The sequence below is a fragment of the Coptis chinensis genome, chromosome 9 (assembly GCF_015680905.1).
Source record: "Coptis chinensis isolate HL-2020 chromosome 9, ASM1568090v1, whole genome shotgun sequence".
In the NCBI taxonomy this organism is placed as follows: Eukaryota; Viridiplantae; Streptophyta; class Magnoliopsida; order Ranunculales; family Ranunculaceae; genus Coptis; species Coptis chinensis.
In genome coordinates this window covers 64,718,708-64,861,524 of record NC_141464.1, presented here as the reverse complement: position 1 = coordinate 64,861,524, position 142,817 = coordinate 64,718,708, and the positions used below count along the sequence as shown (strand labels likewise).

Below are 142,817 nucleotides of genomic sequence, written 5' to 3'. Positions count from 1 at the left end.
CTTACACGTCCAATCCGGCAGAACGGTCGTCATCATTTGCAAACTAAAGTTCGGATTACGGATCGCCTCCGCAACATAATGCTCAATTATGTCCGGATACCCCTATGTGGTATTCCCCACTTTCGCGATTCAACGGTCGAACACCTTAAAGCGATGCGCCGGTGTTACCAACAAACTGACAAGGAGACTTCCAACAATGAGCCAAGAAGTCACAAACCAGTTTCGAGAACGGTATTTGTATATACGCTCTTAGCTGGCCCTCACAGATGATTACCCCACCATTCGACGGGTCGTACTCCTCACTGCGTACATTTTCACTCAACCGTGATTCGTATATCTCCAGATTGGGAATGTTGATCCCATAAGCTGCCCTCAGTTCGGGGAACGAGCTCGCAGCACGACGATCCACCATCCTAGGGGGCAACTCACTTGACGACGAACTCTCCCCTCGACCTGACGTACTGGCCACAGCACCTTCCGACCCAGATCGTATATTACCCTTGTCTACCCTAACTTCCTCATCCCACTCAACCTGAATGCCAAAACTCACTAATTCTTCCTTATCATCCTCATACTCACCACAACTTAATGAGACCTCCCGAACCTCTTCTGATCGAGTATCATCAGAATCAGACATTATGACGTCTCCTTCTTATCAACTACCCAAGCTTAAACCCTACAGCCTAACAGCGACCTACCTACTCAACAAATCGCGACTTGAACAAGAGGAAAGCAAATTGAAAATGAAAAAGGCGACAGCAGTGAAGCACTAACCGAGAAACCCTAGCTTGCGTTTTTGCTGGAGAAGGAAACAGGAAATACTTTTTCGAATGTCCCAAATTTGATTTTGTACAACCGCCCATTCAGTTACCAAGAAGTTATGATTACAGCCTATGCTCTAGCCCGCACACGTGTTCCAAGGACCTGTCTTCTCTCAAAGTTCGAATAATGCGGCGACGCGTTTCTTTACCAATCTGCTTTCGATTACGTCGCGCCCCGATCACGTGCCAACTTCCCTTTCCCGCCAAATCATCATGCCACACAATTCAAACTTTACGGCATCTCAGTCAAAACGTTCACCATAGCTCGCTCATGCTCCGCACGAACTTACGTTTTTCTCTCGCCAGATCGCTTCCATGGACATAAACAATCTACCGAGGGGGTGTAAAATAATATCCTCATTAAGAATATTGCATATCGTGAAGCATAAGTGAACTTCGGGACATCGACCTCAAGACCGATCGTGGCGCACTCCCTTCATGTAGGTGGTGCGGCTTAAGCTCGTTCAAGGATAACTCGGGATGAATAAACGACCGAGACAGAAGCATCTCGGATAAAAACACCACCAGGTGTAATCATTACCAAAATCTTACTTGTACTTCCCACCACCGGGAAATAGGGACTACCGCGCCAACTTCCAATCAGCACACAACTCCTACTAAAACCAACCTAACACACTTTCATAATCTCCACCCTACATATGTACAAGAGGGTACACGTGTCTCAAGGATCAACACTCCCTTAGGCCTATAAATACCACCTACATGAACTACGTGAGACCTGATTCTTCTCTTCCCTAAAAATCAAGAGAAGATACGTAGGCAGCTCGCTCAGGAGCGAACTTGGTCTCTCAAAAACCCAAACCCATCCTCCTCTCTTCCATAGTATGTAAAGAAAAACCAAACACACCTTTACAGTATGTGTCGTTTTTCTTTGCTGAAATGGTCTTGTTGATCTCATTATAGTCGTTACACTAACACTTAGAATCTGTTTTCAGAGTATTTCCAAGGATCGGTATCTAATAGATTCTATGGCTACTCCGTGTTGTAGTCTTAAATGTTTGAAGTTTGATATCCCACGAAGCAAAAACGTAAAGCAAGTGCTAAGTCTCTTACTGAGGGGTTACCCCAACCTGCAATCTCTGCACATACGTATACAGGTACCACTATATATAGCATAACAACTTATGTTGAACACATGTGCCTAGATAATTATCTAACTCATGAATTGTTGATAGGGACGATATCCGACGTACAAAGTGCATAACATTGAAGGATATGGGCAGCCAGAAGAACTTTCTGATGAAGATATATTGGAGGACCTCACGGAAGTCGAAATGGATATATACAAATGAAAACGAAGTGAGATTGAACTAGACGTTGTTACATACTTGCTAGAGAATGTAGGCTTTCTGTCGAAAATGAATATCGATTACAAATGCTACCGTGGAAGAGATTATGATATAAAAGACCATATGCAATTTAGAAAGAAGTTGATGAGATTGTCCAAAGGTTCTACCTGTTCAGTCACTGTTAATGGACGAAATCTAAATATTATCTGTACATAACTTTATGTCTTCCGTAGCAGATTAATATGACTTCGATCCTTTTTTTAACACCCGTTGCTTGGGTTGTTCTTTAATTTTCACTAAAGAACTTCCTCATCCCACTCAACCCAATGCCAAGACTCACTAATTTTTCCTTATCATCCCCTCATACTCACCACAACTTAATGAGACCTCCCGAAACCTCTTTTCTCGATCGAGTATCATCGAATCGACATTATGACGCCTCCTTCTTATCAACTACCCAAGCTTAAACCCTACAGCCTAACACCGACCTTACCTACTCAACAAATCGCGACTTGAACAAGAGGAAAGCAAATTGAAAATGAAAAGGCAAAGAAAGCAGCAGTAAGCACTAACCCGAAACCCTAGCTTGGCGCTTTTTGCCGAGAAGGAAACAGAAATACTTTTTTCATCGTCCCAAATTTGATTTTGTACAACCGCCCATTTCAGTTACCAAGAAGTTATGATTACAGCCTATGCTCTAGCCCGCATTATGTTCCAAGGACCTGCTTTCTCAAAGTTCCGGAATAATGCGCGACACGCTTTTGTACTAATCAACGCATTTATTACGACACGCCGCCAATCACGCGTACAACTTCCTTTCCCCGCCAAATCATCATGCCACACAATTCAAACTTTACGGCATCTCAGTCAAAACGTTCACCATAGCTCGCTCATGCTCCGCACGAACTTACGTTTTTCTCTCAGCAGATCGCTTCCATGGACATAAACAATCTACTGAGAGGGGGCTGTGTAGGGAAATAATATCCTCATTAAGGAATATTGCATATGCGTGAAGCATAAGTGAACTCAGGACATCGACCTCCAAGACCGATCTGTGAGCAGCTCCCTTCATGTAGGTGGTACGCTTAAGCTCGTTCAAGGATAACTCAGGATGAATAAACGACTGGAGACAGAACGCCTCAGATAAAAACACCACCAGGTGTAATCATTACCAAAATCTTACTTGTACTTCCCACCACCGGGAAATAGGGACTACCGCGCCAACTTCCAATCAGCACACAACTCCTACTAAAACCAACCTAACACACTTTCATAATCTCCACCCTACATATGTACAAGAGGGTACACGTGTCTCAAGGATCAACACTCCCTTAGGCCTATAAATACCACCTACATGAACTACGTGAGACCTGATTCTTCTCTTCCCTAAAAATCAAGAGAAGATATTGTAGGCAGCTCTCGCCAGAGCTTAACTTGGTCTCTCAAAACCCAAACCCATCCTCCTCTCTTCCATAGTATGTAAAGAAAACCAAACACACCTTTACAGTATGTGTCGTTTTTCTTTGCTGAAATGGTCTTGTTGATCTCATTATAGTCGTTACACTAACACTTAGAATCTGTTTTCAGAGTATTTCCAAGGATCGGTATCTAATAGATTCTATGGCTACTCCGTGTTGTAGTCTTAAATGTTTGAAGTTTGATATCCCACGAAGCAAAAACGTAAAGCAAGTGCTAAGTCTCTTACTGAGGGGTTACCCCAACCTGCAATCTCTGCACATACGTATACAGGTACCACTATATATAGCATAACAACTTATGTTGAACACATGTGCCTAGATAATTATCTAACTCATGAATTGTTGATAGGGACGATATCCGACGTACAAAGTGCATAACATTGAAGGATATGGGCAGCCAGAAGAACTTTCTGATGAAGATATATTGGAGGACCTCACGGAAGTCGAAATGGATATATACAAATGAAAACGAAGTGAGATTGAACTAGACGTTGTTACATACTTGCTAGAGAATGTAGGCTTTCTGTCGAAAATGAATATCGATTACAAATGCTACCGTGGAAGAGATTATGATATAAAAGACCATATGCAATTTAGAAAGAAGTTGATGAGATTGTCCAAAGGTTCTACCTGTTCAGTCACTGTTAATGGACGAAATCTAAATATTATCTGTACATAACTTTATGTCTTCCGTAGCAGATTAATATGACTCGATCCTGTTTTTTAACACCCAGTTGCTTGGGTTGTTCTTTAATTTTCACTAAAGTCAGTTTAGTCAGCCAAATAAGGATATGAAGGCAAGAGCCAGGAATGTTATTTGGGCATAAAACAATATGGATAACTCACAGTTATGTTTTATTAATGAAATTCTACAGTTTTGGAGCACCTCAAAGACTCAAAACAGTTGAAATCAAATGTCTTCTAGAAAGTGAGAGCTAACTAAGCCTATTGTGATATTTGTTCGACATCTTTAAGCAATAGAATTCTTGGTTCATGAAGTTCACAGTTTGAGGAGGTATACAGTTTGGGCGTTCTGCTTCTCAGCTTTTGCAGGTGGTAGAGATTAAGATTCTTTTGCTTGCTTAATGCGTTATGCAGGAACAACTTCTCTATTTCAGATGGTAGATGTAACAGATCCCAATGCTGTAAATCTGTAATGCATGCCGATAGTATTTGTAATTCAGTGTAGACACTTCTCTTCCGTCAATGTCATCCTAGCTTATGTTGTTGGTGCTAATGAGAAGTTTTAGTATGAACTTAACTTCAGCAATTAATTAAATGTAGGGGAATCAACGTTTTGCATCTAGATTGTTGGTTATTTCTTCTAAATGAATTATCGAATTCTCAGCAACGGAATGTGATACTTGTAGTTTCATGTACAAAACCCAAGTTTTTGACAAGAGGAACAGTAATATGAAGCTTTTTAAGGCAAGTCACTCGGCATAACATGATTAGAATTATGGCGGCGTATTTGACTATTTGTAGTTGGGTAAAACACTAGTCTATGGGTTTGGTTGGCGTCTGTAAGTACCCTCCGTTCCACACTATAGTACACGTGTCCACATACTAGGTCGTCCTCCTTCAACTCGTCCTACACCATCAGATTGTACCTACGACCCAACACCCAGGTCGTCCACAGCATCAGTTATAGCCATTTATAGAAGCAAATCAACTAGCGCAATCCTGGAGCTCAGTCATTGCCACAATCAAGGAGACATTAACTTTGTAACAACAGAGTCATGGCGAATCATCAAGATAGCACACAAGGTGGATATACACTTCATAACGGTCCAGAGCAAATATGGAAGGTCAGCTCAAACATCTATAAATAGAGAGAGATGAACTACGTAAGACTTAATTCAAGTTCACCCCAAGAAACTTGATACGTAGGCAACTCTTACCCCAAGAAGAGTGTAGCCATTCCCTATCACACAAATCATCGGTTTTGTCCAGTAAACAGTAAACATCTACATTGGCGCCGTCTGCCGGTTCGTTCTCTTGAGAAAATACACATACCATTTTCTCAAGCAGCCTACAAAGCTAGCCACAACAAGCCATCGTGGAAGCACATCTACAAGCATTAGCAGATCAGATGAAAAGGCTACAGGAGCCATTCATAACACTTCCATAAGAGAACCAGATGATGCGCGAGCACACCACCTCCAACACTAACAACGGCACTCCAGATGCAGTGGAGAACAACGCCGTCACAGCCCTCACCACCACCACAAACAAAAGGTTAGAAGACTTCCAACAAAGATTGGAGAAGTCGAATGACAAGGCCAGTGCGCTCCAGATCGCCCAGAAGATCCTCCAGACATACAAGGCGTCACCATTCATAGCTGAAATCAGAGACAAGTGTAGGAACTGTTATTTTCGAATGAATATTTCTACAAACTGCAAAAACGCACGTGTAGCGGAATTAATGGGGTTCACGGTTTTGGAATGGGAAACATACCTATAAATCTGGCTTAGATAACTCTGAGAATCCAATAGCTATGAATATGAATCAACAATCAACCCCTTGATCTTCTGTTGTATTCATTTCAATAGATTGGATGTTGTGTGAGCAACGATCTACCAACCTCCTTCTTTCTCACAAAGCTAGATCCAATTTTGGATCTATCTTTCCTTGCCTCTCTTTTCAATCTAGAAGAATAGTGAATTTTGGCCAGGAGAGAAGATATTCTATTTATAGGCTACAACAGGGACCATGAGGAGAAATTAGGGTTGGGCCTCCTGACGGGCTTGGGCTTCCCATGTTCGCCCAGAACACACGGCCCAAGTCCGTAAACAAATGGCTTATTCCACTAAAGGCCATTATTGCACTACTGCCCTAATCCTAAATTACGTGTTAGCGTTTATGGGCTCCATATTATATGCTTGTGGATCTCCCCGTGTTTAAGATATCGAATGTCCATTGATTTAGTCAAGTTACTGATAACTATATTAATCAACTTCTTATGTCCTTGAGTAGTACCACTCAACCTCATTGTCATGTCGGAATAAATCCACCTGCAGGGTTTACATGACAATCTTTTTGAGCTCCTCAAGGGGACATCATCAACCCGACTTCCTCATGAAGTCACGATTCCTTCTATAATCAACAACACACCTTACATACAATGTCATTACCCAATCCATCGAGTTTGTTGATTCACAAATGAATCTCACTCATTGATGATTTAAAGCAATGTACAATGCACGTAAGTGTCCGTTATTATATCCGGATTAAGAGGACAAGCATCCATAATAACAGAGGCGTTTGTTCTCTTATATAGTCAGTATAAAGAGAAACAACCTCACTTGGTCCTGTTCAATACACACAAAGTGTACTATTGTAATCCTATAGTCAAGATAGACTAATACCAGATTATACTACAACCGTACCAATGGTTTGTCCAAATCTATCTAGGTTGTGAATGATTATTTATACTTTATAAGGTACTGATGATATGATCTTCTGTGTGTTCACACCATATCATCTACAACATAAAGTATTAGACACATGCATATAACTAATAACATATATAATATGCATAACATTTTCCCATATAATTCTCATTCAAAATATAAAGAATTAGAGTTAATACAAAAGTAATGCTTTCAGTATATATCCCTATCAACAAGCACCCTCCATCAGAGTTCATCCAACCAAAGTTCCCGATGTACGATGACAGCTCGTGTCCAGGCTAGCACGTAGCTCGTTTCACCCAGATCTTCACACTATACAGCGCTCTAGAGTACGACTACTTGAAGTGCAAACTCTTTCCAACCAGTCTGAAAGATGGAGCTTTGGAATGGTTTTACACGCTCACCCCTGACTCAATCAACAACTTCGACAAGCTAGCTGAGTCGTTCGCAGCAGAGTTCGTCCACAACAGGAAGAAGCAAGCCGACCTGGACTCCCTGTTTCAGCTTAAGCAAGCACATGGCGAGACGATCTGCGCCTTCCTAGGACGTTTCAAAAAGGAGCTTCTCTCAATGGAGCCAGGTCTAAAGGATAGCTTTGCAACTTCTACATTCACTAACGCTCTCCTGGAGGACTCCGGCCTAGCAAGGTCTCTAATGCGAAAGAAACCAGAACGCTTAGACGACCTATACCACAGAATAGACAAGTACATCAAGTACGAGGAATGGTTGGCCTAGCATAAGGGCAAAGAAGTCCTCACAGTGAGCGACAAACAAGAGCCCAAACAAAGCATCCACTATCCTGGGAACAACAACAACAACAAGAGCTCCAGCTCCCACAAACCCTCTTACAGGAAAAGGGAATTCTCCAACTTCTCCAGGACGCCAAGCCAGATCCTGAAGAAGATATATGCATCACCATACTTTAGCCCAATATCAACAAGGTGATCGCCATTCCAGAACGTCCATACTGCTATTTCCACAAGCTCCACCACCATGACACCAATGATTGTTGGAGCCTCAAACACTACCTCCAAGACTTGGTGGAGGAAGGCAAATTGAAAGAGTTCCTGCCAGAAAGCAACCTAAGGCACAAGCTGGATGCCAAACGCCACGTACGCGGGGAGCCGCGAAGAACGAACGCCACCGCCAACAACGTATGAGCGAGCGAAACCACCGACTATCTAAGTCACTAGGTCGGTCAAGGCATAACAGGAGACAATACTCCTCCGACCATGATGAGGAAAATGTAATCAATATGATTACAAACACCTCCAATGACAAAACCTCAGGTCGTGAAAAGCGCCGACGAGTTGGAGCGCTTAAAGAAATCTATCACCTCTCCCACAAAGCTGAGGTGATCAATCCCACCAACCCTCAAACAACAACAACAATTTCATTCACTGAAGAGGATTTAGACAAGGTGTGCCTACCCCACAATGATGCCCTGGTAGTGCACGTCAAAATCAACGGGTGGACAGTCAAAAGAGTCCTTATCGATCCAGGCAGCTCTTGTGACATACTTTTCTATCAAACTTACAAGGACATGCACCTGCCAGACTCGGTGATGATATAATCAAATGCACTGCTCTATGGGTTCAACGGAGATCGTACAGATGCCATTGGAGATGTCATCCTGCCAGTCTCCATTGGAGAAAAGGAAGACATGGTCAAAACTTCAACACGCTTCAGTGTGATCGATGTCAAGTTGTCCTACACTACCATTTTAGGACGCCGATAGATTCACAAGATCCAAGCAATTCTAGCAACCCTACACCAGGTCCTGCGATTTCCCAATCCCCGAGGCATCATGGAGCTCAGAAGCAACCAACTAGAAGCTCATCGGTGCAATCACGTCAGCACAACGACCTCACCCAAGCCTCAGGTCGTCGAAGACAAAGACATCCCAAAGAAGCAAGATCCTTAAACGTCCAGCCCTCCAGCAACTGCAGCAGACAACCTCAAAGGGAAACAAGCTCAAATAGGACCAAAAGAAAAAGTCAATCTGGGCACAGATGATGACCCAAAGTTTGTTTATGTAGGGGCTGATTTAGACCCCAAGCTCAAGGAGCAACTTGTCAAATTTCTATCTCTCAATAAAAATGTTTTTGCTTGGTAGTATATCGATATGCCAGGAATCGACCCTCAGGTCGCTTGCCACAAGTTAAATGTAGATCCAACCGTCAAGCCTATCAAGCAACGACCTAGGAAACTAGCACTCAAATTTCAAAAAGTCATCAATGAAGAGATAGAAAAGCTCAAGAATGTTGGATTCATCAGAGAAATCGAGTACCCGACCTGGCTAGCTAACATTGTAGCCGTTCCAAAGAAGAACGGTCAGGTACGACTTTGCATAGACTTCACCAACGTCAACAAGCACTGCCCAAAGGACAGCTTCCCCCTACCAAGGATCGACATACTGGTAGATCAAATGTGCGACCACGAGCTTTTATCATTTATGGACGCATACAGTGGATACAACCAAATACTGCTTGCAGAAGAGGACCAGGAAAAGACATCCTTCGTAACCGAGCAAGGAACGTTCTGTTACAACATCCTATCATTTGGCTTGAAGAACGCCGGTGCGACCTACCAAAGACTGGTCACCAAAATGTTCAAAGACTTGCTAGGAGACACTATGGAGGTCTACATAGATGACATAGTGGTCAAAAGTGAAAAGGCCGGCGATCACATCTCCCACCTACAAGAAGCCTTTGAACGACTTCGCCAAAACAAGATGAAGCTCAGCCCAGCAAAATGCGTATTCAGAGTAGCCTCGAGAAAATTCTTAGGTTATCTCGTTTCACAAAGGCGCATTGAAGCAAATCCAGAACAAATACGAGCTCTCCTTGAAATGCAGCACCAACTACAAAGCAACAAATTCACAAGTTATCAGGCATGGTTTCAGCACTCAACAGATTCATTTCAATAGCATCCGACAAATGCGCACCATTCCCCGCAAATACTCAAAAAGGCAACATTCACATGGATGCATTTATGCCACAAAGCCTTCACCGACTGAAAGCTTACTTATCAACGCCGCCCGTCCTGTCCAAGCCAGAGGAAAGAGAAACACTAGGGCTTTACCTTGCAACAACCGACTTTGCAATCAGCTCAGTTCTTTTTCGCAAACACGAAGGAGTCGAAAAGCTAGTCTACTTCACCAGCAAGATGTTGACAGATTCAGAAAAGCACTATTCTCTGATGGAGAAAACGATGCTTTATTTACTCTGCTCAGCTTGGAAGTTCCGACCTTACTTCCAATCTCTTACTCTGCTCAGCTCGGAAGTTCTGACCTTAGTTCCAATCTCACAGCATTAAGGCCATCACCGATGTGCCCATCAAGCAAGTATTGAGTTCCAACAACAAAACCTCTCGAATGGCCAAGTGGGCTGAAGAGCTCGGAGAGCACCACATAGAGTTCGTTCCCAGAACATCTCGCAAAGGACAGGTCGTTGCTAATTTCCTTGAGGACTTCCCCGTTGAAGACATCAGCTGGCAACCCGAGCCAATCACTTCACTCCATCAACTAGCCACCCCAGACACATGACACCTCTATGTAGATGGAGCGTGCAACAACAACGGTAGTGGACTGGGGGCTGTGTTAACTTCACCATAAGGCACCCAGCTACAAAAATCAATCAAGATTGATTTTGCAATGTCCAACAACGAAGCGGAGTATGAAGCATTGATCATAGGCCTCCACATGGCGCAACAACTACAAGTCCAAAGCTTAAAGCTTCCAGCGACTCCTAACTAATCGTCAAGCAAATCACCAAATAATATGTCACGAATGGAGAAAACCTAGCAAAGTATGCTCAGGTCGTCAATGACCTCATCAGATCGTTCAAAACGTTCTCAATGGAGCACATTCCCAGGGAAGATAACAGACATACAGATAGTCTAGCTTTCTTAGCCTCAAAGACACAAGAGGTCTGCCCCAGGACAGTCTACATTGACATCCTGGAAAGGCCCGCATACTAGAAAGAAGGTGTCAACAGCCTCACTGACTTTCAGCCCTCATCCGAAGAATAAATCACTCAATCTTGGATAGGCCCATTCCTGAAATACATTTTACAGGATGAGCTCCCGGCAGAGGTAAATAATGCTCGTGCAATACAATTTCGAGCCCCAAGATACACAGTAATCAATGGACGATTGTTTCGCAAATCCGCAGGAGGACCCCACTTAAGGTGCATAACTCCGCGCGAAGGTCATCTCATTTTCAACGAAATCCACAAAGGTGAATGCGGCAACCATCCAGGAGCAAGATCTCTGGCACATAAAGCAATAGCCCAAGGGTATTATTGGCCAGGCATGGACATCGAGGCAAAAGGTACGTTCTTAATTAAATGCCACCAATGTCAAACATTTGGCTACAACCACCTAAGTCTAGCAAAGGAATTGATCAATATTTCCAGCCCATGGCCTTTCCACATGTGGGGGCTAGACATCATGGGACCATTCATCCCACAAAAGAAAATAGGGTTCAAATACGTCCTAGCAGCCACAGACTACTTCACCAAGTGGGTTGAAGCAATCCCACTAGTCCAAGTCAAGAAATTCAACGTCATCAACTTCATATGGACCAATATCATCACAAGATTTGGTCTACCCAACACCCTTGTCATGGACAATGGAACCCAATTTGCTGGCACACAAGTCAAGGCTTTTCTACAAAAACGGCGCATCACTCAAGCATTTTCTACACCTAGATATGCACAAAGCAATGACCAAGCAGAGGCCACAAACAAAGGCATCAAAGAAAATCTCTAAAAGAAATTGGAGAGCAAGAAAAGCCAATGGCCAGAGCAACTCGAGAACATTCTATGGGCATACAGAACAACAGCCAGAGTTAGTACCAACGAGTCTCCTTTCACACTTTGCTTCGGAACAGAAGCAGTAATACCATCAGAGCTCACAATCACAACCACACGCTCAGACATCGTTGAATCAGGAGACAATGACAACATCTTAGCCAAAGAAGTCGATCTCCTAGAAGAGTGAAGAGAAATAGTTGCAATATCCCAGCTCGGTACCACCAGACAATCCAACAATCATACAACAAGAAGGTCGTCCCAAGATCCTTCCAAGCTAGCGACCTAGTCTTCAAAAAGACTTTAACACCAGCCAAACTTAACCCAACTTGGGAGGGACCTATACATAGTTGACAGAGTCGTGGGAAACGGAGCGTACTGGATTAAAACTCAGCTCGGTGACATACTTCCCCGACTTTAAAATACAGCTCTCTTAAAGTGATTTTATCAATAAGTTTTTCTCCAGATATATAGGTTGATATGAATAAGATTTCATCAACATTTCAAGTACATATGTCATTTTTTGCATTACATGAGTACCATGCATCTTGCACTACATAACCCGACTTAGGACATCACAATGTCAGGTCGTACATCAAAGAAGGAGCCAAGAACGACTCAAATACAACAACCACGCAGTGGTTAATTATCAATCAATTTAAACCAAGGGCCCCCAAAATGACCCTAAATTAACTTAACACCAACGCCAGGGTTAAATACAATATATGCTATCAATATCGGAATAATCGCCCGATTAATCGCGTATCGCTCGTAAACCAATTAGTTTTTACCGATTTTTTTACTTTTTCTCACCGAACTGATTTAATCACTGAATTGACCGATTAATCGGCCAAGATGACCGATTTCTCGCAAAACCAAGAAAAAAAATTATTGAAAATATCGGTTTCCCATAAAAAAAATACATAAAATTAACGAATTAGATTCTTAAACCGTATTAATAATAAGGGTTAGTAAGACTTACCCCCCCCCCCCCCCCATTACTAGTTGCAATTAGTGTTACCCCCATTTTCAAAAATATTAGTGATACTTCCAATTTGAGTGATCCAACGGTCCGATTTCTTCATCTAAAAAAAATTCATCTCAGAATCATTGGATTTTGCAATTGGGGCCCACTAATATTTTTGAAAATGGGGTTAAGTCTAACTAACCCTAATAATAATAGAACCCAATCAATACACAAAGCTAAGAGTTTACTTATTTTCCTCTTCTTAACGAAAGTTAAACATACAAATTATTGTATTATCTCTCTAATAAATATTATCGCTTCTCAATCCTCTTATTCCTTTAAATATTTAACGTAATTTTTGTGTTTGACATATCTATATTACTCCAAAATTGAACTAGTTAGATGTGATTATGAGAATTTGATATTTTTTGTTCCATCTCGGATCACTGTTTAGAAATATTTGGTATGATTATGCTAATATATATTTTGAAAACATCAAATATATACATCCGATATAACTGATTAAGTCACCGATTAATCGCATATCGCTCCTCGACCGATTAGTTTCGAAAACCAATTTTAACTGCTTAGAGTATAATTCAACTGTAATTGTCACTCAAAGGCCAATTATCAGACAAATACAATCCAACGGACCCCAAAAAGGACCTCAAGTCAACTTACGATCTCGAAATGATTTAAGTTAGACTCAACTATAATGGTCATTCAAAGGCTAATTATAACAGGTTCCCCCAAAAGGAACGACTTACACACACCTAAACATGGCAAAGCCTAGGTGTTAACTACGCAAATCTCTCAGGTTGTACATAAATAAAAGATCTACGACCTATTACAATCAGACGACCTATCCAAGTTCAGCAGTTCATCAATGCTACCGATATACAACACAGATCGTCAAACAACAAACAAAGACAACAAAAGCAATCACATGCATGCAAAACTCAAGCATAATCTCAACAAGTAAGTAATTTAAATATTTCTACTTAAATACAAATTTGGTTAGATACTAGAAGTCCCCAGGTTATCCAAAAAAAATGACCTCAGTATCCCCATCATCAAAAATATTGTTTATCAGTAGCAAATGCAAGTGTTTCAATATTGTTTAAAGAAACAGCCAACCAAAATCAAACCAGAAAATCTCAAGACTAAACAGCAAAAGAAACTTGATCAACATTTAAGGGATCCAGCTCGCTGCCCTGTACAGCACCAGAACTGCTAGCCGGATCATCACCAACATTCAACACATCTTTGACAGCATCATTAGGAGAGGTAGTTGGAGCAGCACCTAGATCGGATGGCAGATCAGACCGTCTACTAGCATTTGCACTAGTATCTTCAGCAGACACTATTGTAGCCCCACGTTCAACTGACATCTTGAGGATCTGATACTTACGATCTAGCTCCAAAAAATCATTCACCAAAACATAAGTATCACCCCCTTCCACCAAATCCACCAAGTTGTTATATTTAGACTCAGCTCATTCAGTAACAGCCTGCGCCTTCTTGCACTCAGCAACCCACTGCTGAACCTCCAGCCTCAAAGACTTAAGAGAGGGTTGTAGCAAAGCCACTTTCCTACCAAGCTCTTGCACCTGAGTCCTCAACCCTACGACCTCAGCCCTCTCCACCTGTTGCTCGGCCACCAGCTTGCCATAAGCCTCCTTGGTGGCATCCAACTCCTTCTTGTACATATTGGAGATAGATGCCATCTCCCTCAACTTTCTGTACATGAACAGAACCTGACAAATAACAAATTAAGATTAGATCGGATCAATATTGACAAAGCCCAAAGAGAACAAACTCAGAATGGAAGAACACTCACATAGCACAACGACCAATCTATCTCCTTCAGGTTCACCTCCAGACTCTTACCATCCAGCTTATGCCTATCTCCATCAAGAATAATGCTCTCCAACAACCAATGTGGACTTGAAGCTGCAGTCCCCATTCTTCATAAACTTCCTCAGCCTACTAGCAGGGTCCTCATACATGACGAGCCTGCTCAGAACGTCATCTCCACTCTTGTCACTTGGGGCCATACTCCCTAACCCTTGAATCACCGAAAGCAAAGAGCTCACCATCACCAACATTCTTCTTACCACGGGCCTCAGCTACCCCAGCATCAACAGCCAACTCACTCAAGTTCATTTTTTTCAACGGTGCCTAACCTGAAGAAGTATGACCTTCTATAGTACTAGGTCGTTCCTCAGACTCAGTTCATGACCTCTTAGCCCCCTCCGTCTCAACCACTTCGGAGTGCCTCTTCAGATTAGGCCTCCAGAATGAAGTGGGAGCATCACCATTTCCACCAAAGACTTCCACCAAAGATTATCAACAAAGAAGACCACCAAAGACTTCCAAAGACCCAATTCAAAATGGTTAGATGCAGAGCGATCCGCATCACCAGAGGAGAAGCGGTTGGATGCAGAACGATCTGTATCACCAGCAGAGAAGCGGTTGGATACAGAGCGTCCTCCATCCCCCAGCTCGGAATGTTGGGATGCCAAACGATCCACATCACCCACCTCGAGGCATCTCGGATCTAAGCGGCTTTCAGCGACCCGCCACCCGTCCTAATCGCCTTCTAGAACGGCTATCACCAGCCCCTCCAGCCTTTCTCATTCCAGAAATAGGTGCCTTCTTTTGGCTCTCCCTCTCCATTGCATGATCCGAGCTAGGATCAGAGAGAACAACAACAGCCTTACGAGCCCTCTCCTTTTGCTCCAACTTCTTATGGTTAATTTTCTCTCCTCCACGCTTCTTAAAATAATGAGCAACCTCCCCCAACAAAGCTCATTTATCCTCCCAGCTCAAATAAGCAAACCTTTCTATAGCACTACTCTTGGTACGACCACGAATAGAAACCTCTGCAAAAACAAAACAAATAAGTCAGAACGTCCAAATCATAATATACCATACACACATTACGACCTAAAACCAATGACCTACCAGCAAACTGTACAACACGATTTGCCAACTCCCAACGAGGAGGACAATATCTTCCCACAACCAGCAACGGCCTACAACTCCATTCCTCCTTACTTACCCCTATGATAACATGAGATTTCCCCTTACCGACTTGAAAACTAAAGTTCAGAGCACCCGACCTCCTCACAACAAAATGCTCCAACACATCTGATAAGCAGATGTTATAGCCCCTACCATTCAACAAATCCAACACATAGAAAATCCTCCAACTGTTCCCTACGAACTGACAAAGGGTTTTTCCCAAATAATTCAGCATCTCCACAGTAAGACGGGAAAAAGGCAACCTCATCCCAGCCTTAAACTATCCACCCCAAGGAATGTAGTCACTATTAAACATATTCCTCTCCCCACTCAAGTCGTACATGGCTAAGTCGGCCTTCACCCAACCAAACTCCTCCCTTAGAGAAGCATAACAATCCTCCGACCTAGGCCTCCTCACATCCTCAGCCCTCGTTTCCAACAGTGGAGACGACAAAGCCTCATCACTACTACAAGCCCTAACTTCAACATCTTCCTCTTTATCACTTACTATTCTCTCTCTCTATTCATCAATTTCAACCTCACCACTCAAACTATCACTAGTCATAGACATTGCAAAATCAAAGAAAGAAGAAAAGATTAAACTTTTAAATTGAAAAGCACGCACCTGAGAGCAAATGAAGAGAAAGTTTTTTTTTTCTTTCTTTCACTCTGTTTCTTTTTCGTTTTGCTTGAAGAATGAACAGACGAAAACCTTTCACAAAACCAAAACCCTTACTTGCCCAAAACCTCAAGAAAATACAAATCATTTCGGTTTCCCAAGCAAGCACAATCATGAATAGCCCACAAAATCACCGTGATTTGGGCCCATGTTTCAAAACCCTACTGTTCCCGCACATTTTTTGAAACCTAAATTCAAAACAAACAGCTATCAGACACGTATTTTCAAACTTTATTTTTAAACCGTCATTTTTCCACACAACAACTGTCCAAAGAATGGATAAAAAATAAAGGGGGTTGTGTAAGTACCCTTCGTTGAACACTACAGTACACGTGTCCACATACCAAGTCGTCCTCCTTCAACTTGTCCTACACTATCAGATCGTACCCACGACCCAACACCCAGGTCGTCCACAACATCAATTACAGCCATTTATAGAAGCAAATCAACTAGCACAATCATGGAGCTCAGTCATCGCCACAATCAAGGAGACATTAACTTTGTAACAGCAGAGTAATGACAAATCATCAAAATAGCACACAAGGTGGATCTACACTTCATAACGGTCCAGAGTAAATATGGAATGTCAGCTCAAACATCTATAAATAGAGAGAGTTGAACTACGTAAGGCTTGATTCAAGTTTACCCCAAGAAACTTGATATGTAGGCAACTTTTACCCCAAGAAGAGTGCAGCCATTCCCTATCACACAAATCATCAGGTCGTTGTCCAGTAAACAACAAACATCTATAGCGCTAAAATTTTCTTTATACAGCGAATCCTATATTGTGGCAGTGGAAACTTCTTTAAAGAGCTCAATACAAAACTCAAAGACAACTCGGTGCATTAAGATCATATGAATGACATACACGGCAAATCGCCTCACATATCCAACCATCATCCACGATATCTCAGCTCCTACCACACCCTCAACATTTAATTGCAATTACTTTGTAGTATATTATGGTGTCCACTGTATCGCCAATGCCGATCTAGCCTCGAGTTGGTTACGGTCTAAGTGAATGTTGTGGTGTCCTTGACCAGATTGGCATTCTTTATAGCCATTCATCCATGCTCTAATCCGTGAGACGATATCAAGGTTCATATTCGTTGTTAGAAGTAGAGCCATTGTAGGTACGTACTCATGCCACCAATACTATAATAAAAATAAATATAAAAAACAAACTTGTAATTTAAAATAAAATTATAATACTAAAAATTTAAAACTTACTTGTAAAATAGGGGTGAAGTCACCACATTGACCATCCCTAATATTATTATTAAGTCGGCACGCTTGATTTAACGCGTACATCAAAGCTCCAAACATAGCTGTAACAACCTGTTTTCTTTTGTGTAATAATATAATGCTTTGGGCCTATTGTATGTCTTTAGAGAAAGTCCAATGGGGTGCTATATGGGCTGCTAAAGGCAAATATAGCACCTCAACCACCAAAATGTGTTTCCAATGGGGCTGCTAAAAGGCTCCTAAATTTGGAAGGAGCTATAAACCCAACCAAAGTTAAGACCTTCGCTAGCAGCTGTCATAATAAGTTTCGGGAGACGGACGACATAGTTTCTGCCGTCTGTTGGTAATTTGTGGACAGACGGCAGAAAATTTGCCATCTGTCTCCCATTTTAATTAAATGGATGGACGACAGAAACTCTGCTGTCTATACCTGAAGAGAAGATAATTATGTGTTTTAGCGTCTGAACTATACGGACGACAAAGTTTCTGCCGTCCAGATGGCAGAAACTCTGCCGTCCGTGTCCCAATTTTAATAGCAGCTAAAAAGTCCCATTGGACTGGTTTTTGGATTTTCGGGTGCCAAATTTGACTAGAGCTGCTAAAAGGCCTATGTGGCACTTTTTAGCAGTCCATTATAGCAGCCCTCCATTGGACTTGCTCTTAGTATTCTTTTAAGGTCCAAGCCTATGTGATAGTTTAGAGCCACAAGGAAATAACATAGTCGGTGAACTGCTAGTCTCCAAACTTTGTAGAACTCTTCAAGAGATAAGATAAATGTTAATTTTAGAGTTTAGAGTAGATATAAAACAAAACAATAGAGGAAAGAATAGAAGGTTGCTCAGGAATAGGAGAAGCAAGCTTTAGCTTTGAGTGGGTAGAGAGATATATAATACATTTTTCTTTTGCTTCTAGTTGTCTGACAAGTTTCTGACCGTCGACGATCAGGCAAGTTTCTCTAGCTTGCATCTATCTCTTTCTCTAGTCCTAGAATACTATTAGATATCATAATGAATATCATGTGCTTGATTGCTAATTTATTATGCTTATTTTGGTATTTTTGTGATTATTAATTCATAGCGACCAATGCGTCAAGTCGAAATTATTGTTGTGAGTATGGAAGTTGCTGGTATTCATATGTCATTAATTGAGATTACCATCATTTGATTTGATCTTATATGTGTATAAGGCATAACACGAGTATGGTATAGTCAAATAAAATAGTCAAAGGATGTATGCGAATCTATGTTATTGAACTACTCTTTTTCATACAATGTTCTTGAATTAATGTTAGGGTTTTTTAGACTTGCACCTAAAATTCAGGGAAATTAGACTTGCCCCCCCAAACTTCACAAGACCGAGTTTTATTTTGAAAAATATGAGGACAGGTGTAAACATCCTGTTCACTCTGATCAATAGTCCAGATTGCATCTAAATTACGATCCCTAAAATTCACGCTCTCTCATCTTCTCCTTCATTTTCAATTACTAACTCCTAAAATGTCTTCCGCTTCTTGTTCATCCCAAAGAAATTGTTATCATGGAGATCCAGTATCCGTTATTCCCCAGGTCGATTGTTCTATGGATGCAGACATTACAACAAGAACAACCCAGAATTGTCTTGCCACTTTTTCGACTGGATTGATAAAAATCCAAATCGTTTACAGAACAAGGAAGAAGCATTAGAGGCAAGAGTTGAAGCTTTAAAAGCAAAAAATCGTAGACTGAAGATGGTGAATCGTCAATTGGAGTTGGAGGTGAAGAAGATCAACAAAGTCAAATGGTTGTTGGTTGTTTGCATTATGGTTATCTTATGGTTATTCTACTTTTGAAATTAGGGTTTATGGTTATCTTAGAATGGGGTGTTTATCTAGTTATAGGTTTATATTGGGGAGGCAAGTCTAAATTAAAAATAGTAATGTTAGGGTTGTTTATCTAATTATAGGTTTAGATGCTAAATAAATAGTTGTGATGTCGTAGTTGTACTTCAACATACTTGTTAGTTATTATAGATGTGATGTTGTAGTTGTACTTCAGGTGTAATTCCTCTAGTTGTAGTTAGTCTTTACTAAAAAAAACAACTAAAACTTTGAGTTAGAACTATTTTTTAGACTTTCATTGACTTTTGACTTAGGAATCAATATGTGAACATACTTTTTCATTAATGGTATGGAGTTATGAAGTTACTTTTAGGTAAGAATAAATGTTGTTAGTAGATTGAGGTAAAGATTAGAGACTTTGTTTTGTATTCTTTTCTATTCTTGTAAATCTAACAGGTTCCAAGAAGAGCAAAGACCTCTATAAAAGTTGCTCTTGTTGGTTTGCAAACTCATAGTTCAGTTCAATTGTAGTTCATAAAGTGTAGAAATGGTGAAGGCCAAGTTTTGCTCGATGGAGGTGGATCATGACAAAATAGAGGAATATTGTGCTGCTATCATTACTATGTTGAAAGCAAGGGTGAATAGTAGGGTTTTCATGGAGGTTGTTTTGAAAAATGATAAGTGGAGGATGACTTCATGCCGTAATTGTAGGGAACTTTGTTTCATAGAGATGGAATGTGGAGATGGAAGTGGTGGAGATGGAAGTGGAAATCATGTGCATGTGGAAATAGATTGGCCACCACTAGGTTATGAGCATCTGGAGAGATCAGCTCTAGGGAAAAATGTACTTGTAGCTCTAGAGGCAGATGGTCCACCACTAGGTTTTGAGCATCTGGTCAGATCAACTCGAGGGAGAAATGTACCTGCAGTTCCAGCTCCAGCTCCAGCTCGTGGATTTGGTAGGAGATCTCCAAGGGTCTTGTCACTTACAGCTCAACCACCGCAAGCAGCACCTCAACAAAGGCAGCAACTTAAGGAAGTGGTTCAAGCACTTCCTGCTGCTGGTGTGCCCTTACCGAAGCTTAAGAAGTGATGAAGTGATGTTGTGATGTTGTTAAGAAGTTAGGGAGTTATGTTGTTATGCTTTGTTGTGTTAGTCTAGCTTGGTTATGGTGTAGGTTGTTTTGTTTTGAGTGCTCTTGTCTGTATTGAGCACTCTGTGTTTTGTGTAAATGGAAATGTTCTGTAGTTCTGTATTTCTTGTCTGTGTAGTTCTGTGTTTTGAGCACTCTGTGTAAATGAAAATGTTGTTAAAGTTCTGTGTTTCTTCTGTGTCAGGAAACAACATAACCAAATTTCATATTCATCTTTATTAACAAGGGTAAAAAAGTTCTGTGTTTTTTCTGGATTAACAAAGTTCTGTGTTTCTTCTATCATATTCATCTTTGTTAACAAGGGTAAAAAAGTTATGTGTTTCTTCTGTAATAAACATAAGGGTACAAAAATACTTTTTGGGTCAAACTAAAAACCTTCAATTGAATAAGAAGGCAAAATAGTATATGTTAAATGACTTCAATAGTGTCTCATCAGTAGGAATGCCATTTCCTAGTTTTGCCTTATTTCTTGGAATAATAGCAAGTGTATACAGACAGACCAAAGCAGCTACTGCTTACACAAAAGCTTGAAACTCATAAAGTGACCACTTTATGATAAAACAAAACAACATAAAGAACCAATTAACAAGGGTACCCCAATTAACAAAACAAAACAACCAAATATCATAAATAAAAACCTTGAGCATAACCTTGAGTAAAAACAACATCATAAGAAAAAAACAACATCCCCGACTTGTTTAACAAAAAAATTAAAGTCTGACATGAGTTACTAACAAAAAAATTCACTCCACTCCTATACATACCCCCATCACTTGGGTTTGACATGAGTTACTAACAAAAAAATTCACTCCACTCCTATACAGACCCCCATCACTTGGGTATGACAACTTGAAACTTCTTTCTTGATTTTGGCAAGGGGTCGGGAGCAAGAGGAGGCAGTATTTTCTTAGTTGCTTTGAATGGTGCATCCCCCACTTGTCTTGATGGCGCCTAAGACTGAGATGTTGGTCTTGCTGGCTTAAATGGAGTTGATCCTAGTCCATGTGGCCTTGGCCTTTTGATTGCTATTGGTGCCCTTATAGTTCCCCCAGCAGTAAATGTCAGCTCAGCTGCTTCAAGCACACTAGTGGATGACTTGCTTGATTGCTTAGACAAGAAATCACCAAATGTGTGTCTTTGTTCTGGTGCCTGATAACAAAACATAACATAATTTTAAGGGTCCTAAATTTAATGACTTAATCAACTATATAAAACATAGGGAGCATATTGTAACTTAAAATAATTACAAAATATACCTTAAAAACTTGAGCTGTTGATTGAGGAGTTGATGATGAAGCCTGAGATGCTTGCAAACTTGATTTTGGAGCTGCTTCAGTCGTTAATTTTGTTGCAGACATTTTGGATTTTGTTGAGGACTTTGCTTTGGATGCTTCAGTAGGAGCTAGTCCTTCAGAAGTTGATTCTACATACTGCTTATTTTACAAGTCTTGGCATTGTGTCCTGGTTGAGTATGAGATGATGCTTGTGATGCTTCAATGGATTCTAGAGCTTCCTCTGGAACAAGAGCTGATGCTTGTGAACTTTGAGTTTCCTCTTGAGATTTTTTTCCATGCTTATCTTTCTTTGTAGTAGGTAGACCTTTACAAGTCTTGGCATTGTGTCCTGGTTGTTTGCATTTAGAACAAAGTCTGATTTGCTTGTTGGGATTAACTTCTTCATCTGCTCCTCTGGTCCTTGCCTTTTTGGGCCTCCCAATGCCTCTGACATATGGAGGCATGGCATGATTTGTCTTTCAAGATCCTACATACAAGATATATGTTAGTCCTTTTGAGATTAGGAAAATGCACAATCATTAATTACAGATATATTACAACTTACACAATTCATAGGCCACTCAGACATATCAGGCATTGGCATGATGTGTCCCATGTAAGCAAGCTTGTAGGTTGACACCCAATAATAGCTACTACAATATTCTTTCCAATACACTCTCCTTGGATACAACACTGCCACTGCATGTACACAAACTATACCAGATAACTGCCACCTCATACAGCTACACTCATGGTCAACTAAGTTCACACAAAATCTAGTTCCATTTTCAGTTTTAACACTTATCACCACCTCATTGCTTGACTCCACATGATACCAATGGACTTTTTTTTTATCAGTTCTTTGATTCTCTTTTCCACTTGTGGAATTAGACCATCCCCATCCCATTCCTTGGCCTTTTCTCTCCTCTTGTACAGAAAAGACATTAACAATTTATGATACTTATCAACAAAAGGAACTATTGGCTTATTCCTCAGTTTCAATACCCAATTATTAAAGGACTTAGAGAAATTGTTGATAATATGATCACACTTTGTAGTAAGATCAAATTGTGACCTAGCCCAACATTCCACATTTTCTTGTAGCAACCATGCCTTGGCTTCCTTACATTCTCTTCCTAACTTCTCCATTAACTTTTCAAACTCTATCTTCTTATAACACTTAGCTACACCCCAAACTATAGTATCTAAGTATTTGGCTTTAAAGTAATTTTTGAAATTCTTGAACATATGCCTAAAACAAAACCTATGGGGATTCCTAGGAAATTCATGTGCCAGAGCCTTAACAAATCCTTTATGTCTATCTGAAATGAATGTCACAGGTTCCATATGTTCATCTATTCCATACTTTTTTATTATATTCAAAAACCCAATCCAACTAGCTTTATTCTCATACCTAGTTATATAAATGGCCACATGAAACAAGCCATTGTTTCCAACCAAGGCCACCATGCTTAAGCATTGTCATCCATACTTCCCCTTCATAAAACATCCATCTAGTCCTATGATAGGTCTACAACCATTCAAGAAACCATGCAAAGAAGCAGGAAAACAAACACACATATCCTCAAATTTCAAAGTACCATCAGTTCTAGAAGAACATGCTTTGGATCCTGTGTTACTTTTCAAAATATGTACCAAGTAAACATTTGAAATAGTTCAAACACCATTATGATAAACAACCAAATGATTTACAAATATAAATAATATACCTAATCACATATCATAGGCAACATGTTATAACTTGCTCCATAGTCACCATGAATATCTTGCAAACATTTCAACCTTGCATGCCAAGCAGTCCAATAGCTAATACTAACATGGTTATCTCCTCTCATGACTTCAGCCATGATAAATCTTGGAGACATGGTCTTGTAATGTACCTTCATCTGTGGTGCAATCTTTCTTGCAACCCAATTTGCATCAACTATCCCATTCTTTAATTCTGGATCAGTAGAACATATATATTCATTTACAAATGTATTTAATCTCACTGTGAAGGCATCAGGCCTCAGTCTACAATAAGCAGCCCAAGGGCAGTCTTTACCCTTGTAGCTACCCTTACATTTAGCTCTAATCATGTACCTTTCATTGACAGTCCTCATATAAACTTCAAATCTATTATTTATGCAATAATCTGAAATTTCATGCCTTAGAGTTTCAATGTCAGGCCACTCCATACCAACTTTTTCCATTCATCATAACAAGTTGGCATAACTATCTCTCCTTCATCCATATACACATTAGAGGTTTCATATACAAACTTGTAAAACTCATCACTCCTTGGTTCTTGCCACTCTATTTCTCCATCTGATGAGTGTGTACTGTGGTATCCCTCATCAGGATATCAAGCTTATCAATATGAGGCTCCCTAGGTTGTCTAGGTGGGTTTCTAAACCCAACCTCAACATCAATCTCTACTGGATCTTCTGTTGCAAGTCTTGGTACATCCACATACTCTAGCAGCTCAGTATCCATTTCTTCATCAGAAAACTTATTAAAAGTACTAAGTTCATCCCAGAATCTATCTTCCTCATCAACTAGTACGCCTTTACCCTTCATATGTGTTATACTTTTCTTCTTTCCCTTTGTTTCTCCCTTGTCCTTACCACTCTTCTTATTTTCCTTACTGCCAAATCCCTTGTCATTAAAAATCTTCTTCTTCTTTTGCCTGGAATTCCCCTTGTCATTTGCATTCAAAGCCCTCTTCTTAATCAATTTTTTTAAATCCATTAGCGTACACATTGTTTCATCATATTCTTGAGATGGTGGAAATTCAATGTTTTGTTGAGGTGAAACATCACTTTCACCAATATCATTCTCCACAAATACATGACAATACCCTTCATCATCAACAACTAACAAATCAAACATTCCTAGCTAACAGACCACTATCACTGTTTACATACACTTGCTTACCACTAACAAGATAGAACAACTTAATGTTCATATAATCCAACTTTGACATGTGACTAGGTAGACTAACATCTGCACTAAAGTCTATCATATTCAACTGATCACTATCAACATCAAGCATTTCCTTAACTGGATATTTTGATCTGTAATGCAAATGTGACAATTCCTCTCCATTTCTTCTTTTTGAAAATGACCCAGCATAATGTATCTTCAGATTCCCCCCCCCCCCCCCCCTATTAACATACAACTTTAAAACTTTAACAAACTTTAAACATACCAACCCCACTTCCATTCATAAAAGACCAAAATTATATATTTGAATCGAAATCGTCAAAATTATATACAAATTTAAACTGCATATATAAAATTGATATCTTTATCGATTTCCCAGGTACCAAATCAACATATTCCACCAAAAATACTTAAAACAATTTTAAAACGTAACATAATTACCTACAAATTGCACTAAAAATTCGTCCTTGCTTCTCCTCTTCAAGTCGCAACAGATTATTTTCCACTTAACAGTTGAAAATGACAACAAACACCACTTGCTATGAAAACTAACACTAAAACAACATGAATCCACACTCAAACACCATGACTCAACACAAATAATGAAAGCTAGAGTCACTTCACCTTTTCCCACCTTAAAAATTAGAGAGCGTGAATTTTAGGGATTGTAATTTAGATGCAATCTAGATTGTTTATCAGAGTGAACAGGATGTTTACACGTTTCCTCATATTTTTCAAAATAAAACTCGGTCTTGTGAAGTCAAGGGGCTATTTAGGTAATTTTACACGTGAAAGGGTAGTTAGGACATTTCACCAGGAGATGACAGTCAAACTGTATTGACTGCGACGGCATGTGAGTTTTTTTTGGGAGAGTCTAAAACCCTTAATGTTATTGCTAGGTTCAACTATTTGTGTCTATGCTATTCCTATGTCATATTGAATGATCTAATGCTACTGAATGCCTTGTTTGCATAAGAAATTATCATTTTTTATTAAATATTTGCCCTATATCATGCTTGAGTATTGCTCTGTGTAAGATATTTAAGATGTCAGAGAGCATGTTTGTATAAACTGAATTCTTTTCTTTTAATCGTCATAAGATTTGAACAAATATTGACACAATGTGTGCGTGACATCATAATTTATTCGTAAGTATATATATAGTTGCATAAAATGACAATTAAGGAAAAGTCTGCCGTATTACTTGACCAGGGGAATATGAGGTTTGGAATTGATGGAATGACCACAATTATCATACCATATGTACAGTCAGGGGAGTAGATGTTATTTTCCTACAAAGTATAATTAATAAGACGACATGAATAAGCTTTCATCACATACCAATGAGGTGACACGCTAGTATTGTGAGCTTACAGTTAAATTGTTGTAAATATATTAGATTGTATTTTGTGTGTACTTCTGACACATATGTAAGTGTCGTAGTGTTCTTTGATTAGATTTGGATGATAGTTCTTGTTAGAGATTACTTGCTAGGCTCGTTGATTTACGCCCTTCAATATTATTTTGACAGGTGAGCAAGGTTTAGCCCAGGGAGCACGTCCTTAGAGTTTCGGCATGATATGGGTCTTGAGTTCTTTAATTTAGTTGGAAGATTTATTTCAGTGTCCAGTATTGTTCAATATTATTATTTTATTATTTATTAATAGGACTACGGATGTAATAAATTTCTTTGGGACAAATTTCAATTATGAGGTTTTAAATATTGGTTTATTTATTTATTTAATTTTCTTTTGGAATATTTTTTATTTTATCATTGAGACTCTAGATATTTCTAGAAATTAGACCGGCCGGCTAATAAACAGAGATTTCTGGGGTGTCACAGTTGGTATCAGAGCACAAGGTTCAAGGTTTTTTAGGGAGTCTGTTGGTTAAGGTTGTCCACCTGCTTGTTACTAGTTATTGTCTTTTGTACATATTTTTGGTTAAGAGTCCAGATCATGCCATAGGATTAACGTTTTATTAAGTACGCGTGAGAACGAGTAAGATAGTGTTTGTATTATCATTCAAGATAAAAGTTACTTGGTAAAATGTGGTTGGGTTTAGTAGTTCGGTGACTGATGTTTTCTTTTATTAAAATGTAACAGAACATTATGATGATGAATAGAGGTACCCGAACACGACAGGGTAGAGGCGCTAATGCACCTGGAGTAGGTAGAAGCGCCAATGCACCTAGCATTTGAAGGGGTGCCAATGCACCTGGCGTTGGTAGAGGCAAGGTAGTACCAAAACCTAATGCTGAGCAGCCACCACAGTGGGCACAAAATTTGTTTACGTCAGTTGCTCATTTGACTTAGAGAGTTGTTGGTTTTGAAAGATCTAATTTCCCTAAATTTGGGGGGGGGCAAGTCTTATTCGATCATCTTCAAAATGGGGGCAAGTCAAAAACCCTTAATGTTATTGCTAGGTTCAACTATTTGTGTCTATGCTATTCCTATGTCATATTGAATGATCTAATGCTACTGAATGCCTTGTTTGCATAGGAAATTATCATTTTTTATTAAATATTTGCCCTATATCATGCTTGAGTATTGCTCTGTGTAAGATATTTAAGATGTCAGAGAGCATGTTTGTATAAACTGAATTCTTTTCTTTTAATCGTCATAAGATTTGAACAAATATTGACACAATGTGTGCGTGACGTCATAATTTATGCGTAAGTATATATATAGTTGCATAAAATGACAATTAAGGAAAAGTCCGCCGTATTACTTGACCATGGGAATATGGGGTTTGGAATTGATGGAATGACCACAATTATCATACCATATGTACAGTCAGGGGTGTAGATGTTATTTTCCTACAAAGTTTAATTAATAAGACGACATGAATAAGCTTTTATCACATACCAATGAGGTGACACGCTAGTATTGTGAGCTTACAGTTAAATTGTTGTAAATATATTAGATTGTATTTTGTGTGTACTTCTGACACATATGTAAGTGTCGTAGTATTCTTTGATTAGATTTGGATGATAGTTCTTGTTAGAGATTACTTGTTGGGCATTGATTTACACCCTTAAATATTATTTTGACAGGTGAGCAAGGTTTAGCCCAGGGAGCACGTCCTTAGAGTTTCGGCATGATCTGGGTCTCGAGTTCTTTAATTTAGTTAGAAGATTTATTTCAGTGTCTAGTATTGTCCAATACCATTATTTTATTATTTATTAATGGGACTACGGATGTAATAAATTTCTTCAGAACAAATTTCAATTATGAGGTTTTAAATATTGGTTTATTTATTTATTTAATTTTCTTTTGGAATATTTTTGATTTTATCATTGAGACTCTGGATATTTCTAGAAATTAGACCGGCCGGCTAATAAACAGAGATTTCTGGGGTGTCACAGTTGGTATCAGAGCACAAGGTTCAAGGTTTTTTAGGGAGTCTGTTGGTTAAGGTTGTCCACCTGCTTGTTACTAGTTATTGTCTTTTGTACATGTTTTTGGTTAAGAGTCCAGATCATGCCATAGGATTAACGTTTTATTAAGTACGCGTGAGAACGAGTAAGATAGTTTTGTATTATCATTCAAGATAAAAGTTACTTGGTAAATGTGGTTGGGTTTAGTAGTTCGGTGATTGATGTTTTCTTTTATTAAAATGTAACAGAACATTATGATGATGAATAGAGGTACCCGAACAAGACAGGGTAGAGGTGCTAATGCACCTGGCGTAGGTAGAAGAGCCAATGCACCTGGCATTTGAAGGGGTGCCAATGCACCTGGTGTTAGTAAAGGCAAGGTAGTACCAAAACCTAATGCTGAGCAGCCACCACAGTGGGCACAAAATTTGATTACGTCAGTTGCTTAGTTGACTTAGAGAGTTGTTGGTTTTGAAAGAGCTGGTGTTCCACCTGTTGGTGTGGCACCTATAGGCGAGCATAAGATTGGGGTAGTGGCTCCGAGAGGTCAGGGGCCCAATGATGAAGCATGGCAGAAAATGGTTGAGAGGTTTATAAAACTTAAGCCAGAGAAATTTTCCAGTACTAATGATCCGAGAGATCTAAACTAATTTAATAATCGCGGCCCTCAGCTACAGTCAGGCAATAGTGAAATATTGTTTTTTAATGTATCTCTCAATCACTTCGTCACTTTTTCTCATGACTATTTTAATTTGCCCCTACAACTTTTGTTTATTTACAAATTTAGCCCTATTTATATACCTTTTATAGATCTATCTTCCTGCCTCACCAACTCCCCTTGACTCGAATTTTGATTTCTCATTTTCACTCCCCTACTCTCATTCCTTTAAAGACGTTAAGCCATGTACTGCATCCGGAGGAAGCACTAAATTGTTTGTTTGGGAAGCATATGTCAAATTGAAGTACGGTATTAATTGCTTTGATGGAGGGAGCAGATCGAATTTCTTATGTTTAATTGGTTTTTTTGTTGAATTGCAAAGAATTAACATTGAGTTTTTGATACGCTGTTCGATTGCTCTGCAATGCCGAAGAAGAGTTCAACGTTTATGTGTGAAGAGAGCAGAGAGGTGAGAATGTGACATAGGGGAGAAGACAGTCAAGACACAAACATGTCACACGTGTTTAGAGTAAGATAGGTGCTGTCACTACAAACATCCGCGTTATTACCAAAAAAGGCCAAAACATTGTTTGGTTTTGAGACTATATTTTGTTGGGCCAAAATCAATACAAAAAAATTGGCCCAATTATCAAGCAGCAAGCCAGAAAAGCAAAGCTACAATTCATTTCTCACGACCTTAACACAGTCACCAAAAGACCTGCAAAAAATAGACTGAGTAAATACAACAACTAATAAACCCGATAAAGTCCAGATTATTCGTATAGCGTGTCAACTTTTTCCAAAAAAATAAAATAAAATAGAACTACCAAAAAACAATTTAAGTTATCACAGTATCTAAACCAAATAAAGTCAAGGTTTTACTGTCTAATAAAGTATCAATGGTATAAGACATATATTATGTTCTCTGATGGTAGTTGTGCTTTAATAAGGTTGATGATGGTAGTTGTGCTTCAATATTACCCTTTATTGCTTGAAGCAAAACGCACAGCGTGCGTGCATAAATCTAGTGCTGATAATTGGAGAGAAGATATGAAAAAGATATTTAATGTACTTAACAGCAATGAAGTACATAAACATAAGCTAGATATTTATAGTCTATCTGGAGATGCATCTAAGTGGTGGGAATCCGTCTCAGTGGGAGAATACCATAATACTATTACTTGGACTGAATTCTGCATAAGGTTTGATGCGCAATATTTTCCAGAGAGTATTAGGTCTGCAAAAGTGACAGAGTTCATGACATTAGAACAAGGTAGTATGACAGTGACTGAATATGACATAAAATTCAGACAACTCCTTCGATTTGCGTCAAATATGTATTTTTCAGATGAAAGTAAAGCTATGAAGTTCAAGGATGGTCTTGTTCGTCCACTTAGAAAGGTAGTGAAGGGTCAACAATTTAAGACCTATAATGATGCTGTCGAGTGTACTCGCACTATGGAACTGGATCACATACTTCATGACAGATCAAAGGATGCTAGTAAGATAGATTCGAAGAAGGAAAATAAGGACAAGTATGATAACTATAGTAAAGGATTTAAGGCTCAAAAGTAGCAAGGTCAAAATTCTCAGCCATGGAAGAAACAGAGAACAAGGTGGAAAAATCATGGACATACACGACAAGGATACATATTTATTCCTTATGAAGAGCGGTGTTGTTATCGATGTGGAGATCAAGGGCACATTGCTTCTGATTGTAAGAATCCTAGGAGAGAATTTCAAAACCAGAACAAGAGACAAAACTAGGGCCAACAGAGGGGCCAGGGTAGCAAACATGATCAGCAGCAGGCACCATTTCAGGCTCGAGGTCACATGAATGCTCTTGTTAAAGTTGAAGTGGGAACTGTGGTTCCAGCAGCTGTGCCATTACGACACACCGCACCACAGCCAAATGGTAGAGTTTATGTTGTAGTACCTCGTGATGGGGGTGTTAATGGAGCAATGGTAGAAGGTATTTTTCTAGTACATTCTCAACCTGCTAGAATACTTTTCGACTCTGGTGCAAGTCATTCATTTATTGCCACTTCTTTTATGTTGAAATTGGATCTTACTTCTGATTTTTTGACACCACCTTTAGAGATAGTGACACCATTGGGTAGATATACGATCCTAGATAGGGTGTGTCGCTGTGTGACAACTATTTCTCTTGACGACCTTCGATTGTCAGTAGACCTAATTGTGTTTGATATGTATGGATTTGATGTTCTTCTGGGAATGGATTGGTTAGCATCATTACATGTTTCTTTGGGCTGTTTTTCCAAGACTGTGACTTTTAAGGTCGAGGGACAGGATTCTATGGTTATAGCTATTGCAACAGGAAATTTCCTAGCATAAGCGTACCTCGCATTTGTTGAGGTTATGGAAAATGGAGGGGATGTGTCACTGGTTGACGGTATACATGTAGTGTCTGAATTTATGGATGTCTTTAGAGATATTCTTGATTTACCTCTTGCTAGAGAGGTTGAAATTTGTATTGATTTGGTCCTGGGCACTACTCCCATTTTCCGACCTCCATACCATATGGCACCAAAAGAGTTGCAAGAGTTAAAGACCCAGATTGAGGATCTACTTGATCGGGGTTTCATCAAGCGTAGTACATCACCGTGGGGTGCACCAGTTTTGTTTGTCAAGAAAAAGGATGGATCACTCCGTATGTGTATTGATTATAGGGAGTTGAACAAGACAACTATTTGAAATAAATATCCTCTTCAATTCCCAGGATTGATGATTTGTTTGATCAACTTTGGGGGGCAAAGTGGTTCTCCAAGATCAATATGAGGTCAGGGTTTTACCAATATAGAATGAGGGCTACTGATGTTGCAAAGACACCTTTTCTAACAAGATATGGTTCATATGAGTTTCTAGTCATGCCATTTGGGCTGACTAATGCTCTAGCTGCATTAATGGATATCATGAACCGTGTCTTTAGAGATTACTTGGATCAGTTTGTTATTGTTTTTATTAATGACATACTGATATACTCTAGTAGTCGAGAGGAGCATGCTGAACATTTGAGAATTGTACTACAGACCTTGCAAGAGCATCAGTTATGTGCTAAGTTTGAAAAATGTGACTTTTGGCTAAGAGAAGTTAATTTCTTAGGGTGTGTGATAACGAGTGAGAGCATTTATGTTGATCCCTCTAAGGTTAAGTCGGTGCTCAATTGGGAGCAACCTACTTCAGTTACAGAGATTCATAGCTTTTTGGGTTTAGCAAGTTATTATCGCCAATTTATTAGAGGTTTATCGCATATAGCATCTCCGTTAACCAATTTAACTAGAAAATGTGTACCTTATATATGGGATAAGAAGTGTGAGAAATCTTTTCGAGAATTGAAAGCTAAGCTAACTTCTGCGCCAGTTTTGATATTGCCAGAGAGTAGAGTTATGTTTGTAATATTTACTGATGCATCGTTGCTTGGATTGGGTTGTGTTCTAATGCAACGGGAAAGAGTAGTTGTTTATGCTTCACGACAATTGAGAGTGCATGAACTGAACTACCCCATTCATGATTTAGAATTGGTGGCAGTTGTATTTGCATTAAAAATTTGGAGGCATTACTTATATGGTGAGAGGTTTGAACTCTATTCGGATCACAAAAGCTTAAAGTATTTATTCTATCAGAGAGACCTTAATATGAGACAGAGACGGTGGATGGAGTTGATAAAGGATTATGACTTTTCTCTTCAGTACCACCCGGGGAAAGCTAATGTGGTTACAGATGCCTTGAGTAGAAAACCGAGGGGGTTGATGGCATTATTGGCGACTTCGGAGTATAGAATGCTGGAAATAATGTATGAATTTGACATACATCAAGATAGTGGGGAACAAGGGGTATTCATTAGTCATATGATTGTTCAACCTAATCTTATAAGAAGAATTATTGAGGCACAAGAAACGGATGATTTTGTTAGGTCCAGAAAGGCTGAGATGGCTAAAGACATCGTGACAGATTGGACTGTTAGTCCAGATGGTGTTTTGAGACTTAAGGGTCGAATAATAGTGCCTAATGCGATTGCATTAAAGAAATCCATCTTTGATGAAGCGCATCGCACCTGGTACACTGTTAATCAGGGGAGTACAAAGATGTATAAGGATTTGAAAAAGACACTTCTGGTGGAAAAGAATGAAGTATGACATCGCAGACTATGTATCAAAGTGTTTGACTTGCCAACAAATCAAGGTAGAGCATCAGAAACCTACTGGGAGTTTACAACCATTACTAGTGGCTGAATGGAAATGGGAACACATCACTATGGATTTCATAAAAGGCTTACCGAGATCACCTCGTGGGAATGATTCTGTATGGGTCATTGTAGATCGATTGACTAAGCCTGCACACTCCCTAGCTATGAAGAAGACTATGCATAGTGTGGATGACTTGTCTAAGTTATACATTAAAGAAATAGTGAGGTTACATGGAGTTCCAGTTTCTATAGTGTCGGATAGAGACAGTCAGTTCACATCTAGATTTTGGGGTAGTTTTCAGAAGGCTATGGGTACTCAACTTGATTTCAGCACCGTGTTTCACCCCCAAACCAATGGACAGACAGAAAGAGTTAACCAAATATTGGAGGATATGCTAAGGGCTTGCCTTTTTTATTTTAAAGGGGGCTAGGAGGAACACTTACCACTGATTGAGTTCGCTTATAATAATAGTTACCAGACCAGTATAGGCATGGCACCATATGAGGCATTATATGGTAGTCCATGTAGGTCACCAATTTGTTGGGCTGAAGTTAGATATAGTACTTTGCTTGGACCAGATGTAGTACGTGACACCACTGAAAAGGTAGCACTGATCAGGGATAGGATACGGATTGCACAAAGTAGGCTGAAAAGCTACGTGGATAAGAGACGAAGACCCTTAGAATTCCAGAAAGACGACCATGTGTTACTAAAAGTGTCTCCTATGAAGGGAGTGAGACGATTTGGAAAGAAAGGTAAGTTGGCACCTAGATATGTCGGACCTTTCAAGGTACTTGACAAGATTGGAACTGTTGCCTACAGATTGGAGTTATCAAGCAGCTTGGCAAGGGTAAACAACATTTTCCATGTGTCAATGCTAAGGAAACACCTAGGAGATGAGGAAGCAGCTAGTGTGATCGACGTTGAGGACCTTGATTTATAGCAAGATGCTACTTATGAAGAAAAACCTGTGCGTATTTTGGATAGAAAGGAACATGTTTTTCGCAGTAGAACCATACCTATGGTCAAAGTACAATGGAATCATCATGACGAGAGGGAAGCTTCTTGGGAGCTTGAGATGGATGTTCGTGAAAAATATTCTCATCTATTCTAAACGAGGTATGTTAAATTTTGGGGCGAATTTTTTTTTTAGAGGGGAAGAATGTAACAACCTTCATTCTTTTGTGTACTAATATAATGCTTTGGGCCTATTGTATGTCTTTAGTATTCTTTTAAGGCCCAAGCTTATGTGATAGTTTATAGCCACAAGGAAATAACACAGTCGGTGAATTGCTAGTCTCCAAACTATGTAGAACTCTTCAAGAGAGAAGATAAATGTTAATCTTAGAGTTTAGAGTAGATATAAAACAAAATAATAAAGGAAAGAACAGAAGGTTGCTCAGGAGTACGAGATGCAAACTTTAGCTTTGAGTGGGCAGAGAGATATATAATACATTTTTCTTTTGCTTCTAGTTGTCTGACAAGTTTCCGACCATCGACGATCAGGCAAGTTTCTCTAGCTCGCATCTATCTCTTTCTCGAGTCCTAGAATGCTATTAGATATCATAATGAATATCATGTGCTTGATTGCTAATTTATTATGCTTACTTTGATATTTTTGTGATTATTAATTCATAGCGACCAATGCGTCAAGTCGAAATTGTTGTCGTGAGTATGGAAGTTGCTAGTATTCATAAGTCATTAATTGAGATTACCATCCTTTGATTTGATCTTATATGTGTATAAGGCATAACACGAGTATGGTATAGTTAAATAAAATAGTCAAAGGATGTATGCGAATCTATGTTATTGAACTACTCTTTTTCATACAATGTTCTTGAATTAATGTTATTGCTAGGTTCAACTATTTGTGTCTATGCTATTCCTATGTCATATTGAATGATTTAATGCTACTGAATGCCTTGTTTGCATAGGAAATTATTAGTTTTTATTAAAGATTTGCCTTATATCATGCTTGAGTATTGCTCTGTGTAAGATATTTAAGATGTCAAAGAGCATGTTTGTATAAACTGAATTCTTTTATTTTAATCGTCATAAGATTTGAACGAATATTGATACAATGTGTGTGTGACGTCATAATATATGCATAAGTGTATATATATTTACATAAAATGACAATTAAGGAAAAGTCTGCCGTATTACTTGACCAGGGGAATATGGGGTTTGGAATTGATGGAATGACCACAATTACCATACCATATGTACAGTCAAGGGCATATATGTTATTTTCCTACAAAATATAATTAATAAGAAGACATGAATAATCTTTCATCACATACCAATGAGGTGACACGCTAGTATTGTGAGCTTACAGTTAAATAGTTGTAAATATATTAGATTGTATTTTGTGTGTACTTCTTACACATATGTAAGTGTCGTAGTATTCTTTGACTAGATTTGGATGATAGTTCTTGTTAGAGAATACTTGCTAGGCGCGTTGATTTATGCCCTTAAATATCATTTTTACATGTGAGCAAGGTTTAGCCTAGGGAGCACGTCCTTAGAGTTTCGGCATGATCTGGGTCTCGAGTTCTTTAATTTAGTTGGAAGATTTATTTCAGTGTCCAGTATTGTTCAAGACTATTATTTTATTATTTATTAATGGGACCACGGATGTAATAAATTTCTTCGGAACAAATTTCAATTATAAGGTTTTAAATGTTGGTTTATTTATTTATTTATTTCTCTTTTGGTTAATGTTTTTGATTTTATCATTGAAACTCTGGATATTTCTAGAAATTAGACCGGCCGGCTAATGAACAGAGATTTTTGGGGTGTCACAATAGCACCACCCCAATCAAACTCGTGAATGTATTCTAACTATGACAAACACATTATCTAATATAATCTCAGTGAACTATTACACGTGGGGAAGAAACACTGCATGATTAAGTAAAAATATAAAGCTCGCAAGTATCTCTCCCAATCTGTACCCGTAGGTAGGGCTGTCAATGGATCGGTTTTGGTCGGATTCTGGAAAATCCAAACCCGAACCGATAAGAAAAATGAGAACCCGAAACCAAACCAAATCGATAAGTTATATTACAAATCGAAACTGAACCGACCCCAACCGAAAACAATAATATCAATTAAATCCTAAATTAAATCAATTAATTTTAGCCACACAATTGATAAACATATACAAAATTAATCATAAATATTACTAAAATGTCATCTTATCAGTTCGGATTCATATCGGTTTGGTGGAGGACAAACCCGAAACTAAACCAATATCTTATCGGTTCGGTTCGGTTTCGATTGGGTCGGTGGAAGGCAAACCAAATTACCAAAACCCAAACAATTTTTTATCGGTTTGGTTCGGATCGGTTACTGGGTTATCGAAACTCATTGACAGCCATACTCGTCGGGCACCAACTTTCGTCACTCTCTTTAGTCTTGTTCATGAACTTATTCACAAAAAAAGAAGGTTGATACCCCTTTAGACCAATGCTCCCACCTTATATTGGGCCAACACTCCTCTGCATAATCAAAAGTCGAGTACCGACTTTCTCCAAACGTGACTGCCTTTCCTTTTCCTACGCTCATTCTCGTGAGCATAGTGACATCCATTGGAGTGATGCCTATCTCGCCTTGCGGAAAATGGAAAGTGTGAGTTTTTTTCCCACCACCGCTCGATCAAAGCATATATTAAACCACATCAAAATAATGACCCAATGCAAATGAAGATTGTAAAATTTTATTTGGCAACCATTATTTTCCACCAAGTGTTCAAGGATGCCCAACAACACCGCAATTTCATCTCTCCCCAACATTTATTCAAAATATTTCATTAAAATTAAATAAAATACAAATTAAGATGTTAAAAAAAAAAATTAACTATCAAATGCTTACCATTTACAATAACACGATGAGAGATGTGTGTTTACAAGTTTCTAGCCAATGTAGGATGTGTTAGTGGATCGATTGGGTCCGGAAATGAAAGTACTGGATGGTTTTGCAAATTATAGACTGTGTTTTCATCCTCACCGTCGTTTAGTGTTGACGTTGACTCTTTTGTCAATATACTAACTATTTTTCTACCGAATAATCGTTTACCCTTATTACTCATTTTGAGTGGCACCTGCAATTCAAACATTATCAAACCCATTACCACCAAATAATGCCCAATCAACCAATTAACCATGATCAAAGGCATGATAAAAAAATACAAACAATCAATCCTAGCAAATAATCGTTTCAAACAATTAATTATAGCAAGCAATCCTTTCAAACAATCTATTTACATCAATATACAAGCTAGCAAACAATCATTTTACATCAATACACAAGCTTTCGAACAATCTTTTTACATAGCCAAAGCAATTCTTGACAATACTCATGTAAAATCGACCTTGAGACTAACTACTATTATTCCCATCAATCCTAGCTCTTTACATTTAAGCATTCAATTAACAAATAATTAAAGTATGAAGCAAATGTGTTCAATTAACACTTTATTAAACGTGACAAATTCATACCTTGTTGTTGTGGCAATGTTTATTTCGCCCTTCTTGCCCAAGCAATTGCCAAGTTGAATGCTTGAGAGAGAGAACTTTGAGGTGGAAGCTAGCGATTGGAGACCGAGAGAAATGGGGAAGAGAAGATCGAGAAGTTTGCAATTTACCTATGTGGTACCTTTTAGCAGCTCCCCATTGGACTTGTTATTATGCAATCAAAACTTTGATATGTTTTCACAACTCTGTAAATTTTGATTACTTGACTCCTAGGTTTTTCTTTCAAATTTACAATTTTAGCATTTTATTTTTTAATCAAAGTAAATTTCGATAAAACCTTAATGTTTCCAAGTGGAGCGACACTGCCAATTTCCAAAAACACACAATTCTAATATTGTCATTACAATGTAATAGAATTTGAAACAGTACTAGAGAATATAGTACCAATGCCCAACACTTTGTCTAAGACATGCTTGAGAATGTGGTCTTCCTCTACTACAAAGGTACAGACATGCTACACTTCCCGAAAGTACTTGTTACTCCGCATGAATAATACAGATCAACAATCGACAGTTTTCGACCTTGATTTATGGATTAGGGGTACCAACACAAATGAATGCTAATCTGGATTAGGTAAAACAAAATAAAAATATTGTCTTAAATTAACTCAAATAGTGGATTAGGGAAAGCAAAATAAAATATTCTTGGATGCTGCTGAAGCTATGATCGTTTGAAAGTCTCGCAGTAATCTTGAGTTGCATCCTAAAAGGTTTGGGTTCTTCTCTTCAAATAAAACAAGATTTCTCTGCTTCCATCTCTTTTATCAATGACTGAGGCCATTTGTAAATGGCCATGATCGAAATACTTGTAAGCACAGACTTGATTAGGGTAAGCAAAATAAAATATCTTTTTTAAATTAAATCAAATAGTGGATACAGTTGACAATTATCAGCTCATGGTGAAGATTCGATTTATAAAGAATATTATTAGGAATACCAACAGCCATGATGGATGTCACAGCCGGTCCGGCCTTGGTTTGCTCCCCAATGGTTACCCGCTCAATTCCCCTCATGGCCAAAAAAATAAAAAATTGTCAGTTTTATTTATTTTAAGGTTTGTGATTCAGATCAATTCAACATATTTTGAACAGTTGGTGTGCGATTCCAGGCCCAAGTTGTCGTTACGTACTAGAAACATTTAAGTGAATAGGAAGAAAAAGATAAAGCGAGGAAAGTGTAAGCAGAGTATCAACCAGAAAATTAGTCTAGAGGACTTAGTTATAAATATTTAGTAGTCCTAAGACTCCTCTTAAATTTGTTTAGAATTTAATACCCCAATTTGACCAGAATATGAAACTAACCACCTGTTATCCAACTTTACCAAGAATAGACGAAAATATCCTCACTTGGAAACAAACATAACCGACTATCTACCGAGTAATATAGTGGGATACAAAATAAAAAATTAAATTTCACACAAAAAATTCACTTATAACTACCTGCCTTCACATTTAAAAATGCATATAATGAAAAGAGGGCATCTAGGGTGCATCAGAGTGTATGAGTGCGCAGGAATGAGAGCCCTTGGACAATACTTCTTTGCTGCAATACACCAGTACTTGTGCCTATATGAGTGGCCCATATGCTATACGCTGAGTACACCCTTCGCAGACTAGCTTTTCGGTAATGAAAAAACTAAAAATATTATGTCTCCAATATTTTGTGGAGGCATTTGACACTAGTCGTTAAGTCTAAACTCCAAACCACTAGACATTAAACCCAAAATCTTTATAAACTAGACCCTAAGCCTAAACCCTAAACCTTAAGACACTAAACCCTAACCCCTATAAACTAGACCCTAAGCCTAAACCCTAAACCTTAAGACACTAAACCCTAATCCCTATATTCTAAATTTATAAACAATAAACTCTAAACCAACCCGTTTCATTTAATAGTAGTTAATCAAACCCACAAAATAAATAATCAAATGCATTTTGTATCTGTATTTTAAAATGCGTGGTGTGTATGCATTTTAAAATATATAGGTTTATAACGTGGTGCATCTGCATTTTAAAATATATAAGTTTATAACGTGGTGCATCTGCATTTTAAAATATATAAGTTTATAACATGGTGCATCTGCATTTTAAAATGTATAAGTTTATAACGTCCACATTCGGATGAAAACAGGTAGTAGTGTCAAATTTAACTTTTGGAGCAATACACGTACTTTTTGCTAAATTCTATTCAAACCCAAAATCTACTCTTTTTGTTCTAGTAGTTATCTTATCTAAAAGTAGTTATCTTATTCAATCTTTATTCTGGTAGTTATCTTATCTACAAGTAGTTATTTTGGAAGGGTGAAAAAGAGAATAATTTATATTAAAAAATAACAGGTGGCACCTAGTCTCGAGTCAAAAGCTTAGATTCTAAAGATTTTCTATAAAAAAACACTTATGGCGAATAAAAACAATGTAGGGGTATTAAAACCCAAAAAAATTATGGATAGGGCTTTAGAGTTGTTTTTTTAAAATGAGACTCTCTAGCCCAATTTCTTGGAGTATCAACAGGATAAGCGGTTTACCAAAAGCTATTCTAAGCGACATAGTTTCGTTACTTCCTACAGAAGAAGCAGTCAGAACAAGCATTCTTTCAAGACGATGGAGATACATACATATGCACTTCTCTTTCTAATTTGGACTTTGACTACATGAAACTTAATGATAAGAAGTTGAAGAAGGAAGATATTAAAGATATTATTGATAGCACACTTGCTCGTCATGATGAGTCCGCCGTACAAAGGCTTTGGCTACGTATCCCGGTTGATTTTGCACCTATATCTACCATTCATGTTGGTGCATGGATCACTGCTAGTATCCAGAAGTTGTTTCTTTCAGTGCCGCCACCTTCATTAGAAAAACTTCCTCCCTGCCTGTTTACTAGCAGTAGTCTGACAACGATGGAACTGACAGGAATAGATTTCGGTTTGCCAACAACAGTTTTTCTCGCAAAGCTGAAGAAATTGATGACTCTTTCTCGGGTCATCTCACTATATGATAGTCGGGTTATCAGGAACCACACTTCTCAACTGAATAGACTATTTCTAATCTCGCATGTTTTACAATTTATAAACACCTCCTTCAATTATTCTAATAAGCTCCTTCCGTTTTAAATAATTTACAAACAACTCCCTCACCTCACTGAAATTAGAATTAGCTTTCATATTATTTAAAATAATTTAGAAAATCTATAATCAACTCCTCTTAATGTTTTTATACTATTTTTTTAAAGATGTTAGAGGCACGGTTCGCATACTTGTGTTTTTTTATGAGTACTTAAACAGAAATGTTCTTCTCCAACGCTAACTGCCCTGTGTTTAAGAGTTTGATCATCAATGACTTTTCCCTGGACCAGCTTGAATTGGTGCACTTACCATTTCTTCTTCCACCCTCAAGTATCTGACCATATCTTGTTGTCAATGTTTTAATCCTATAATTTATCTATCTATGCCAAATCTTCATACCATTGACTACTCGGCTAGTAGACTACCAACTCTTAGCTCTGAAACACTTTCCTCTGTGGCTCATACACATTTTGATGTTCATAACAACTACAGTGGTTCCATTGATAGTCATAGTAACTTTGCAAGTGAGATACATACTCAAGGGGCTGAGTGATGCTGAAAATCTTACTTTAGGTGTTCTTTTTACAGGTATGTGACATTTTCCTTATTTATTCGGAATTGTCTTGTTGATCTTAGACTAGTAGGTTACATTAATACTCATAAATCTGTTTTCAGAGTATTTCCAGGGATCGATATCTAATAGATTCTCTAGCTACTCCACGTTGTAGTTTGAAATATTTGGAGTTTTATATCATCCCAAGCAAAAACGTAGTGCAAGTGTGCTAAGCCTATTACTGAGGGACTATCCTAACCTGCAATGTCTGCACATTCGTATTGAGGTACCACTAGCTAAACGTAGCAACTTGTTATGGAGTCGAACACATTTTCTTATAGGTAACTATTTAACTTCTGAACTCTTGATAGGGTCGTAGAATTCCGCGCTATGATGTTTACAATATTGAAGGATACGAGCAACCAGCAAAACTTTTTGCTGAATGTACGTACCTCCACATTTGTACCCTGGCTAACGACTTCATTAGGGACTTAGTCTTTACATTAAGTCGAAGTGACCGATCCTTGGTTACCTGGACGGTTCACAATTATAGTTAGCCACTTGGACGGCTCACGTGTCCACTTAGCCACCTGGACGGCTCACAATTATAGTTCGCCACTTGGACGGCTCACGTGTCCACTTAGCCACCTGGACGGCTCACAATTATAGTTAGCCACTTGGACGGTTCACATGTCCACTTAGCCATCTGGACGGCTCACAATTATAAGCAGCTACCTGGATGGCTCACATGTTAAGTTAGACATTTGGACGGCCCACAGGTCCAGTCAGTCACCTAAGCCGATCACAGGTTCAGTTAACCAGTCCTATCTAGTTCAGAACTCTTATTTACTATAAATAGGACTCTTCACTTAACAAAGAACTACGTTTTAGAGACTTGATTCTGGAAACATATTTTGGATACGTAGGCAACCATTAAAGGCACAGTCTCATTCTTTATACAACATCTTCCCCTGCAGATTCAATAGTGTGTCTGGGTGAATTCATACCCAAACATAATTGGTGCCGTCTGCGGTTCTTATTAACGTTCCCTCTTCCACGTATCTCTCTCAATCTTTGTCAATGGCTATTATAACAAGATCTCTAGCGAACAAGCAGGCACGACCACAACCATTCGAGGGAAACAAAGAACAAAATGCTGAAGTTCGTATCGATCAAGTTGCATCAAACCAACAGGCTCCACCTTTGTTGCTTCCAGTACCAAGACAGCGCAGATCTAAATTTCCAAGGTCACAGGCTCCAGTATCTTCTCCTGCTAATGATACAAATTTGCCAGATGTAGATCTAGATGCCAATCCAGATGCAAACGCAAATATGGTTGCAGATCCAAATGATATGGACACAAGTGATGAAGAAATGACTCTGGAGGCTCTGCGTAACAAACTTAGAAGGGAAAAGGAGCATAACGCGGATTTGCAGAAGCAAATAAATAAAGGGAAGCAAGTACAGGCAGACAACAACGATACTGCTTCATCTATTCCATCAAGAATCCCAAGAAGTGGAGAAAACCGCAGTGTATTCCACCGCTTGCAAAGCAATAGCGAAAGATTCCGAACCACTAATGCTGTCCCTGGGAATCGACAAAACCAATCCAGGCCAAGAAATATTTCAACAAATTTATTAAGGCGATTAAGAACTCCTAATATCAATGGTCGTAATAGCAGGCGTGATGGACAACATCATAGGTCATATACCAGTTGTCGTATCTCCCCAAGGGAATCTGATTCACACCCAACAAGCTACCAACCATACTACCGAGGTAATACAAACCTTGTAAGCCAGGATAGCAGCACAGTACGGCGGTCAGATCGGATGATACCACCCAACAATAGAACTCACTTGGGGCAATCGAGCTGTGACCTCAGGCAAGATCTGAATCACGACTTAAGACTTGACTTGAATGAAAGGAATCAGTGCAGAAGACAACTTGAAGACCGATATAGAGATAACACTCATCATAGAGATTACTCTCCAGTGCACCAAGACATTTCACACTTCCATCACAGGTCTCGCAGTCCAGAGCACCCAATATTTCCAAATATAGGCAACAACTAGGGGCAGGCGCATGTGACACAAGGTCAAGAAGTTCAACCACAAATCGTCAATCACCAAACAAGTGCAGGAATAACATATACTGAACAACAGATTAAAGACATCGTTAAAAAGGCAATGAATAGTACTGATCTAGCGGAAAAACGCTGGAAAGACTTAGCCGTAAATGAAGACATCGTTGGACTTTTTCCTGACGTATACAAAATGCAGAACATCAGGAAGGATTCAAATAACCAGAGTTGCCTAAGTACGATGAAGTAGAAGGTGATCCAAACAACCATGTTATGGATTTCAAAAGTATGCTAGTTCTTTGGCGTAAGGATGACGCTCTCTTGTGCAAACTTTTTCGGCAACCCTAAAAGGGGAAGCTTTGTGATGGCTATCAGAAATTCCAGCTAGATCTATCGAATCTTTCCAGGAGTTAGCAGATCAGTTCACATATCGATTTCAACATAATTGGACTCGTCTTAAAGATGTCAATATCTTGCTAAACACAAAACAACAGAAGGATGAAACACTTGAAAAGTTCGTTGTCCGATTTCGCCAAATCCAAGCAGGTGTCACAGATGTGCCAGCTATGATGATCATTCACGCATTCAAAGAAGCTCTCCGTTTTGATACTAACGGAATATATAACTCACTGGTAAGAGATCCTCCCCAGACGAAATCTGACTTGTTCACACGAATGCTACAATTCATCAATGTTGAAATCGATGCAGCAACACGAACGTCAAGGGACAAAGATTTTAGAGGTAAAGAATCTACAGATACCAAAAGCAAGTAGAAACAAAGCACAATGGAAACTCAACAACCGAAGCAAGATCTTAAAAAGACCAACAATTTCCGTGAAGAAATGAAGCTTACTCCACTGAATACCAAATATGCCTCGATCTATGACAAGATTAAAAGTCGCAATCTGTTTTTCCCTCCAATGCCTTTACCCGAAGATACAAAGTCTAGGCGTGATAAAAATCTATGGTGTCTTTTCCACAATGACTTTGGTCACGAAAGTGAACAATGCAGATCGTTACGAGGAAAGATACAAAAGCTAGTAGAGAAGGGACAGCTAGAAGAATTCTTAAGCACCAAAAGTGCTCAACAGAATTTGTCAATCTCAGGTTACAATGTCATCAAGGCTGGTCACACCAGAATCAATGACATGTCACGCACAAAATAAAAATGTGAGCAAAGGGAAAAGTTGGGATTTTTACGTGAATTATATCACATAAATAGCTTCGATTTTATTGAAGGAACTCGCATAGAAACCATCGAACCTAGCCCACTGTGTTTTACTAACAGAGACCTAATTGGCATCCATCACCCTCATTATGATGTTGTCGTTATCACAGCTTACATTGGTCTATGGCGAGTGCAGCGTGTCATGATAGACACTAGAAGTTCTGCTAGTGTAATTTTTGCAGGTTGTTACAATGACATGAAACTTTCAGAAAATTTGATTGTCACAGATAATAACCCAATAATCGGTTTTGATGGAACTGCAGCAACTCCGGTCGAAAGAGTTTCTTTACCAGTCAAACTCATGGATAAGGCGGTCAACATTGATTTTCTTTTAATGAACTGCAAATTTTCATACAATGCAATTTTAGGTAGGGATTGGCTCCACTGTATGGGTGCTGTTGTCTCTACCCTCCACCAAGCAGTGAAATTTCCATCTCTAGACAAAATTTGCAAAATACAAGAAGACCAAATGGCTTCTAGCCGTTGTCATAAAAAGATATTAGATGATTACCATCAATCTGATATGCATGGAAACACAATTTTAAGCAATTCACAAGAAGTCATTCAAGCACAATCCCCACCACAAATAATCTGTTCCACCATATCATCAAGTGAAGGACCACCGACTATAGACCGCCTCTTAGAAGTTCAAATTGGAAAGTCTAGCAGAGAAACAACCTTCATATCACCTGAGCTATCAGAAAATGAACAAAGGGAAATGGTTACTCTACTCAGAAAGAACAAGAGCATTTTTGCTTAGTCTTTGGAGCAAATGCCAGGTATACACCCAAATGTTGCATGTCACAAGCTTGACATTGATACAAGTGTTAAGCCTGTTCGACAAAAGCCCAGACGTATGGCTCCAAACAGAAAGCTGAAGGTTAAAGAAGAGATAGATCGTTTACTCTCTGTCAATTATATTCGCCCAGTCTCATACCCTAGATGGTTGTCTAACATGGTAGCAGTGCCGAAAAAGAATGGCAAGATGAGAGTATGCATCGACTTCACCAATCTTAACAAAGCATGCCCTATCATCCATTCCCTCTTCCACGGATATCAGAACTTGTTGATGCTACATCCGGATTTCCACGTCTATCATTTATGGACGCTTCTTCAGGATACTATCAGATCCCGTTGTCTGGTGAAGACCAGGAATTAACATCATTCATAACTGATCGAGGTATTTTTTGCTATCAAGTGATGCCTTTCGGGTTGAAGAATGTTGGCGCCACTTACCAACAAATGATCAATACTATATTCGGAGACATGCTAGGCAAGATTATGGAAGCATACATTGATGACATGGTTGTTAAATCCAAAATTAGTAGTGATCATTTAGGAGATTTACAAGAAGTATTCACAAGAGTGGAAAAGTTTAATATGCGGCTCAATCCTTCAAAATGCTCTTTTGGCTTGATCTCAGGGAAGTTCTTGGGTTACTTGAAGACTCGCAGAGGAATTGAAGCAAACCCCGAACAAATTAGATCAATCCTCAATATGCCATCACCAAAGAAAAAGAAGGAGATACAACAACTCACGGGGCACCTGGCAGCAATAAATCGTTTCATCTCTAAATATTCTGATAAATGTCGTCCTTTCTTCCAGACTTTAAAAGACTCTGCAGTATGGAATGATGAATGTGAAAATTCCTTTCAATCAATAAAAAAATATATGGTTTCACCTCCCATTCTGGCTAGTCCAGCTATAGGGGAACCTGTAGGAATTTACTTAGCTGCCACAAACACGGCGGTAAGTGTCGTGTTGTTTGTTGATGGCAAAGATGGCCGTCCAATTTTTTTCATTAGCAAAACTCTAACGGGGGCGGAAACTAGATATTCAAGAATTGAGAAAAGTGCTCTCGCGTTGGTTCACTCTGCAAGACGCCTTAAGCCGTACTTTCAAGGACGATTGTTCAAGGTATACATTGAGTGCCCTCTTCGCAAAGTTCTCCATAATGCACAAGAATCGAGTAGACTGGCAGAATGGGAAAGTTATTTGAGTGCATATAGCATTACTTTCGAACCACGCACTTCTGAAAAAGGTCATGTTCTAGCATCTTTAATGTCGGATTTTCCAATTGATGATATGGTCCCAGAAAATAATCAAGACGAAAGCCCATCTGTTGATGAGGCTCCAATTGGGGGTGATGAGGTCCCATCAACATCTATTACCCCATCTTTAGACGTCTAGATAGTCTACACAGATGGGTCACATAACAAGTTTGGATCCGGGCTCGAGTGTGTTTTTATTAAGCCTGGTGATTCAGTAATTGAGCGCTCAGTTCGTTTCGGTTTCAAAGCATCTAACAATGTAGCAGAATATGAAGCAGTCCTTTATGTCATGCGTACCGCTTTAGAATTTAAAGTTCGAAAGCTTCAGGTTTTTACAGACTCTCGATTGGTGGCAAGCCAATTTGAAGGCTCTTTTGAAGCACGGGATGATAAGATGGCAGCATATCTAGACTTAATCCATAGGCTTGCTCTTCAATTTGATGTCATTTCAATCATTCAAAGACCTCGAAACGACATAAAACATGCAGACGCCTTAGCATACCTCTTTGCAGCACGTAGTTGCTATCGATGGCCCAAGAAACGTTAGCATTGACTTCCAGCAAGACCCAAGTATTGACTTGTCAGTTGAGCAGCTCACTGACATATACATTAACGCGTGCTGTTTTTTCACTGCTTCTTCAGAGCCATCACCTTCAAGTATTCATGTTGTGAACACTAGAAAAAGAAAGTATGACAATGATGACATTTTGCTGCCTAACAAATTCAACATTGACTCCCTGCCAGATGGAGAAATGTGTACTGAAGGAAATGACACAGAAATTGTTCAAGGTGACCAGAATGTCGACGAATCAACAAAGGAGCCACACGTCTTTAATCTACCTATCTAGAAGCACCAACTGAAGACTGGCGAACCCCATTAATTATCTTTCTAAGCAACGACATCATCCCTTCAAACCCCAAACTCGCTGAAACGGTCAAGCGAGATGCTTGGAAATTTGTAATAGTATCTTCGTCCAATGGTGTTCAACAATTGTATAGAAAAGGACATCCCTTGTCTCCCATGCTCAGATGCCTCACCAAAACAGAAGGTCTACTTGTGTTGCAAGAAATTCATGCAGGCATTTGTGGCAATCAAGCCGCTGGTCGAAGATTAGCTCATAAAGCAATGACACAGGGATATTGGTGGCCTCGTATGTAGCTAGATGCCAAACATGTTTCTCAAACATGCGTTCCTTGTCAGAAGCACTACAACATAGGCATTCTACCTGCCACAGAATTACATCCAATTTTTTCGCCATGGCCATTTGCAAAGTGAGGTTTAGACATCATCGGTCCTTTCCCTAGAGCACCAGGGAATGTGTGTTTCTTGTTGGTTGCTACAGATTACTTTACTAAATGGGCGGAAGTACAACCCTTTGTGCATATTCAAGCTTCCGATGTCAAGCGCTTTTTGTGGAAAGATATAGTTTGTCGTTTTGGCATCCCTGCTGAGTTAATATCTGATAATGGAAAGCAGTTCGATGTAATCGAAATACACAATTTATGCGCCAGTCTCCATATCCAGCATAATTTTTCTGCTCCATATCATCCTCAAGCTAATGGACAAGCTGAAGCAACAAACAAGTCTATCCTAGCTATCCTTAAACGTCGTCTAGAACAAGCTAAGGGGAAATGGACAAAAGAACTACTAGCAGTACTTTGGGCATACAGAACCACTCCAAAACGCTCAACCGATTTGTCCCCATTTAACTTGGCTTATGGTGCAGACGCAGTCTTACCTACTGAAATATTTGCTGAGACAACTCGCACCACTGCAATAAAAGCTGGTTGTAATGACGAGATGGTGGCTCACTCTAAAGCCAATTTAGATGAAATTCGCGAAGAAAGTATAACTCGTCTACTCCACTACCAGGCTTCAATGAAAAGACAGTATGACAAGAAACTCTGCTTAAAAATTTTCCAAGAAGGAGATTGGGTGTTATGCATAAAACCTAAAATCATCGACATGGGGAAGCTATGTGAAAATTGGGAAGGACCATTTGTGGTTGATCATCCTGCCTCGAAAGGATCATATTTCCTTCGCACCATTTCAAGAACACCTTTCCCAAAACCATGGAATGCACTCCATCTTAGGCGTTTTTATCGTTAGGTTCTGTTTGGTACTTACCATGTCAATAAATTAATTGTTTCGTTTAATAGTTTTCATGGTTCATCGGAAAATGTCATTGTACATCCTGTCATGTTTGTTCAACATATCAATGCTTAATAAAAGTTTATTTGTTAGCATTTATTGCAACTCGCTTACACTTCGGGGTATACATTATTATTATTATTTTTATTATCAGAGTTTGCATTTGCGATACCAAACTCTGTGCATTCAAAGCCATGGAGTTTGTGTTTGCAATACCAAACTCTGTGCATTCAAAGCCATGGAGTTTGCGTTTGCGATACCAAACTCTGTGCATTCAAAGTCATGGAGTTTGCGTTTGCAATACCAAACCCTGTGCATTCACATTCAAAGTCATGGAGTTTGCGTTTGCAATACCAAACCCTGTGCATTCAAAGTCATGGAGTTTACGTTTGCGATACCAAACTCTGTGCATTCAAAGTCATGGAGTTTGCGTTTGTGTACCAAACTCTATGCAATCATATTATGGAATCTGTGGTTGCAATAATAGGCTGTATACATTCAAGCCATGAAATTTGGTCTTTGATACCAAAGATATACAATAAACACCACAAAGCAGGTTAACATTTCAATGTTTATGATCGAGTGAATTATAAATATTGTTATAGCTCATACATATCACTCTCTCAAACAATAACAACTCTGAGAACCAGTTGTATGAGCATTACGTATTTCCAAAATCCCACTGATCAGTGATAAGATTCCATCTTCGGCATACGTTCAATTGGATATAAAGTTGAATGACGTCTTAGACTTTTTCAGATACATGATCAGTGGGATATCCAAGTTAATTTGCTTATACATATCACTCTCTCAAACAATAACAACTCTGAGAACCAGTAACCAAAGCCAAAATCACAAATAAAAGGATTTCCAGAATGCCAGTGCGCTTTTAAAACAAGTACTGGAATATATGTTTCTACCAGCAAGGTCTCAAGCAAATATAATGCCTCGAGGATTTTGTTTTGCATCTCAAATACAGTGGATAATAGACAACACAAAGATCCCATGGAAACATTGCATTAAGCAGTCGTTCCCAAGGGATGTATGCAAAACCTACTGACAATAAATCTAGTATTCTCCAAATAATGACAGAATACAATTGTCACTTCAGTTAAGAATAGGCTGGTGTGACTAGAACAAAAAAATTGTTATGACATATTCAGGGTCATTCTATACAAAGCTTGCAGCAATTATTCCATTAAGTGAAAGATGATAAAAACTTTGTAATTAGAGAATGATATGTCAAGTAGTTTCTGAATTTGACAGTACCAATGGAGCTATCCAATATTACTCGGATTGTCTCCAATCCATATTTGCAAGAGAAAATATCACAGCACATTATTGCTTGGTACGAGTCTCCACATAACCCCACACTATGCACATATGCACAACAGTCAACAGTCAACTTCCATCACAAATATTTGGCAGCGTAAAATCCGAATTAGAATTCTATTCACTCCATCAAACAACTTGCAAACAAATTTTAAACCCAGCCTTACTCTTTCTTCATATTCTTCGACAGGGCTCTCGACAATATGATTGAATATGGCCTTGGGGAAATGGCTGAGAAGTTAATGCAACATGTTAACAAATAGTAGCTTAATCTTGTTAAAAAGTTGTTCTACTGACGTGCATGATCTATGTTGGACTAAATTTACAATGCAAATACTTCGTCGCAAACAACATCAACTGCATATAGATGATGAAAGTCTGCAATGAGCCCAAGTGTATGATCTAACTCGGATGTTGATTGGAGCATACCGTATGTTGATTTCTTTACCTTCTTATGATGCAAGATACCACCAGTAGTCTTACCCTTCCAAAGAACTTCCGCAGACATGGATTTTATCTTATTACAGAAGTTTCTAGTATTCATTTTGCTATCTATAAAATAGATTATCTCAAAGATTTAATCTAAGTGTCCTCCATCAACGATGTAGTGATGGAATTTGGCATTGAAATTTTAGCCAATTCTGCATGTATTAAAATGGAAAGACAGGAAACTTCACTCCTTGCCTTTGAATAAAACCACCACACGAGCTCCTCTTTTAGTGACTCTCTTGATGGATTTTTTGTAGATAGAAGTTTCCTGAGATGCAGCGTAGACTCGCTACTACCCAATTCCATCCATCTCTCCATGTCTTTCACGCTTTTCCTCAACATCCAATCTCTAACTCTAAAATTATTAGTCTGTAGCAGAGTTTTATGTTCTTCTATCGATCTGTCTTCATTTTCACGCATGCCTATAGTATTCTGCATTAACCATCCTAGAGCTTGTGAGACTAAATTGACTAACCGTGCAACCAACTTGTTATTAGGCGGACCATGAAGTTAATATACATGAAACTTAGATATAACCACTTAGGTGAGTTTCTCATGTAGAAAGGATATGCAGTCCTTAGATAGGAAAGATTGGGATGGCGGTGAGGTCGATGTTTACACCTTGTGTTTGTCATTTACTCATTTCATAGTGAACTGATACGTGTACTTTTCTTTCTTGGTGAACCAATACTACTACACCTAAACACCCAATACCAAAGTTGTACACATCCAATTTCTCAGGAGCTTAATTTATTACTGTATGCATGTTCTGCATAACAGTTAAGCTCTTAAGGTGCTAGCATAATAGAAACTAATACATACTTCAACACATAAGAAGTCGACATAAAAGAAGTAAAGTTGTTGTCTTATTAATCTCATACTAGTTTCAAAAAAAAAAAAAAAAAAAAAAAAAAAAAAAAAAAAAAAAAACCTAGCGCCTACTTCCTACCACCACCTGATTACGAGATTTAATCGATACATCCGATTAACTACTAATTCTACGACAAATAGATGACAATTTAAAACGACTATTCGTCTTCTTCTTTAGAATCGGTAGAATCTCCTCCTAAATCATCTTCTAAGCCGAGATCTTCAATGGCGTCTTCTATAGCACTAGGAAGAAGTATACCACTATTCTCTTTTAATGGACGAGAATTATACAGCAAAGTATAATGTTCCAGAGCATTTTTTAGCACATCACGCACACCAGTCATCAAGTCGACATTCTTCTTAGTTGAAGCCTCCAGCTGAGCATTTTCAAGCAAAGGTGCGGAGAGCTTTAGATTCAATGCCGCTAGGGTACCTTTTTCAATGCGCAATTCTCGCGCAATTTTCTTATAATCTATCTCTTTCACTTTTATTGCTTTCTCCATAGCCATTTTTTGCTGAACCAAACAATCTTTTTCAATCTCTAGAGCTGACACTCGTTCTTTTAAAACCAATGACTCGTTACTGACTTTGGCAACCTTAGTTGTGGCCTCGTCTTTCTCGGTCTGAAGCTTCTCTATCATCAATGGTGATAGAACCCATTCTTTTTCTTTACCAAACATTGTCATTGCTTTAGCAAAACTCTCCTTAGCCTACAAAAATAAGTTATTACTATAATAAACTATGATGGATACTTTAATTTAAATGCTATAGACAATACTAACCTCTTGCAACTTTTGCATCCCCATATTGCAAAAATCTGAGGTATCACCTATACAAATCAAGTTACCAGATTGAAGGTTCTCTCCAGAAGTGGGCGGCATCAAATGTTTGTTAACATAATCATCAAGAAGATCAAAGTCAAGAATTTCGGTAGTTTTTAACACATCTATCATGTCTTCTTCCAAAACACCAATTGAAGTGGTTGCAATAGCTTGCATTATTGTGGTGTTTACCACTTGTAAAGGGGCAACAACATCTTGCGTAGAGCTATCAGCAAGAGCATGAACCTCATTGGCCTGGGAAAGTCCACTCCTTGAAGGCTGCAGTTGGTTATCTTCAGCTTCTGAGCTAATTTCTATAACAGGTGAAATAATCATTGCTGCATCTTTGCTAGTTGCGACAAGGCATGCTTTACCAGCACTTTGAGGAGCATTATCTTCACAAATTTTGGGCTCCACAACATCAATAGAACGGTTTTGTGAGATTGTGGACTCAATGCTACCGCTAATTAAATTGTCGTCAACTTTTTGTTTGTTCCTTCTATCTTCCTCAGGGGATGCCTTAGTTGACATTTCTAGTGTTCTCCACTCCTCCATATCATTATCTTGCACTTCATTGGTTAGTTTCCGTTTTTTTTTTGTTTGAGCCCTCTCCAGAATTAAGCGATAATTTCTTTGGCAAACAATCACTTCTAAGATTCGTTCCATTACTTCGGCGCCTATCTGTCAATTGATCTTTGGGTGCAACGTATTGTTCCTGATGCGTTTTTGGTCCAGAACGTTTCTCACGATCATTTTGTCTCTCGCTACACCAACCCCAATAAGCAACCTCATTAGTCCAAGATAAATCAAGACTGTGTTCCTTACGGTCACTGCTAAAATAAAATTGTAAGTTCTATGCAGCTCGTTTCCCAATCTCAATATTCGGAATAATAGGACGTTCATCTATAGAGCATCACAAAAAAAAAAAAAAAAAAAAAAAAAACGTCATTTATACATACAAATATACAACAATGCAAAATCAGTAAAACTTAATATGAGAATTTAATGCTTTTCGTACCTCGAATTTTATTTGGAACACGTATTCCATGGGGATTCCATGGTCCTCGGAGGAGAAAACAATATTTATCCCAGTCTTTGTAACCTTTCGGTAAGCCTTTAAACTTCTTCTCAGTTTTCCAGTCCACGGTGTAATATGACGACCCATCTTCCTCAATGCGACGTTGAGGTCGTAGCAAAAGGAACAATTATTCAAAACCAAATGGATGCTTGTAGCTTTTTGCCAAGGCTTTAGCTCGTGCAAATACCAACCATAATGGCATCCCGATTTGAATTGGTGCAATCTGCCATAAGGACAATAATCGTGTAGCGTCATCATCCAACGGGATTGTTAAACCTTGGTCCATTTGCGCACACGTTACGACTATTTCTGTTGGAGTTATCCCTCACATGAGGAGAGAAACGGAGCTGATTTGGCGTTGGATATGTCTTCGCTTGCGAGGAGGAGGCGCGACTTCGTGACTCCGGACTCAGCTTGAAGCGACCAGCTCGAGAGAGCGCACCTGCGCTCGTGACTCCAGTGTTTGAAGAAGCGACCAAAAGTGCGGCGCACCAGCTCGCCTCCGTGTTTGTTTTTTAAAGCGACCAGCGCCGTGTCTAATTTTCGTGGGCTTCGCTACAGTAACCGCGAAATTTGGTTTTTGGAGATAAAAACCAAAATCAAGGTTTTGGAAAACCTAACCAACCAAGTCAGAAGGATTGGAATCCAGACTAAAACAAAGAGAGAGAAACCCAATCTTGAAAGCTATCAAGATTGAGAGATAACATTCTGAGATACAACCCCTCAGAAAGAGATAAGAGTGATCTAGTAAGGTGAGAGACCGAAAGGAGAGATTGTAATCTTCCTTCCCACTTTATTAAGAACTGGCTCTTGTGGAAGTAGGCATCATTGGCGAACCACGGTAAATCTTTGTGTTGTGGTTTTGCTTTTATTAGCTTTAAATTATTATCTGTTGTTAATAGTTGTTTAGCGAGTTGGGCATGTTATTATAGGTTGTATTTGATATTTAGAATTTGTCTGGAGTTGAATTGTGTTCATATACAAGTTATCTGTGTAGTGGGGAATCGATTGGTATTGGTATAATCCCCAACAATTTCTCCCTCTTCTACTGGATGTTTTGTGCTGAAATTTTCAAGTTGCTCAACATCGAAGTTCTTCAGCTGATAAAGACCCTTCATTCCTTCCGTACTAGTTACGCGAATAATAGATCTTGGCACAGACGAACGCTCTAACCATCGTCGTCGAATAATTTCACCGTTACATGTTACCATCGTCATTCTCGCATCTTCATGGCTACTTCGGACTTTCGCGTCAGACTTATTCCCGCTCATAATTACCATATGTCACGAATGGATATTTCACCCTTCTTAACGGATTGTTCTTATGGATTTATTTTTTTAATATAACTTAAACAAGATGGTACGTCACCTTTTATAAGAGTAAAACAAGATATTGGCTATCTCTCATTCTCCTAATAAAATGGGATACGTACGCTTACTTCAAGCCTTGAAGTAATCCAGTATTTGAACAGTCCAAATTAATTAAAACACCAAATCCACTTTGATGTTGATTAATCCTTATCTTTTAATATTCATAATAGACAAAGACCAACAAATTAGTTTAGCTGACCCAAACTAATAAACTTTGGGCATTTCATCGCACAAATATGTTTATATGTCAAGGATGTTTATTTAGATAACCGGTTAATATGGTTCTATTTCTTTTTCCTATTTTTTCTTTTCTTTGCCACATCCAATAAATTCCATATGGCAAAGAGGGGGCAATGTATGTACCTCGACATTCGTACCCTAGCTAACGACTTCATTAGGGACTTAGTCTTTACATTAAGTCGAAGTGACCGATCCTTGGTTACCTGGACGGTTCACAATTATAGTTAGCCACTTTGATGGCTCACGTGTCCACTTAGCCACCTAGACGGCTCACGTGCCCACTTAGCCACCTAGACGGCTCACAATTATAGTTAGCCACTTGGACGGCTCACGTGTCCACTTAGCCACCTAGACGGCTTACAATTATAGTTAGCCACCTGGACGGCTCACAATTATAGTTAGCCACTTTGACAGTTCACATGTCCACTTAGCCATCTGGACGGCTCACAATTATAAGCAGCTACCTGGATGGCTCACATGTTAAGTTAGACATCTGGACGGCCCACAGGTCCAGTCAGTCACCTGAGCCGATCACAGGTTCAGTTTACTAGTCCTATCTAGTTCAGAACTCTTATTTACTATAAATAGGACTCTTCACTTAACAAAGAACTACGTTTTGGAGACTTGATTCTCGAAACATATTCTGGATACGTAGCAACCATTAAAAGCACAGTCTCATTCTTTATACATCTTTCCCTACATATTCAATAGTGTGTCTGGGTGAATTTATACCCAAACACTAAAGATGACATTTTGGAGCACCTCACAGAAGTTGAAATTAACATTTTCATCACAAAAGTTGAAATTAACATTTTCACTGTAAGTGAGATTGAACTAGAAGTTGTTACATACTTGCTCAAGAATGCAGGCATCCTGGAGAAAATGAATATCATCTACATTCTACAAAAGCTATGGTAGAAGTAATGCTATGGAAAAACAGATGAGGATTAGAAAGAAGCTGATGAGACTAAAGGTTCTACCTGTGCAGTCACTGTTAATGGACGAAATCCAAATATTATCTGTACAGAACTTGATTATTTGACTCGATCCTGTTTTTGAACACCTAGATGCTTGGGTTGTCTGCAAATCCTCTATCTATAAATAAGTTTCAAGGGGAAAATATTTAAAATTTGATCCTGAAACTGTTTGAAGTACTATGTACTGTGATTGCTATTAAACTTTAGGAGCTGTAAAGACTTCTTTATATCGAGGTCCATATTGTGTGTGTGTAAATTTGATCCTAATACACTATCTTGAACAAATTTAAAAACATTACTTAACAGCAAACAATTTTGCAGTAAGAAATCTAGAGGTGCGTGAGTACAATGACGTCTCTGTGGGACATACCTCTGTTTGCCGAAGCACAAGTCCTTATTCAGTAACATTTGTTTCCTTACTTTGCTGGGGTTTTCGTAACAGGCAAAAAAGTCCCATGGGCCTCATCGTTGGACCTTGGTGTTATATAAACCAAAGTTTTGAAAACCGAACGGTGATCAAACCGATTTTTGATTTTTTGTTGAAATGGTTTAACCAGATTCAACCATGATTCGACTCGGTCGGACCGATTGATACTTATTTAGTAAATTTTTTTTTAATAATTACAATAATAAAATAAATAAATATATATTTTAATTCAATATTAATTGGTATTATAAATATGTAGCATGTTGGTTCAGAGCTTGGACTATTTTGTCTAGGTGTTAGGTTCAACTCCTCATGTTACTGTTTAAGTTTAGACCAAGAGTCCAACCAAAAACTCTAATTTCACTAATTCGAACCGAAAATTTACCATTTCCGGTCCAACCAAAAACTCTAGTTTTACTAACTCAAACCGAAAATTTACCGTTTCTAGTCGGACCGGTTCAACCACCGGTCCAGTCCAGTTTTCTAGACACTGATATAAACTAGTTATTCTAACATGTAACATCTACTAGCTAATGCCTTCAGGCACGGATGTCCTCAAATTGTTTTTACTTGCATCGTATAGAAATCATTAGCACTTCTACTTCCTCCATGCAATTCATCTTCTCAAGGACTTGCGGCGGACCCCACAAAATTAAGTATTAAATATTGCAACCAATTTTGAACTATGTGATTAAGCGATTTAACATAGAGTATTAGGACGAAAGGATCGGAAACCTCGTTTGGACCAACCGATTAAGAAATTTTATGACCAAAATTACACATAAACTACAATTCAATTACCTTTAAAAAAAATTAAAAAATCATAACCCTACAACGTAATTTTGAGATGACTTCACTCCAAAAACAAAATGTCAGAAGCTTTCTACAGCACCGCGTCTAGAATTTATGATGTTTTTACCCCATCTTGACCTTAATATATCAATGAGAACTGCAAAAAGAAAGTCCCGACATTGCTATCAATAACTTGGTCAAAACATTGAATTAACACATTCATTAGCAGTGCCTTTGAAATACATTCATTAAAAAAAAAAGTACAATCATCAAATAAAGCTTCTAGTTTGCAAATTTGATAAGTTGAATTTGCATGTCATACTAAATTATATATGGGAGATTCCTCGGCTCACATTTGAAGTTGCAACTTTTGCATTTGTTGGAAGTTTTGAATCAAAGCTAAAATCGGCCAATCCAATCAAAGTACTTGAATTCCTTATCCCCTACAATTACTACCACCCTGCAATGCCTCAAAAATAATTAAATCATAACGATGAAATCATATCTAATTTCAAAATAAGTTTGGACATTCCCCATGTGAAGAAATATCATAAAACTTGCGGCTGTCAATACAACTATTGTTCAATGGGTCAAAACAATTTCATTTTCCCAAAACCATAAAAGGCTCATGGCATTTATATATATATTGCAACAAACAAATCTAAAATCTTGCAAAAACAACACTTACCTTAAGTGTTTTGCAGTATCTCTTCATGGAGGTCATGGAAAATGCATGTGTGGTAGCTGGTTTGTACTTTGTAGGACGGGGGGAAATGAAGATTTATGGTACGGTGTAATATGCTTCTAAGAGGGAAACATAGATTCTAAGAAATAGCAATTGTTTCAACTACAATGCAGAGACAGAGAATACGTCCAACAGAGAATACGTCCAACATACTTTTTTACCGAATCTTGGGAGGAGATCTGAGGGGGAGGGGGGCGGCGAGTGCATGCCGTTAAAACACTCAACAATTCACAAAGAACTAATAGGCATACTCAACAATTCATTGCTGCCCCTTAGTAAAACACATAAGAATTGAAATTTTGAAAAACACGTTATAGATAAGAATAGCATAATACACAAAATAAAAATAAATGAGGTGAAAGCAGGTGATTGAGAGAAGATATGAATTTAACAAATGAATTGAACACACAAACACAGGGTGTTGTTGGATTGTTAGTCTCAAAACTAACGACTAAAAGTTGAAAATGAAGAAGAGAAACACCCATTGTATTTGTATGATTCCGATCCTCAGTAGTGAATGCAGAGATTGTTTATTAGTAGTTAAGAGTGTTGTGTTCAGGCAATAGAAACTGCCACTTACTCAGTTGTTATCCCTTTTTCAAACTGAAAGTGATTTGGATGGTTGGGTAGAAATGTAGCATATACGCATTATTCATCTTTCTTCATCACGTTGTAGGCAATATATGATTAATATATGGTTCTTTTTTTCTGATTGGTAATCTATATACCATTGCGAATAGAGAATTAAGTACCCAAAACTTCATATAATGCATATATACATACAACATATCAACAATGTCTAATACAGATCTATGACCTTACTTCATAGTTTAGCTAAATATGTATAGTAGCTAATAGTTGAGTGCATTACATTTAGATTAAAAACACACGCATAAAAAAGAAAAATGAGAAAATAGTAATAGCAAAACGAAGCACAGTCATCTCCACCCGAGAGGTCTACCAAACTCCACCATAACCACCGATAACCCGGTAGTAGTCTCTCTCACGATGTCAAACCGGTGATCATATCCCTCGCGACCTTTGTTATCAATGTCATAGACGATCTCCACATCCTTCTTCAGCTTCTTCCTCAAGTACAATTAAATAGTTTAGCAAATCAATACTTCCACTCCACAAATCACCAAGTTTTCCTTGTAATCAACCCAAATATTGTGAACACCGTGGTAATTGGAAAAGTTATAAGTATGAACTGCATATATGAATGATTTAACTAAACTTAAAAATTCAATAATTTTGACCTTTAAACTTCGCAATGGTCTTACTCAATCTTTTCAAAGACACCCCTTAATGAAAATCTATCGTAAAACCCGTGTAGTCACATTAACCTACAACACAATCCACCAATGGGAAATGTATCAAGCTTTCTTAGCATGCCAAGGTATTTTAAAACTGGATTAGTTGTTCTTAGAAATTTTTCCCCACGTATAACTGAATTATCATTCCCAGTCTCTATTTGCTATCCTGACTCTGCAAAATTGAAAATTAAAAACAAAAACTGGGCTCCATATAAAACAGTTCAAATTAGAAGGAAAACTATTGCACCAACTTAGATATCAAAGAATAAAACTAAGGGAATGGAAATCAAGTTAAACAGGAATATGAGGGTATTACAAAGCATGGTAAGATTAATAGGAAGCAAAGAGATTGCATGCAAGTTTTGTATACCTGTTAGACATCAATGATATGGTCAAAGTTTTGGATTCACCACTCTTCTTTGGTATAAACTCCAAGTTGGTAGAACAATAAGACCCGACGATAATGCGCTTCCATTGAGGATTTCACAACACTTGTGCCCACTGCATAGAGGTATGCACACATAAGATCTTCGCATGAAAGAAAAGGAACTATCTCAATGATAATTCGAAGACAGTTGTTGTTGTAATGTATGATATCAACTATAATTCATAGCTACTGTAACAATCAAATTACTAAAAGAATACGTCATTGCAGATAATGCAACTAAAAGTCTAAAAAGTAAGTCAATAAAGTAAAATTCTTTTATTATGAATCATAACACAACTTCTTTATACATGGTCCTCATACATACAACATAAATATTAATTAAACTAAGAGGAGATTCTCACTAAGAAAAGTGAGGATATCAATATTAAACAGGCAAATTCTTTTGAAGGTTATGTTAGCAGAGATAAGAGGAGATTCTGAGGAAGCTAAGTAAACGTTAAGGCCAAAAAAAAAAAAAAACTATATCAAAGAAATAGGGACCACTTCAGTGCAACTACTCAGAAAAATCTTGAAACGAAACACACTATAATATAGAGTTATTTTAATTGATATGTTAGACTCACCAATTTATAAGGGGGGCACTTTATTTTTTAAATACACATCAAAGTCACAATGACATTGTCTAAAATATTTAATCGGTCTATATCACACAATGAGAAAGACAAATGTATAACAAAGAAAAACATACTGAATGATTGCTATGGTTATAGGAAGAGGCTCTCAAAAGTTTAACACGACTAAAATAGCTAAATAGTGTACCCCCGCAACATAACAATTTGTGATAAGCAAGCCTCCATTAGTCGATGTACAACCGCTATCACTGGATTTATAGATAAAATTGAACTTTTCAATCAAATAAAAAAAAGTCAATAAACAATTAAAATCAATATCAACGGATTAAACTTTTGAAGGTCCTATTCACTTCATATCTTCTTGTGTTAATTGCTTGAGCAACTTTTTCTAAGTAGGGGGTATAAATCTGGCGCTCCTTACCAATTTTTATAAGTTGACACACATTATTCAAGGTTGCTTCCCTGCTACATTCGATAGGCAAGGGATTGACTTAGAGAAGGAAGAGATCGAGAGGGCGTCAGGGAGACCCACAGAATTGGATGAGTCCCCATCCCATCTAAAACCCTTGAATCAGTGAATCCGGTGATAGAGACCTAGCCTACTTTATTTAAACAGCTAAGATAACGTCTCGTTTTCTATATATGCAAACAGAAAATTTCTATAATAGGTATGAATTTGAATGCATTTAGACAACAACTTATGTTGGGAAAAATACCACGTACTTTCGGGACTTAAAAAAAAAAGTAAAAGTTCTCAATAAACATAGAGGAAATATAATATTAACTCCTTTTTGTCCATTCTACATGCATCATATTAACACCATGAGAATCATCAACCTTAACTAAAAAATACATTGGAATGATAATTTTGGGAAGAAGAAAAATCATCCTTAGAATTGCATTATAATGCTACCGGGACCATAACAATAATAAACCAAAAAGAATGCAATCAATACAGAAATGAAAACACTTTCAATGAGATCGGAAGGGCTGTTTTGCATGCTATCATTCCATTTCAACAAAGTGTGTCCAAAGGCCTATGATGAATTAAATTATTAAGAAAAACTCCCCACCTATAGTTTTATATTATCTCCAACTTTTACGATTTAACTTGAAGAAATTATATCATACCTACTCATTTCACATATGAAATCATCATGATCCGGCTACACACCACAAATAACATAGTCAAATTTAAGTTTCATATGAATAATATTGAATGGTCTCTTCTACAATATAAAACCTATCATTAACAATCGTATGTATGTACCAACACAAAGATACAACCATTACCAAATTTAAGTGTAAAAGTAATACTAAGATTAATGTTTAGAACCTCAAATGCCTTCCAAATGTTTTGCTCTTGTTTTTCCTAATAGCCAACTTGCAATTTCTAGCAAAACATTAGTTGTTGCTACTTTACTTGGTTTACAACGCTTCATTTGTCACCAACTTCGGATCTTCATGGACATAAAATCACCTCAGTAGCAGCTCAAGCCTCGCTCCTACATCAAATAAGATGGTCAACTTCCAGTATCAAGTATTATAATGTATAATGGACATGGAAGTCTATTTCGAAATGGCCACAAATTAAACGAATGCAAGATGATTTATAAATTTAATGAGATTCCATGTTATAACTTTCTGAGAACCCAAATGGGGAAAAAACATTAGCCGAGATTTAGAAAAGGCACCTACTAACAACATCAAGCAAGTCAATGTATATCCTATTCATTCTCAAGTCTCAACACACTCTATTTTCCATATTATCTCTCTATTTTACCAAAGACTCCACCTCCTAACTACCCATATATTAAAGAACCCCATCATTATTTCATCAAATTTATACCAGATTGATACTACATGCCATTATCATCTTCATGAAGCTAACCATATAGTCGCAATTATTTTCAATACTGCCTTGCCATTTAACTTAGCTATTTAGGTGTGTTAGTATTTTTAAATTTATATGGACCAAGTAAACATTTTATGCACTCGTTAGTTTGTGTTATTATTTAAAGAAAACCATCCGATGAGTGCCAAGAAGTTAATCTAGAATTAAATATCGACGGAAGCAATGTGCGAAAACAGTAAGGCCTTACCTTGGCAAGGAAGAAAGTTTACCCACCGTTTGTTGATTGCGGATATCAAATCTGCCAAATAACCATAATAGTTTGAATACAATAACATCAAAAATATCAAAGGAAGGCTAATATGTTATCTAAGGTCACACTTAAGCACTCATTTATAGCCATGAGTACTTTTACTTGCACTCATGTAGTAATTGAAGTTTATAAGGCACCTCGAACATAATGTCTGAGATTGATATAAACTTGAAAGATAAGCCATTTGGAGGGAAAACAGTTGTTTTAGGAGGTGAGTTCAGGCAAACGCTTCCAGTTATAGAAAAAGGCTCAAGAGAAGCTATTGTGTCAACTTCAATAAACAGAACCTATTTACGGCGTCACTTAAAGGTTTTTTGTCTTTCGATAAACATGCGTTTGAGTAGAACAGACTCTATATCAGCAAGTATCCAATCCGATGTAAAATTTAACAATTAAATATTAGTTATTGGTGAAGAAAAACTGCCAAGTCTATCACTATGCGAAGGTGAAGAACCAACGTGGATATTTAACAGTTATTTAATGTATATGAATAATGCATGGTTTATTTGTGGGGTGTTCGGTACCTCCTGGTCTTAATACTTCTAATGGAATTGCTCTTGATCACTAACCGATGTATCCGCCGATAATGTTGAAACTCAATAACATGAGTTAACCACTTCAACACAACAGTTCACCTTCCACTATCTCCAAACCATATGGGTGGTGCAAATGGACTCATCCCATTATATTGTGTTTAATATTTTACATATATACCAAAAAAATCAAATAATAATAATAATAAAATGATAGGATTAACTTAACACATTTTAATTACATGGGGTCAATGTCTATCATAGGTTTAAAAAGCTAACCCGATTCATTTGCATTGAATGAGAACGACAATTCAGAATCTTCAATCTTCCTTTGGCTTAATTGGTTATACTTGGAAAATCATCATCCATAAGAAAAGCTTAAAATCACAAAGATGAAAAGAGATGCTGATAGGATCTTAAAGCTTTTCCCAAAGTGGGGATTCATAGTATTACCTTTGTAGTACGAACATTGTCTATGGCTGGCTAGAGATCATTGAAAATATGATTCTACACACCCAATTAAAGAGCAATCTTACTGTGAGCTTAACATCCCTGACTTGAGTGAGAATGCTCAGTCTCCACTCGATTAATGGGACCCTTTGTCGCCGCCTAATTGAGTGTTAATAGTAGGCTCGTCAAAGAAACTGAACCAAATAATAAATTAGAGTATGAGGTTAGTTTATTAAACCCATTTACAACACATTAGAAACAAAAATGCTAAAATCATACAAAGTTCTAGGGCTGACTTAACCACAACTCATTATGGAGAAATTCCCAGATCTGGTCATTGAATCGACAGTAGAGATACAATTAGTGATATATGTTTTTGTTTTTGTTTTTTGGCTTTTGGCTTTTAGCTTTTTTAAGAGAGGTAATGAGGGGAGATTTGAGAGAAGAAGAGACGTCTGGTTTCCCACGATTTAAATTCGATATAAATGATAATAAATTCGACATTAATTTGAAGGGTAAGTCGCGAACAATTAAATAGTGGCGTATAGTTGATTTCCGACCTGAATTTACACATACATCCTTAAATTAGTATGTAATTTTAAGGGTATAGATGGTACTAAATTATGAAATGACTAAGTAGTCCTTCTTAAAGGTATTGAATAATTGATTTTAATTCTTTATCAAGGGCATTTCATGGTAGGAAAAAGGTTGGTCTAATTTAAAGGTCCATGTTAATTATGGTATACTATACTAATAGAGATATCTTATTAATGATATGAAGCAGGATACCAACTAACATATGTTTGAGAAGACCACATACATCTGAGGAAAAACTTTTTCAATATTACAACCAAACATTCTATTTAAATATATGTGACAACTTATAACGAACTCATTTCAACGACTTCCATTAAGTGTACTTTTCATTACGTACTGTACGTAACTCTTCAATCACCCCATGGGAAGCCCACTCTTTTATAGTTAGAACTGATATTGTAAAACCCCTTAAACCCCATTTTCCCATGAAGGTGGGAATACCCAAGACCTTGGGCCCAACCTCTGAAAGCTCGAGTTGTAAGCCATTGGACACCTTCAATTAACAATTTACGCCCACGACTGTTTAGCTACTTAATTTTATTTCTTTTTCTTTTTCTTTGTTTTTTGCACGCCTAAATAGATAGATGCCTTTAAATTTCTAGACGGTGTATCAAGACTCCGGAGAGCTTTAAGGTTTTTTTCTATCTTTCTAGAAATTTCCCAAAAAGATAGAAGTTTTCTATCTTTAAATTTGCTATCTTTTTTGGATAGTAGGAGTAATTTTCGAGAAAGCCAATTGTTGCACAATTTCTCATTCTCCTTTTCTGGAGCAACGTTTTTCTTTAATTCATAGTTTTTGTAGCACTCCAATTATTTCTAGAAGGCCTCACATCCTACGTTCCTCCGAGTCCACTGCCAAGCACAACATTTAAGTCATGCTATAGCCCATTATCGTAGCTTTGTATTCCTTTAATGACGCTAGATATGTACAACTTTCATAGACTATTACAATGGGAGGTCATTTAACTTCCTAACAAATGGGTCGTAGCATTTAAAAGAAGATTCTAGCATTGGAAAAACAGACAACAGTCAGCAAAAATTTTAATATTGTATGTTGGTCAAAGTATGCACACCATTTGGCTTGCACCCAATTCCTTGTAAATTTTCTACAATGAGTACATTTGGTAAGAAGTTGTAGTGCCTCCAACACACCTATATTCGAGGAATCAACTACAATGGTTTAAATTAACCAATATCCTAGATACCGATTGAAAAAAAAAACTAATATATATCCTAGGTCAGAACGAAATTCCAATTCCTACGCATTCATAAATTAAATCTGGCATTCCCACTCTTCCATGTAAATACCATAAAATTCTTAACTAGTGAATTAAGCTAAAAACAAATCTATATCTAGAGAAAAAGATAAATGATTGAAGATCAACATACATTAGGCTCAACCATCCATGTGCAAATCTGCTCTAGCATCCTTGCCCAATAATGCATTCCTGCTGCGTTGTTCTGTTGTACGATGGTGACATTTGAAACAAAAAAATGAATACCAAAATAGGATAAAGTGTTCTAAACTTGTAGCAACAATTTAGAACAACTCTACTTATCAACCATGCAACACCTTAACAAACATTAGATTGTGATCATGAGCGCAGCGAAAACCAATAAACAAAAATCAATAAGTGTGCGACACAAACAAATGGGAAGTGAGGGATTTTTCAAATAATGATGAAGAAACTAACATTTTCAAGTGCAAATCAGAGGGATTTTAGTCTTATTCCTTGCGATCATGTTTTCCCTAAAATGGATTCAAACACAGTTGTAACAAAGAAAAATTAAACCCAAACTTCAACTGTAGTTGCAAATTTGCAGTGCTGTTGTGTTGTTTTAATTAAATCATTACCCATACCAAATAATATTGAAGGGATGACGTTGTTGAATATGGAATTTGACTTTACCACCGAACTCTATGCAATTGAGCAGAGGTTTGCTAGATACCCAGATACCTGCAGCTTTTGATATAGATGTTGATGCTCTTTAATTTGCTCATTGTTAATACCTGTAAAATGATTAGAGACAATGAGAGTTGCCACAACGACAATGAAGCAAGTCCAAACCAATTATTCCTATTTCCTGAGAAAACAAAAAGATTCATACCTGATTTGAATAGGGTTTGAAGAAGGAAAAAAGAAGAAAACCCAAAGCAATAGAAAAGAACTCCCAAATTAGAAGGAGAGTGGGGGGACAGAAAGAGGGAGATGGATAACGAAGAGTTTTGTTGCTTAAATTGGTACAATGAGGATAGTCAAGCTGTAAAACCTAACAATCTACAATTCAACAATCTGTGGGATAGCTGAAGATTCCTCAAGGCAATAAATTCAAATCATGCATGATTGTTCCCACTTGTGCATGCAATAATAAACTTTCAATGCATAGCACAACCCAAATTTTCTTTTGAATTGATGATGTGCTTATGCACGAAGAAACTTCATTTATTACAAAAAAACTGGTAAATCACTAAATTGCAAGTAGAACAGATATACAAAATTAAATTGTTCAAGGTAGTAGTACATTTTACTTGCCTATTTTCCATTTTCCCAAGAATATAAAAGAGAAAATACAAGCATACCTGCTTGTTAAAAATAACACAAAAACAAAAGGAGCCAAAGAAAGAAAAAACGGTACCTGAAATTTATTAGAAACCGTGTGTCGAAGTTGCTGGTAATAAACTGGCCAATAAAAATTTCACAGACCAGTTCCGTTCCAATAACACCACTATATAATGCCTCTGATCCAAGAGAGTTGAACCCATGCGAGGTTAACAGGGGACCAAGTTCATCAAGTAGAGACTCTGTCTCAATAAGTTCATCGTCTACAGAGTTTGACTCAATTGGCAACTCTCCATTTTCTTTTATAGAAGAGCTTGGAAAAAGTGTCGCGTCAATGAATTGCCCATTTAAGCAACCTCCCAGTAACAAATCATTACACATGTGGAAGTGCTAGATTGCTTATTTGTAAGACTTGCATTATTGCCCTAAGTAGACCCATTTAAGGAGAGTATTGTTTCCTGAGCACGTTCTCATTCTACATAGCGAAACAGAGAACAATTCAAGAGGAGAAACAGTAACAGAACATACAATTCAAACTTAACATCCAAAGGGGGGGGAGTCTGAAAATCTGATTTGGTTTACCATTTACGGAATAGCTATAGATTCTAATAGCATCCCGATTGTCATCCGAGAAGGAAATGCATGTAGATTGATAATAAGATCTGGGCGCATTCCTATTGTTCTGGAGAATGACATATCAATGTCGGGCCACAACTGAGAGCAAACACCTTTCTGCCCGTGCCTACTGCTGAATTTATTATCACCAATAATGGGATTTCTAGGACATCTGAAACGGAAAGGATTTTCTTTGGGTTGGGTACTTTAAAGAGAGAGATATGATTTTTGAAAACCAAAGTTTCACACATAAACAAAAAAAAAACACACACACACGTACTAGATAGATCATAAATTTTCATGCTAATTGCTCTCTTCTTGGTCGTTGAGAATGTGAAGTCCAACACTGGGAGAATTAAGCTAAACGGCAGTCTCCTAACCCCATTTTTGTAGTTTTAATAATAATAATAAAACACGATTCGAGGAAGAAGAAGTAACATATTGCCTCAAAACTGATTGGTGGGGAAAGAGAACGAAAGGTTTTCTTTTTCACGATTAATACCCCATTTAATTTCTAATAAAAAAAAACTGGTGTAAGTTTGGAGAAACTAACGGTTTTTTAGTTTAATTTTACAATTAAGACATTTAATTAATTCCTAATCCAACATGGCGGCATAATGACTCTCGATTTATACCCCTGAAATCGAATCCCAGCGAGTCAGAAACCGAGCTGTTTTGTTAAGTTGATAAGTGTTTGGGCCCCACCTTCGGTGTGTTCCCAGACTCGGATCCGGCCCATCACCTTTCGGACTCTGGCCCAACATTCTGGATTCAACCCAACATGATTCCGGACTTGGTCCAGATCCAAATATTTACAGGTGCATCTGGCACAGGTGATGTTTGGGCCCCACCTTCAGTGTGTTTCCAGACTCGGATTCGCTCATCATCACCTCCTGACTCGCCCAACATTCTTGATGATTTCCGGACTAGGTCCAGATCCAAATATTGACAGTGCATCCGCACGTTTAAAGAGAAAACAGCCGCAATCACCGGTCAACGAGGGACGAGAAAGGAAAAAGAAGATAAACCAAAATCTTCGAGAGATTTGGGGGTTAGAGTGATCCGGATCTTGGAATCCGGATCTTTCTTATAAGAGTCCGCTCTCACTTCGAACTACGCTAGCAAAACTGCCGAGACTTGATCCCCTGTTTCCGGATCGGGAATGCGTGAGGGACCTTTCTAAGGTTCAGTCTCATTTCTTTTGGTCAATCAATCCACTCTACACAACCCTAACTGTGTTTGGGAATTTCTAGTTCAAACATTTGGCGCCGTCTGTGGTTTTCAAATCCACACCAATGGGAAGAGCACAAACCAGATCACAAACCAATGGCCAAAATGGCCAACAACATCCAGTAGTCTCCCAACGATCTACTCAGTGTAGAATGATTCCTGTCAATGCCACACACGCCAGTAACATCCCACAAAATGTTGTCCAGGATGTTCCGGAATCTTCACGCCATCCGCAACAAGTTCAACCCAATCCGGATGAACTCCAATCAGAAATCTTGAGGCTTACTGCAGAGAATGAAAGGCTCCGGAATGCTAGGGGGAAAAGGCCTAGAATTCCCTCTCCAGATAGTTCTAAACAACATTCATCAGCACCGCGAAGGAATCAAAATGCTACTGATGATAGGCGAGAACCAGTTCCTCCAGCACAATCCAATGTATGGGACAGACTAGGTTTGGATTCTCGCCATAATACCGGAAGGACAGAGTCCGGACATGGAGTCCGGACTCATGATCATCATTCACCCAGAAGGACAAAGTCCGGACATGGAGTCCGGACTCATGATCATCATTCAACCGAAGGACGGATTCGGACATGGAGCCCTGACTCGACTACTCCCCATCCGGCCATTCCGGACGGGTAAATTTTAATTCACGGTCATCATCGACATCGAAGTTCGACTCCTCCCCATATGCTCACAGATATCGGCCTACTCATTCACACCGACATGATTTCCCGTAAGAAAGTAATGTTGGACTCGATCGAAGGATGATCCGAAGATATTGTAACAAAGAGCAATCGAGGAAGAAGTACTTTCAATGACCAAATCGAGACTTAGCGTGAATGGGTTTTCAACATTATCTATTTTCAGATTATATTCAGAACTATCGTAAGCCCTACGAACTTCAAGAAGCCCGACTTGAAATGTATGATGAAGAGAATGGAGATCCATACACTCATCCTTTTACTACGATCACAAATGGCTATGGAAAATGATGATGCACTACTTTGTAAGTTGTTTCCGCCACTCTCAAAGGTGATGCTTTAGTATGGTTCAACTCTCTTACTTCCAAATCAATTAGAAACTTCCCGAATTAGCTAAGAAGTTTGTTGATCACTATCGAAGATAACTGCGAGATTAAACATGATTCTCACCGCCTTTATTTAATCTCACAAAAATTCGAGAATCTATCGGGGATTTTCGCAAAAAAGTTTCAAACTTTACTCAATGTTACTGATCCTCCCTCTAACCAGTTTATCATCCAAGCTTTCAAAGATGCCATAGGATATGATCGTAGTGGTCTATACAATTCGCTCACTAGACAGCCGCCTTTCTCCAAGTCCGAGCTGTTTGATCGTGCTGAAGAGTTTGCACGAGTTGAGGATGATCTCAAAGCTAGGCAACTTCGAGAAGAAAATCTTCATAAAAACAAAAAAGAGTCCGGACAGAACTCTAACAACTATAAAGGACGTGATGTAAACAAGCGTAACAACTTCCAAATCTGCATTTAACTCTAAGCCTACCCAGCCAAATAAAGAGGAAAAGATTTTCACTCCTTTGTCGATGAAACTTTCTGAAGTTTACGAAAGAATAAAAGGGCGAAATCTTCTTTATAAGCCAAGGTCATTACCTGAAGATACAGCCAACATCATAGATAAATCCAAACGATGCAAATTTCATGATGATTTTGGCCACACTACTGACGATTGCAGAATTCTTCGGAGTGCTATTCAGCGCTTAGTTGATGACAAGAAGTTAGATGAATTCATACTGAAGCAAAGACAAGTGAAGTTTGCGAACATATATGGTCATCGTATCGGACATGCCCGTCTAGATTCCATTTCAAATAATCAGCGGAAGTTTGAGAAAAAACAAAAATTCAATTTTCTAATGAACTGGAACAGAGTCAACGGCATTGATTTTCTTAAAGGTGACAACGCAGAAATATATGAACCTGAACTCTTATCCTTCAGTGATCGTGACTTATATGGAGTATTTCAGCCACATTATGATGCTGTTATGATATCAGCATTCATTGGAATGTGGAGGGTTCAAAAAATTATGCTAGATACTGGAAGCTCTGTAAGTGTGTTATTTTCTAGAGCTTATATAGAAATGAAGTTGCCACAAGAGCTTATCATTCCGAAAGAAAACCCTATTGTTGGGTTCGATGGAACAACAACTATTCCGATAGGAGCTGTACGTCTACCAGTAACAGTTGGAAACAAGTGGGCTAAAATCAATTTTTTGCTCATGAATTGCCACTCTCCATATAATGCAATTCTGGGCAGAGATTGGATCCATCAGATGCAGGCAGTTATATCTACTTTCCACCAAGCAATCAAGTTTCCATGTAGTCAAGGAATCTGTAAAATCCGGAGTGATCAGATGGAATCCCACAGATGTCATGACAAAGCACTAGATGACTACAAACCTTCCGGAATTCATACCAATAGAGTCATTTAGGACACTCCACAAAAGTAGCAATTACAGTATGGCTCCACATCCATTTCAGGCGAGAAACAAAAGGACCTTCCTACTGTTGATAAACTTGAGGAAGTTCAGATTGGAATGAGTCCAGAACATACCACTTTCATATCAACTAAGCTTTCCGAAGTTGAGAAAAGAGACATGACAGAATTGTTAAAGAAAAATAGCACAGCTTTTGCATGGAGCATAGATGACATGACTGGCATCAGTCCAGACATAGCATGTCATCATCTTGATGTGGATCATACAACAAAACCTGTTAGGCAAAGACCAAGGCGCATGGCACCTGATAAAAGGCTGAAAGTCAATGAAAAGGTTAGTCGTTTACTGAAGGCTAAGTTTATTCGACCAGTAGAATATCCTAAATGGTTATCAAACATAGTTATAGTTACCAAGAAGAATGGCAAATTAAGAATGTGTATAGATTTCATTAAACTTAATGAAGTTTGCCCACTTAATCCTTACCCTTTGCCTAAGATAAATGATTTAGTTGATGCTACTTCAGGATATCAGAGAATTTCATTCATGGATGCTTCTTCAGGTTTTTACCAAATACTTTTGTATGGTCCGGACCAAGAACATACAGCCTTTATAACAGATATATGCATTTATTGTTTTACAGTCATGCCTTTTGGCCTTAAAAATGCCTCAGCCACTTTTCAGAAATTAGGCAACACAATATTTGAAGGCCTAATAGGTGATACTGTGGAAATATATATTGATGACATGGTCACTAAGTCATGGTTAACAAGTGATCATCTTCGAGATCATCAGACAACCTTTGATAGGGTAATAAAATTCAATCTCAAATTGAATCCAGCAAAATGTTCTTTTGGAGTTTCCTCTGGGAAATTTTTGGGTTATCTTATGACCCATAGAGGCATTGAAGCTAACCCCTCGATCGATAAGGGCCATACTAGACATGCCGACTCCAAAACAAAAAAAGGAGATTCAAAGACTTACTGGACGGTTGGCAGCCTTAATGAGATTTATTTCTAAATTCTCAGATAAGTGTTGTCCATTTTTCAATACGATTAAATCAAACTCCACTTGGACTTCTGAGTGCCAAAAAGCTTTTGATAGCCTTAAAACTTATCTTTCCTCACCGCCAGTATTGGTAAGTCCTAAAACTGGTCAGCCAGTAGGAGTATATCTTGCTGCAACTGGTATTGCAGTAAGCGCAGTGCTTTTTGTTGAAAGTCCGGAAGAGAAGCCAATTTTTTTTATAAGTAAGACTTTAACAGGTCCGGAATCTCGATACAGTAATATTGAGAAAATAACATTAGCTTTAGTACATCTTTGCTAGACGATCAAACCTTATTTTTCGGGTAGGACCATCCGGGTTCATATAGAGTACCCTCTTAGAAAAGCTCGCTAATGCTTTCAGATACAAGCGGACTTGCCCTCTCCGCGCCTCTTATCTTAGTGCATATGAGATCATATATGAACCACGTCATGCAGAAAAAGGACATGCTCTGGCATCCTTAATTGCAGACTTTCCAGTTGATGATGTTTCTTTTGCTATCATTCCGGACCAGCCAAACAGAGCTACAGCCACAACTCAAACTGAAGAAACATCTCTCGGGGGCGAAAACCCATCCTCGAAGCATATTTCTTGGAAAATCTACACTGACGGTTCTCGAAATCAATCAGGATCCGGAATTGGATGTGTACTTATCTGTCCTGATGGTTTACAGATAGAAAAATCTGTTAGGCTGGGATTTAAAGCGTCCAACAATGAAGCGGAATATGAAGCAGCAATTTTCGGTATGAAGACAGTTATTGATTTGGGGGCGACTGATATTGCCATTTTCACAGACTCCAAATTAATCACCAACCAATTTGGAGGTATATATAGAGCTAAGGATGAAAGAATGTCCACGTATCTAGATGTTATTCATTCTTTAGCAAGAAGATTAAGATCTGTATCTATCACAAAGAAATCAAGACATGATGTGAGGCATGCAGATGCTTTAGGTTATCTTTCAGCAGCTACAAATTGCAAGGAAGCACGGATGATACAAGTTGAATATCAGGAGCAACCAAGCATCGACTTCACCACTCTCAACCACAGAAAAATATATGTTGATGAATGTTTAGCACTACAAGTATTGTATTATGCACAAGCCTCTTATGCAGTCCGGTCAAAGAAAAGGATTCGCGGGGAAGTAGAAATCACTGAGGACGACATTGACAGTGAAATGTCCAGTCCGGACCATGATGAAATGCTAGATCCTGACCAACAACAATCCCTAATAGATGTAGAGCATATTCCCAGTATGAATGATTGGCGCGTTCCTTACATAGAGTACCTGCAACACCAGACTCTCCCTGAAGACAAGAAACTTGCTGATTACATACTCCGGACATCATTCAAGTTTTCCATTCTTCCATTGGCAGGACAGATCCAATTATATAGGAAGCATAATTTATCTCCGTTGCTCCGTTGTCTTACATCTGAACAAGGTCACTTTATTCTAGAAGAGTTGCATCAGGGCATTTGCGGCAATCATATGGGAGGGCGTAGTATGGCACATAGAGCACTCACTCAGGGTTATTGGTGGCCTAGAATGCAGAAACAAGCTAAGTTATACAGTCAAACTTGTGTACAATGTCAAATGCATGCGAACTCAAACCACCTACCAGCCAATGAATTGTTTCCAGTTCTGAGTTCTTGGCCATTTGCTAAATGGGGTCTAGATATTGTTGGACCTTTGCCCAAAGCACCAGGAAATTTCCGATTCCTTCTTGCAGCCACTGATTATTTCACAAAGTGGGTTGAGGCGATTCCACTCGTGCAGACTCCATCCTCCAAAGTCAAACAGTTCATTTGGAGAGATATCATATGTCGATATGGAATACCAGCAGTAATTGTATCTGATAATGGAAAGCAGTTTGATTCTGATGAAATTCGTCAATTCTGTGACACCTTCAAAATTCAACATAATTTTTCGGCTCCTTACCATCCACAGCGAATGGACAAGTCAAGCAACTAACAAGTCTCTCCTAGCCAATTTGAAAAGGCGGCTTAAAGAAGCAAAAGGAAAATGGGTACAGGAATTACCAGATTTTTTGGGCATACCGCAACGCACGCCCAAAACTTCTACAGGAATGACTCCTTTCTCTCTGGCATATGGGATAGAAGCAGTTTTGCCAACTGAACTCATGGCTCCCACCAGTCGAACTGAAAATGTCATTTCTGATGATAATGAAGAATTTTTGTCTTCCCAGAAACAATTCATTGATGAGCAGAGAGAAGAGGCACTCCGGCATTTGGAAAAGTATCAACAGAGTGTCAAAAAAAGTTATGACAAGAACGTTCGTCAACGAACATTCCAGCCAGGAGATTGGGTACTTCGGAGAAAATTGGATGACCCGTCAGGGGGCAAGCTGTCAGAAGCTTGGGAAGGTCCTTTTATTGTGGAGAAAACAGGGCCATAACGGTTATTATGTACTGAAAACTCTTTCCGGAGATTTTCTTCCAAAGCCTTGGAATGCAACAAGGCTTCGTAAATTTTACCACTAGTATTTAGTTAACTCTATTTTGATTTTCATTAATAATCAAATTTCTCCATATGCTACTATGCTTTATTTTTACATAATACATTTTTACATCATCTAGCAAGTGCAATCCTCGGCACAAACCTTTAACATTTTGTTTTCTGAACAAAGTTGACGCCATTAATCTTTGACCAAGATTTAGCCACCAAGTCGCGGACAACTTGCGTAACAATTTTGTTTCCTGGCCGAAATTGTAAGTGTTAGCAAATCGCGACTTAAACAAACCGAAAGTGCACACTCGCATCATAAGTTTGTTTCCGGACAAATAATTGTAAGTGTTAGCAAACGCCAAGATTACTTAAACAAATTGAAAGTCTGCATTACTCGCATCATAAGTTTGTTTCCTGACAAAAATTGTAAAAAGTGTTAGCAAACGCGGCTTTTTAAAACAGAATCGGAGTGCACTTTCGCAAAGATAAGTTTTGTTTCCGGACAAAAACTTAAGTGCTAGCAAAGCACTTAAACAGATGTTGGGTTTTATTTATTTTTATTACAATAGTGTTTTTTGTGCCCTTTAGTCAAACAATGTCTACTCTGGATTGGGTTTTATTTTTTTTTACAAAAGTGTTTTTTGCGTTTTTTCTCGTTCTTTGCCACATGGCTTTCATCTATATGACAAAGAGGGGGCGATGTTTGGGCCCCACCTTCGGTGTGTTCCCAGACTCGGATCCGGCCCATCACCTTTTCGGACTCTGGCCCAACATTCTGGATTCAACCCAACATGATTCCGGACTTGGTCCAGATCCAAATATTTATAGGTGCATCTGGCACAGGTGATGTTTGGGCCCCCACCTTCTCGTGTGTTTCCGACTTCGATCCGCTCATCACCTTTCCGGACTCTGGCCCAACATTCTTGATTCAACCCAACATGATTCCGGACTAGGTCCAGATCCAAATATTGACATGTGCATCCGCAGCACGTTTAAAGAGAAAATGAAAGCATCCGGGTCAACGAGGGGCGAAGAAGGAAAAAAAAATAAACCAAAATCTTCGAGATTTGGGGGTTAGAGTGGGATCCGGATCTTGGAATCGGATCTTTCTTATAAGAGTCCGCTCTCTCACTTCGAACTACGCAAGCAAAAAAAGCTGGCGAGACTTTATCCCCGCTTTCCTGACCGGGTAATGCGTGAAGCGACCTTCTAAGGTTCAGTCTCATTTCTTTTGGTCAATCAATCCACTCTACACAACCCTAACTGTGTTTGGGAATTTCTAGTCCAAACAATAAGTACTAAGGAATTTTAGAGAGACTTGGCTGCAATTCTACAAGAGGCCAGAAACATATTTTTAGCAGCTGAAGAATTTTTTAATTGGTCTTGATTATTCAACCTGTCTTTTGTATTGTTTTGGTTTACAACTATTTAAGTACCGACAAAAATCTATATAATAAAAAGCAATGGTGTGGGGCCGCAGGGCCTCTATCCAGTGGTTGTCATTGTCTTTTAGTAAGTTATGACATGGTAGATCCAAGTGTTTGGAGAGTTTGTGTAATTTTGTTAAGTGTAATCAATACCATGGGATCTATCCAAAAATCAACCAAAAGTCAACAATTACGGTCGAGCTTATAAATTTTTGGGCTAGCCCATAAACTGTTAGGCCTCCAATTGATTTGGGCTTATAGATAATGGGTAATTGGGATGGCCTTGCGGCTGGACTTATAAATTGAGTTGTTTCGCTGGTCTTGCGCCGAATATTTTGCACCTAAGATGCGTGTACGCCTTCCGACGAAGGCGCGATGAGTTGTCGAGATAGTGCCACAGGCGCGTCAAGGTCTCGTGGGCCGTAGGCACGGGCATACCCTAGTATATAATGTAAGATCAGGATAACAGCTATAAAGATTCGTACGTATGTGTATAATAGTGTAAACCAACACGTGAAATAATCAAAACAAAAGCATATATGATATACAAATAGTTAAAAAAAAAGTAGAAAACCTATTTACATGCATGCTGAGACTTGAGATGTGAATCTATTACACGCATTTTGAGATGTAAATCTATTATTTCCTCGACTCCTCAATGCTCAATTCATTTCTTTAATTTTCTATACATCCTCCCTGCAGGGCCGACCCTCAGCTTCTAAAGGCCCAATGCAAAGTCCGCAATATGGGCTATTTGTTTACTTTTTCTGGGCTATTGTTTGGGGTTTTAATATCATAGTGGGCTTTGTCTTTATATATATATATTATAGCTCTACCCTCTTCAATTGAGGAAGCGTTTTTAGAGTGTCCACGTGTCATGACTAATTAAGAAAAAGTAGGAGATAAAATAGAAAACATATATTTATCTTTATCTTTAGATATATATTATAGTTATACCCACATAGAGACTCCAGTTTTTTCTAAACTCTATTACTAAATATAAAAAAGTAGGATATAAATAAGAAAATAATCTCATCTCGAGTTTCATAGACTCGCTCTCCAACTTTTTCTAAATATTATAGCTAATTACAAAAAAATAATCTCATCTAAAGTTTCACAGAATCTCCAACTTTTCCTAAATAATATAGCTAATTACGAAAAAAAAAAATAGGAGACAAAAAATTAAATTGCTAAAAACAATAATTTCCATCGAAAACGATTTTCCTAAAACCCTTTCGATTTGCTGCGTCATCCATTATGTGATTTAGACATTTATTCAGTTAAGGATTCAAAAAATCACAATTACGGCCACAATAATTACGACATATTCTAATTCCTTAGATATATATTATAGTTATACACCCTCACCAATCTATTTTTTGGAACACTCGCAGAGACTCCATTTTTTCTAAACTCTATTACTACTTATAAAAAAGTAGGATAACAATCTCATCTAAAGTTTCAGAGACTCTCTAACTTTTCCTAAACACTATAACTAATTACGAAAAAATAATTTCATCTAGAGTTTCATAGTCTCAAACTTTTCCTAAACAATATAGCTAATTACGAAAAAAAATATGAGACAAAAAACTAAATTGCTAAAAACAATAGTTTCCACTGAAAACGATTTTCCTAAAACCCTTTCGATTTGATATGTCATCCACAATGGAATTTAAACATTTATTCATAGTTAAGGATTCCAAAAATCACAATAATTATGACATATTCCAATTAAATTTATAAATTTATAAATTTTCAACACTATATATATAAGTAATTCTCTAAAAAGTAACTATTTAAGTTAACTTAAAATAAGTACGTACGTAAAACTTCACCTACAAAATGAATTCAAACATAATTTTTTGTGGTTATGAAGCACTCACTATAATGATTATCTTCTCAAAATTTCAGTTCATTTGGGAAGATAATTCGGCTGAATAACGAGATTCAGTTAAAGTGACGTTGGGCTTAAATAAATTATATACCAAAACAAAACAAATTACATGTGGAAAATTAAATTATACAAAAAATAACATCACAAAATATATAATAGAAAATGAAAAAAAAAAATAACGGCAAAACAATAATGACAAATATTTTAAAACATATATAATACTGAATGAAACTAACGTCAAAGAACAATTAATGGAAAACCGAAAACTTGATGCAAATGTATCGAACTAATCTCATATAATATTTAACGAGAAATCGGAAACTGGATGCAAATGCAAACATTAAACTAATCTTAAAAAATAATTAATAGAAAATTGGAATATGGATACAACTACATTAAACTAACTTCAAAGAATAATTAACGAGAAATCAAAACTTGAAAGCAAATACATCAAACTAATATCAAAAAATAATTGTCGGGAAATAAAAACTGGATGCAAATGCATTGAACTAACCCTCAAAGATTAAATTAACGGGAAATCGAAAACTGGATGCAACTGCATTGAACTAACCTCAAAGAAAAATTAATTATAAATTGGAAACATGATACAAATGCGTTGAACTAATCTTAAAGAATAATTAACGGAAAATCAGAAACCGGATGCAATTGCACTGAACTAATCTTAAAAAATAAATTGGATGCAAATGCATTGAACTAACCTCAATAAATACTTAACAGGAAATTGGAAACTGGATACAAATTCATTGAATTAACCACAAACAATAATTAACAGGAAATCAGAAACTAGATGCAAATGCAACCTTATCAAATAATAAACAAGAAATCGGAAACTATATGCAAATGTATTAAACTAATCTCACAGAATAATTAATCGGAAATCAGAAACTAGATGCAAATGCATTGAACTTATCTCAAAGAACAATTAACATGAAATTGAAAATTGGATGCAAATGTATTGAACTAACCGCAAAAAATAATTAACGAGAAATCGGAAACTATATGCAACCGCATTGAACGTACTAACCTAAAAAAAATAACGGGAATCGAAAATTGGATTCAACTGCATTGAACTAACCTCAAAATATAAATAACGGAAAATCAGAAACTAGATGCAAATACATTGAACTAACCTCAAAACATAGTTGGATTATATGTTGTGTTTTGCATTTAAAATTGTGTTTATCTTATCTCTTTCTGTATGATTGGTAAGTCCTATTCAAGTAGCTTCAATATATACGAACTTCGCCTTATTAGGCAATCTCACAAAACTTCAATCAAACTTCTATTATTAAGCAACCAAATGAAGTTGAAGGGTTTTATCAAATGTGAGTATTTCTTTAATAGAGAGTGAGGTTTTCACATTATAAGAAATTTGGATGAGTGATCAATATAATATTAATATATAATAGTTCTGCATATTTGCAAATATTTTTAGAATAATTAATATAACAACACCCGTTCGTAGATAATCTTTGCAGATTTCATATAGTAAGTAATGCATAATTTAAAGAATAATTAACGGTAAATCGGGAACTGGATAATCTTTGATGATCCAATATAGTAAATCAAACATAATTTATTTTTTATGTCATGTTTGCAAAGATACTACAGATGGATCAATAGAAGTTTGTATTACACACCACATTGGATAATTAAAATGAAATCGAAAACTATATTCAAATACATAACTAAGTTAAAAAAGTAATTAACGGGAAATCGAAAATTTTATGCAAATGCAATAAACTAAACTCAAAAAGTAATTAACTATAAATCGAAAACTGGATGCAATTGCATTAAACTAACGTCAGAGAATAACTAACATAAAATTAGAAATTGGATGAAAATCCTTGAAAAATATTTAATGAGAAATCTTAAACGGTATGCAAATATATTAAACAAACCTCAAATAATAATTAATAGGAAACCAAAAACTGGATGCAAATGCATTGAATTAAACTCAAAAAATAATTAACAGAAAATAAAAAACCGAATGTAACTGCATTGAACTAACCTCATAAAATAATTGGTGGAAAATCAGAAACTAAATGCAAATATGCATTGAAATAACCTCAAAGAATAGTTAACGGGAAATCAGAAACCGGATGTAATTGCATCGAACTAACCTCAATAAATAATTAATGGAAAATCAGAAATTGGATGCAAATTCATTGAACTAACCTCAAACAATAATTAACTGGAAAATCGGGAACTAGATACAAATGCAATCTTATCAAATAATAAACGAGAAATCGGAAACTGGATGCAAATGCATTAAACTAATCTCACAGAATAATTAATCGAAAATCATAAACTGAATGCAAATGCATTGAACTTATCTCAAAGAACAATTAACATGAAATTGAAAATTGGATGCAAATGTATTGAACTAACCACAAATAATAATTAACGAGAAATCGGAAGCTGGATGTAACTGCATTGAACTAACCTCAAAAATTAAATAACGGGAATTGAAAATTGGATACAACTGCATTCAACTAACCTCAAAATATAAATAACGGAAAATCAAAAACTAGATGCAAATGTATTGAACTAACCTCAAAGAGTAATTAACGGGAGATTGAAACCTTGATGCAAATGCATTGAACTAATCTCAAAGACTAATTAACGAAACATCAAAAACTGGATGCAACTGTACTAAATTAACCTTAATGAATAACTAACGGGAATTTATAAAGTGGATGCAATTGCACTGAACTAACCTCAAATAATAATTAACGAAAAATCGGAAACTTGATGCAACTGCATTGAACTAACCTCAAAAAATAATTAATGAGAAATTGAAACCTGAATGCAATGTACTACATTAAACTAACCTCAAAGAATAATTAATGGAAAATCATAAACTTGATGCAAATGCATTGAACTAATAACCCTAAAACATGTTTGTATTATATGTAGGGGCAATAAATGTCTCGACAAATATAGTTTTGCATTTTAAGTAGTGTTTATCATAATTTTATTATTATGATTAAGAATGTCATGTTATTCAAGTAGCTTCAATATTATCTTCGTCACATTGAGAATTCTCACAAAACTTCAATCAAACTTCTATTATTAAATCTAACAACAAAAAGAAATCGATGAGTTTTATCAAGGTTTGATGCTTCCTTTTTATAGAGAGTGGTGCAAGAAATTTGAATGACTGATTAATATAATTTTCATATCTCATAGCTATGCATAGTTGCTAATATTTTTTACAATAATTTAATATAACGGCACCCATTCGTAGGACGGGTTCAAAAGCTAGTATAGTTTAATGGGGCCTTTAGTTTCAGTTTAATTTGGAAGCCCTATGCAAGGGCTTAGACAACATAGGCCCAGGTCCAGCCCTGCCTCCCTCCCTGAGACCCTGACATGATGTGGCCATTAACCACGACTCCTCAATGCATCTTCCTTAACTCATTTCTTTAAATTTCTAGACAACCTCCCTGAGGCCCTGACATGATGTGCGGCCATTAATCGTGGTATGCACCATGTACCTGAAGCCAAGAACCAATCTATATCTTAATATTAAAGCTCCTACAAAGGGTATTTTTTTAGCGCTCTTAAAATTTCCACGTCATCAATTCCTATTAAAACGGGAATTTATTTTATATTGAAAAGAGAAATTCTAACACTTCTAATTAAAACAGAAATCTTTCTCCTATTATAATGTAAATTTCTCCTCTATAAAAAAAAATCTAACACTTTTAATTAATACGAGAATCATTCTCCTATTATAAACGGGAATCACACTTTTAAATTAAAACGGAATCCCTCTCCCAATTAAAATACGGATTTTTAAAACTTAATTAAACTAATTTGTTGAGAAATTAAAACGGGTTTTAAGAACTTGATTAAAATAATTTGTTAGGAAATTAAAACGGGTTAGTGACAAAAACAGAAATCATGATTTATTAGAAAATTTATATATATGCATAGTTATGATTGTTGAGTAAATCAGTGTGTATGCACGGGTCTACTTTCTAGTTAATAATAACAGGTTAAAGAAGAAGTTTATCAAAAGAAAAAAGAAAAAAGAAAAAAAAGTGTTCATCAACGTCTTCCATAACAACTCAACTCCCACGACAGTGGAAAAAAAAGGGTACAGCTACTTGAAGAGCATGAAGAAGTTATGTTCTTCTTCAAGAGAAACTACGAGCGGGATCAGCCATCTACCGGAACAAATTTTAAGTCACATACTCTCCTTTCTTCCCACCCAAGAAGCAGTCCAAACTAGCCTTCTTTCTCGCGAATGGAGGTATATATATTATTCTCTTTCGAATTTATGGTTTGATCAAATAGGATTCAAAGTAAATAATCCAGACAAATTGAATTTGTTATTGGAGTTTCGGAATTTCGTCAATCGTACACTTCTTAGACAAGATGGTTCAGACATAGAAAAGTTCAATCTCTCTGTTTCTGTTGATGAAAAAGTCGTAAATAAACGTCATATTTACCTTAAGAGTTTTAAGTTTGAGACATGTCCATCTCAAATTGCCAACTGTTGTGTGCTTTCCCCAGCTCAAGTGTTTAACCCTCGATTTTGTTACGTTTTATGATGACTGCTCAACTGAAAATTTCTTTTCAACAAGTTGTCCTGTGCTCGAAGATTTGACGATTGACTATTGCCGTTTGTATAACTTTAATACCTTGACGATTTCCGGCCTAAGACTCAAGGCGTTGAATATTACTAACCGAATCAGTCATATCGGCATCTGTTGTCCAAATCTCCAATATGTTAGGTACCATGGTGTCAAACCACCGAATATTAGTACACAAACCCTTTCCTCATTGCTTGCAGCAAAGTTCGAGCTTCATCAACCATCAAACATTCTTCAAACAATAATTACGGAACTGCAAAATGTGGTCACTCTTAGCTTATGCTGTTCCTGTATTGAGGTATGCTTCATTCTTATACTGTTATACAAATGTATCGTGTGATGAAATAACTTTATTGTGTCAAATATTATCTCACCACATTACTTTGCGTGCAGTTTATCAACAAGAATACAGAATTCTTTGCGTGGCATCCTACCTCCTGTCCTAGCCTGAAGCGTTTGCAGCTAGAAATGTTGCGTAAGAAAGACTACGTCGAAGTATTAAGTCTCTTATTAGGGAGTTATACCAAACTGCAAGCTCTGCGCATATCTTTCAAGGTACTACTTCATCAAAATTGTGAATTATAGACAATTCTAAAGCTTTGATTTTGGTTTTGATTCTATTATAAGCATCTGACGATTTTTTTCTTTTTGGCTAGACATATTATCAATCCACAGACAACATATGTATCAACGTAAAGCAGCGGACACAAGAATTAGCTACAGGGGATTTGTTGAAGCTCCTAACAGAAGTTGAAATTGATGATTTCGGAGGGGATGAGAATGAACTGCACATAGTCAGATATTTACTTAAGAATGCGAACCTCATGGAGAAACTGAAAATCAGATACATGTGTTGCGCTTGGGAAAAGGTAGAGCTTCAGACGTGGATTAAAAAGGTTTCTCCTAATGCAAAATCACATCTTCTGTAAAACAATATGTAGTATTCTGCTAACTTGTATCATTTCACTTAAACAATAATTTCAGTCCAAATTAGGTACTCATATATGTGTCCAATCCATATTTTTTTTTACGCTTATAATTTTTTTATTTTTTATTTTACACTTCATACTTATCGCTTAACGTACTCTTGTTTGATGTCCTTTGCTCTATGAAATTTCTTCTGTCTGGCTACTACCCTTGGCATCTGTACTTAGACTTAATGAAGAACCTATTTGAAGGATTACTTGATCAGTTGATTGAGACTTTGAAGAGTTTTTTTTGTTTTTTTGAAATGGTTATAGGGTTAATGCAGACCCCCACCTGTGTTTATTGAACGTTTAACCTTACAAAGTCTCCCTAAGAGTTAGATCATTAGGGAAGCACACAAAGCCTTACAAAGTCAACAAGCAACAAGCAACAAACTTGACAAAGATGAGATTACTCACTAGCTAGACATATCACAATGGGTCATCGATCAAGAATGAAGTGATAGCAATGTTATCTCATTCTCTTACTTTTTGGCCATTAATTGCTTCACTATCTTTGGATGATCTTTCCTAAGATGAGTCTGCACTTTCTCATAGTCACAGAAGAAACCCTTGTAAGCACAACACACATAAGTGAGTCCTAGAGTGTCATCCCAAAACTCTTTGGTATAGTCCTCAAGATTCCTCATATTTTTGTTTTTAAATATTGACTTTAACTTTTTCATAATTGCAAGAGTGGGCTCTACTTCTCCCGAAGAACGCTTTTGTATTCTTTTGCTTATTTTTGAATTCGCAACACTCCATTCGCTTTGATCTTTAGACTGGGTTGTATACCCTGATGTACTCTTAGGAACATGATCTACAAATAATTCGTGTTCGGGTTCAAGGAGGTCATTTTCTAATTCTCTTTCGCTCGCATTAGCTAACTCCAAAGTGTTCTTCTCTTGAGTCCCAACTGCAAAGACATTTATAGGGTCTTTCTCGTATGATACTGTCTTACCAGTTGAGCCTCCTATGTTAGAAGCACCCATACTAACAGTTAGGCCACCTCTAGATGATGTTCCACCTTTAGTAGCAGAGCCACCTCTAAAATTTCCTCTTGCAGAAGTGCCACCTCTTACATCACTGTGATGTTGATGTTGACAGTTGATTTGTGCAGGTGTACTTAATTCCTCCTCCTGTTCTTCTTGCTCAAAGAGTTCTTGATTATACTTGATCAGTTGATTGGCTTTCTACAGGGCAGGAGAATGAAACTAATTTGATCAGTATATTTTTTCACAAAGCAAAATTTCACAGTATGTTTCTTTGTGGCTAAATATTGTTCGGCCCATGGGTTAGAGCACATCATGAGCGCGCCAAGAGAGGTCTATTTAAGCCCATCTTTAGTGGGTTGGATTTGGGACCTCAATACAGGATGCAATATGGTTAGTGTGCCTATAGTATAAAATACAGCGATATATATATCGAGATTTCAGCAAAAGATAAATAAATATTGTGATATTTTAAGAGATATTTATAACTATAAATATCAGTGATATTATTGATATTTTAAGATATATTGTGATATTTGTAGATATTTAGCGATATTTTATGTATGTAACAATTTTATTTAATATTTATCATTATATTTCAAATAAATATAAATTATATATTATGATATATCAAAAAATATCTACAATATCCATGGTATTTATCGATATTTTAGATATATCTACAATATTTGTTTATATATATTTGTATATGAAACAATGTTAAATATCCTTAAAGAGAGGATATATCCACAATACACTGATGTGGCACTGATCAGGCAGGGGGTGCGTGTGTATTGGTCAAAGAAGTACTGAAAATCAAGGTCTCTCTGCTTGCCACGTCAGTGTGTTCACAAATTTGGTTCAAAAGTGTGAGTTGCTGTAGAAACACTCAAATATTAGTTCAGAGACACTTTCTTTACTGTTCATGGCGGAGTTTAAGTTTCCACGGCAATCATATGAACATCTTCACTTTCAGGAAAGAATGATTTTGAGAGGGCTATCTAATGCAGGCACACTTAGAGGACAAAATATCACGAGGATATGGCAAAATATCAATCCATGATTTATGACACTGACGTGGCAAGCAGAGAGACCTTGATTTTCAGTACTTCTTTGACCAATACACACCACCCCCTGCCTGATGAGTGCCACGTCAGTGTGTTCACAAATTCGGTTCAAAACATTCGGTTGCTATAGAATTTTGGCTAATATTTGGTGGCTTCGAAGTACTGCACTTGATTTCTTGGGGATTTGGGGCACAAATGTTGATTTCTTGTCTAACAATTTCTGGGCAAATATAGTAATCTGACTTGCGAAATATAGTAATCTGCACTTAATATTTTATCGCTTGGTAAATGCAATTGTAATCTGACTTGCGAATCTCTTCTGTTGATTAGGCATATCCTCCTCGCAGAAACATTCTCGACATCGACATGTTAGAGCAGCCACAAGAGTTTGAAACTAGATAGTTACTGGAGCATCTCGAAACAGTTGAAATCGAAAATTTTGGAGTAGATAAGGCCGCACTTTGCATTGTGAAATATTTACTTGGGGAAGCCAAGATCATGAAGAAAATGAAAATTAGATACCGTTGTAGCTTGTGGAGAAACGTCAAGGCCGGGATTAGTGCGATCCTATTGAAACTAACCAAGGTTTCTCCCCATGCTGTGATTGAATTCTCCTAAATCAATTTGTACACTTTATGTGTGCACAGTGCACTTCCATATATTGCTATCCAATCAGAAATTCTGTTGAAAGACATTTTTTAAGAGGTGAAACGCTATAAGTATCTCGGTTTACACTTTGCTCTTCTTATAGTTTTGCATCGATTTATTTGGTAATTTGTTTATTTAATTTAATGAAGTCATTTTTCAGTTACTAATTTTTGAAATATTTTGTACACTGTTTTATAGTAGTAAGATTTGGCTGCATTGTGTGTTTAGTTTTATATTTCAAAAGAATCTTATGTTGGTAGTATATAATGTGTTTACAGGGTGAACGTGTGGTCATTTTTAAATCGCCAAATTTGATGGATGCCCGCTTATGGAATAGACGAGGATTTACTTGTATTGATCCTTTACTGTTGTTGAGGTTGGAGAAAGAACATAATGGAGAAGACCTGTTTATCCTACGAACAAACCGTGGACAGGCTAAGATCCTTGCCCCACCCAATTCGGAACCACATTCTCTCATTTCTTCCCATGGAAGAGGCAGTAAAAACCAGTGTTCTTTCTCGCCAATGGAGATACGTGTCTTCTTCTCTTTCCAATTTGGAGTTTAATCAAATTGATTACCAAGAAAAGATGCAGAATGATATACACAGTATAGATTTTAGGAACTTTGTTGATCATCTAATCATTATTCATGACGGGACTCACATGGGAAGCTTCAGTCTCACTGTTTATATCGATGATGTGCTTATAAAAGATACTAATATCAATACATGGATCTTCTTCGCTATAATGCACAATGTTCAGGAGCTCTGTCTCAATATTGAATCAGGAACGGTTGAAAAGCTTCCTGCTTGCTTCTATAGTTGCTGTAGCTTAACAGTGCTGCCTTTGAATCAGTTGGTCCTCAGGTTGCCCGAAGTCGTTCACTTTCCTAATCTCCATAAAATGTACCTATCTTTTGTTGAGTTTCACGGTAAAAACTCAACTCAAATATTCTTTTCCAGCTTTCCTGTGCTGAAAGAGTTGATCCTCCAATCTTGCACCTTTCATGATTTGAGTGACTTAACAATATCTCCTCCGAAACTTACGGATCTGATACTGATTGACATCTATATTTGCAACGGAATCAATATTTGTACACCGAATCTTCAACAGATCAGATATTATGACTTGTGAAACACCACATTTTAGTCTAGAGACCCTTTCCTCTTTGATTAGTGCATATTTTTCCTTAAGCTTTGCGGATGATCCTGATAACAGAGCTATTAAGATTCTAATGGGGCAGTGTAAGACAGTCACACTAAGCCCACGCGGTTGCTATCTTGAGGTATGTACATTTTTTATCTGTGTCATGCAAAAAATAAAAATTGAATAACAAGAGGCTAACTGTGTTTTTTTATACTTAGATCTGCACCCAGTATTTATACAAGGATCCAGATTTATCAGCATATTTTCCCACCTCATGTTGTACCCTGCAGGATTTGGAAATTGAAATTTGGCCTTGCAAGGAACAAGTTAAAGTGTTAATCCTCTTACTAAGGAGTTACCCAAACCTGCATACTCTGCAATTATATTTCAAGGTACTGCTGCGCTTTAAGCACTATTAATTTTTATTATACTATCTGTAAATGTCTAAATTTACACCAAGTCAATACTTAGCTCTTAAGTTAGAGTAATGAGAAAGATGATGGTTTTGTTTGTTGTTAATAGTTGCTCTTCATGTAGATGAAGATGCATACGTATCCAACACTGTATAAGTGAGACTGGAATCAAGCTAACGTAGTTCTGGGGGTGACTTTTATATGCATTGAGAGTGTGCATAAGATGCGACACATGTGCTGATGAGTACAGATGTGCGATCGAGATGAATGACATGTTTTTGTAAAAGACATATGGGTGATAGCTATAGGCGTTTAGGTTTATCTGAGTTGACATAGGGTGTACTGATGGTGTTTTCCGTAATGATGGTGAATGGCTGTAATCATATATTACGGCGGGAAGGAGGCTTAAGAATAAAGCTAATAATGATGATAGTAGCAGATGACGATGTCACGAGATGTTGCTGGTCTGCCGAGTGACGAGTGCCTGAGTATAGTGATGACTTCCCGAGTCAAGTTAGTTATGATTGACTTGGAGTAGGAGGTCCCTTACACTATTGTATTTTAAGGTTAAGGTTTATTAATAGTTAAGGTTAAGGTCCCTTACATTAACACTATCACATGTTATCACGATTGTAACTTGACTCTGTGTTTCTATCATTGATTAGGAAGATGCAATGGCAGAAAATACTTTCAATGACAACACATGTCAACAGTCAGAAGAGTTGGCTACTGGGTTTGTATTGAGGCAACTAAAAACTATTGCAATTGAAGGCTTTGGATTTACAAATGAGTTTGAAGTACATATTGTGAGATACTTACTTGAGAATGCTAGCATCCTGGAGAAAATGAAGATCAGACTGTTGAGTAGCGTTCAGGAAAATGTAAAAATGCGGTGGTTAGCGAGGGAGATGTTGTTGGCATTTTCCAATGGTTCTCCCAATGCTGCTATAGATTTCTCGTATGGATTTGTATTATTTTGATAGGTGCATTCCATACCATCTTTCCTCCTAGATTTTTTTGAATATTTCAGTCGAAAACATGAAGTTCAATAGATAAAGTGCTGATTCTGCTGTATGTATATTAGTGTTGGTAGATAAACATAAATCTATTCAATTACTCGTTTCTAGTTCAATTAGCTTATGAATTGGATTGTTTGAATTTACTTTGGCTAATACATCAACTTTCTTCTTATCCAATGCATATTATTCTCACCTGACTAGATTCAGTTCTTAGTACATGCGCATATCTTTAGAAAAGAAAACACTGACACCAAGAGATTTGATAATGATACTTCTCGGTGTCACCACGACTTGATCCCACGACCAAACTAGCCAATAGTCATCCAAACTGCCACCACCTACACCATGAGATTTGATAATGATACTTCAATGCATAGTACAAAATATCAGAATATGGGTATTTATCGATATTTAATTTCTGGATATGTATCGTGGATATATCCCCTCTTTGGGGATATTTGACATTGTTTCACATGCAAATATCGTGGATATATCTAAAATATTGACAAATATCATAGATATTGTGGATATTTCTTGATATATCCATTATTTATATTTATTTAAAATATAATGGTAAATATTAAATAAAATTGTTATATACACAAAATATCACAAATATCGTTGAAATATCACTGATATTTGCAGTTGTATATATCTCTGAACATATCGTGATATTTATATATCTTTCTCTGAAATGTGGATAGATATCTCCAAATATCACGATATATCGGGATATTTTATACTATGCTTCAATGTATTAGAAACGACATATTTATTGTGAATTATGCATGGGCTAGGCATTGTTGCAAAATGTAAGGCCAAACAACCGTATCACCGTTAAACAGACGAATGCAGAGCAGGCTCAGAATTTATCTTGATTATTAGCAAGTGACAATTTTGTTTAATTTGTTTACATGTATATTTGTATGCTTAATAGCTAGTGTAAGTCCGTTCATTTGTGTCAGAAATCATTTTCTTCTCCTTCTGGGCCAACTATGTCGCATTTCGAGTTCAGGTATGGTCTGTAATGGGGCCATTAAGTCGGAGAAAAGGAGTAACATAGCCCTATCCTAAAACTGTGATCATGTGCACTTTTTATTCCTAATTTAACATTTAGATTTAGGTTTCTAAGAGCATCTCTAAGTGGTAGTATCACCTTCCAAATTCTTCAAATTTATTTCTAAAACTCGGAATTTCGCGAAAATCCAACTCTAAGTGGAAGCAAATTCAGTCGCATCACCCGTCTAGCCGCATCCTTATTCGCAAATTTGGAATTTCAGATCTTTGGATGTCGCGTGATTATTTTTTTTTTTAATATGGTGCGACAATGGGAATGTAATGTTATTTTTTTTTTCAACTATTGTAAATGTTGACACAAATTTTTTTTTTTGACTTTGACAAGCACACTACGCCAGTCGTATTGTCGCGCGCCATTGCTAATGTCGCGTGAATTATTTTTTTTTACTTTTTCAATATGGTGCAACAGTGGGAATGTCGCGTGAGTTTTTTTTTTTCAACTTGGGGCGACAGTGGTAATGTCGCGCAAGGTAGCCCTATTCCAAATTTGCGAATGATATTTGTGACCACTTAGAATTGGTCAAAATTTGCGACCAATTTCTCCAAATTTTGCCTTCAAATTTGAAGAAAATACTACTACCACCTAGAGATATGCTCTAAGATCTTATCTTCTTTTCTTTTGTCTTCGGGTATGAATTCACAAACTTCAGGTGAAGTAGAAGAATAACTATACTTTGATACTATGGAGAATTCAATAGATGATGCAAGTGAGTTCCCACCACTTCCTTCAACACCTTTTTCTGTTGAACAAACTTATGTATCTCAAGGTGAGAACCTTTTACATCAAGATAGGGTTGTGGAGTGAGCTAAAGCACCACAATCTGTTGATCTTGCCACCACAAATCAGTACACGCTCTAACAACAATCAAGGTGTGAACTTGATAAACACATCAGTTCCTATGAATTCTTGGAGCTTGCTCTTCAAAGGTAACAACTCAAATAGCTCAGTTACATTGAAGAAAGTTAATATTGATGTAGTTAATGGGGTTGCTACGATTCCAAATGATATTATTAACAAGGGCTTGTATGAATGGGGTGATTATGTCGTCGGCTTCTTTGTTGGGAGACAATTACCTTTCCCATTAGTTTGTGACTTTTTACAGAAGCACTGGAAACTCAAGGGTGGCTACACCATAACCATCGACAAGGACCTATTCTATTTTAAGTTTAACTTTGTAGAAGATAATATGCTAATTCTTGAAGCAGATCCAGTTTACATCACTGATAAACTTTTTGTGGTAAGAGAATGGTCGAGATGTAAAGATATGGATATATGCTAAAGATATTTAGCATTTTCTAAGTCAGGAAACATGTATATATCCTTGTGTAAATTAGGAAACATGTATACACTCTTAAGTAAGATAGGAAACTAGATTCCTTGATTTGTACGTGCCACTCTATTTATAGAGAACCATCCTTAATGAAAACACACAGAGCATTTCCTTCTCTTGTCATTCTTTACATGGTATGAGTTTGAATTTCTTTTTATCCGCTGCTATTCCTTTTCCATGCTAACACTAACAATCAAGAAACAACACAAGAGAAAGCTGTCAATAATGCTTCCAATACAATCCTTTCTATCTCCACCACTCAGACAACCCCGGATTGGCCCTTGTCACGTAGCCTCTCACAGGCGATAACTATACTTCATGGAGTAGGGCTATGCACACGACTCTAAATGCAAAAAACAAAATTTGCTTTGTTGATAAGTTGGTGGCTACTCCTGAAACTGATGATCTTCCATTATGGATGCAATGTGATGACATGGCCAAATCTTGGCTTCTTAATGTCGTATCTCGCGACATTGCTGATAGCGTTATCTACGCATCTACTGCTCGAGAAATCTGGACAGATCTCCAAGATCGTTTCGTCCAGAGTAATGTTTTTCGCATTTATAAATTGCATAGAGACATTGCACTTTGTACACAGGACAATCTTTCTGTTACTGCTTACTTCACCAAATTGAAATGTCTTTGGGATGAATTGTCCTCATTTCTTGCCATTCCTGACTGTTCTTGTGGCTCTTCTAAGGCCATATAACAATTCAAGAGCAACCCAAGAAGACCGCATTATGGGGCAACTCTAAGGGTTTTTCGCTATCTTAAACAATCTCTTGGTCAAGGCATTTTTTTACCCTCTAATAGCAGCTTGCAACTCCGAGCTTATTATGATTCTGATTGGGCTAGCACTACTACAGAAAAGCTCATATACCACTGTTATATACAGTGGTAAAAGTTTTTAGCCACTGTTTCAAAACCGTGGTAACAGATACCGCGACAAATACTTCTAACAAAACCGTGGTAAAAAGTGCATGTTATTGACTAGGAAATAGTGTTTGATAAATACAACGGTTTAATAAAAACCGTGGTTTATATATTTTCCTTATACCTTTGTTCTTACACAACTATGGTTTATAGACATTTAAAAAAAAAAAAAAAAAAAAAAAAAAAACCGTGGTTTATATATTTTCCTTATACCTCCGTTCTTGCATAACTGTGGTTTATAGACATTTAAAAAAAATAAAAATAAAAACTCCTAATTATTTGATTTTCATCCTATTCATTTGACCTGCCCATTTTTACCGTATCCACATTGGATTTAAAAATAAATTGCTCAAATAAACAATTCATAGTGCAACAAACAAAAGAAATAAATTTAGACATCCAACACAAAGACATTGAATTGCTAAAAGAGTTTTGAGCTTTTTCGAGTCATCAATGATGAAAGAACTATCCAAATCTACGTGTTCCATCTAAAACATCAAAATAATAATGACCAACTTGTTCCATTAATCAAAAGAGCAATCTACTTGTTCCATCTAAAACACCAAAATAATGGAACTAAGCACCAAACCTTAACTGGAGTCGGTCAAAACCTAGCTAAGACACAACGTTTGGCTCGAACGCTCCATTATATTGGATGAATCTAAGAATTTCAAGTCGAACAACATCAAGTTCCTCTTGTGTGTATGTATCTTTGAGGGTTAGATTTGTCATCTGCACGATCAAAGATCAAAAAGTAATATAATAACTAAATAATTAACAGTAACACAAAACAGAGAATGCTAATGTATGACGACTTATACCTTATTTTCAAAAGATTTATCTGAACAAGCTTCAATTATGTCTAGTGTATATATCCAATCTACGCCACATCCCACATACATCCATCTAAGCCAATTAGCCAAGGCTTGATTTTACCAAGCAATGTCTCGAGTAAAACAAGTTCATCTATGGACAAAGACAATACTCATTAAACAAGTCGAAGAAAAACAATTTAATAAAGGCAACCCAAGTGCACAAAATGAAATTTCCAACAAGAACAAGGCAAGATAAGGAGGCTTCCAAACATATGCAATTTATGTAGTTATAATAAACTAATAAGAGCATAAGACTTCAAAGCATATATAGTTTATGTAGTTATGGATAACTGATACCACAATCAGTTCTCAGTTTTCCATAAACCTATATTTATTCAAGAGAAGAGTTGTTCAGAAGAGGCATAAGAACAAATAGAATAACTACAAATGATTTGTCTCTTTACCCATATAGAAAGATAAGACCAGGCCAAAAGTGTTGCATCCGCTCAAGTTTCAAAAGAAGAAAACTGAAAGTACCGACAAAAGTTCCAAACAAATGTAGACTACATTATATTAGAACACACATAATGTCAGGTACACGCTTAACCCGGGAAACCCATGCTCAAAGAGACCATTCCAGCAAGAGCTACCAATAGAACAACTAAGAGTGGACTTTAGAACCTGGAAAAGCAAAATACAGAATTAGAAACCCTTTGAAGGTGTCAATGACATCATTCATGTAAAGTTTTAGCCCCAACTGATCCGCCTGGAATATGTAACAGTTCCTATCGCATGAATTGCTTTAGATTCAGGTTTTCACATTCATGATTTAGTTACAATAATATGCGACCTAGCTCAGTTTGGGAAATGGTATTAAGCTCAATGAATTGGTCTGTACTACTATGTTGGAAATAAACTTCAACAGATAGCCCTGGCCCTCCTTCGAAGATAATTCAGAAGGGTTTTACATTCATGGAAAGATTAAAGTCATGCTGCCCCATCTAAAGTGAGTCCTCTTTTGTCTTTCTAAAAAAATACCCATCCACCTTATGTGAAAGAATGGCTTACACCTTATGCTACCATCACGTCTAAGTCTCCCCAGGAGAAAAACAATGGCTACCCTTTAATTTGTATTTCCTTCTTATCCCAATCTTTGTAGGCTTTCGTGAGAGGTAATAAAAGTATTTATGATGGTACTTGGTCACTTGGAGCAGACAAGCTCCTGCATGGTTCAAGCAATATGTGTGTAACATATAACCAATTCAAGCTTGTTAATTAAATAAGCATACCTTAGTGCCTTAGTGCAAGCCACCTCCTCTTCACCATGCATGTCCACCTCCTGGAAATGCTTAGCGTAGAAGTTCAAGGACTAAAACTACACCTTTCCGTACAAAAGTATTTCACCTTTCAAATTCTTTATGTAATTAACAGTTTGAGCCAAGAACAATGCCAAAGTATATGTGGTGCAATATAAGAACTAAAAAAGGTTTATAAGAACAAAACCAAAGTTGCCTCTTGCAATTGCATACTTGCATTGGGTATTGCCAATAGTATAATACATGATAAAGGTTTATCTCTTCATGGACAAATCTTTGCCATGCTTGGATTACTTCAAACAAGATAAGTGCGGAAAGAGTATTACGATTTTGCAGCTACACAAGTTAATCTGCTACATAATTAGCCGTATGTGCAACTCAGGAGAAATTATAATGTATAAGACTAACATGCACTTACCATTCATTGTCACTTGAATCGCCTAGCTAGTATCATATATATCAGCAAAAATATTGAGCAAATGAATAAATAATACCTCTTCTTTGAGTCTGACATTTTCAATCCGAAGATATTGTTCATCAAATGACATTTCTCCTAGAATTGCGTGACTTCCACAGTTAGGACATGATATGCTCCTCAACGTGGCTTCTAGCCTGAAACCCTCATTTTTTAGGTTCTCATTTACGGCTTTGAGTATCACATAATCGCTTCTGTCTTGTTGTGCCTAAACATACAACATAACAAGATAGAATGTTGTGAAATTTAAAATAGAAGGGAAGCTTATATTGTGTTATCACATTAAGTAAGGGTTAAACAGGAAGAAGCACAATAATTGGTCATTAATGAGTATCGACCAAACAGTTGAGCCAAGTTAATGAGCTTCTTCTTAATTCATATCCATCCACAACTTTATTTTTACTATGCATGGATACCATTATTGCTTGGAAAACGTGCATAATAAAGAAAGTAGAAATAAAAGCAAAGAACACCCACATTCATTTGAGTTCGTCGATTTTAGAACCAGAACTTAACTTAACTAGATTTAAGTCCAAGTTTTTGGCTGCGTTTCATACATTGTTTGTCATTTGGGTGTGGACATTCCTTGAACAAACTAATTAACACCACAACTAACACCATTAATAAGAACAAAACCAACAATGAACAAACTTACATAGACTAAACAATAAGTGATTTCGAAGGAGTAATAAAAGGTTAAAGAAAAAAATACCTTCAACAAGTCACTACAAGCATAATACTTCCCCATAACCATTTTCCCCCACTCAAGTTGAGCACCCCAAATACTCAATTTCAAAGACATTCAAATTACCAAGTTCTTATTGATCAAGACTGTTGCAAACAAGTGGAATCTTGAACATATTAGGTTCGAGCAACTTTCGAGATGCGAGAATTTTGCTATCAAAGGAGGCTACTACCATTAACTACTACCATAAATGTTAATTGCCAAATCAGAAAGAGTACCAACATCAAACAAAGGGAGGGAAATACTGTTGCTAATGTAAATCCACCAGAAGACTTTGTTTTCGGAAGACTGACCACCAATTCTTAAAAAAAAAAAGAGGATTATAACCCACAAAAAATAAAGCCCTTTCTACAGAGATTCAAAACCGTGCAAATGTATTTCAGATGTTGGACAGTATAGGAATTAAAATAGAACGAAAAAAATCACAACTTTCAAATCTTAATTTTTTACAAACAAGTTTAATAAATCACTTCGTTCGGAACTAACACAAAATAAGAAACAATTTTTTTTTTATCAAAATTCTCACCAACGAAAATCACTACAATTCTGGGTTTTATTTGAATTGTAGAAGAAAATCAAACTTTTAGAAATCGGGTGAGAGATAGAGAAAAAAAGAAATACTGATAACCGAAATTGGGGAGAGATGAAACAAAATCACTACTTTAAACCCTAGCTAGTTGAAAAGAGAGACTGATAGAAGTTTTAGCGCTAGACATTTTTTCCCCCATTTTTTTTTTCTATTTTTTATTTTCTTAGGGAGTGTCATTTTGGTAGATTGCGTTACCCACGGTAGGTTTATTTTTTGGCAAAACATTAGCCACCTTTTCTGTAGAAACGGTGGGGTATACGAATGTGAGAAAACAAATTAGGAATTTTGGGTTGTACCGTGGTATATGGCATATTATATACCACTGTTTTACAAGACCAGTGATATTTGCTTGTACTGAAATTAGACAAGCCTTCTTTACTGTGGTAATTGACTATTAGCCACCGGTATTGGGAAAATAGTAGTATATACCATTTGACCTACCGTGGCTAATGTGCATTTATGTAGTAGTATAGTTGTCCCAATACACGCCGCTCCACTATAGGTTATTGCACTTTTCTTGGTACTTCTCCCATTTCTTGGAAGACCAAGAAACAAGTGACTATCTCTCGCTCATCTATCAAAGCCGAATATAGAGCTATGGCGTTCGGTTCATGCAAAGTCACTTTTGTTTTGCTTCTTACTTCGGGACCTTGATGTTAATCTATCACAACCAGCACCATAGTACAAAATATCAGGATATGGGTATTTATCGATATTCAATTTCTGGATATGTATCGTGGATATATCCTCCTCTTTGGGGATATTTGACATTGTTTCACATGCAAGTATCGTGGATATATTCAAAATATCAACAAATATCGTGGATATTGTGGATATTTCTTGATATATCATGATACATTATTTATATTTATTTGAAATATAATGGTAAATATTAAATAAAATTGTTATATACATAAAATATCGCCAAATATTGCAAAATACTCCCAAATATCACAAATATCAAAATATCATCGAAATATCACCGATATTTGCAGTCGTATATATCTCTGAACATATTGTGATATTTATATACTAGGGTATGCCCGTGCCTACTACCATGAGACCTCGGCGCTTTAAGATATTACCCGACAACTCATCGCTACTTCGCCGTCGCAAGGTGTACACGCATCTTAGGCGTAAAATATTCGGCACAAGACCAGCGAAACAACTCAATTTATAAATACAGCCACAAGGCCATCCCAATTACCCATTATCTATAAGCCCAAATCAATTGGAGACGCTAACAGTTTATGGGCTAGCCCAACAATTTATAAGTCTAGCTGCAATTGTTGACTTTTGGTTGATTTTTGGATAGATCTCGTAGTATTGATTACACTTAACAAAATTACACAAACTCTCCAAACACTTGGATCTGCCATGTCACAACTTAGAAAAGACAATGACAACCATTAGATGGAGTCTCTGTGGGCTCCACACCATTGCTTTTTATTAGATAGATCTTTATTTGAAATCTGGATAGATATCCCCAAATATCACGATATATCGGGATATTTGGTACTATGACTAGCACTACTCTATTGTGATAACCAAGCAGCTCTACACATTGCAGCAAATCATGTGTTCCACGAAAGAACAAAACATATCAAGATAGACTGCGACTTTGTTCGAGATAAAATCCAAGATGGGACTCTACAAACATCATACATCCCAATTACACACCAATTGGCAAATCTTTTCACCAAGGCTTTGGGGGCATCGTCAATTCCACTTTCTCATAGGCAAGTTGGGTGTACTCGATATACATTCGCCAACTTGAGGGGGAGTGTGAAGATATGGATATATATGCTAAAGATATTTAGTATCTTCTAAGTCAGGAAACATGTATATATCCTTGTGTAAATTAGGAAACATGTATATACTCCTAATTAAGATAGGAAACTAGATTCCTTGATTTGTACGCACCACTCTATTTATAGAGAAGCATCCTTAATGAAAACACACAAAGTGTTTCCTCCTTTTGTCATTCTTTACAAGAGAGGTAGAAGCTTAGAAAACTAGGATCAAGACTTTGCCAGTATGGGTGAAACTAATGAATTTACCAAAGGAGTTTTGGACAAATGATGGATTAGAGTACGTTGCAAGTTTGATTGTCAATCCAATGTGTACCAATCTAGCGACAAAACTGAAGCTAAGACTCAATTTCGTAAAGATCTATGTCAAAGTACCAGTTGATCATGATTACAAAAGCACGTACAGTTAGAATCAAAGTTGAAGAGAGAGAGATGGATTTGGAGCTAGAATACTCATGGATACCTGTTGCTTGCACAAACTGTAAAAAGTTTGGGCACAAAGCAACATGTGCATTAAGACTGATCTCAGTATGGGCTATTAAGAATCCAATTGTGAAAGAAACGACACAAACAAAAAACATTACAGAGGAAGTTACTGAAGTACTAAATGTGGAGGATAAAGTCCAAGACAAAGTGGATGCTTTTGAAAATACATATGCTCAGGTCAGAACAATGTCCCCGGTGACAGAGAAACACAATGAGCCTTTAAGTCCACAAGTGAACCCTTGCTTTCCAACTGTTAGAATTTGAAGAAATTGAGGAGGAAACAATCACATCTATTCTAGATGGAATTGTGCAGCCTCCAAGGAGAAGTGGTCAGCAGAAAGAAAAGCAAGCTTAAGTTATGCTCGCTATAGAGACTTCCAATTCAAGGATTATTACTGACACTAGAGGAGGATCAACATCAAGAGGTGACTCTAGCTCTAGAGGATTTATAAGAAGGAGCTCATTCCAAATTAGGAGTCCGCCCGAGGTTCAAAGGGGTGATTGCCGCTAGTGGAAGAGTGGGCCTCTGTGGAAAACGGAGGTATCTCTGACGAAGCAAACACTGAAAATGCAGTAGAACAAGCAGCAACTCAAGTCTCGGAGGAGAGGGCAAACAGATCGAGTAGTTGAGTACAATGATGGAACCCTTATTGAAGCAGCCATTGGTACAACAATAGAGAGTTTATTTGAACGAACAAGCAGCAACTTTAGCTATAGAGGAGTCAGTATCTCAATACGGTGTCGATAATGACGTGGATCAGGACATAGAGGTGGACAACATGAGGGTCATTTTATCGGATTCGCATGTTGAGCTTGAAGCAGAAGCAGTGCTCCAAGAAGGCATTAACCCGGACTTGGTTGTTCAAGTTGAACCAGAACTTCAATCGATGAATTCGGACTCGTTTGTTCAAGTGGAACCAACTCAATCAATAGTTGTTTTATCAGCATCTCGGCAGAGGGTTGAGGATGAAGCTCGATAGGTGCTAGCATGTCTGGAGGCCACTAGTAAAGAAGACCGATTTACAATTCCAACGTTTAGTAACTTAAACAGTTTAAAAACGTATTCATGTTTATTTCGCAAAACGGATTGGGCCATTTATAAATGTAATCGAAGTAGAGACAGTTTTAAAGGATAATAACTATAGAGAGCCATGTAGAGAGTTAGAGACTGCATTGGAAGCCTATTTTCGTATTGTTCTCTTAAATTTGAAGATAGAGAGCCATATAAAGATCTATTGGTGATGCCCTAATAAATTAGCATTCAAGCACATGATATTTATTATGATATTTAATGGAATTCTAAGACTAGAAAAAGAGATAGATGCAAACTAGAGAAACTTGCCTTAAACATCAACACAAATACTCGTAAACTCATACAGATCAACTAGTTTTCTTCCCAACTGATAAGCTCTTTCTCCTTTGTTTTTGTTATAATCATAAGATAGATATAGACTTAATCTTGTGCTTATAACTTAATTACTAGCTCTCACCGTTGGTTTCCATATCAAATAATTAAAGAAATCTAGACTTTAGTGAGTGGAATTTTGGTGGTTTTGTGGCACATTAAGTGGTCAAATAAAGAAAGCTAATCCTTTAGTGAGTGGAAACTCATCGTGTTAAAACAACTCACTATGTCGGCAACTCAGTATAGAAAGAACTAGTTGTTACACTATATGAAGGTCTCTTAGTCTAGTGGAATCGTCTCAAACTTTTCTATGAAATTAGCACTAGTTAGAGCAACATCAACACGCTATTAAAAAAAAATTGTGACACATCAGCTTTTGTGTTAGTGAAAATTGTTAAAATCACGTTACGTATCATTGCGAATTGATTAAATTGTTATTTTCTATTTCGGACGGGAATAGTTGTCTAGTCCATTTTAATTTTCTTTTATTAAAAAAAACAAACAAACATTGAGAAGGGAATTTTTCAATTTTTTCATTAAAAAAATAAGTGATATTGGAAAACTTGAAAACAGCCCCATGTTTTCCCGTCCGACCACCCGTTGCTATAGTTATGAGTATTTTGATTGTGAATTTAACAATTGTTGGGATGGAAACGTGGTTTTAGTAGCGCGTTAGTGGCCCAAATTGCCAAAAGAATTGCTACGCGTTACATTATAAACGATTTTTAACAGTGGCGTTGATAATGCTCTTAAAGATAGATGGTAGAAGTCTTGCAAAATGTGCAGACTGTCTGATTGTCATTATAATTGCTCAGGAGGTAGCGTCTGAATTCTAAGTATACGGAATCTATGTCGATCACAGTACATACAATCTGTGTTGATCACAGTTCTGTGGGAATTGTATGGTGAATTTGATCTGGAATCTTTCAGTCAGTAATGAATCAAGAGAGTTATTTGATATTCGTGAAAGTAATCAACAGTCAACACATCATTTTATTGGCAAAGCCCGATTACTGTGTAAACAAAATACACGTACGTCCGTGATGTACAACATGCATTTATTCATCTGAACATAAGTAATCCCCTGAAATATACAACCTTTCACTTAGAAATCACAAAGGGATATAGTTCATATCTGAAATTACAACTTCCACCAAGAACCCTTCCTCCCCGTTTCCCATCACAGCAGCTTGGAAGTTCACTTATTGCATCATCCAAACACTTCTTGCACTGAATGTTAGAGAGATCCCTGGTACACTGAACAAGGCCATACAGAGTTTCTAGATCTCCAAGACTCATCTGATTGGTAGCGAACGATAAACGACTTCGATAAGCTTCGTCGGATAGTTGGCTTAAAAACTTCTCGGTCTTTTGATTAAATGAATTGATATCACTCACATTCTTTACGTTGTACAAGTAGACCTTGTTGCCATTATCGATGGTTCCGAAGAATTTAACATTTGAGTATTTCAATAAACAACCATCGTACCATATAATTGCTCCTTTATCGTTTGGACAGCGTTGTAGGATCTCTGAACTCGCTGTACTGACACAAGATTTACAGTCTGAGTTTGGAACATCACCTCGACATAAAGCAATCCCGTGTACCGTTTCTTGGTTAGTACCTACAGAACTTGATCCAAAACCCGTTGGAGGAACTTTTGTATTGAGTTGATTCAATAATATGTTCAAGTTCTTATCGTACGGACTACCTGAAGCATAGCTAAAAGAATTCGAACAGATATGGTAAAGCGGGTCGATGCCATTGATACCTTGAAGAAGAAAAATGAAGGTGAGCAGATAGAGAGGGATTAAGTTGATAGAATACATTGTGGAAGAGTACATGAGAGAGTTTTTCGTTTACTGCTTGGTTTTACTTGTAGGGGATATTGACATATGTTTAAATAGGAAAAGAGATTGAAAAGTTCCACTTCGATACCCCGTACAATAGGTCCCTCTAATATTGGCTTCTGTTAAAATTAAAATTAAAGCCCTAAGTTTTTATCCACATATATTCAACCCCACCCCAAGATTCAACGAACAAATATCCCTGTCTGAATTATTTAGGCGCAGTGTCAAAGCAGAGAAGTCAGAGAAAACTGCTAAGAGCAGACTGGAAAGGAAGCTTCTAAATTTATTTTTCAACGAGTTTTTATGGACTAATAATCGTTGCACCCGAGTTTGTCTCTCCACACCCTGTTTCAAGTTGGTCGCACACCCCTTAGTTGTGGTGCGTTAACTCTTGCATCAATCTCGACCACCACCAACGTTAAAACACTAATTTCTTCCAACTCTTTCTCTCTTCATCTCTCTCACAAATTCTTATGAATTAAAATCTGAAATTGGCGTTGCCTCATTTACAAAATGGTATCTCTTGTTGAGAAAACATGCATATGAGCTCATTTCAGCTGAGCCTCTATAGGGGACGTGTAGGTTCCCGGAAGTGCTGCTACAAACTCCCCTTTTTAACTAGATGTAGGTTTTGCTAGTTTCTCTTTTGTATACTATATAATGTACGTGAGAGTAAAGTATGGTTCTCCCATGATATTGGGATTGGAAAAGAAGAAAGCAATGAGGAAAGCCATTTCACACCTGGACTCAGTTTGTGGGGGATCAGGGGATGCTTGCGTAGCTAGACAGGCGTGTGAGCCTAGATTATGGGCCGGTTAATTCAGTACTACGCTCCTAATTATTGCGTTGCGTACAGGAAGAAAGTAGGAATAATATATCTTCTAAAGTTAGAAACTTGGTTATGGTTGTTAAACAAAGCGTACATATATAAAGTGGAATTTTTCCAAATCTCGAGTCATTAGGGCATCTCCAATGGGGGTGTAAACCGTATAGAGTGGAAATTTTACACTCCAAATGTCAAAAAACTCTTTCCAATGGGGGTGTTATACCGTAGGTAATAGAGTATTAGTTGATAGAGAGGGTGTAGAATTTCCCCTCTCGCTATCAGCTAATAAAAAGCCCGGGCGACACTTGAACAGACGTCTGAGTAAAAACAAATTCGGACGTCACTTGGAGTGTTGTCCCTATCTATTTCTAAAGTCACAATTTAAATTTTTTAAACTCGGTGAAGTGACGTCCCACTTTAATTTAAAGAGGGACGTCATTTGAAGTGATGTTCGAATTTAAAATTGAATTTTTTTATACTTTTCTATTGGGAACAATATAGAGTGGATATTTATGGACTCTACAATAATTTACAATTGGAATAGTAAAATCCTAATGGCACCTAGGTGGCGCCTATGTGGAGGTGTAATTTTACACCCCCCATTGGAGATGCCCTTAAAAGGAGTTCTGTTGGTGAATTGCAGAATTCGGTATAAGTAAAAAAAGATCAAAGTTCATCTACGTAGGAAATATGAAAAGGTGATCAAAGCAGAGATAGGATAAGCTATTCGGCAGACCAAATTCGTAGTCGCATCGCTTCTTTCCTTCCAAGCCATAAAAACGAGCATTCTTTCAAGACAATGGAGACATATACGCTCTTCTATGTCTATATTGGAATTTTCTCAATACTACTTCGAAAGAAAAGCGACTTTAGAGATATGATCAATGATATGCTTCTTGCTCATGGTAGATCAGATATAAAAAAGTTTGTTCTCGAAACTGCGGTGTTTGGCAACTAACAAAAAGCCATAAGCTACCAAGCTCAAAAGTCCTTATCTGATTTTTCACTTAATGCAAAGTATAAGAATGTTTGTCAAAAACACAAATTCTAAAGCAAAAAGATGAAATTTAAAAGCCAATATGTTAAAATTTTTGTTTGGCATAAACAGTAAAAACAATGCTCCCTAATTAGCAAATATTACAATACCTATCAAAAAGTTACAATGGTAGTCTATAAAACATACTCATCCCCCTACAAATGCCATCTCTCACTATTCCCATGTCTCCTTGTACTTCACTTGCACTTGTCGAACTTTGTCCCGCTTCATGACTATTACCCACACCTTACACAACAACATCTTCTTGTTCAAACGTCTCAAAAAAATCGTCTTTAAGAGCATGCTTCCTTATAAAATTATGAATAGCACATGAAGCAATCACTATATTTTTTTGCTTGTGAAGATTATAAGATGACATTAATTCCAACACTTGAAACCGGCATTTCAATACACCAAAACATTGCTCAATTATGTTACGGAGTGATGCATGAGCAAAATTGAATTGCTCCTTTGCGGTTTTTGGTGATCTTCCATGTCCACTATACTCATTCAAATGATATATTTGTCCTCTGTACGGTGCTAGAAACCCAGGGGCATTAGCATATCCGGAGTCAACCACATAATATTTTCCTGTTAAAAAGCAACTTAGTTAAAGTGAAAAAAAAAAATTAAAATGGTAATGAACTTAGCTTAGCTGCAATTACCATGTGGAGGCCGGGGAAAATTCAGTTGCGGATCTTCAATGGTTTCTTGTAGAATTCTTGAATCATTTGCTGAACCTTCCCAACCAGCAAGAACAAAAGTAAAGCACATATCAAAGTCGCATACACACATGACGTTTTGAGTTGGTATGCCCTTCCTCCCTTGATACGGTATTTGTACTTTACCGGATGGCACATCTATTGGAATGTGTGTCCCATCAATTGCTCCAATACAATTCTAACAAACAAAACATACTAAGCCTTTAATATGATATCACTAATATAAAACCTACACCATATAAAACATATAAAATGACCAAAGCTTCAAACATGCAAAAATTGTTACCTTGAACCATGGATAGTACTTATCGTCTTTGCTCCTTCGATACAAGTGTGTAGTAGTCATGTCGAGGGGAGGGGGGGGGGGATATAACTTCTTTTGAAAACTTACAAACAGCCTTCAACACTGTTTTGAAGTGTTGAGATATAGTTTCTCCAGAATGTTGGAACCGATCGGCAACAATTCTATTGGATTGGTTATGACCAATAGTGTACAAGAATATACACATTTGTTCTTCCACGGTAACATACCCTGTGTCCCTAAGTAACCCCCTGACTCTTAAAATATCACACAGGTCATATAAGACATTTGCTTTCATCCGAAACATATCTATGGACCTATTTTCATTTCCTTCAAGACAATTGATCACATACTGTTTTCCTGACAATGAATCATTGTGATATGGTTGCTTATTGACATAGTTAATATACTGAATAATAGCCTCTGTTGCAATCAATTCGGTAACTTCCCATTCTTTGTCACTTGTATCGGTCGAGGTCGAACTTGTTGAACTTATTTCTTTATCCTGTTGAATTTGAAAAAGAAATATAATGTTAATTTCTCTATTTGTTTGGGGTAAGTAAATGCAAGTAAGTACAAGCATTCTCTACTTTATCTTCTTGTTGATATTGTAGGAAACTTATTCCAAAAATATACTTATTGTTAAGTAAACAAGAAAATCAAATTGATATAACAAATATATCATGAAAAAACCTTTAGTTCACCAAACAAACAAACTTTTTAGTTCAACTAATGAACTTAATTTACCAATGATTAAATCCGAGCCTAGTGAAGATTCACTATGTCCTTAAGACATATTTTCCCCCTCACGGTGCTTGAAGGTTGATGAGAAACTGTCTCCCAAGATAGAACAGATTTCCTTCTATAGAAAGCTAGCACTTCAATTCTATAGACTCAGCGAACACAACATAGTATTTGACTAAGAACAGAGGGAGAAGAGAAAGATCAGAACTTTGTGTGTTCTGGTGTGTCTTTCTCTCCAAATTCATCCACTATTTATAGGTGAGTGGTGCCTCTTCGAAACAAAAATGGAATCCATTCAAAAAAGTGGTTGGGCTGTAGTGGCATATCCACTAGTTGGAGGTTCGAGTCTCCATATTGTCAAATTTGGTTTTGAATTTCAAAGAGTTGAAAACTAACTGTCCGTGTTCGAGGCAAAGAGATAAAGACGGAAGTGATAATCGCATGCAACGAATTTAAATCCGGATTGGAAAAGATAAGAAGTGATAAGCACCCATTTAAATTTGGATTGGATAAGGTAGGAAGTGATAAACACCGTAACTTGGAACAAGTGAGACGAAGAGCGATAAAAAGCCCGTAACAAAAACATAACTCGTGAAGGAAAAAAACAAAAAGAATAGTGTCGTCTTCTCCTTATCTTCTTCTTCTCCAACAGTATTCCGTCGAAAGAAAGTGGGGTTGTGGAATCCTTGAGGGTTGTTCGTTGTGTTCCCTTGGCCAAGAATCGCATGGCAACCGGTTTCGAAATTGTTTCATGTCCACACTACGGCCGCCGATTGTTATTTATCTTTGGTCCTTGGGTTGCAAGTGGAGGATCAGACCCCACGATCTGGCTCCTTTTTGGATTTGTGGTATCTCCCTTGCTGTGAACTCCACCACTTAGAAAATTGTAATTGTTTCAAAATTACTCTTCTAGACTGTTTATTTGTCTTTGAAACAAATGTCTGGCAGATGATTAATCCCATCTTCACAGCAGCTGAAACTCAAAGATGGTACTTCCGTAAATTCGAAAACTACCCGCAAAAACTCAAAGATGCCCTTATGAATTCTGCATGGATGAAATAATCCAGCTATGGATAGCTCAAGGGTTTATTCCACTAGAGAACGAGACCCATCAAAAACTTGAAATCACTGATGCTGTCTTATTTGAGACGTTTTGAATAATGACTGTTTTTCAGTACATGAATGGTGGACCAAGGTACAAACTGAATGAATCCGTTGTTTATTTCTTCTCTGATTGGCATGAGGATGAGTATTTTAGAGTTGGCAACAAAAATTCTTATATTTCTGAGAAAACTCTCCATTTTTCGTGTCGCGATAGTATTGATCCATTGACTTTTACTATTGCGTTAGTACGGTAAAGAAATTTAAGTCCAACACTAAACTGATGAAATTGGTAGATGAAGCAAAGATGTTTAAGTCTGGAAGACGAAGCGAAGGTATCGCCAGGGACCACGCCAATGGAGGGGCTCGAAAAATATCAAAACTGTGACCAGAATACGGAGAACATCGGAGAATATGACTAAGCAGTGTCAATGATTTTCGATAGTATGAACCAGGTATGATAGTATTTTTTTATCAGTTATTGCAAACTTGTGTTTAAGTCTAAAAAATTGATGAAATCAGATATTTTTCGCCGCAGGTTAAAACGGCGGTAGTACGGGCCAAAGAAATTCATGAAAAAGTTACGAAGAAAAGTATCGTTCCGAATGAAGTCAATGCCGTAGAAGAAATAGAGAAAATGAAGATACTCAACCGAAAATTGGAAGAGGCAAACAAAGCGTTAAGCGGAACCAACAGAGAGTTAGAAGACGAAAACAAAAACTTAACCGAGCGGACGGAAGAAGTCGAGCAGAGATCGTACGAAAAATTTGGGAAAACCTGTGAGATAATGGAAGAAAACAAACACTTAAAAGCAGATGTGATAGAATTAAAGTCACTTGTGGCGACCAAAGATCAGGAACTTAAACGTGCGCAAAAAGAGGCAGAGAAAAATAACAAGCGAATGACAGATTTAAACGAGCGGCTCGGCCAAGATCACGTGCAACTAGCACATTGTGAATCGTCCGTAAGACAATTGACAGAGACTTTAATAGAAACGGGAGATGAACTAGAACGTGATAAGATGAATTACAAAGATTTGTACGAGTTGTATATGCGAAAAGTTTGTAAGGAACCATTGGATTTGCCCAAACCAATGATCATGTGATTGTGTGTTTGTAATACCATAGAGCTAAAGATTTTTTTTTTTTATAAAATAAAGTATGTGTTGGCAATTGAATATCATTGTGATGTCAGATAACATACCTATGGAAAATTGACAATGTTGTTAAATTATATAGATGACTCGAAATAGAATGAAACGCCCCCAATACTAACTTTAAGCTTGCAAAATTAGATTGAGCGAAAAACGCCCGAAAGCGAAGCGGGGTAAACTTCAACGGGTAACTTTGATGTTGACATAACGCGAGTAACCGACTAAGAGAGCGTAACAGCATTCAACTTTGACTGCCGAAATTAAACGTGGTAATTTCATCAGATTTTGTCGGAGCGATAGTAACGACTAAGCGAGCGAAAAAACGTTCAACTTAGACTGACGAAATTAAACGTGGTAATTTCGCCAGAGTTTGTTGTAGTGATAGTAACGACTAAGCGAGCGTAAAAACGTTCAACTTAGATTGACGAAATTAAACGTGGTAATTTCGCCAGATTTTGTTGTAGTGATAGTAACGACTAAGCGAGTGTAAAAGCGTTCAACTTAGACTGACGAAATTAAACGTGGTAATTTAAAATCGCCGATTTTGTCGTAAATAGATAGTAACGAACTAAGTGGCGTAACGTAAAACTTACTTAGATTGACGGCTTAAGCTAACGCGGTAACTTTGTCAAATTATGTCGTTAGCGATAGTGACGAACTAAAGCGGCGTAAAAGCGTTCAACTTAGAATCCGCGAAATTAAACGTAGTAATTTAAAATTTTTTTCGTAAATAGATAGTAACGATTAACCGGCGTAAAAGCGTTCAACTTAGGATCGATCAAATTAAACGTGGTAATTTAAACGATTTTGTCGTAAATAGCGATAGTAACGAACTAAGCCGCGTATATAAGTTCAACTTCAGGACCCATTTAAAACTAAACGCGGTAATTTAACGATTTTTGTCGGAGATAGTAACGACTAAATGAGCGCGTAAAGCGTTCATCTTAGACTGACGAAATTAAACGTGGTAATTTCGCCAGATTTTGTTGTAGTGATAGTAACGACTAAGCGAGTGTAACAGCGTTCATCTTAGACTAATGAAGCTAAACGCGGTAACTTCGTCAGATTATGTCGTAGCGATAGTAACGAACTAAGTGAGCGTAAAAGCGTTCAACTTAGACTGACGAAATTAAACGTGGTAATTTCGTCAGATTTTGTCGTAGCGATAGTAACGACTAAGCGAGCGTAAAAGTGTTCAACTTAGACTGACGAAATTAAACGTGGTAATTTCGTCAGATTTTTTCGTAGTGATAGTAACGAACTAAGCGAGCGTAAAAGCGTTCAACTTAGACTGACGAAATTAAACGTGGTAATTTCGTCAGATTTTGTTGGAGCGATAGTAACGTTGCGATGGAAACAAAATTATAACATTAGAACTCAGGTTTTTCGTTCAATTTGTTAATTTTGTTCGCTCATTTAGTAAAATAATTTGTTGCGACAAGCCAGAAACGAACACTGTCAGGGGCTGTCGAAAATAAACCAACAATGTCAAGGCCCTATTTCGCAAATGACCAAGGTTTATGGATTGGATGACGCTTTATCGCGGGAAGTTGACCCATATCATATATCATGTGTTTGACAAGGCACACACTTCTCGGACAAACGCTTAACATCTTTTGGCATGTATGGCCACCAATACCATTGGGTCATTTCTATGTGAGTTAGACTTTGCCCCCGGGAGTGGTGTTCACATAGTCCTGAATGAATTTCTTCGAGGCCTAGTAAATTGTTCGTTCTGCCCAAACAACGAAGGATAGGATTGAGACTTGTGCTGCTGTGATAGAGTTTTTTAGACATCAGGAATTCTTGAGCATTGTCAGCTGCATGATCGTCGTTGGTAGATACCGAGACATTATTAGTGCCAAGCTCGTTGGAATCATTTTACAACATAAGTGGTTAATCCAATGTTGTCATAACAGTGACGTCTTGATTTTCCACGGATAAGTATCCGATAGAATCAGGATGCCTTACATCATAACGCGGATACTGTACAGTAATGATAGATGTAAAATTTCATGCAATTCGTTGAATGAAGTCTAAATAAACGTCCATTCTATCATTGCGAGCCGCATATTATCATTCAAATTGGCTAACGACTAGCTTAGAATAATTAATCGTAACTTAGTCCCTTTGAAGAGTTGTCATTATACCACAAATGACAGTTTCGGACTAGGCCATATTATTTGACGTGTCAAATCCCCAATGTAGAGACCTCTCAATTATGTCTTCATTCAGCTTCAAGATGACACAAACAAGACCGGAGGCAGACTTATTATGCGAACCATTGGTGTAAATCTAGCAAGTAGCTGATATATCCGATAAATATTTCAAGTCATCGCCCTCGGGAGGTAATGATAATTAGAGATCGACGTTTTCCTCATCGAATAATGCTTTCGACATAGGAATATCATCAATAAGAAAATCAGTCATTAGCGAAACCAAAGTTTGTCTCTGTTTAATTGTATGAGTGTCAGAGACAATGTTGTAAATGCTAAGGTAACTTTTCCATTCTGCGACTCGATCCGTAGACGTTACGAAAAAACTTGCGCGGATATTCGACAAGTATAAACTTCGACTATTCCTTCTTTGAAATAAGCTTAAGACGTTTGACAGCATGAAACAAGGCCAGTGTAATATTTTCAATACAAGAATGCCTCGAGACGTATGACGGACATTATCCGCAACAGATGACGAAGAATCGTCAGAAGCAATAACTTCGTGCTGAATAATTTGGCGCATCGGTGGAACGGTAGCCGGGTCGTATGCAATTGGATGTTGAAAAGGAATAGGAGGGAGTAGTTCGATACCGCCAGGTTGACCTGGAACCGCACACTCGCGATGATCGTCAGTAAATGCATCGAGAACTTATGCTCGTTGAGTATTCGTCATAACTTTTGTAGAACGTGATCGTCGGTTTTGTATAAGAACCGCAGACGGCGCCAATTATGTTTCGACCAAATATGATCAAAACACTAAGTGATGACGAAAGAGGTGAATAACGTAGAAGAGTAGTGATGAGAAAAGTGATGGTGATTGAGAGAATGATGAGACTGTACCTTTCGGTTGCCTACGTACCAAAATTATCGGTGGGATCAAGTCTCAAGAACGTAGTTCTGAATGAAAAATAGTTTGGTATTTATATAGGTAGAGTAGAGAATCCTTGTAGCTCAAGTATTCTTGTAGTTTGAGTCATTGTGATAGAATATAACTCTCAACTGATAATTATCTCTTTTGATAAGAAACAAATCTGGACATAAATTAACGTACATTAGTGGCAAGCCATGTGGTTAAGGTTCAGCCTTAGACACATGAGTTAATGAGACTGTACATCGATTCATAGTATTGCGAATTGGGCTTTAGCCCTATCGATTAAATAAATAAAATAGAGACCCCTACTAATGGACGTTTGCCACATAGGTGGGGGTCGAAACACCACCCTCTCTTTGTCATGCGAACAAAGTTCACATGGCAAAGAAGAGAAGAAAAATCAAGGAAAACTTGGAATAAGAAAAGAGTAAGCGGAATGTATAACAAAGTGTCGTGTGAACGTAAACGATAGGAAAATGGACAATCGGAAAAAATTCGTAAAATATCGGAAACGAAATAATGTCAAACTAACATACACGGGACGCATTGTAGTTAAAAAATGGCTGAAAAATGCACAGAAAAAAATTCGAAAGAAATTGATTGCCGAAAACTGTACCGAACGCGTCATGTAATAATACGAAAGTTGATTTTAACTACACGTGTCACCGGAATAGCGATACTAGGATTAGACCGATGAAATTATACGTAGGGGCAGTTTAGTAAGAATAGGAAGAAAAAGAAATGAAATACGAATTGGATTCAAATGTGAAAACTTGAACGAATTAGATAAGAATCCCGGTTAGATAAGAATCCAACTAGCAAGGTAAAACGAAGTGTCGTGCGAAAGGAAATGATAGGAAAACTGATTGTAGAAAAAAAATCGTGATATATTGTGTATTAAATAATTTTAAACTAATTTATATGAGACTGCAATGTAATTAATTGATAGAGGGTGAAGCGAGAATTAAAATAAGTGACACCAAAAAATCAATAAAGAAAACCAATTTTTAGCCAGGATTTGCCGACAGCCGACCTTAGATTAGATTTTAGTTGGTTGGACTGGACTATCTTACACTTAGATTAGATTTTGCTAGTCCTGTATTAAGATCAGTTTAAATAAACTAACTTAAAGCGAAAAGACATTCTCAACTGGCTAGCATTTCTGCTTTAGTTAGTTGGACTGGACTGTCTTACACCGAAAGATGGAATTTTTTCTAGCAAGTTATTAGTAAGTTATCACATTTCTGTAAAGATGGATATCACATTTCTTTGTCCACCAAAATTTGTTTGAAACACTTACGACATTTAGGAAGAGATTACAACAACCAAAGTTAGTTAAATCGAAACTTTTTAGCGTCTCAGTGATCCATCAAATAGTCAGTTTATTCTCTGAATTCTAACTTCCAATTTCTATTCCATTTGAGAACAAGTTTGAAGTTCAAAGAGGTGACATATCAAGGAGCCTTTATTTTTTCCTCAAAAAGCAAGTTGGGCTTTGGCAGACCCTCCAAGTTTAACTTGGATTTAATGTTTCAAGGTACACAGACGTTACACAGTCTCTTCCTGGCTTCTGTAATAATCTAGTTTGTAGTTACTACTACGAAATTGACAGAAAACAAGGAAAAATCGGAAGTGTGCTTAAAATTGTTTCTATCAAATCTTTGTAAGGGCTGCTTTGACTGCAACATATACAAATACAGAACCGTCTGTAGTTCTCCAAGCAATCCTACAAAAAACATAAACTGACAACTTCCCCAACTTAGCAGGTGGTTAGTCCAATGAACATGTCAGCAAGAACAGAGGATTAGGAGATAAAATCCCCCAGTCCGATAACACTTCAGTTATCCAGATAATAAGAGATAAAACACTTAAATAACAGTTAAGTTAGCTAGATAATATAATAATAGATAAAATCCCACAACCCGAAGAATCATCCCAACCCACTACAAAACCCCTAGTATAAAGTCATCAAAGACACAAGTTTTAGACATGAGACAAAATGAGATCATCTATTAGATGTTCCATGATAAAAAAAAACCCCAATTAGATAGAAACACCAACATTAACACCATCACTTCTTTCTCTTCTGCGTCATTGCAAGTTGTCGTTTTGTCAACTTTGTTGTGTCAATGTCCATGTTATCTCCACTATTTTCACCACCATCTCCACCATTATCTTGACCACCCCCACTATTTTCACCAACATCTCCACTATTTTCACCCCCACCTCGACTTTGTGAACTTTCTTGAATATTTTGTTGGAATTGGAGAATGTTGTATATCATCTTCTCACGTGCTAACATCCCATGAACATCTTGGGTTCCTCCTATGTCCAACGATTCTTTAAGCAACCTTGTCGCTTCTGTTACAATAAGTTCCTAAATATAAAGTAATTTGACAATTAAATGGATATCACAAATATGACTAACATTAGATATATTATATTTTTCGAACATAATGAAATCGAATACGAGTAGGAATAAAAAAAAATATATACATCTTACCCAGTTTACAGGTGGAAGTCTATGAACTTGTGAAAAGTGCTTCGGATTCCGCATACGAGGATGGCTAATATTGTTGAACCAATCTATGTATCTATTAACGCAATCCGAGGAAGCCACAACACGTTCACCATGTTCAAACTTAGACAAAACATGATTATTCCCCGACGTCCACAATCGGGAAAAAGTGTAATGATTCACATTGTATTGCACATTTGTTTTTTTACTACCATATTTAGGTTGAATCGGCCTACCAGGAATCGTTTGAACATATCCAACTGGCGTAGAACTTCGGTCAATATTGTAGCCTTCAGCTATATCAACCACACACAATAATTAAAAAAAAAGTAACGTCGTCTAATGGTCGGATGTCACGAACATCTTTGTAAGGGTCCCAATAAACCTAACACACAAAAATTCATAATTGTTATTCTCTTCCATCATTTTACAAACTAACAAATTATAATAAGAAAGTATTAAACTTATATCCTTACTTCTCTAGCTGATAATAAGTCTATCTCCTCCCGAAGGTAGATCAAAGAACACATTGTGGCCATTGAAAGTGAGGGATATACCATCCACCGTCTCATATGAGGCATATCCCTTTTAAAGTCCATATTGATCATGGGAGAATTCTGAAGATGAAAGTGTTCATACACCCAAGCCTACAAAAGTATTTTGTGAACAAATCAAATTTTAAAAATGAGATAACTCCCTACAATAATAAAATACTACTTCCAACAATGTCATACACCCGGAAACTTGTCTCCCATTTCGTTGAGATGCTTTTGCCAACTCCCTATATAAATAAGCCAACGCAGCAGCACCCTAAGCATACTTTGAAACATTGTCAACCTCCAGCAACACCTGCAAGTAAAAAAGTTAAGTTAAAATGGGTAGTAAAAAAGTTCTTATTACCTTAAACACTTGGTTTTCTCAAATTATCAAGAGTCTCCTAGTGGTAATGGTCATTCAATGAAGAAAAATCAAATCTTGCAACTGCCAATAAAACATCACCACATATCAGCTAAACACGTTAAAAACTTATACATTATAACATTGAAATAAACATAACATTACCAGATAACCCAAAGCTTAACACGTTTTAAAACTCATTTTTCATTATAACGTCTTAAAAATAGGAAGAAGAATTTTTAAAAAAAAAGGTAGCTCACAATGTTGTATTTTAGAGGAGGAAGAAAGAGAATAGCCGAAGGAAGAAAGTGAAAAGTGAAAAGTGAAAAGAGAAAACAAAGTTTTTAGTTTTTGAGGCCCGGGGGTGTGCCCAACGATAATTTTAAATTTGGGGTCTGCTTTGAGAAAAAATGGGGTCTGCCTTGAGATGGAGTCTGCCTTGAGAGATATGGGGTCTGTATATAGTCCTTCCCTAAAATAAGTTATTTACCGGACCCAATTCGGAGTCGCATTATTTCCTTCCTTCCAATAAAAGGCGCAACGCGAACCCAAATACTTTCACGACACTGGCGAAATATATGCTTTTCACTTTCCAGGTTGGAATTTCGTCAATATCATTTCGCCAACTTACTGGCATTTCGAAACTTTGTCGATAAAACATTTATTCTCCACGACGGTTCAGATGGAATTTCGCATTATTCTTATTGAAGTTGACGGATTTCTTATAACTGAAAATAATGTAAATGCATGGATCTCTTTTGCCATACAACACGACGTAAAAGAACTCGCGTTTTCTTCAGAAATTTTTGTAAAGCTTCCTTGTTGCTTCTTTACTTGTAGTACCTTAACGAGTTTGACTTTGGCTTATAACGAGCATCTTGAATGGCCTACTACCATTAGTTTTCCAGTGCTCTTCATCTTAAGGAGATTAAGTTTAACGACGTGAATGTCATTAAGAATCTTCTCTCGAACACTACATGTCCTATGCTTGAAGATTTATTTATAGATCAGTGGAAGCTAGATAATATTCATAATGTGATTTCTATTTCTATTCCTAGTCTGAAGTACTTGACGTTACTTTGTGACGATGAGGTTAGCGTGAAACTTTCAACTCCGAGTTTGAGAGATATATATTACGACTGCAAGGTGGCTCCGGTTATTAGTTCTGAGGAACTTTCGTCTCTTGTGGTGGCTCATTTTCAGTTTGTTTTGTCGAATTTTAATTCAAATGAAAATTTTGGAAATTTATTTTATAATTCTGCGAGTATGATACTGAAGGGGTTGTGTAATGTGGACTCACTTGTTCTTGGAAGGGGCTTCATTGAGGTACTTGTTTTCTTTTGTTATGTCATATGGAAGTTCTTGTTGTTATAGTTTAAACTACTTTTAACATACGTTTGTGATGTTTTTTCAGAACCTCTCTAGGAATGGGGATTTGCTACTAGCATATCTACCTTCCTCATATTGCAGCCTAAAGGATTTACATCTCGAAATGTTTCCTACTAGAAACCATTTCCAAGTGGTAACCTTGTTACTTAGGCTTTTCCCGAATCTGGAAAATCTAGAAATAAAAGTGTTTTCAGAGGTAAAACTAAATCCTATATCATGTTTTGTTTCCTACGTACTCATATTTTATGTTATGCAAGTAATGCTTTTTTGTCTTGTATCTGCTAATAGGAAGATTTGGCATCCTCAAACATGGAACAGAGTTTGCAGTGGAATGAGATTCCTGCGGGTGACTTTTTGAAGCACCTTATGGCCGTTGGAATCAAGGATTTTGAAGGGTGTCAGTTCGAACTTGATATTGTTAGATAATTTCTTGAGACAGTAAACGTCTTGGAGGAAATGTGCATCATCTACTCAGATAAAATGAAAGGATATGGAAGAACTCAAAACAAAATTCATAAGAAGTTATCATCATTCGGTAGACTTTCTCCTCACGCAGTAATATTATATCTGTAAATCTGTCCAAAGAATTATGACATGAAAAATATAATCTTTGGGGTTTTCTTTTTCTACTTCTTTTTATTTCATATAGTCTATGTTCTGACTTCTGACCCCCAGTTTATAAAGACACGGCTACTATTCTAAATGAAGAAAATATGGTGTTGATATATCTACATTTTAATGCTTGTCTTTACATACCATTTGTTTCCTCTTTTCGGGTGTAATCCCCTTGGTTGGTCGAAATTTTCTGCTCTTGATAACTCTACTATTATGGTAAATATAATGGCCAATGCATGTAGTCAGGGGCGGACCCAGCATTTTAACTCTTTCCGGGCTAAACAACGATAACCAGTCTTAAACAAAAAAAAAAATAATAGACACATTCCAAAGAAACAAATGAAACACCAGAATTCACAACTAGCCAAATATATATACTAATTCATCAAAATATCTAATCAAGTTCGACTACAAATCTATTTAAAAAGCAAAACTACTTAAATGGTATTTTTATGAGTCTTATGGCGCCAAAATCATCTATTACCAAATCCAGATCAATATCATTAGCAAAATCTCTTTCAATGTAGATGACCATTGAATCTGCTAAAAACTCATCTTCCATCTTGTTTCGAAGCTGTGTTTTGATAAGTTTAATGGCTGAGAATGCCCTTTCTGTAGTTGCTGTAGATATGGGAAGAGTGAGTACAAGACGAACCAATCTATCAATCAAGCGGTAGGACTTTGACTTTCCAGTTTCAACTAATCTTCTACACAGCTCAGACATCGTGGACATATTATGGAAAACCAAATTACGACAAACATCAATCTCATAGTGCTGCAGCTGAGTCCTCAATATAAGTAACTCTTGATCACTGAAATCTCGAAAGTAAAATCTCTTAGCAAGACTGCAAATATCATAATCTTAAATGATCTGAAAACATCTTTAGGGGTCAAAGCAAAACTAAGAGTAAAAAGCTCTATTGTTTCCTCGGTGAATCTACTTTTCAACTCCATTAACGAAAAAATCTATGGCAATCATTATATATATCCACACGATACCGATGCTCAAACGTTATGCAATCATGTTGTTTTTTGACAAGAACGACCGCTCCCCCATCGTTATAACGTGCATCCATATCAGGCATATCAATGTTATTCTTCTTGCAAAACAAGTCAACTTCACAAAAAAAAGTGCTCCAACCATCGTCTCTCAGTTTTTGAAGGACTACTTTTGGGGTAGAGACTAAATGCATAGCGTTAATAATGTCTTGAGATTGATCTTGCAGAGCTTTGCAAAGTATGTCAGTGATTCCCATAGTCTTATATACCAAATGTAACATGAAAACAAACTCAAACGATCTAAGTGCAATAAGATTACCCTTAGCTTCCCCCCGGTTAGAATAATTAGTTGATCCGTTTTTTGTGTTGTTCTCAAGAACATGAGAAAGTGCACTAAATGAAACTATCAAACTCTTTACAGATCGAAAATGGGAGCTCCAACGAGTAGACCCAGCTCTCTGCAATGTCGTAATCTGATTCTCCCCCCTTCCTGTCTCCAGTTCACCATAATCAATCAATTTTTGAATTTCTTCGACTTGAACAACTAGTAACTCAGCTTGGCGCTTAGGAGAAGCCTTAAAATAATTGACAATTGTGCCCAACTTCGAAAAAAACAACCAAATATCTGATACATTGATCTTATGCACTTTTCAGTGTTTTTAGAAGTTGACTTACTACGTGCTAAAACTCAATAATTCCTTACTCACTGTTTTTTTTTTCTTTGAGAATGTCAATCTAGTTCGAGTAGGGATTTCGTTCCAACTTCTAAGACAAGAATTTAAATGATCACAACTGGAATCTACACTTTGGAGAACTAAGTGAGAATGATTTTATAGATAGATTTTTTTTTACACAAGTTATCTAAAATTTGTAAGTTTGTTTATAGTTAAATGAAAGAGAGAGATAGATAGGGAAGGATTAATCCTACTCATGCAAGGCCTAGCTACAAGTCTTTTAGAAACAGTCACTACCATCTCAAATCCCTAACATAATATACCTATCTCTAAACATATCATGCTAGCATGTAGAATTGAAATGATATTTCATCTCGAAATATCATTCAAACTCCTAGTTCTACTTTTACAACAATTGATCGATAATTGTCAATCTCTCATCATTTTGGGACAGGATGAAAAATAGAACCTAAGTCTTTTAAGTAGTGATTTTGGAATCCTAAATTTGTAGCATGATCCTCACATGAGCATCATTAACCCTCCCCTTGGGAGAGTTTTAGCTCATGATCCTAGGATTGAATTAAACTACAAGAAGATATGTGAAATGAAAAAGAAAGAGAATGAAACAAGAAAACTACCACCTGTTTACCTAAATGAAGAAGAGTTTTTAAAAACTAGAGAGAGTTCCCCCATTAACAAGTTACAAGCTTTTCTCTAAAAACTAAGAACTAAAAAACAAAATTAAAGACATGGATGTAAATGAAAAGTAAAAGTCAAGGAAGTAAAAGCTTCCAACTCCCAAAATCAGCCCCCCTTTACATAAGAGATCCTTTTTCTCTTCTCCCACGTGAAACACTCTCCTCTCATTTATTTTTCACTTATCCACAACTAACCCCCATTTGACACCTTTCATTTTTTTAGATAATCATCACCTAAATCCAACTAACTCATTAACTTCATGCAAGGTGTCAAATTTGCACCAATTATTTGCACCTTTGTCTTGACTTGCATGATGACTCATCAAATCTTATGGGCCCGCCTAGTGGGTCCACGCGACATGTCCAGATGGCAGTCCGGTCTTTTGGCATTTTACAACTTCCCCGCCTATTTGTAGAGTTCATCGCGACTGATCGTCGGAGCAGCTCACTCGTCGATTCGAGTCCCGGTTCAAGAGATATGAGCTTCGAAGTTTGATGCTTCGCGGCACATAATCCCGCTTCGACCGGATTCTCGTATTCGTACTATTTGAGTCTTTTGGGCTTTAGTCCGAATTTGTTGGGCTTCACATGGGCTTGATCGGAAGGCATGTGTATACTCCCTATTCCGTGCTTAAATGTTTGGCTTTATCATCATTTTTACATTAGTTGCTCCAACCCGCAAAAAACACGAAAGATGCGATTATTTCATGATTATTAAGCACAAAATTGACCCGAAATGTTATGTCTCTACAGGTTTTATAATAATACGTTTTGGATGCTTATCACACCACTCTCAAACAGCATTTTGCTTGTCCTCAAGCAAAGAAGAGACATTAAAACAGATAAGTGGCCAAAACTGTGCATTCTAAGCTAAGTCTCGTTTCACAGAGTGCGGTTACATTGACCATATGCAACAAGGCCTTAAACCACTAGGAATTCCCTAGTGGACGAGTTATAGCCTCGTGAGAGTTTTCCAGAGAAGATACTCACAAACTTCATTTATACTACAATGACTTAGTAACAAAAGCTTGTTTCCTAAATTAATCTCAAATATCTATACATCTCCTTAGCGGGGAACGAGGATTAATTCTTTTGAAACTCAAGTTAATATGCATACAATAATTAAAACATCTACATATGAGTATGCATTCAGTGAATTTACATGAATTGAATTGCATGGCGGGCTGTTTTCGGATCCTTTGGAGAGTGTACCTAAATGGGTTCTCACATGTATGTGTAGAAACACAAATTCGCCATAATTTTCCCACTCGGTTTTGTTAACTCCAAATGCAGTGGGCACACTTTTCCTCACATACTTGATGATAGTCAGAGGAGCCGAGGTCGATCAATCACATCTACTACTTATTATCACACCATCCTACTCCTAATTGAGCTAGAGGTCTTTATTAGGTATTATGGGGCTTAGGTGATAGTGTAGAAAGAAATGGAAGTTGAAGATCAAAAATGATAAGTATAAGAGAATAAGGTCTTCAAGATATTTACACTTGAGAAATCCTTGTTTTCTTTTCCTGCTCCTACCTGAGTTTTCCTACCTTGCTCTTAAGCCTTATTTCATTTTTTTTTTTTTTTTTTTTAATAGGCTTAAGAAACATGATCCTGTTTATTTATTTATTTTTATTTTTATTTTTGAAGCAGGTAACTAACTTTTATTTGGAACAAGTCTTCTTTTATTTTTCTACATTTCATCCTATTTCTCATACTCATCACTTAGGTAGGTTCTTTTATTTGGGGTTAATATATGGGTAAGGAATTTTTGGTGAAAGTGAAAGGTTTGATGAAAGGTTCAGTGAAGTGACTAGCGGTAAAATTTGTAACAGGTAATAATTTATAGCTATGTCGATCCAAAGAATGCCTAAATTCTCGCCTAGGTTCGGATGGTGATCAAGTAAGTCGATGCGTGATTTTCTCTATTCGGAAAAACTACTCCTCTGTGTCATTACTCACAAATCACTCATATCGAGGCTTTTGGTTAGATTCTCTCACAGGATTGATAGTTTAAGTAGACTAACCGTGGTTTCCGAAAACTTATTGTCATGTACAATCAATGATACTCGCATGAATACTCATAAAAAGATATAAAAACTATTGCATTTATTAGCTTAAGTTTCTTAAAACGAATCATAATTCAATGCTAATGTGAGACTTCTAGATAATTTTCATCATTGAAAAAGAAACAAGACATTGTCACTAATTACATTTACTAACAAGAAAATAGAAACTATATACAGACTACAAGTTGCCTTTTTTTTTTTTTTTTTTAATATATATATATATATATATCACTCCCAAACAGAGTGATGATTAGTCTTCGAAATAGAAATAGATAAAGAAAGGAATTACCTGATAACCGTAAACAAAATTAGAGCTGGATTGTTTGGAACGTAAAGTTGTGGTAACATAATATATTATACGTAAAAAAAAAAAAAAAGAAAAACAGAGCACACTATATACAATTATATACGCTAGATATATGTACAATTCCCTACTCAAGTTTACCATCCAGGATGTGGTGAAGGTCCGGCCTCTTCTTCAGAAAATGCATTTCCTTAGTATCGCTACAAAAGATAACGTGATTCCCAAATGGTGGCCCATTCTTGTTCACCGATTCGCTCAAATATTTCATCATCTTATCATCGCTTGATAACAACGAACATGTCTCAAGTATCGTGGAGGACGTTTCCATTGCCTAAACCTTAATGAACAAATTATCTTGTTTGCTGGGCACATATAATCTACTTTGACCCAGTCATGAAAAGTAGCTGAAAACTGTGGGAAATGTGTCTTCATAATTCGCAAGCGCTCATGTAAAAGTATATACTGATCCCGAAAAGTACGAGCTCGTTTCAAATTGGAGATAACACAGTTTAAGATATCAAAGAATGTATGACCTCGAGCAAGCGCATTGAAGACTACACATGCAGCATCATTGGCGGTAGAAAAATGCCAATCTCCCATGATGTTAAGAAGGATAAACAACATCGCATTTCCCATGTTCATGGTCATGCTGGCTAAGGGAATGGTGATGTCCGCCATCCGCCAAGTTTAGTTCCTTCATCTTTAATTTCAAGACCGCACCGTGATCTTTGCGCTAAAAGCAGGCCATGAAAAGGAACGAGTAGAGTTGTGATAAATGTATGGCCATGTTGTTGCCGCCGCGTGATATGGAAGATCTAAAGTCGTAAGTGTTGCCTCTCGAAAAGACATGGTTTGTGCCACCAACTTTGATTGTGAATCCGCCTAAGAAAAAACCATGAGCAAATAATTGAATGCTGGTGTATCTTCCATATTAGCATAAAGTAGGCCGCCAAACTTGGAGAATAAGTTTGGTCGGGCTAAATAACAAGGAAGACCACCCGATGTTAGTAATGCAATCACGGAAATGAAGTCCATAAGTATTGGAATCCATCATGGCCTGAAATGATTGCTCGTGGATGAGTTTCGAGGTGTCCCGTTTGATGAAGATGCTACGCTCGATGAAGATGCCATGTTTGATGGAGTGGAGTGATGGGGAAAGATATGAGAAGAAATATGTCCAAGAAAATTTTGACTGGATGGAGGAATGAGTATGCAAGAAGATAAAACCTTCTGTAATCAAGTTTAAAAGAACACGTTAAAATTGTTATTATCACAACTTGAAATATGATGAAATACAAAGATAACAAAATTTTTAATTAAAGGCGCACACGATGAAATACTTAATAATCATAATTTTATTTTATTTATTTTGGGGAAAGTTGAGTTTTGTAAAAACAACGCGAAAACCTTTTTTTTTTTATTATTATTTTTTTATGGTTCGAATGATGATAAGGATGGTGATGGGAATGCAGATTGTGGACAACACCGCTCAGCCATTAATTTGTTGGCTAAGCCGGATTTGAAGGGTTCCCCGCCGCCGAGATCGTAGTTTGATTCTCTATTAGAAGAGTGTGATTTTCTAATGACCGAGAGAGTTTCCAATAGTGCCTCTTGATCAAAGATCATGCATCGCTTTGACGCTCTTGGAAATCCATAAGACTTTTGATGATGATTTCCGACGTATGCGTGGAGTTCCCTCATTCCTTGATGAAGAATTTGAATACCTTCCATGGGATTAAAAATGTTCTCGACATGGCACTTTCATCAAAGAAATGTGCAGAGTTTGAGTTTTGGCCATCCATTTCATCTGGCGACCAAGAACCACCGGCACAGCCTTTGTGAAGTATTGTAACAAATGCTCTTTGAAGAGGTATTTCGAGAAACTGGCTGATAACCCCAACGCATCATAATTTTCGTGGACTAAAGTAGGCGAGAGGTGCTAACCTTTTTGTTCTTCTGGTGATTGCGTTCCAGAGGTGTTGGATTATACAAAAATCATCTCTTTGATTCTGCATAATCCAAAGTAGGTGTAATTGAGGCTTGGTGACTTCAGATTGGTGTGACGCACCCACCACATTGTGTCCCAAACCAAAGGAGCACGTACCGTTGATTTTGTTTCAAAGAGCGCTGAAGAACAACGGATTTTTATTTCCGACTTCGCCATGAGATACGGTGGCCCGTGAGTAATTTTTGACGGAATTAAATGGGGACTCTGAAAAGATCGAACCCCGAAGTCATTCATTGAATTTGAAGTATGTCGGAGATAACTTCCTTAGTTAATTCAAAGCGTTGTCCATAGGCATGGAAAACAGAATTTTCCATTTTCAGTCCGCTAAATTGGTAGAACATCAAGACCAAATCTCTCGAATAGGTCAGCTCGCATGATATAGAAGAGGCATCCATCCTCGACGCATAATTTCGTGTCATAAAAAGGAGAAAATCGCCATCATCAAAAAAATTTCAAGTAGTTCTTCTCGGTACTATCTTTCTTGGTTGATCCATTTGGAAGGATAATTGATGGAAGGATAGTGTAGAAACCGTGAAATGAGAATGGCTGAAATGAAGAGATTTATAGCAAATATAGGATCCGGGTACAAATCAAGATGTCAAGTGCATCTAGATCTCAACTTACAAGTGAAACATGTGATGTTGGTATCCCTAATTATGTACAAAGAACTATGGGTATCCATAGTATGTCTTTTCATGTCGTGTCCAAAACAATTAATGAGGTCTTAAAATGATAGAGAATACGGAGGAAAGTTTCACAGGCGCTTAGACCTACACGCAATTTCAAAATTTATGATCATACCTCAATAATAGAAGATAGATAGAATAATTGAGCCGCGCGTGCTTGACAAGTGTTAGGCGCACCGTAGCGTCGCAATCTTCTCTGAAAACAATAAGTTAAGTTTGATTTATTTTATTGGCGCTATTGATTTTTCTTATTTGTTATGGTTTTGATAACTATTTTATGTTTATGATAAGGTAAAAATACAACTAATATACCCAATTTATTAAAAGGATGCTCCTCCATTTAGTAATGTGAACTTCGCATAAATGGTTGAGAATTATTTAACACACCATAGTAATATACAAAGCGACAAAGGGAAAGAGATATGGAGGTTACATAGATCTAGATATTCCGATGAAGTTATGCATGATCGACAAGAGAATAATGACAAATACCGTTATCACGAATATCGCGGATGTACCCATTCACGCTGTTCCTTTTCCAATCGCCGATCGGATCCATTGTTTTGAATGAAAAGATAATATGTGAAGATTAAGCTTTGATAGTGAGAGAATGAGGTGAGTGAAGGGTGATGAGGAGGTCGGAATTTATAGGCAAAAATCTGACCGCTTTGGATATCCGACCGCTTGTGGATATCCGGATTTTTTTTTTTTTAATAATTACGATGGAGATAACATTTGGGTTTTGTGACCGCACCGGATTTGGGTCGGTTCTAATTTTTGGTCCAAGCCCAAATGAATTCGAAATTTCGCTTATGTCCCAAAATTTCAACACGAATTTCGATTCATTTCAATTCCAAATTAAACTAATCGAATGCTAAAATGATCGGCATTAAAAATGCCATCCATCGAATATGAAGAAGGCACCTTCAACCCTTTTTTTTTTTTTTTTTTTTTTTTTTTTTTTTTTTTTAATTTTTTTTATTTTTTTTTATTATTATTATTTTTAATTTTTTATATACAAATGTACAAGTGGAGATGAACGTGGCAATGTACAAGGGAAGATGTATGTGTCATTATACAAAAGAACGCGACAACAACACCGACTACAAGAAGAAAAAAATCATTACAAGAAAAATCAAAGTAACCATCATGTCGCCTCGGGCTTAACCCAATCCAGCCGACCGTGGGCTTAACCTTTTATGTTTTGGGGCCTAGGGTTCGGATCGGTACCATCCCCGACCCAATGTGCAATGGTCTAATAATAATATTACCCTTAGTACATATGGTATAGCTCAAACCGCCTCGAACCGCCATCAAATAGAAAACTATTCGGGTTGGTTCGGTGAAATCCATTGCCCGTGCTGCGAACGGGGACTATCCGATGTTGTTCATCACGACTCTCTTTGTGCACAATGCAAGGGTGAAAATAAAATACACGAGTATATACATGTGGAGTCTTTTTTTAACGCCGATCCTCAAGACGAATGTGAGTCTTTTAACGCCGATCCTCAAGACGAATCCCACCCCGCGGGGAGCAACGGACGACGACGGTTTATCCCGCCGAGCTGGTGTCGACAATAATATACCTTATACCGCTCATATCGGATAGTAAATCAAGACCTGACAGAAAGGTGTTTGACAATTCATACACCACCCCATCCTTCGCAAAGACGCCGCTGAAAGCAAAAGTACCGCGACCATTACCTATTCGAGATGGGTGAGATTTACACCAAATGATGAGCTGGAGTTCGCGAGGAAGAGAATAGAAAAGGGAAGAGAAGGAAGGCTGGGAAATTTTGGTACCCATTGTTTACCGTAAGGCACGCTTGCTCGATGAACGTAAGACATTTATACTCAGTTCAAATAGAGTTTTTGTGGACTAAGGTTCCGGGCGCTTTGCAACCAACCACACACTCTAGGAGTTTTTAGAGAAGAAAATAGAAGAGGGCCGGCTACCCTAATGGTGTACTTTCCTTGTTTTAAACACCGAAAAAAAAATACACCAGCAAATAATCTTTAGTCTTTATAGACCGGATCTTTGAGAAGAGTCTTTTCGACATCCGAGAACGCAACTCATGATAATGTTTAAGGCGCCATTTACTTGAAATTCGCTGTCATCGCTTTCATTTTTCAAAGAGATAGCCCCATAAGGTTTGACAGCAGAGACAAAGAAAAAGACCGCACCATCGAAGTTTTTAGTTTTCCCGGAAAAATGTGTAATCTCGAAGTTGTACAACAAAAAACTTTTGACCAATTTTGAATTCTTTTCTTAATATGTGCTTATCATGCACTCTTTTCATGTTGGCTTTATAGGATTTCGAGAGATCATAGGCATCAATTCAATCTCTTCAAGCTCATTTAACCGCAATTTTCGCTTCTCGCCGCCGCGATCGGTATTATAATTTAGGCTTTTGATAGCCCATGAGCACGATGCTCGAAGTTCAACCGAAGATGACAAGGTTTACCAAAAACGAGGCGTAAGGGACATGCCTATAGTGTGTCTTAAAAGTCGCTCTATATGCCCACAAGGCATCGATAATCGAAGAGACCGGTCTTTTCTAGATGGATTAACCGCCTTTTCTAAAATTGATTTAATCTCTATTAGAGACTTCTACTTGGCCATCGGTCCGAGGATGATACGGAGTTGCCACTTTGTGAGTAACTCCATATTTTTTACTAATGATTCAAAAATTTTATTACAGAAAATGTTTTCCCCATCACTAATTATAGCTTTGGGAACGCCAAATCGAGAGAAAATATGTTCCTTTACTTAAAAATACGACCGCTTTATGATCATTCACACGACATGCCAACGCTTCAATCCATTTTGACACATAGTCAACAGCTACTAGTATGTATATAGGAAGCCATGACTATTTGGAAAAGGACCCATAAAGTCGATCCCCCATACATCAAAAATTTCTACAATTAAAATTGGATTTAAGGGCATCATATTATATTGAGTAATGCGCCCTAGTTGCCGACAAATGGTTGCATGCTTTGCAATGCTCGTGGTGCATCTTTAAACATCGCTGGCCAATAAAATCCACATTGTAGGACCTTTGGCTGCAGTTTTCTTTACCACTCGAAATGACCACCACAAGATTGTTCATGGCAAAAGGATAACACGCCATTATGTTCCCAAAGAATGCAACGGCGATCGCTTGGTCGGAACAATACTTAAAAGGTAGGGATCATCCCAAAAATAAAATTTCACAGTGGATAAGAACTTCTTTCGGTCCGCTCGAGTCCAAGATGAAGGGACCTCCTCGGTAACTAGGTAGTTTACTATATCAAAGATACCAAGGAGATGAAAAAATGGAATACAAATGTTCATCCGAAATGAATCGCAGATTGGTTCGACTCATTATTGACATCATTAACGAAGTCGCGATAAATGGTCCGCTACCACGCTCTCGCAACCTTTTTTATCTCTAATTTCTAGAGTAAACTCTTGCAAAAGGAGGATCCATCGGATCAACCTCTCGCTTGGCATCTTTCTTTGCTAATAGATAACGCAGTCACCGCATGGTCGCAGTAGACTATTGTAGAAGAACCAACTAGGTAAGGACTAAAACTTATCCAGGCATATACAACTGCTAGAAATTCTTTTTCGTGGTGGTATAGTTACGCTTGAGCGCCATTAAGAGTTTTACTAGCATAGTAAATGACAATTGGCTTGTTCTTCTCGGCGCTGCCCTAAGACAGCCCAATAGCGAAGTCACTCGCCACACATTAATTCAAAAGGTTTAGACCAATCGTGGTTGAATTATCGAGTGTAGTCGTATGCACTTTAAGGTCTCAAAAGCTTGTTTGCAATCGAAAAGTGAAGTCAAATACGACATCTTTAAGTAAGAGATTTGTTAAAGGTCGGGCAACCTTTGAGAAATCTTGAATAAATCTCCTATAGAACCCCGCGCGGTCCTAAAATGCACGATTTTCCGAACCGGTTGGTATAGGCAAGGAAGCAATTTTTTCAATCTTTGCTTTATCGACTTCGATTCCGCCCTTCAAAACAATGTGACCTAGTACTATTCCTTTGTAACCATAAAATGGCATTTTTCCCAATTAAGAACCAGATTTTTCTCTTCACAACGCATTAAAACCTTTTCAAGATTTGATAAACAATTATCAAAAGAATTACCATATAATGAGAAATCGCCCATGAAGACTTCCATAAAACGCTCAACCATATCAATCAAGATATGAAGCATACAACGTTGAATGTACCGGTGCATTGCAAAGGCCAAATGGCATTCGCTTATATGCAAAAGTACCAAAAGGGCGGCAGTGAACGTTGTTTTTCTTGGTCGCCAGGATCTATGACGATTTGAAAATATCCCGAAAAGCCATCAAGAAAACAGTAAAATGCATGACCCGCTAACCGCTCAAGCATCCGATCAATGAATGGAAGTGGAAAATGATCCTTACGAAAGTGATCGCATTAAGTTTTCGATAGTCAATGCATATTCGCCACTTCACCGAATGCGAAATGATATGCATTCATCTTTATCATTTCGCATACAACCGTAATTCCGCACTTCTTGGGAACAACATGGACCGGACTTACCCAAACACTATCCGAGATGGGGTAAATAATACCGCATCAAATAACCTTAAAATTTCTTCCCGCACCACATCCTTCATGGTTGGATTTAGACGACGCTAAGGTTCACGGATGTCTTGGCATTGTCTTCAAGATGTATGCGATGAGTGCACACATTAGGGTCAATGCCTTTAATGTCATCGAGACCATCCAATAGCGAACGGTGTTCTTGAATGACCTTAATTAAACGCGGATTCCCCGACAAGTAGTCAATTGTGATGATATGATAATTGGGTGACTACCATCCGATCTAATTGTACGATTTTTAAGTCCGGAAGGAATAGGTTTTAAGTCGTAAGGGGAGGAGGGGTATTAAAGATTCTTGAGGAAAGTCGCCTTCCATAGAGAAAACAGATTTATGTTCATCCCAAGTCGCTTTGATAGGATGGTAGTAGAGTCAATTGGTGGTATTGATTCTAAAACTCATGTACCTCCTTTGAATAATCATCAACATCAAATTCGAACCGCCAAAAAAGAATGGAATTGGTGTACTTCATCTTCGTGAAAAGAGTTTGTGAAATATTCTTGTACGAGGGTGTCAATCATGTTAATCTCACCATCAATATCATTCTCCTGAATTTGTTTCATCAACTTGAACACATTAACCTCGACGAGTAAAAGATTTCCGGCGGACATGGTCATGGACCCATCCCTACAGCTTTATGAGCGCATTAGCAGCTATGCAGGAATGGACGCCCTAATATGATAGGAATGGAGTCACAGCAACTTCAGATCCAAAATGACAAAATCTACAGGATAAAAAAAAAATCTTGACTTTTACAAGGACATTTTCCACAATGCCTTCGGATGCTTAATGGATCGATCGGGCTAATTGTAAAGTCATCGTGGTAGGTTTAAGCTCATGTAGACCTAGTTGTTTGAATAAGTAATAAGGAAGTAAGTTCACACTAGCTCCTAGGTCTAGTAATGCCGTGAGTCGTGATACTTATCACCTAATGTGCATGGAACTGCTGGTCTACCGGTCCTTGTATTTTACTATACCATTGTATTCAAAATGATGGAAGGAAATTGTTCAAGAAGGAAAGCCCGCTTGAGGCACATTTGTTCTTCTTTGTGGTGCACATGTCTTTCAAAAATTTTGCATGTTTTGGTAATTGCTTTAGGGCATCGAAAAAGGTAAGTTTATTGTCAAATTTTTAAAGGTTTCCCTAATTTCATCAAAGTTTTCATCCGGGTTTATTCTTTGCCAAACGGGCAGGAAATGGTGCCTTTAGGGCGAATTTGGCATAAGGGTCCACTTGTTCGCTTCCCAATTGTTTAGATTGTGACGCTTGTTGAACTTGGTGTGTCCATTTGAGGGTCATTATCCAAAACAGTTTCCTTGAACCTCCTGTGATCGCTTTGTTTTATCATCCGCATAATGGATTTGATTATCAACGGTTTTCCCAGATCGAAGAGTAGTGATTGCATTCACCTCACCTTGGGTTGAGTACTTGTACCGTATATTAGTGAGTTCAAAGGCGCGGTTTTTGTCGGGCTTAGGGTTCGAACCGCTTGGCCAGAAACACTTTTCGCTCTTTGTCTTGTGCTAATTGTTGAATTGATTGTTGGATAGACGCTAGGATTTGTGATTGTTGGTTCATGTAAGCGAAGAACATCTCACTTGTCCTATCGCGAGAGGTGGCAGAGGCATAGGTTGTGCAACAGCTTACTAGTTCACGATTATCACGAGAAAAGTTGTTGATTATAGCCGTAATTTGGATTAGCCGAACAAGGTCAAGGTTGTTTTGATAGTTAGCATTTGAATTACTTTGAAATTGATTTTGACTTTGTTGGTATTGCTGATTATTTCCTTTGGCGGTATGGAATAAAATTGTTGATTGGTTGAACAGTGGATTTGCTAAACCCGGAGGAGCCATTTGTTGGTTATTCGGCCGCTTAAATTAGGATGTTGTCTCCATGGTGCATTAGGAATATTGAATGCACATGCCTCCTCCGTGTTTGGGTAGGGGTAGCATGTAACAAGGGACAATAAGCATCAAGATGGTTTGGACTAAGACATAGAACACATGGGGAAGTGTTAACGCTCATGGCCTGTTGTGGAAGTTGATCGCTTACTTGAACTACAAGAGCATCTACTTTTTAAAGTGAGGGTTTCTATCAGCTTTTCAACTCGATCGGGTTTTACCTCAAAAAATAGACGTGAAATTTTGTAACATTATCCTTAGATGACCTAGAAGAATCAGTGTTACCCCAATGTGTACCTTTTTTTTGTTTGTTTGTCAAGAAAAGTATATGCTTCAAGAGCTCCTTTGTCCATGAAGCAACCGCCGCTCATTATATCAAGAGTTTCTTTTGATGATCGAAAGTCCATTAAAGAATGAACGAACAAGGACAAATTTTGTCTAGTTGGTGATGAGGACATTCTAAAAGAAGATCAAGAAAAGCGACTCCATGCTTCCGTAAAGGATTCATGAGGATTTTGACGAAAGAATTGAATTTTTCAAGCATTTCAAGAGTTTTCTTCTCGAAAGTGTAAAATTGAAGCATGAAAGCTTGAACAAGTTTATTCCATGTGTCTATAGATTGTGGCTGTTGTCCCGCTAGCCAAATTGACGCTTTATCCGCTAAAGTGAATGGAAACAAACCGGGCAAGAGTTGTTCCTTAGAGACGGCCGATGGTGAAATGTTGTGGCTACTTGTTGTAGCCTACTAAGATGATTGTATGGTTTTTCATGATCCAAACCATGATACATAGGTAACAAACTAAAAACGCTTACGGAATTCAAAAATCACCGACAATGTCCTCAAGTTTGATGCGTGAAGAAGGTCCTTCCCCGTAGGTCAGATAGAAGTCCGAAGGGGCTTCTCACCGGCTGATTTTCATCACCATAATGAATGACGAAAAATGTGACAAGGAATCTTGTTGATTAATAGATGAAGAACTTTGTGGAGGTGAGAATTTACGAATCGCTTATCGTGATTTTCTCCTACGATAAGTATGTTCAAATTCTTTAGTAGAACTGCATCTTTAATCTCATGCAAGCATAAACTTAGATCTAATTGACGTAAAGAACTTATTATTACTTGAATTTTATAATTATGTTCAATCATTAGAGTTGAACAACGTGAGCCTAAGTTGCTGCTAACGTAGTAGCGAAACTAGGAATACGTGTACATAAAACCAAATGCCGGTCACAAGAGAGATATGAGGGAGGCTTCTCCGCGCAAGCACGGTTCTAATTAAGTAACCTCAATCTGTCAAGTTTCCTAGACACCGCTGAATATGATTAAGAGTTATGGAATTAAAATTTATGCACGCCGAATTTTTTTAATCTTTTTTAATATATATATATATATATATATATATATATATATATATATATATATATATTTTTTTTTTTTTTTACGATTTATGCAAGGGTGAAAATACAAACATACAAATACGATCTACTCATACTATACTAGATGCAAAAGAGCATGTGAAGATACTCTACTCATAATGATAACTATACCTAATAGGCAAGGTTGTATCATCGATAAATATTTCCATACGCATGCAAATATACATAAGAATAATGATATGTATGCTAATTTGTAAATCGATATTGCATAGTCGTATATCTACAGTTCTAGTAAATTTGAATTACTCATAATGATTTAGATATGGTAGCATGTGAAAATATTATAATGACGATATATATACTAAAATGTGAAAACATAAACTAAACAGCAACGATTTTACCTAGACTAAAATACGACTTTTGTATTGCATAATAATTCGATTTCACAATACTCATTGAGATTGCAAATGTCATATAGAGAGCAGCTTCCCCCTTTAGGGTTTAGAAAACAACTTACCCAACTCAGATTTTAACCCTCGTTGGAATGTTCTCTCTCTTTCATGACAAAATCGACTTATTAAACAACACCATTTTCTAAAATGATGATTTTGGAGGGGAAAACAGTTGATTTTGACCTCGAAAATGACGGTGGAGACAAACGTCGGAGACAAATACTCGTCGAGATCTTTCCAAATTGAGCTCACACGCCAAGGATTCGAGAACCGTGAGCCAAAGTTATGGCCAAAATACCAAAACACATCCTAATTACTATGTATAACTCCTAAGTTATAGATGCTAACATGCAAATAATCACTCACTCAAGAATATATATGCTAAACATGTGACTTATATATATATATATATAACCATGCAGAACAGTTTATTTTTATGTATATATACATTAATATGTAATTCATGACCAGTTAACCGCATATATATATATATCACAAAGTATTCATTCATGATTCATGCATATTATTAACCTAATAATAAAAATATAGTCCATTAACTACAACATAATAACTACATACATGTGAAGCATGCAAAAATATTTAAAATTTGAACCCGCAAGCTTCCCAAGTCCACCAAATAAAAGAAACGTGCACAAATGCACCAAATGTTTCACAAGAAGCTTTAGATTGTTGTAGCCTAGTTTCCGTGTCCTAGCATTTGGAACTCGGGTTCAACCAAAACCGAATGTTTATCAAGAGCAAAAAATGCGGGAAAATTAAAAAAACGAAGAAAACATAAGAAAAAGAAATATATGAAAGGATGAGCCGTGGGGGTTTTCCTTGAGCAATTCCAGCTTGCGCACAGTCCTTGGGTCTTTAGAATGGTAAATGCCATTTTTGATCTTATGCACTTTTCAGTGTTTTAGAAGTTGACTTACTACGCAAAAACTCAATAATTCTTTACTCACTTGTTTTTTTCTTTGAGAATGTCAATCTAGTTCGAGTAGGGATTTCGCTCCAACTTCTAAGACAAGAATTTAAATGATCACAACCGAATCTACACTTTGGAGAACTAAGTGAGAAGGATTTTATAGATAGATTTTTTTACACAAGTTATCTAAAATTTGTAAGTTTGTTTATAGTTAAATGAAAGAGAGAGATAGATGGGGAAGGATTAATCCTACTCATGCAAGGCCTAGCTACAAGTCTTTTAGAAACAAAATCACTACCATCTCAAATCCCTAACATAATATACCTATCTCTAAACATATCATGCTAGCATGTAGAATTGAAATGATATTTCATCTCTGAAATATCATTCCAACTCCTAGTTCTACTTTTTACAACAATTGATCGATAATTGTCAATCTCTGTCATTTTGGGACAGGATGAAAAAATAGAACCTAAGTCTTTTAAGTAGTGATTTTGGAATCCTAAATTTGTAGCATGATCCTCACATGAGCATCATTAACCCTCCCCTTTGGGAGAGTTTTTAGCTCATGATCCTAGGATTGAATTAAACTACAAGAAGATATGTGAAATGAAAAGAAAGAGAATGAAACAAGAAAACTACCAACCTGCTTACCTAAATGAAGAAGAGTTTTTAAAAACTAGAGAGAGTTCCCCCATTAACAAGTTACAAGCTTTTCTCTAAAAACTAAGAACTAAAAAACAAAATTAAAGACATGGATGTAAATGAAAAGTAAAAGTCAAGGAAGTAAAAGCTTCCAACTCCCAAAAATCAGCCCCCTTTACATAAGAGATCCTTTTTCTCTTCTCCCACGGAAACACTCTCCCTCTCATTTATTTTTCACTTATCCACAACTAACCCCCATTTGACACCTTTCATTTTTAGATAATCATCACCTAAATCCAACTAACTCATTAACTTCATGCAAGGTGTCAAATTTGCACCAATTATTTGCACCTTTGTCTTGACTTGCATGATGACTCATCAAATCTTATGGGCCCTGGTGGGTCCACGTCTGATGTCCAGTGGCAGTCCGGGTCTTTTGGCATTTTTACAACTTCCTGCCTATTTGTAGAGTTCATCGCGACCGATCGTTTGAGCAGCTCACTCGGCCGATTCGAGTCCCGGTTCAAGAGATATGAGCTTCGAAGTTTGATGCTTCGCACATAATCCCGCTTCGATTGATTCTCGTACTATTTGAGTCTTTGGGCTTTAGTCCGAATTTGTTGGGCTTCACATGGGCTTGATCGAAGGCACGTATATACTCCCTATTCCGTGCTTAAATGCTGGCTTTATCATCATTTTTACATTAGTTGCTCTAACCCAAAAACACGAAAGATGCGATTATTTCATGATTATTAAGCACAAAATCGAATCGAAATGTTATGACTCTACAGGTTTTTATAATATAGTTTTGGGTGCTTATCATACATCTTTAGCAGCTGCAACCAATGCTAATTGTAAACGATGAGCGAAACAATGCACGTAATACGCACTAGAGCACTCCCTAAGAAATAAAGCTTGCAATCCATTCCAAGCACCCCGCATGTTGCTAGCACCATCATACCCTTGACCCTTCATATCATCAACAAAGAGATTGTTTCGAACAAGAATATCACATATTTCATTCTTGAGGGTTTGTGAACAAGTGTCATCAACACAGACAACATCTAAAAACCGTTCACGTACAAAACCATCATAGTCAACAAATCTTAATACAATAGCCATTTGTTCTCTATTTGAAACATCTTGTGATTCATCAACAAGAATACAAAACTTAGCATCTCCAACTTCCTCGCGAATCTTACCCCTCACATGATCACTAATAATATTCAAAAGCTCTTTTTGAATATTCGGAGAAGTATATGTAGCTTTTTCAGAAGCATTATCTAAAACACGATCAATATCAGGATCCAATTCAGCTAAGAACTTAATAAATTCAAGAAAGTTTCCATGATTACTTGACTTGATTGATTCATCATGTCCTCTAAGTGCAGAACCTTGTAATACAAGCCATCGGGGAGTCCGTAAAATAGTTTTCAACACAAACCTATTCTTCACTACCTCCTGTTTGTATTGGGCATTTAAAAGATTACCAATGTGCCGAGATGAATTCATTAGATCCTCACAAGCAGCTACAGCAGACATATGAAATTTAACAAGGACCTCCAACATGTTGCAAAATGCACATTTAACTCCACAATGAACTCTCTTCCAACTTCAAAATCCATTAACAACAAAATTAGAGCGTCTAGAACTAAAAGACAAAGCAAGGAAAACATAAAACACTATCTTTTCTTGAGAATATTCTAGCCAAGGAAAATCGTCAAACCAATGACTATTAAAATACCGGGTTTTGTTTTCCATCAATGGTGGGCATGGATATTAACGAAGTCTAGAATGAAGTGGCCCCAATGTGACATAAGCTCGCCCTGATCTCACGTTGATTAGATATTCACTTATTTGATGGCGTAAACCCTGGTCACGCACCAAAGAACTAGTAACACCGGTTTGACTAGATTCAATCCCTTGAGAGTTGGGACGAACTTGTTCAATGGGTTCAACTCTTTGGAACTTTGAACGGCCTTGATCATCCTTTTCAATAGTACTAGCAACATTGGATGTGTCGGCCGCTTTTTGGTTTAAAAAGAATCTATCTTTCGCACTCCGCCCGACATTGAATGTCTAAAAAAAAAAAAATCACACATTTATTTATAACCGCTTTGATGAGAAACCTAAATGAGAACTACATGGTTTCAATACACTTGCACAAAAAGATCCTACCCAAGATTACCCATGGGAGGCAGAAATGGTTTTGCAATTTATGAAATATTTTATTCACCCAATTCTAATTCAAACAACCATAACAAGATTATACTATAATCATACCAACTCATGCAACTGAAATCTATAAAAAACAACAACTAAACCAATGTAACAAATGAACAACAAATCTAATTACCTGCCAATGAGCCAATCTCGACAGTAATATCACCACGAATAGTTCCAGGAGCAGACTCAGAAAGGTTAGTTGCTCGTTGCTCCAATAATCTTTCACCCGATGAAGATAATTAGATAACCGTGTAGAGTAACAACAACATTCAAAATTCCAACCATATATATTGTAATAATAATAATAAGCGGAACATACCTTCGAAGTTTGAACGAGTCAATGTGTAAAAAGCTTGAGGCCTTATAATTAATATCTGGAAATCATATATCTGAATAACATAATAGAATAATCCTCAAGATTCAAGAGATCAAGAAAAGAGAGAGTTGGTTCAGACTTTGTAGATCGACTAGTCAGAGTCTCAAGTAGAGTCGGTAGAGAGAAATAAGGTAGCGAAAGAATGGGGTTCGTCCTTAGAAGAGTCGAAAAGTCGATTCTAACTTTGGTTTTTTTTTGTTATGTAGGGCTAATGGGCTTCGGGAGTTTCAGCGATGCCTACTAATTTTTTTTTAAGGAAAACCACCCCTAGTCAAGCTCACAGTGCGGTCCGGGTCCATGCCTGATGTAGTTATAAGTTGATAAGCTACCCAAGGACTCCAAAGTGAATTTTGTATATCCACATGTATGTAGGAAAATCTATCATATTATTTACTTACGGTGCCAAAAAGAGGCGGAGAATTTATTTTGTTTATCCATTCCTTGGTACAGTTCTACTTGGATTATTCTTGAATTGAATCTAAACTTCCAGAATATTGATATAAATTATTGTTAATCCTTATGTTGTCTATATATAGCGATTCGAGTTTCTCTATATGTTACAATATCATTTTCTCGTGATCAAACTGAATTACATTCAATACATTCATTAACTTTATTTTAGCAGAGTGAACAATGATTCATATCTACAATGCTTGTGCATCGCCAAACTATTCAAGTCTATTGAACCTTTTGGTCAAGGAATTCACTTTCAAGAGGCAACGCCTTGGTGCTCTTATTTTTGTCAATGATGTTTCCTAATTCCTATAGTTACAAATGAGTTCATTTTTTTTTGTGGATTCGAGTAATTCTTACATCTACCGCCTTTTCTACTCAAATTTCAGTAATTTTCTTGTCCACTTAATAGCCCCATGGAAATCCAAGAGTCATATGACCCACCAGATTGTCCTCTTATTCTAGGTGGAACTTTCCATTTTGTTTGGTTTTATCCGGTTGGAGTTATCCCTCACATGAGGATGAGGAAGAAGTCGGGAGGAATAGGTACTATTCGTGCGGTTAGAAGTCGAAGGGTTGCACGCTCCGAATTTAGTCTTGCCTGGCGCCCATGCCCCTTTACCGTGAAAAAGGACTTAGTTTTTTCAATGACCATGGGTGTTTTTAATCGAATTTGGGTTTGTGGAAATAAGAGAAGCACGCCGATTTTGACTTACCACCAAAGGGCCGATGCTCATGCCTAAATTGTCCCGGTTTCTATTTTATAGTAACCGCAAAAATTGCAAGTTTAGTATAAAAAATAGAAGTTAGGTTTGGAAAACCAAGTCTTGAATAGAAACCCAATTTTGAGAGTAATCAAAATTGAGAGAAAACCCTTGCAAAGAGAATAGTTTGTAAAAGAGATAGAGGATCCTAGTAGGGGAGAGACTTGGGAGGGGGATTGTAATCTTTTTCCCATACCCATAATCCCCGCTTCGACCGATTCCGCACTATTTCCGGAAATTTCATGCACCCAATTTGCCGCTTCACATGGGCTTGTCCGGGGCATGTGTATACTCCACTATTCCGCGCTTAAATCGCTTTATCATCATTTTTTACATTAGTTGCTCCAACCCGCAAAACACGTAAGACGCGATTATTTCATGATTATTAAGCACAAAATTGGCCAAAATGTTATGTCTCTGTGGTTTTATAATACAGTTTTGGGTGCTTATCACACTCCTCAAACAGCATTTTGCTTGTCCTCAAGCAAAGAGACAGACATTAAAACAGATAAGTGGCCAAAATTGCATTCTAAGCTAAGTCTTTCTTCGAGAGTTTATAATGACCATATACAACAAGGCCTTAAACCACTAGAATTCCCTCAGTGGGACGAAGTTTATACGCCTAGGTGAGAGTTTTCGGAGAACATACTCACAAACTTCATTTATACTACAATGACTTAGTAACAAAAGCTTGTTTCCTAATTAATCTCGGATATCTATACATCTCCTTGGCGGGAACGAGGATTAATTCTTTTTTGAAACTCAAGTTAATATGCATACAATAATTAAAACATCTACATATGAGTATGCATTCATTGAATTTACATTGAATTGCACAAAGCAGGCTGTTTTGGATCCTTTGGAGAGTGTACCTAAATGGGTTCTCATGTATGTGTAGAAACACAAATTAAGCTTCATAATTTTCCCACTCGAGGTTTTGTTAACTCCGATTATTGCAGTGGGCACACTTTTCCTCACATAATGATGATAGTGAGGAGGAAAAAGGTCGATCAATCACATCTACTACTTATTATCACACCATCCTACTCCTAATCGAGGCTAGAGGTCTTTATTAGGTATTATGGGGCTTAGGTGATAGTGTAGAAAAGAAATGGAAGTTGAAGATAAAAAATGATAAGTATAAGAGAATAAGGTCTTCAAGATATTTACACTTGAGAAATCCTTGTTTTCTTTTCCCCGCTCCTACCGAGTTTTTTCCTTACTCTTAAGCTCTTATTTCATTTTTTTTTTTTTTTTTTAATAGGCTTAAGAAACATGATCCTGTTTATTTATTTATTTTTATTTTTATTTTTGAAGCGGGGTAACTAACTTTTATTTGGAACAAGTCTTCTTTTATTTTTCTACATTTCATCCTATTTCTCATACTCATCACTTAGGTAGGTTCTTTTTATTTGGGGTTAATATATGGGTAAGGAATTTTTGGTGAAAGTGAAAGGTTTGATGAAAGGTTGATTGAAGAGTGACTAGCGGTAAAATTTGTAGCAAGGTAATAATTTATAGCTATGTCGCCATCCAAAGAATGCCTAAATTCTTCGCCCTAGGTTTGGGATGGTGATCAAGTAAGTCGATCGCCATTGATTTTCTCTATTAGGAAAAACTACTCCTCCGTGTCATTACTCACAAATCACTCATATCGAGGCTTTTGGTTAGATTTTCACAGGATTGATAGTTTAAGTAGACTAACCGTGGTTTCCGAAACTTATTGTCATGTACAATCAATGATACTCAGTGCATGAATACTCATAAAAGATATAAAAACTATTAGCATGCTTTATTAGCTTAAGTTTCTTAAAAGCGAATCATAATTGAATGCTAATGTGAGACTTCTAGATAATTTTCATCATTGAAAAGAAACAAGACATTGTCACTAATTACATTTACTAACAAGAAAATAGAAACTATATACGCACTACAAGTTGCCTTTTTTTTTTTTTTGTTTTAATATATATGTATATATCTCCCAAACAGTGATGATTAGTCTTTGAAATAGAAATAGATAAAGAAAGGAATTACCCGATAACCGTAAACAAAATTAGAGTGGATTCTTTGGAGACAGAAAGTTGTGGTAACATAATATATTATCTGAAAAAAAAAAACAAAGAAAAAAAGAAGCACACTATATACAATTATATCTGAGTTAGATATATGTACAATTCCCTACTCAAGTTTACCATCGGGATGTGGTGAAGGTCCGGCCTCTTCTTGATTGAAATGCATTTCCTTAGTATCGCGCCAAAAGATAACGATTCCCAAATGGTGGCCCATTCTTGTTCACCGATTCGTTCAAATATTTCATCATCTTATCATCGCTTGGATAACAACGAACATGTCTCAAGTATCACGTGGAGGACGTTTCCATTGCCTAAACCTTAATGAACAAATTATCTTGTTTGCTAGGCACATATAATCTACTTTGGACCATGAAAAGTAGCTGAAAACCGTGGGAAATGTGTCTTCATAATTCGCAAGCGATTCAGGTAAAAGTATATAATCGATCGAAAAGTATGAGCTCGTTTCAAATCGAGATAACACGGTTTAAGATATCAAAGAATGTATGACCTCGAAAGCAAAGCGATTGAAGACTACACATGCAAAGCATCATTGGCGGTAGAAAATGCCAATCTCCCATGATGTTAAGAAGGATAAACAACATCGCATTTCCCATGTTCATGGTCATGTCATTGGCTAAAGGGAATGGTGATGTCCGCCATCTCGCCAAGTTTAGTTCCTTCATCTTTAATTTCAAGACCACACCATTATCTTTTGAAAGCGTGCCATGAAAAGGAACGAAGTAGAGTTGTGATAAATGTATGGCCATGTTTGCGGCTCGTGATATGGAAGATCTAAAGTCAGGCAAGTGTTGCCTCCGAAAAAGACATGGTTTGTGCCACCAACTTTGATTGTGAATCCGTCTAAGAAAAAACCATGAGCAGCCGTTGAATCTTTGGTGTATCTTCCATATTAGCATAAAAGTAGGCCGCCAAACTTGGAGAATAAGTTTGGTCGGCCGAATAACAAGGGAAGACCACCCGATGTTAGTAATGCAATCACGGAAATGAAGTCCATAAGTATTGGAATCCATCATGGCCTGAAATGATTGCTCAGGGATGAGTTTCGGAGGTGTCCTGGTTGATGAAGATGCTACGTTCGATGAAGATGCCATGTTTGATGGAGTGGAGTGATGGGGAAAGATATGAGAAGAAATATGTCCAAGAAAATTTTGACTGGATGGAGGAATGAGTATGCAAGAAGATAAAACCTTCTGTAATCAAGTTTAAAAGAACACGTTAAAATTGTTATTATCACAACTTGAAATATGATGAAATACAAAAGATAACAAAAATTTTTAATTAAAGAAGCACCGCGATGAAATACTTAATAATCATAATTTTATTTTATTTATTTTGGGAAAGTTGAGTTTTGTAAAAAGTAACCAACCCATTATTTTTTTTTTATGGTTCGGAATGATGATAAGGATGGTGATGGGAATGCAGATTGTGGACAACCGTCGCTCAGAGTTCATTAATTTGTTGGCTAAGTTGGATTTGAAGGGTTCCCTGCGTTGCGAGAGATCGTAGTTTGATTCTCTATATTAGAAGAGTGTGATTTTCTAATGGCCGAGAGTGAGTTTCCAATAGTGCCTCTTGATCGGCATCATGCATCGCTTGACGTTCTTGGAAATCCATAAGACTTTTGATGATGATTTCCTCGACGTCGCGTGGAGTTCCCTCATTCCTTGATGAAGAATTTGAATACCTTCCATGGGATTAAAAATGTTCAGATGGCACTTTCATCAAAAGAAATGTGCAGAGTTTGAGTTTTGGCCATCCATTTCATCCGGTAGAGTATCCGGCGCCCAAGAACCAAGACCACGTCTTTGTGAAGTATTGTAACAAATGCTCTTTGAAGAGGTATTTCGGAGAAACTATTTGGATAACCCAACGCATCATAATTTTCGTGACTAAAGTAGGCGAGAGGTGCTAACCTTTTGTTCTTCGGTGATTTGCGTTCAGAGGTGTTGGATTATACAAAAATCATCTCTTTGATTCCTCGCATAATCCAAAGTAGGTGTAATTGAGGCTTGGTGACTTCAGATTGGTGTGTGACGTACCCACCACATTGTGTCCCAACCGGTGGAGCACAGCTCGTTGATTTTGTTTCAAAGAGCGTTGAAGAACAACGTGATTTTTATTTCCGACTTAAGCCATGAGATACGGTGGCCCGTAGTAATTTTTTTGACGAATTAAATGGGGACTCACGAAAGATCGAACCCGAGTCATTCATTGGAATTTGAAGTATGTCGGAGATAACTTCCTTAGTTAATTCAAAGCGTTGTCCATAGGCATGAAAACAGAATTTTCCATTTTCAGGTCCGCTAAATTGGTAGAACATCAAGACCAAATCTCTGGAATAGGCTGCTTCTGCATGATATAGAAGAGGCATCCATCCTCGACGTACAATTTCTGTGTCATAAAAAGGAGAAAATCGGCCATCATCAAAAATTTTCAAGTAGTTCTTCTCGGGTACTATCTTTCTTGGTTGATCCATTTGGAAGGATAATTGATGGAAGGATAGTGTAGAAACTGTGAAATGAGAATGGCTGAAATGAAGAGATTTATAGCAAATATAGGATCTGGTACGAATCAAGATGTCAAGTGCATCTAGATCTCAACTTACAAGTGAAACATGTGATGTTGGTATCCCTAATTATGTCAACAACTATGGGTATCCATAGTATGTCTTTTTCATGTCGGTGTCCAAAACAATTAATGAGGTCTTAAAATGATAGAGAATAATGGAGGAAAGTTTCCAAGGGCAGTTAGTTAGACCTACACGTAATTTCAAAATTTATGATCATACCTCAATAATAGAAGATAGATAGAATAATTGAAATTTGCGTGCTTGACAAGTGTTAGGCGTGCCGTGTAGCGTCGCATAATCTTCTCTGAAAACAATAAGTTAAGTTTGATTTATTTTATTGCGTTATTGATTTTTTTCTTATTTGTTATGGTTTTGATAACTATTTTATGTTTATGATAAGGTAAAAATACAACTAATATACCCAATTTATTAAAAGGATGCTCCTCCATTTAGTGCGTAACTTCGTACAAATGGTTGAGAATTATTTAACACACCATAGTAATATACAAAGCGACAAAGGGAAAGAGATATGGAGGTTACATAGATCTAGATATTCGGATGAAGTTATGCATGATCGACCCGTAGAATAATGACAAATCTTGTTATCACGAATCTTGTGCGATCCATTCACGTTGCTCCTTTTCCAATCGCTCGATCGGATCCATTGTTTTGAATGAAAAAGATAATATGTGAAGATTAAGCTTTGGATAGTGAGAGAATGAGGTGAGTGAAGGGTGATGAGGAGTGTCGGAATTTATAGGCAAAAATCTGACCGCGTTTTGGATATCCGTTTCGATATCCGTTTTTTTTTTTTTTAGATATTTTTTTTTTTTTTTTTTTTAATTACGATGGAGATAACATTTGGGTTTTGTGACCCGACACGTGATTTGATTCGGTTCTAATTTTTGGTCCAAGCCCAAATGAATTCGAAATTTAAACTTATGTCCCAAAATTTCCAACCACGGAATTTCGATTCATTTCAATTCAAATTAAACGAATCGAATGCTAAAATGATCGGCATTAAAAATGCCATCCACTGGAATATGAAGAAGGCACCTTCAACCCTTTTTTTTTTT

General features: G+C 37.3%; 9 protein-coding genes, 3 long non-coding RNA genes and 1 pseudogene across 15 annotated transcripts; 7 read left to right on the top strand and 6 right to left on the bottom strand.

Moving 5' to 3' along the window:
- Nucleotides 1-29,939: 29,939 nt before the first annotated feature.
- Nucleotides 29,940-30,557, top strand: LOC147477352 (uncharacterized). The gene has a single exon (XM_086585988.1). The coding sequence runs from the start codon at nt 29,940-29,942 to the stop codon at nt 30,555-30,557; it is 618 nt and encodes a 205-aa protein (XP_086442114.1).
- A 258-nt stretch (nt 30,558-30,815) lies between these two features.
- Nucleotides 30,816-31,337, top strand: LOC147477351 (uncharacterized). The gene has a single exon (XM_086585986.1). It carries the CDS (start codon nt 30,816-30,818, stop codon nt 31,335-31,337), a length of 522 nt encoding a protein of 173 aa, XP_086442112.1.
- A 33,988-nt stretch (nt 31,338-65,325) lies between these two features.
- Nucleotides 65,326-67,094, bottom strand: LOC147477350 (uncharacterized). The gene is made up of 3 exons (XR_015207167.1): nt 66,713-67,094; nt 65,770-66,086; nt 65,326-65,536 (listed from the first exon to the last, which is right to left on the bottom strand). It is a non-coding gene; the product is annotated as an uncharacterized LOC147477350 (long non-coding RNA).
- Nucleotides 67,095-74,081: 6,987 nt separating this feature from the next.
- On the top strand, nt 74,082-74,411 carry LOC147477349 (uncharacterized). The gene has a single exon (XM_086585985.1). It carries the CDS (start codon nt 74,082-74,084, stop codon nt 74,409-74,411), a length of 330 nt encoding a protein of 109 aa, XP_086442111.1.
- A 7,387-nt stretch (nt 74,412-81,798) lies between these two features.
- On the top strand, nt 81,799-83,408 carry LOC147477348 (putative F-box/LRR-repeat protein At5g02930). Its single transcript, XM_086584588.1, has 4 exons — nt 81,799-82,064; nt 82,549-82,705; nt 82,801-82,962; nt 83,064-83,408. Exons 1-4 carry the CDS (start codon nt 81,928-81,930, stop codon nt 83,334-83,336), a joined length of 729 nt encoding a protein of 242 aa, XP_086440714.1. The 5' UTR covers nt 81,799-81,927; the 3' UTR covers nt 83,337-83,408.
- Nucleotides 83,409-86,472: 3,064 nt separating this feature from the next.
- LOC147477347 (F-box/LRR-repeat protein At3g59200-like) lies at nt 86,473-87,213 on the top strand. The gene has a single exon (XM_086585984.1). The coding sequence runs from the start codon at nt 86,473-86,475 to the stop codon at nt 87,211-87,213; it is 741 nt and encodes a 246-aa protein (XP_086442110.1).
- On the top strand, nt 87,213-88,798 carry LOC147477346 (uncharacterized). Its single transcript, XR_015209175.1, has 2 exons — nt 87,213-87,617; nt 88,304-88,798. It is a non-coding gene; the product is annotated as an uncharacterized LOC147477346 (long non-coding RNA).
- A 2,598-nt stretch (nt 88,799-91,396) lies between these two features.
- LOC147477345 (uncharacterized) lies at nt 91,397-91,774 on the top strand. The gene has a single exon (XM_086585982.1). It carries the CDS (start codon nt 91,397-91,399, stop codon nt 91,772-91,774), a length of 378 nt encoding a protein of 125 aa, XP_086442108.1.
- Nucleotides 91,775-92,366: 592 nt separating this feature from the next.
- On the bottom strand, nt 92,367-99,764 carry LOC147477344 (homeobox-leucine zipper protein ROC3-like). Of its 4 annotated transcripts, none has more exons than XR_015209009.1 (6): nt 99,578-99,764; nt 94,624-94,812; nt 94,103-94,161; nt 93,278-93,494; nt 92,820-92,964; nt 92,367-92,730 (listed from the first exon to the last, which is right to left on the bottom strand). XR_015209009.1 is itself a non-coding variant. In XM_086584354.1 (4 exons), exons 1-4 carry the CDS (start codon nt 99,608-99,610, stop codon nt 93,488-93,490), a joined length of 288 nt encoding a protein of 95 aa, XP_086440480.1. In that variant the 5' UTR covers nt 99,611-99,764; the 3' UTR covers nt 93,140-93,487. The 4 variants fall into 4 exon arrangements, 2 of the variants coding, with proteins under 2 accessions (XP_086440480.1, XP_086440481.1); XR_015209010.1 differs by having other exon boundaries at nt 94,103-94,152; nt 99,578-99,757; XM_086584354.1 differs by lacking the exons at nt 92,367-92,730; nt 92,820-92,964 and having other exon boundaries at nt 93,140-93,494.
- Nucleotides 99,765-100,610: 846 nt separating this feature from the next.
- Nucleotides 100,611-101,594, bottom strand: LOC147477343 (antimicrobial ginkbilobin-2-like protein pseudogene; annotated as a pseudogene).
- Nucleotides 101,595-113,301: 11,707 nt separating this feature from the next.
- Nucleotides 113,302-113,822, bottom strand: LOC147477342 (uncharacterized). Its single transcript, XR_015207821.1, has 3 exons — nt 113,697-113,822; nt 113,456-113,626; nt 113,302-113,364 (listed from the first exon to the last, which is right to left on the bottom strand). It is a non-coding gene; the product is annotated as an uncharacterized LOC147477342 (long non-coding RNA).
- Nucleotides 113,823-115,813: 1,991 nt separating this feature from the next.
- On the bottom strand, nt 115,814-117,136 carry LOC147477341 (uncharacterized). The gene is made up of 3 exons (XM_086585981.1): nt 116,880-117,136; nt 116,365-116,725; nt 115,814-115,840 (listed from the first exon to the last, which is right to left on the bottom strand). Exons 1-3 carry the CDS (start codon nt 117,134-117,136, stop codon nt 115,814-115,816), a joined length of 645 nt encoding a protein of 214 aa, XP_086442107.1.
- Nucleotides 117,137-134,079: 16,943 nt separating this feature from the next.
- Nucleotides 134,080-134,829, bottom strand: LOC147477340 (uncharacterized). The gene has a single exon (XM_086585980.1). The coding sequence runs from the start codon at nt 134,827-134,829 to the stop codon at nt 134,080-134,082; it is 750 nt and encodes a 249-aa protein (XP_086442106.1).
- Nucleotides 134,830-142,817: the final 7,988 nt, after the last annotated feature.

Coding starts and splice junctions, on each gene's coding strand:
- LOC147477352 (XM_086585988.1), top strand. CDS start 29,940: ATGGTAGTTGTGCTTCAATATTACCCTTTATTGCTTGAAGCAAAACGC.
- LOC147477351 (XM_086585986.1), top strand. CDS start 30,816: ATGAATGCTCTTGTTAAAGTTGAAGTGGGAACTGTGGTTCCAGCAGCT.
- LOC147477349 (XM_086585985.1), top strand. CDS start 74,082: ATGACTCCTTTCTCTCTGGCATATGGGATAGAAGCAGTTTTGCCAACT.
- LOC147477348 (XM_086584588.1), top strand. CDS start 81,928: ATGAAGAAGTTATGTTCTTCTTCAAGAGAAACTACGAGCGGGATCAGC. Junction 82,065..82,548: donor CTTCTTTCTCGCGAATGGAG/GTATATATATTA, acceptor CCAATATGTTAG/GTACCATGGTGTCAAACCAC. Junction 82,963..83,063: donor CTCTGCGCATATCTTTCAAG/GTACTACTTCAT, acceptor CTTTTTGGCTAG/ACATATTATCAATCCACAGA.
- LOC147477347 (XM_086585984.1), top strand. CDS start 86,473: ATGGAGAAGACCTGTTTATCCTACGAACAAACCGTGGACAGGCTAAGA.
- LOC147477345 (XM_086585982.1), top strand. CDS start 91,397: ATGCACACGACTCTAAATGCAAAAAACAAAATTTGCTTTGTTGATAAG.
- LOC147477344 (XM_086584354.1), bottom strand. CDS start 99,610: ATGAGTTTACGAGTATTTGTGTTGATGTTTAAG. Junction 94,813..99,577: donor TATTTGTGTTGATGTTTAAG/GCAAGTTTCTCT, acceptor TTGTATGTTTAG/GCACAACAAGACAGAAGCGA. Junction 94,162..94,623: donor ATGTCAGACTCAAAGAAGAG/GTATTATTTATT, acceptor TTCTACGCTAAG/CATTTCCAGGAGGTGGACAT.
- LOC147477341 (XM_086585981.1), bottom strand. CDS start 117,136: ATGGGAATCACTGACATACTTTGCAAAGCTCTGCAAGATCAATCTCAA. Junction 116,726..116,879: donor TGCATAACGTTTGAGCATCG/GTATCGTGTGGA, acceptor TGATATTTGCAG/TCTTGCTAAGAGATTTTACT. Junction 115,841..116,364: donor ATGATATTGATCTGGATTTG/GTAATAGATGAT, acceptor TTCTTTGGACAG/ATTTACAGATATAATATTAC.
- LOC147477340 (XM_086585980.1), bottom strand. CDS start 134,829: ATGTTGGAGGTCCTTGTTAAATTTCATATGTCTGCTGTAGCTGCTTGT.